The sequence below is a fragment of the Cygnus atratus genome, chromosome 24 (genome assembly GCF_013377495.2).
Source record: "Cygnus atratus isolate AKBS03 ecotype Queensland, Australia chromosome 24, CAtr_DNAZoo_HiC_assembly, whole genome shotgun sequence".
NCBI lineage: Eukaryota > Metazoa > Chordata > Aves > Anseriformes > Anatidae > Cygnus > Cygnus atratus.
Genome location: NC_066385.1, coordinates 3,048,805 through 3,169,439, shown reverse-complemented (window position 1 = coordinate 3,169,439; position 120,635 = coordinate 3,048,805). Strand labels below are relative to the sequence as shown.

Sequence of the window (120,635 nt, the reverse complement as noted above, 5' to 3'; positions counted from 1 at the left end):
ACAAAAAATCCCTTGGGAATTTTGGCCGCAGCATTTGGAGCTGGGGAAGGCTGAACCCAGCGGGCACCGAGGTTCAGCCCCCGCCGGCCATGCTGCCCCCCGGCCCTGACGTCTTTTCCCACGCAGGGCCCCGGCACTGCGTCACTGGGGGCGGCCTCGTGCCCCCAGCGCGGGCTGCAGCGGGCAGAGGGGTCAGGAGGCAGCAGCCTGGCCCCTGGCGAGGAGCCACCAGGCATAAATCCCCTTCCTGGGCATCCCATGGGCTTGTTAGCTTTGCAGAGCCCAGGTCCCCAAAGGAGGGGTTGGGGTTGCAGCGTGACATCAAAAGGGACCGCGTCAGCCCAGGGAAGGTGATCCCAGGGCACGGGGCCGTGGGGCTCCGGCGTTTCCAGCTCTGCTTTGACCAGGGGAGAGCACGTCCACAGGACCCCAAGGATGCTGAAGCTGCAGGGTATGGTTCCAGGCTCAGCTTTCCCGCAGGAGGGACAGATGGACTCGTCCCCCTGGGGCCACCGGAGTGGGAAGCAGCTGGGAAAGGCAATGGGATGCGGGTACAGGGCCAGGCACTGCCTGGTGCTGGTCCCCAGGGAGGAAAACCAAGACTTAAACAGGCAAAACCAACTTACCGAAGCCCGTGGCAGGGGAGCTGCAGAAGAACTGAGGGCTGTTGCCTTGCAGCAGGCAGTGCCAGCCCCAGGGCTGGGCTGGCAGGCAAGCAACCAGGCAGGCAGTGCCAGAGGATGACCCCTTGGTGCACGGCTCCTTCCTCCGTGCAAGGAAAATCCCCTCAAGGCATTTTCCAGCCACCTCCACCAACGACAGGACGAGCAGATGGTGCACGGGAGCAGCGACGGAAAGAGCTGCCACGGGGCTCTAAATAACCAGCAAAGGGTGCGTTTGTGTGCGGGGTTATAGGGAGTAGGGCAGGGGGGAGCAGCACTGCTAGCGCACAGAAGGACAGCCACAGGGACATCAGCTGCCTCCAGACCTCCCGGACTTTATCCCCTGCCCTAAGGGAGATCAGACCCACGAGGAGGGTGCTGAGCCCTTCCCACAGAGCCCTGAAGCATCGTGGAGTTCTGCTCACCAAAGCACCTGAATTTGCAACGAGTTAAGATAAGAGGCCATCAGGCAAGGCTGCAATTTCCCCCGGCTGATTTGTGTGCTGCTGCTGGGAGCCTGCTGCAGGTTCCTTCAGAGGGTTTCGCACAGTTCCACATCCTAGAAGGAGCAGCTCATCTGGAAATAACAGGGGAATACTCTTCAAGTTATTTCCTGCCTGCTTTCAAGGAGCCAAGTGATTGAGCTAAGAGCGGATTCAAGGAAAATGCTTTCCAAAGGGCAACAACACTTTCCTGCAAGGAAATTGTGCTCCTCTCTAATGCTGGGCTGATCTGAACAAGGGCACTTCAGAATAAAGTTTGAGCTTCGTGCTTGTAACCATCCCTCTCTAAGCAACATCATTAGGAAATTCTGCAAAATAGCTTTATTTTTCTTGAGGGATCTCTTAAAACAATACAAAAAGTAGCTGCATTTCTGTGCTTCCCACGTATTTTACACACATCTCTAGCCTGAGTTTGTTGCTGGGGGAAAAGAAAACAAAAACACGTGAGGATCCTTGCTCCAAAGGACTGAAAAGCTCAAGCGTAAAAGCAACTTTTGGGAAAGATGGAGAGGAAAACGAATTGCACCAGCACCAGGGGGAATTCAGCCACTGACGTCAGCAGAGCCAGGGCTTCACCCAAAGTGTTTTCCTAAAACCAAACCCCCTCCAGCAGGTCCCACGGAGGCAGCAGTTGGCTGAAGCAGAGGGAAAACATCACCCTGAGAGGAGGCTCTGACGCAGGCCCAGGAGGGTAGCATCCACTCTGCCCCCGAGGCAGCTCACGGACTGCCCCAGGGATGGGGGGTTAAATATAGAGAGCTTTGTTACGGTGCACGTGAGGTTTCCAGCACCATGCCTCTGTCTTCGGTGGCTCCCAGCAGATGAAGTCTGTCTGTGAGAAGTTCTGCAGCCCAAATGCAGGTTTTCAGCTGGGATGGAGCAAAGACAGGCATCACAGATATGCGCCAAGGAGGCTGCAGCCCTCAGCCACCTGCGTGATATCCGAGCCTGGGATGTCTGAGCTCGTCCCAGCTCTTGGTGTGCTCCAAGCCCGTCTCCTTTACCACCAAACGTGACCCTGATGCCTGTCCCACTCCTGCCTTCCTCCTACCCACAGCCAAGCTCACCCCAGGAAACTGCAGCAGAGGCTTTCAGGATGGGAAAAAAGCTAACAACCTGCACTCAGACTGAAGGTGCCCCCTGCAAACCAGCAGCAAGGGGCAGCTTCCCCCAAACAGAGCTCCCCCTAGGGCTGCGCTGCTTTATTCCCACCGGAGAGCTCATACCCTGCAACCCAGGGCTCAGCTGGGTGCTGGGGCTGGGCTTTGGGTGCCCAAACGAGATACCCCACATCAGCTGCGCTCCCAGAGCTGTTCCCAGCTCCGCTTTCACCTGCTGCAAAGCAACTGCAGCCCTCGCCCCGCTGCAGTGCCTGCGGAGTGCCGCCGGGCACAGCCACTGCCTCTCCGGGGCCTGCGCTTCAATCAGGAGGGAACAGGTTCAGCGCAACCTCGTTAATTAATTCTTGCAATTTAAGAAGGGGATCTGCACAGGGACCCGCTTTGATGTGATTGCCCCGGTTTAATTAAACTCCTGACTTGCACCCGGCTCCCCGAGTGCTCACAGGAACCTGGCTTGAATCCACGGAGCTCGTGCCTCGGATCGCAGCCCCGCCGGGTTATCGAGCTGGCAGCTGCTGCTCCTGGAGAGAGGATTCTCCTGCATCCCAGGAAAAAATGGTTCCTTCAAACTCACCTCACTGCCCCCAGCAGCCATCCCAAACAGCCAGTCCCAGTCCCCTGCTCAGAGCCGTCCTGGCTGCCCCAGCTCCACCAGCAGCCCCAGCCAAGTTGCCACCAGTGCGCCCAGGCCGGGTGCATCCCATGGGAAATGGGGCTGTGGGAAACGCAAACACAGGCTGATAGTGCTCCGAGATAGCAGCTCCATGTCTGCATGCTTCCCTACAAGTGCTTCAGCCCCCCTCCCACCCCAGCATCTCTCAATTAATTAATAACCTCGGATGTCGTTTGCTTTTTTATGGTCACTGGATTTGAAAGGGGTAATTTACTCTCCTCCGATGGGGTCATGAAATGTTAATGGGGTTTAATGGGTGTTTTCCTAACCTCCCCTGCCCTCTCCTGCTGCTCCCTGGGCTCTGCTTGCCGCAGCCCACGGCCCCGCTGGGTGCGTGGGAAGGCAGCCACAGCCCCTGCGAGCTCCCCGTGCCACCACGAGCCGTGGCCACGGCAAGGTCCCCGTGCCATCACCAGCTGTGGCCGTGGGAAGGTCCTGGTGCCACCTCCCACCGAGGCCATCATCCTTCTGGGTGGCACTAAGAGGAGCCAGAGCCGGAGCAGGCTCTGAGCCTCAGGAAAGGAGCACAGCCTGGGTTCAGTCTCAGACACGTTTTTTAATTAAATCAAATTCTCATCAGGGGAAGAAAAAATAAAATAAAATAATAGCTACCAAGCCTGCCTGGCGCAGCCTGTGAGGCACTGTCCCTGCAGCGGGGCCAGCTCCGAGCCCTGGGGCAGCAGCTCCCGGTCCCGCGGGACCCATGGCTCGCCCGCGCTGCCCCGTCTCCAGCTGGACCCATCCTGCGGTCACACCATGGAGCTGCTTTCTCCCAGCTTCTGCAAGAGCTGCAAGAGGGACAGAACTGGATTAGTGGTAAAATATTTCAGTGCATCCTCCAGGAGCTGCGCGGAGGCCATGGTGACGTTCCCCTGTACATCCACGATGATTTATTTCAGCAGTGCCAGCGATTTACATCACCCATGGAGTGAAGACCCCAAGCATCCATGGGTGAAATCCTTGCCCAGTGCCCTGCTCACCTTGGTCAGGACGGGGATATTTCCCAGCGAGCCCAAAAACCCAAAAGCCACCGGGAAAAAACTCCTGCACCAAAACAAAAGGCTCTGTTAGGAGGGCAGCGGGGTCTGCCTGGGGCTGGGGGGCTGCGCTGTGCCCATGATGGTGCCATGGCCAGCAAGCTGCGGGGCTGTTTCATCCCGTGGCAGATGCTGGTGGCGTGGATTTGGTGCTGCCCCCACCCCTGTGCCGTGGCAGCCGGGTGCCGCAGGACAGACCTGAAGAGGCTGACGAAGCCGTAAGCCTCCAGCAGCATGCCCAGGAGCGGCCACCGCATGAGGACGATGAGGATCCCCCCCAGGAAGAAGCTGGTGCCCTTCAGCTTTTGCCTCTGGAAGAAGAAGGTGAAGGTCCGCCTGAAGCCGATGATGAAGATCAAGCCTGCAAGGAAGAGGATCTGGGAGGAAGAAAGTGGGATGGGTGAGATGAGCCTGGCTCAGACGGTCCTTTGGCTCCGGGCCTCCCCAGCTGGGTGTACTCACGTTCCCAAAGGCCAGGAGCACCGAGTCGAAGTACAAGAGCATCCCAAAGAGGATGAAGAAGACACCAAAGCCGACCAGTCCCAGGCCGATCCCTGTGGAGGACAGGCTGAGACGAGGGCTCTGGCACAAAGCCCCGCCTCGGGCTGCGGTTGCTCTTCTTGGAGCCTCCCCATCCCATTCCCTCCCAGAAATGTTCTTTCAGATTCTCTCCAAAGGTTTTCCACCTGCCAAAACCTTGGGCAGGCGGCTGGATTCCCTAAAACCCCTCCGGGCTGCCGAATACAGACTAAAACCACAAGGAAAACATAAATGGGAAGGTCATCTCTTTCATTTGCCTGAACAGTTGCACAAAGGCTGCGGGTGCTGGGAGAGGCTGGAGATGCTCAGGCAGGCAGCGAGGAGCCGGCACCTCCCTGCTCGCCTCTCCTCATGCAAAGCAGGGGCAGAGAGCGAGGGCAGAGCCGGCCCCACAGCGCTGCTCCCCCTGCAGAGCCCCCCGCAACACCAGCACCCACCGGGGCGCAGCACCCACATCCCATCCAGGCTCCCCCCATGCTCCCCGCACCACGATGGGCTTCACGCCATCGTCCCCTCTCCCTGCCCCGATGTCCCCAACCAGCAGCCTCCAGTCCTGGCACGTCCCCACGGCGCATCCCACACCCTGCCGAGCATCCCCGCGGCCACCGGCTGCCCGCTTACGCTGGAAGTCGCTCAGAGTCACCATCTTGCTGCCGGGGGGCCGGGTGAGGCCGGCGAGGGCGGCCGCCCTTCCACGCACTCCCTGGCAGTGACCCTTGGAAAGGCCTTCGGTCCCCACGTCATCCTGCAAATCATTAACGGCCCCGCAGCGCCGCGGCTCCACCGGCGGGGACGCCAGGAGCAGGCTCCCTTTCCAAACCGGCCACTTTTATTTCTTGGGTTTATACAAATTTGCCGGGTACAACATTTTTTTTTTCCCCTCTGTTGAGTAGCTGCATCTAAAATAAATCCTAAAGGGGAAATAAACCCAGTAAAACAGGGAGAGGGAGGAGAACGTGCCGCCAGCCCCTGAGCTACGGGCAAGGTCCTTCCTGCACGGTGAGACCCTACAGATGTCTGCCCACTGTTCAGTCTGGTATTAAAATTGTTACCTGAGGTCAACACAGTACAAAAGACACCGGCATCGCGTTTTTTCATAGATACTTTTATTTCTCTAACACTAGCAAAAAAATCCAGAAAACAACTATCCCCTTCCCCCCCCCCCCCCCCCCCAGTGCATAAATAGATTTCCTCCCGATGCAAATTCCTTCTCGGTTACAAGTCACTGCTATATGAAGTGTTATGAAAAATAATAACCAAAATAAAATTAAGAATTAAAATGTATTTTTTTTTCCCTAAAAAACAAAACGACAACCCAGTTCCACAACACTGCAGCCGCGGGATGCTGGTGCACGGGGCTGCGCTCGCAGCCTGGCGCAGGCTCGGACCCCGCGCACCAGGGGCAGGGGCACGGCCACGCGCCCACCTCCTCCAGCCACTGGAGACGGGGGCAATTTGCCAGCTACAGGCCTGCGTGCCCCCCCCCAGGCAGGTGTGCACAGCCAGTGTAAAGGGGTCTGCACCACCCCCAGCACCCCGATTTACACCAGCTGGGGAGCCTGCCCCGGCCAGCACGCCTCTGCGCCCAGGGACGGGGAAATAAAGGCGTCATCTCTTCAAACTTACAGTCTCTTTATATTTTATTTTAAATAAATTTGCTTTTAATAAAAGCAGAAAATATATATATATTTTAAATAGTTCTTTTTTTTCTTTTTCTTTTTCTGATAAATTGGCAAAGAATCTGCTTTTGTAATGCATTGGCAGGGCTGGTGCCAACAACCCTGCAGAGAGAGAGATTAGCACAAAACAGTACCTCCCAGAAAAGAAGAGAAAAACAAATATATATATATATTATAAATGTAGAATTTCCATAAAACATATATTAAGGCATGTAATAGCAAAATAAAGGGCCAGCTTTATGAGCTAAGAGGGTTGCAGGAGGCTTGGGAGCGGAGCGGGCTTGGGGTTCCTGGGATCCTAGGAGTATTGCTACGATCGGGGGAGCGATGGGGACGCAGAGGGGGGGCCTCGTGGCAGCACACAGGCACAGGGCAGGGGGCTGGCCAGGGCGTCAGGATCCAGCCAGTGGGGAAAAAGCTAGGGGATGGTCAGCATCTGGCTCCTCACCCCATCCGCCTCACCCCTCCCGGCCCTGCACAGCCTGATGCTGTTTCCCGGCAGGACCAGCTTTTTGTCCTCCCTCTGAAAAGCTAAAGAAAAGGGTAAACCCGCTACAGAAAAAAAAGAAAAGAACAAGCCACAGGGGTTGGAGTGCAATGGCAAGGTCTCGGGGTGAGATGCGCTGTCAGGTTTTCAGAGGGCCCTGGCCCATGCTGGCACCGGAGGATGCGAGCACAGCTGGGGTCCCCCCAGCCCTGCCCCCCAAATCCGTCACCCCCTGGTGCTCATTAACCCAGCCCGGGGCTGTGGGGCAAGGAGCCCCCTCCTCCAGCAGCCCGGCTTGCACAGACACCCAGAGGTGTCCCGGCTCTTTGCAGCCCCAAGTTGCTCCCCATGTGTCCCCCCAGCCTTGGGCACCCATGGGTGCTGGGGGTGACCACAGACAGTGTGTGGGAGTGCACTGAGGACAGACCCCACTGCTGCCACCCGAGGTGCTCATGGCCCAAACCCAGACCCCTTCTCGGCACCGTCCCCAGCCACCCGCACAGATTCCTGCTCGGCCCAGCGAGCCGTGGCTTCGTGCCACTCCTCTGCTCCTTTCCAACATCCCAGTCCCTTCCCAGACCTGCTGCTCCGTGCCAGCACCGCACCGGGCAGCCCTCGCACCACCCCAGCACCCAGGATAATCCTCCCCGAGTCCTCCCTGTCCCCTCTCCATCCGACCCCGCACAGCTCCTCCTTCCTTCTGCTGAGCCCCGGGCACGAGGCACGATGGGGCTGCCAGGCTCTGCTGGTGACTCCCTCCAGCGAGATGGATGCTAAAAGCAGTTTCAGGGCACAGGGAAGGGAGCGAGCATCCAAAGAGCAGAGATGGAGCCTCCAGCACGAGGTGAAAGCACCACCCGTGGTGGGATGGCTAAGCTCCAGGTGGAGGAGCCTCGCTGCAGACTTTTGGGATGCCAACACATCAGCATGGAGAGACGGAGGGTGCTGCGCTCCTCCAGGGCTGCCCCAGCAGGGAGAGGGCTGGCTGTGCCAGGACCACTGCTGCAAGTGTCCCCCTCTATGGCTGTCCCGGCCAGCCTGGCACCCAGGCCACCACAGATCCATCCCTTTGCCAGCGGGCAGCTCAGGACCCCCAGTCCTTGGGGTCCATGCTCCAGCGGACCAACTCCCAGCACCCGCACATCTCGTCCAGGACGGGGCAGAGCAGCCGGTGTCGTCCGTGCCACATCTCCCCGCTCATCCATCCCAGGGGGGTCTCGCCATTGGTGGGAAGGAGGGAGGGGTCCAGAAGAACCAAAAACGATGGCCGAGGAGAGGTTCGGTGTCGAGTCGGGGCGCGTCTCGGCGCGCTAAAACGTGGCCCCGTGGAACTTGACGGCGCTGGCAGTGGCCAGGGCTTGAGCTGGAGGGAGAGGAGAGCGGGGATGAGCCACGAGCGCCACAGAGACCCTCGAGCAGCTTAGAGAAAAGCCCTGTGAGGTCTTGACCCCGTACGCAGCACCTCCCGGGGCCAGCAGCTGGCTCAGCCCCCGTGCCCAGCCTGGGCTCCGCGGCTGTCCCACACGGGGGGCTTCACCGTGCAGGGCACTTGCACTTGTTCCATAGGAGGAGCCGGGGCTGACGTGGCTCAGGAGATGTTAGCTGGAGCAAGCAGCGATGGGCGGCCGCCGGGTGGAAAAGGAGGCCGGGGGAAGAGGCACCCCCCGCCCGTCCCCGGCTGGAGAGGATGGGATGAAGTACAAGAGAAAAGGTGCTTACTTCATGGCTCAGACACGCATAAAATGGCTGCTGTCGGCGACCCGGGATGTTTCAGACGAGAGGGGGTTGGTCGGTGGAGTCGGGGAGGCTGGGGAGGTGGGAGGGCTTGGGGTAGCGCATTGAGCTGGAAACAAGAAATGGGAGAAGGGCGTGAAGAACACAAGCTGGAGGCAGCGGGATGGGAGAGGCGGCACAGCGACAGGCGGCTCCCAGCGGGCAGGTTAGCGGAGGGGAGGAAACGAAGAGGAAGGAAGGGAGGAAGCAAGCGTGGTTAGGACAAACAGCCACAGTGGCGACCGGCACACGTGAGCTCCCCACTGGGCTCCTCATGGACAAGGCACCGCGCTCGCTCAGGCACCGCACGCCACCGCAGTGCATCGGCGGTGCTTCCCAGCCCCCGAGCACTCTCTGAGCTGGGTTTCTTTCCTTGGACGTGGGGCAGAAAGATTGGTTTTGACATTGACTGATCCCACGCTGCTCAGTGCTGCTGCAGGGGAAGGTGGCCCCAGGTACGGCCCTGGTAGCCGCTGGCATCACCCCGCAGCCGCTGGCATCGCCTGGCTTGCCGGGCTGGCTCGCCTGCTGCGTGGTGGTTCCCTGCACCATGCTCTGCTGCCTGGCCAGGCCATGAGCTGGTCATCCAACCTGCCTGCTCCACCCTGCAGCCACTCCTCCTGCATGTTCAGCACCCGCAGTCCATCTCCTGCAGGGCTGGAAGTTGCTGGCCAGGTGTCCAGGACCCTCCGTGTCCCCCCGTGCCTTACCCGAGAGCATGCGGCCCCGGCGGGATGCCTCAGCAGCCAGCGCACACGAGATCTCTATCCTCTTCTCCTGCTCCTGCAGCTGTGTTTCGGGGTCCTGGGGGGCATCCACCTCCCCCTCGCCCAGGGGGATGACATTCTGCAGGCTGCGGGGACAGCGGGGACTTCAGTGCCTGTGGCTGCCCTTGGTGGTGGGGTGCACCGGGGTGCCGGGGAAGGGCGCGCACGCGGGTTGCGGGTGCTGCAGCCTCACCTGGACTTGGCAATGAGAGTTTTTATCCTTTCCACCTTCTTCTGCTTCTCCTTCATCTCTTCGGGGCTGAGCGGCGTGTCGGGCTCCAGCTCGATGTACCGCTCGGGGATGAGGACTTTGTCTGGCGTGGATAGCTGGGGTGCAGCAACAGGGGCTGAGCTGAGCGCCGGCCACCAGGACCCATCCCCACACCAGCACCCACCTTCCCCAGTCTCCCTCAGCTCCCACCACCTGCATGGGCACTCGCTCTGGCTCCAGGATCCCACACAATGCAGGGGTTGGATCGACCCTCTCCGGCAGTGGGGATGCCCCAAGCCCACGCTCGTCCCTCCCGTCCTCACCTCCTTGTTGATATCCACGTCGTAGTGCTGCGGCTCCAGCTCCATCTTGCGCAGCCGGGCGATCTCCTCCCGGGGCGTCTCGTGGACCTTGCCGGGGTCGTCGGAGCGCAGCGCTGCCTCCAGGTCCGAGATGTCCACCTCGTGAATGCTGCGGTGCCGGCGCACCTGTGAGGGACCCCAGCCCCGCTGAGCCCCCTGGACCAGCAAACTGTCCCCTGCCACAGCCCCCAGTGTCCCGTCTGCCCCTTCACCACCTTCAGGGAGCTCAGAGCACCCCCGCGAGGCAAAGCCTGCTGTGCTGGGGGTGAAGTGCTGGTGCAGGGTCTCACCACTTTGTAGGAGGCGGGTGCCTTCGTGCTGGGGGTGTCGGGCTGCTGGCTGCCCAGGAGCTGCAGGCTGCGCCGCTTCTCCTTCATGGAGCCGCTCTGGTGGCGCTTCATGCGGTCGATCTGCTCCTCCACGCTCATCTTCACCTTCGTCTCGTTGGCAAACACGGCGCTCTTCGGCCTCTCCTGGGAAGAGCCCAGCCCCATGGTCACGGACCCCTGAACGGAGCAGGATCCAGCCCCATCCACCCGTGCTGCATCCCTCTGCAATGGACTGCTGTGCTCAGCCCACTCCTGGGGCAAAGAGAGGCACCCACAGAGTCCAGGAGGTTCCCAGCTGGGTGCTGAGATGCAGAACCACGCAGCGATTGTTCCCCCCACCCTCTCCCCATGGCACTGGGGAGCAGAGCAGCATCACGGCCGCAGAAGAGCCCCCACAGCCAGCCCAGCACCCAGCGTCGCCAACCCGGCCCCAGCCCCTCGCTGCGGGCCATGCCTTGGATCCCAGCCCGTTGGCCATGCCGCCGGCGCTCCTCCTCAGCATGCTGCCCGTGGGCACCACCTCCTCCTCCGGTGGAGACTTGGTTCGGGGGGGCACGATGCCCACTGCAGGACAAACAGAAACACCAGGCTGAGCATCCCTGGGGACGCAGGGCAGGGTCCCAGCCATGTGCGGTGCTGGGGAAGAGCTGGAGACCGTTGTGTAGACATTCCCCATGGCCAGGGCAGGCTTGGGGAGCCTGCTGGAGCAGGACCTGCTGGGCCTGTGCCGTACCTTTGTTGAGAGCCGCTTGCTTCTCTGCCTCCTGCTCCTGCCGGCTCGGCGGCCCCTCGGCGGGGGCAGCAGGGGCAGCCGCTCGCTGTGTCTCCTTGCTCTGCTCGAAGCTCGGCTTGGGCTGCGGGGGCAAAGCAAGTCCCCGGTGAGCCACCACCTTGCTGGGCAGCCACACTCTGCCTGGGAACACACACACACTGCCCCGGGGGGGAACACGGCCCCAGACATGCTCCTGGGGCACATGGACGCTGGCCAAGCAGACCACTAGCACACCCAAAGCGTACTCCTTCAGTGGGGCCATGGGCTGGGAGAGCACTGCAGCTCGTGGCCAGGCACCCCTCAGCGTCCTGGTGACACAGCCCTGTGTTGGAAAACCCATCTGCGGGGGGACGGTCCTGACACGGCTTGGAGGGGGCTCCCAGGAGCTCCGGGCTGGAGGGGCCCCGTGCTGAGCTCCAGCCCCTGCCTGCAGGAGGGGGCCAGGTCCCACGAGGGCACGAGCTGGGGCAGGCACCAGGCAGCAACAGGGAGTGAGCCAAGGGCTGTTTTTGGGGTCCTTTCCCTCCTGCACCCTGAGCACGCGCTGGTGCCACTCACGCTTGGGTCCATAATCATTCCCAGCTCAGCACAGCTTTTGTTTTTACAGCCCCACATGCATGCATCCTGACCCCCCTGAGGATCACCCAGCTGCAAGGACACTTCTGTCTCCCAGAGTCCAAACGTGGCCCCATTCCCAGGTGGGAACATGGCTGAGATGGGACCAGGAACCTCCAGGTCTGGGTTTGCACACACAGTCGCCCCAGGACGGCCGAGCTCTGCGGCCCCTGGTGCAGCAGGGAGTGGTGCTGCAGAAGGACAGCGAGAGAGGAGAGGGCAGAGGAAAGCAGAGAGGCTGGGGCTGCAGCAGATTTACACCTCCAGCTACCCAAGAGGAGCCTGTCCCAGTCCTGAGCATCCACGTGGGTGCTATGCATGGGTGTCGGGGACTTGGAGAGGCCACGGTGAAGCTGCCTTGGGGTCGCTGCCCACTGCGCCCCTCGGAGAGGTGGTACGGTGCCATGTGCTAGTCCCCTAGCTGAGTGCCACCTCCGTGCTGTCCCTGCCTGGTCCCTGACGTGTCGGGGAGGGAGGGATGGAGGGAAGGGATGCTGCTCGGGGCTGCTCGGGAGAGGTTTTGGTACCTGTCCCCTCTGCGCCTCGCCGCCTTGCTGCCAGGAAGGGGAGGTGGGGTACGGCCAGGGGCGGCTCTCGCTAGGGAGCGGAGGGATGGTCGGAGGAGGCTCCAGGGGGACGTACGACTTGGGGAGGGGAGGTCGAGGCGGGCCGGGTTCCTGGGGTGGAGAGGAGCATTAGGCGTGAGAGCAGAGAAACTGGGAGACGGGAAGGAAAAGAGAGTTAGAGAGAGCACGAGACAAAACACAGAGAAAGGCCAGGGAAGGAGGAGGGAGAGCAGCTGGCGGCTGCTCATTCGGTCCTGCACTTCTGTGTCCCCATACACGGGGGGACTTTTCCCATCTCCCATGCGCAGCGGGGCCAGGCAGGGGAGGGGGCAGCTGGAGAGACCCTCCCCGAGCTCAGGGCTATCAGCCCCCAGGAGACATCAGCATCGCCTTGGTGCAGCCAGGGCAGCTTTGAGGAGTCCCCAGGTTCCACCCTGAACTTCCCACGGATGCAGGTGAGATCAGTGGATGCAGGGACTGTGGTGGCAGCAAGAGCTGGCCCTGGAGCTGAGCAACTCCCAGCCTTCAGGCTGCTTGGTGCAGGAGCCCAGACACAGCCCCTGTGAGGGGCACGGACCCAGACGTCACCAGGAGACCCCACAGCCCAGGGACGTGGGCAGAGCGGTGCCCCCAGACAGAGCCACATGCAAACCCGATGCCCAAGTGAGGACTCGGGGCTCCCTGGGGACACCCCGGCTCACTCACCTCGCTGGGACCCGGCTTGGTGGGCGAGCCCTGGGAGCCGGAGACGAGGGAGAAGGGGCTCAGGGGGCTGGTGAGGCTGGCCGAGCTCAGGGGGCTGGCGGGGCTGTTGGAGCTGTACGTGCCCGGGGGGCCGATGGCCACTGCAGAAAAAAAAAAAAAAAAAAAAGCAGAAATAAGCACGTGCACCACAGCACAGCCTCTCCCAGTGAGTGCCTCGCAGCAGCGCTGTCACAGGGGATGCCCCAAGCTGTGGCATGCTGGGGTCAGTGCCGTGCAGGGCAGGGACTGAGCCTGCTCACCTCTGTGCTTGGCAGTGTCCGTGCCACGGGACGGATTGTTCTTCCTCAGCCCCTCCATCACGTCCTGGATCCGCCAGATCTCTTTCTGGATCTGCCGGTTGAGCATTTCGTTCTGCAGGGGCGAAAAGCAGCGGTCAGAGCGGCTCCCACCGCTGTCAGCCCTGCAGCCAGCCCTGTCCTGGCCATGTCCCATCCCCGCTGCCACATCCCATCCCCGGGGCTCAGTGGGGTTCATCTGAGACAGACGCAGCCCCGCTGGGCCAAACCATCACGCCCACGACTCGTCTCCTGCCGGGAGCTGCAGGCTGGGGCAGGGGCTGGCAGAGCCCCACGGGCATGGGGAGCGCTTGCAGCCCCTTCGCCAGCACCAAGAAGCAACGCACCCGGGTGCCTCAGCTTCATCAGCACCCCTGTGCTCGCTGCCAGCTGTGGCCAAAGCAGGACGCTGAGATCCGCAGCCGCTTGCAGATCGGCTCCTTGCAGGAGCAGAGGGCTGAAGGAACCAGGGGACTTCAACCTGCACCAGCTGGGGCTGGTGGGGGGAACTTGGGGCCAGCGAGGGTCTCCTGGGGCCATTGGGGTCCCGCTCACCTGGATGTCGAGGTTCAGCTGCTCCCAGAGGTCGTCGTGCAGGGCGGACACCTCGCTCTCCAGGCTCTCGTACTCAGCGGTGCTGTTGGCCAAGGCCTGTGGAGTGGGGGAGTCAGGGGGGTTTGGGCAGCAGCCATGGGGCACAGAGCTCTGCCAGGTGCTCTGGGAAGGATGGATGGGGATGGGGACAGGGAAAGGGGCAGGAACGGGGACAGGGAGCGTGGTGGAGGGGGAGCCCCCTACCGTGCTGGCCTGCGAGAGCTCCACGCGGATGTTGATGAGCTGGTTCTGCAGCGATTCCTTCTTGTGCAGCAGCTTCTCCGGGTAGGCCGGCTGGCTCCCGAACATCTCCAGCTCCTGGTGCGTCCCCATCAGGGCACTCTCCAGGCTCTCCTGGGGGGGACGAGAAGGCAATGCAGCTGTGAGAGCACTCACCAGGGCGGCTGGGGCAGAAGCAGCATTTTCCCCTCCTTAATGGGCCATTAGTGCATGGAGACTACCGGGACCATGGCAGGGCCATGAAATCCCCCCCAGCCCACAAATGTCCCCCCTGAGCTGTCCCCAAACTGTGTGCGCCATGTACCTTCTCCGCTCGGAGCTGCTGCACCAGCCTCTCCTGCTCCCGCAGCACCTTGTTCTGCTCACAGAGCTTCCCCAGCAGCTTCTGCTCCCGGGTAGGAAAGAGAAAGGGAGGGAAGGGTGAGAGCCCAGCAATGGGGTGTGGAGCACACCAGGCACCCGTGCAACCAGATCCATGCTCGGCTGGAGCCAAGACCTCCAGGAGAGACGGGATGCAGCCAGTGCACAGCCCTCGGGGTTGGGTAAATGGGACAACGTGTGGTCCCAGGGAGGGTTTCCAGCCTGCCGGGCTCATTGCAAGGGACAGGACATGTAGGGTCAGGGGCAGAGGGAGGACATGCAGCACGGACATTCGCTCTTACATCGGTGTCTTGCTCGCTTATCTTGTAGGCGTGCAGAGTCTCCCTGTAGGCTTCAGGGAAGGGCGTCACCTGCAAGCAGAGCGCGGGGTGAGCCTGGCTCTGGGAGCTGATGCGCTGCCAGGAGCCCCTCGGGAAGGAGAGGCTGCTGCCGGCGAGCAGCCCCTCTCCCGGTCCCTGCGGAAGGAGAAGCGAGAGCCGAGTCCCCGGAGGCAGCACGGTGGGGGGGAAGGCACAGCCTCCTCCTCATTCCCAGCCCCGGTGCCCGCTGGCCGGGCAAGCAGCAGGAGTTAACTGGAGACAAGCTCTCCGCCAGACGCCAAGAGCTCGGCTAGAGAGATGTCTCGTGAATCATTAACTGCCTGGCATACAGCTGCCACCGTTTCACAGGCAGGGAAACAAAGGCAGAAAGATTAAGCCGTAATCCCACTTAGTGGAGTAGAAGCACCTATAAATCAGCCGTCACATCAGGACCTGTTTACCATCCAGCTTCTCTGTGAGTCATTTTCCTTTCCTGGAAATCTAAATTACTAATGGGACCTCACCAATTAAATGCCTCCAAGATCTCGAGATGAAAGGCATAAGATAGGAAGAAGGGGATCATTATTGCTAGAAAGCAAGACGCTACATTAGAGTGATTTAAAACCACAGGACAATGCAAATAGACCTGAACCTGGGAAATGCCCGGCTCAGCTCACGGCAGAGTCTGGCAGATGCGGATCCTGCTGCCTCCGAGCAGGGAGCCGGGCCAACAAAAGCATCGCAGGTGCTCTGGCTTCACCCTGCAGGGCATCCCCCGCTCCCCTGGCACAGGGATGGGAACAGGCACCTTCCCCTCCCCAAGAAGCACCAACAATCACCCGGTCACACATCCAAGAGATGCCTGCCCAGGTCTGGCCCACTCCTGCCCTGCTCATGGCACCGAGTGCCGGCAGCACCAGGGCCCCACAGCCACTCTGGCTGCCGGGTGACTCGATGCGCCCACATTTGGAGCTGCACTCCACGCCGGCTGGGGTGCCCCCATGCTTTTGCAGCCTCTCCAAACTCCAGGTAAAAGGAGAGAAGCGTGCCACAGCCTCGTGGGGTAACAGGCTGCTTCCTCTCCTCAACACCGGAGGTATTGCTTTGGTTTAAGATCCTTGGGCTGGATTCCTCCGGATCCGCCTTCTCCTTGCCTCTTCAACACAGCGGCGAGCAAAGCACCTGAACGAGGGCGAGGGCTTGGGACTGCCACGTCCCCACCTTGTGCTCTCAGGACAAGGATTTACGGCGTTGCAATGGCTCATGGATGGATTAGCAAAGCCTGGGATGGACTAGCAGGGCCCTGAGAGCGTGATGTGCTGGCGCTGCATGGATGCTGGAGCTTGCATGAGCAGAGATGGCAGGAGGTGACCTCGGGGATGGTGTGTGGGGCGGCTGACGTGGCCTGCCATGCACGAGCGGCCGGGCCAGCCCGGCGGCCAGAGGCTTACTTGCATGTAGAGCTGAGCCCTAGGGGAGGAGGTCTCCACCATCCTGTTCACCATACTGATCAGGGTTTCGCTCTCGCTCATCTGCGACAGACAGGGAAGGAAATTTCAGAGGTCAGCGGAGACACGCGTGCGCTCGGGTGCCGTCGGTGCAGCTCTGTCCAGGACCCGTCGGGGCATCATGCTGCAAGGTACCACCTCTGAGAGATGTCCCAGGTGCTTGAGCCACGAGGAAACAGCTGCCCCAGGCTGCTGCTGCCCTGTTTGGGGCAGTCAAGAGCATCCTGGGGGCTGAAAACTTTGATGAGGGGAGAGGGAAACACAGATCCAACCGAGCCAGCTCCGAGCTGGGCTGCAGCCAACTGCACACACAGACACAGGCTTGCACAGAGACGCCCACGGCCGCGACGCACAGCGTGGCCCCAGTAGACAGACAGGCAAGCCCAACGACAAACAGCTCCACGTCCTGTCCATGAGCACAGACACGCTCTGGGTACAGAGGGGACCACAGCCTCGGGGGGACAGCAGGGTCCCCCACTCAAGCCCTGTGGCCTCAAACAGCAGAGCCTCCTGCGGGGATGGCAGCACACAGAAACACTGCAGGTGCCCGAAGACGAGAGGCAGACGATGCCCTCACAGCCACAACCCCTGAGGACCAAGGGGTGAGGGCAGCTGAAGCACAGATCCAGGACCAGACCCCGGCTTGGGGCCGGTCAGCGAGGCAGGGCGCAGCCAACCCCTGACTGCACCCAGTGCGGCTCTCCAGACAAGCGAGGAGAGCAAAAATGAAGTAGCAAACTGTTTTAAAAGAGCTACTCAACAACATCACTCTGAATTAGTCTCTCCAGAGGTCAGCAGGAGAGGAGGAGGAGATGGAAAGCCTTTTTAGGGAGCATTTTGAAGCGTCTCAGAGACCGAGCGTTGCTGCCGATGGCTGTGAAATAATCCAGAGAGCTTTCATTGCACCGAGCGCTCCTGCTTGTCCTTGGCTCTGCTCCAAGGCAGACACAGATCTTGGTGATTACTGCACCGATGGGGATTTGCAGACTAATGAGATTGTCTCTGGAGCAGCTCCCTTAGTGCAAGCCTGGTTGTGCAGCAAGCGCAGGGCGGCAGCAGCAGCCAATGGCTCCCGTCCCCCTCTCTGATTTCAGGCAGTGCCTGCACTTTCCACCCCACCGCACCCGCAGCTGCCTCCCAGGCCTTCCCTCCCCCTGCCCCCGGGATGAAGTCAGCTCATGGCTGTCCTCCAAACACCCCTTGGCATGCAAAATCCCAGGAGCTGCTGCTTCGGTGCCAGTCCCAGCGGGCTCCTGATCCCAGCCCTGCATCAAACCTCTCGCCTTTGAGGAGGCACGGGGCGAGAGTGTCACCAACACCACCTCGCCTGGCTGCACACCTTGTTCACCCTCCTGCGGGGTCCTGGGTGAGCACCAAACACCTCTGTGCCCCAGCCCAGCCACCTGCAGGGGCTCGCAGCCCCTTGCTGGGTGCCCTGGATCATCATTTTGGCAGCAGCTCGGCTCACACCGATGCCAGAGGCACTGCTGGGCACGGGGACATCCCGCACCGCCCCGCCGGCTCCAGCATACCCCACAGAAGGCACTGTCAGGGGGGTTTCTCTGCCAAGCAACGAGTGACCCTACGGAGGGGAAGGATGGAGGAAGCAAACCAAAGACAACTCGTGCTGCTTTAATGCCAAGAGGGGTGAGGATGGATGTTAGGGGAAGAGATGCTCTGCTGGGAAAGAAGGGGACGCCGCTGGGGACAGGGCACACGGGGACAGAAGCAGCGTGAGGCTCGCAGCCAGCTCTGCCTACCTGCTGGTCCAAATACTCTAGGTTTCTTTGCAACTGAAGGTCTAAAAGTTCATCCTACCAGGAGCCAGCAGGCATGCGGCAAGAAACGAACACACAAAACACATAAAAAAAAGAAGCAAAGCGGTTAGGTGAAGGCTGCAGAAATGCGAAGACCTCTGGGCTGGGTAAGCAAGGGGCAACCTCCTCTGCCCAAAGTGGGGAGGGTGGCCGGGGACGTGCTGCAGGACACCAGACCCCGCTCTCCTCCCGGCTCTCCACAGCCAGCACGCCTCCCTCCCGGCTGGAAGCAGCAGGTCCCTGTCCTTGGGGCTCCGCTTGCCTCCCCTGCATCTCTCGCTGGTGAGGATGGATGGCAGCATGGACAGCTTATGAAAATTTATGCTTCTCCCTCCTGCAATGGCTGCTCCTGCCCTGCGGGATTGGGCTGCACAGGGGGACCTGCTGGTCGCCCCCCCACCAGCTCCATGCTTTAGGGGGAAAACGCAGCTCAGGGACAAGCAGCAGCGGTAGCCAAAAGTGAGGAAGCGAGGAGAGGAGAGGTGCAGGGAGCGCGCCAGCCTCACCCCATCCCCAGGGGAACAGCCCCAGCGGTGACAAGCTGGGCATCACCGGGCATATGGGGGTCCAAGGGGGACCAGGAGGGACTGGAGACACCAGAGGTCCTGACCTGCCCGGCACAGCCCATCTCAGACCCACAAAGCTGCTCCTCCTCACCCATCCAAGCCAGAGTGCCCTGAGCTGTGACCCCCCTGTCCTTGCAGACCGCCGAGCCCACCCCGTCGGTGCCAGCAGCGTACATACCATTTTGTCATGGACTGTGGGAGATGCCGGGTAGTGGTACGGGAACATCCCCACGGGGACGGGCCGCCTGTCGCCCAGATAGTCGTACTGGGGAGAGAGGAGACCCCACTAAACCCTGGGGACAGGTGAGGGGCATGCGATGCCTCCCCCATCCCCTTTTTGCTGCTCAGAGTGGCTGCAGGGGCTCGGGACACATCTCTCCCACCCTGTGCAGACCCCCAGCCCTGCAGCAGGGTCAGGTCCGGCTTTGAGGGGTGCAGCAGCAATATAGGGACAACAGAGTGCTCCTCTTGGGATCGCCTTGCTCATGGTGGCCCCAAGCTCCCCTCCTGCCCCATCTCTCCAGCCTCCCAGCAGCGCAGGAGCAGCCAGGAGGGAACAAGCACAACTTGGGTGGCTTTGCAGGGCTGCAAGGGAGGACCTAAAGCCACCAGCTGCTGCGCACCAAGGACTCGGTGGCATCCTGAGGCCAGGATGTGCACCCAAAAGGCGCAGACTGTGCCACAGCATCCCCACCCTGACGTCCCCAACATGGGTCCCCTCCATCCCCGCACACCCCAGCAGCGACGGACGCTTACCTTGGGCGAACTGATGGACCTCCTCATCATGAAGGTGGCGGGGTCGGCGTAAATTTCCTCTCCCCGGGGCGGCAGCCGCTCAAAGCGGGCGCTGGGTGAGCGGACGGGGGAGTAGACACGAGCCCTGGTGTAGGAGCCCTGGCTGGGCGAGCGCGGCACGGAGCGGGAGCGGGGCTGCAGCGACATGCGCCGCAGGGAGCCCGAGGCAGCGTCCACCTCGTCGAAATAAGTCGGTTGCCTGCCAGGGCCGGCGAGCCAGAGTGGGACGTCCTGCCGGCCAAAAGCGGGGTGCTCCTTCCACTCCCGGAGCTGGTAGGGGCCCCCGTTGCGGAAGGAGTGGCGCTTATCGTCCAGCGCCCAGGGTGGGCTCACGCGCTCGTAGGCAGGCATGGAGCAGATGCTGTCAGGGCGCACACCGGGCGGGTAGTACTGGTAGTCCTCGGGGTACTGGGGCGAGTAGGGCGAGTAGTAGTCGGGCACCCGGCGAGACACGGGGTAAAACCTGGTGGGGCTGGGAGAGAAGAGAGAAGTGAGATCTGGGTGGTCCCAGAGGTGAGGATACCCTCGTAGCAGGCAGCTCTGACACCATTGTTGGGAAAGCTGGTGTCTGTCCTCCTGGGGACCCCATGGTGGCCCCCCTCCAAAATTCACCCTGCTTAGCTTTTGGGGGTGTCCTACACACATCATGCGGCAGATTTGCTGATCCCAGGAGGGGATAAAGCAGGTGGGAAGAGGAAAAATATTCCCGGAACATCACCCAAAAGAAAAGGAGCAGGGTCCCCTCCTCTCCCCTGGCCACCCCCCACAGCCCTCACCTCCGCAGCTCCTCGGGGGGCACGTTCCCCCGGCGCAGGTTCACCCACTGCTGCAGCTGCGTCATGGAGCTCTTGCGCTGGGCAATCTTCTCGGGGTTGGTGCGGGGGGCAAAGCTCCGGCGGTGGACAGCGCTCTCCCCGTCGGGTGGGGGATAGGCGGTGCTGCTGGGGCGGCTGGGGGAAGAATACGGCCACCCGTTGGGCTGCGTCGGCTGCTCCGTGCTTGCTGGCACCCGGGGTCCCTCAGGGTAGGGGCTGCCGGGCTCCGAGGGCATCTCCTGCCCCGCGATGCCGTTGGCTTTGGCCAAGGGTTCCTTCTTGCTCTCCGTCCTCTCCGGTTTCCTCTCCATCTTCTCCGAACCACGGCCGTCGCCTTCACCCCTGGTCTTGGCGTCGGGGTCGGCCTTGGGGTGCTCGCGGTGCACGGCGTTGCGGTGGTGGTGGTGCTTGCTGGGAGGGATGTTTTCAGAGTCTGTCTTCTCGTGTCTGCAGGGCATGGAGACACAAGAGAGCATTACCCTCTGATTGTAACACCCCCAGGATGGCCAACAATATCCCATCCCTCTCGCAGCCTCAGGGGGCTGATGCTCCCCCAGCTCTGTTCTGCACAGGGACCCCGTGCTCCAAGAGGTCCCCAGCCGTGGCGCACGGCCCCTCCACCCCAGCTCCAAGAGGCAGAGGGGTGCCCCCAGCCCCGTGCAGCGCTCTGACCTCTGGGTGGGGGGGATCTGCACCCGGGCAGCTTCGCCCATGGCTTGGATCCAGGACTCCTGCTCCTCTGTGTTCTCGGCGCTGAAGAAGTAGGTCCGGATGCCAGCGTGCTCGGCCTGGGGAGACAGGGACTGCCCGTTACTCGCCGGCACCTCCTCCACCCAGCACACAGTCACCTGCAGGGGGGCAGAGAAGTGGGGAGAGAGACAGACAGGCGAGTGAGAGCTCCATCTCCACCCTGGCACGAGGTCCTGGTGCCGCAGGAGAAGCCGCCTCGGTCCCCAGGAGCATCCTCAGCAGCACTGGGCAGGACGAAGGCTCTGCGGGCAGATCCAGGATCCCTTGTCCCCTGGGCTCACAGCGATGCCCTCGCCCTCCGTGATGCTGGGGACCAGCCCTTCCCCCAGAAGCTGCACCCCAGCACTGTGCAGGTGCCCTGGGGATGCCCAGAGGCAGATGGGGGAGCCGCATCCCATCGAGAGCAGCAGCGCTGGCCAGAGCATTATTGGTCATGCAGGGCTAGGGAGAAGGTGGCTTCTTGGCTCAGAGAATGTTTTTTTTGGGGAAAAAGGTTCATTTTGGATCCAGGATGTCAGTGCCCACCCTCCACCCCATGCTAGAGCAGCTGGAGGGCAGGTTTGGCTGCTGAGGGCCTTTCTGAAGCAGCCACCTTTCCTCTCTCTGGGAAGGGATGGGAGGCAGCAAGGAGGAAGAAAAGAAAAAAAAGTATTTTTTTCCCCCTGGAAAACTTTTGGGGGTCAAATAATTTAAAATAAAATTAACAAAAAAAGGGGTTTTGATTAAAACCCTCCCTTGGGTTTCCATTTTCCCCAGCTGCAGGGGGCAGGGACGCCTCCTGCCTGGCTCCTCCTGACCCTGCAGCCTCCTCCCTCGAAAGCTCTGCAGCCAGAGCGAGAGATAAAACAGAAAACCGCACCGATTCCTGCCCTGGATTAGTGAGAGCGGGGTGAGTGAAGCATGCGGGTCACCCCTCACCCTCTGCATGCATCAGAAACACAAGCAGATACTACCTAGCTGGTGGCGGGGTGCTGGCGTGGCCGAAGGGCGCATGGAGACCTCCTGTCCGGGGGGATCCTCGCCCGCGGAGAGAGGAGGAAACACAGACAAGGGGTCAAACCGCAGCGGGGGGATTGTGGGCGCAGCCCTTGCCTTGCTTTGGGGCCCTCTGGGACCCCTTCCCCTCTTCCAAGGGGTATCCAAGTGGTACCCAAGGTGCTGGAGCCCAAGGCTGGCAGCACACGGAGCCCACGGCAGTGGCACAGAGGGAACCCCTGGATGCTGTGACTGGGAAGCCCACGCACGGAGATGAGGGCTGCAGTGCTGCCTAATCCTAGTACAGCACCAGGTGGTTTGACTCCCTGTTTCTATTTTTCCATGGGTTCCTACAGGGACATGAGCACTGAGGACATGGAGAGGTGCAGGTCATGTAGCTCCTGCCATGCTCATGAGCAGGAAGGAGCGTGCTCGGTTTTGGCACAACCAGGCTGTGTGTAGGTCCATCAGCAAGCAAGCACTAACCCAATCACCCAGCCTCTCTGGGCTAGGGATGGCGGCTGATGCTGCTTTACCCTCTACGTGCCTCAGTTTCCCCAGCAGAAGGCACAGGGGACGTCCCAGGGGGTTACTGCAGTCACCCCTCTGCGCAGCTTGGCTCTGCTCCACGCACCAGCACCAAGAAAGCAAGGGGAGGGCGCAGCGGGGACCCTGCAAGCATCGCTGCTGCCCCAGCACCGTTCCAGGGCCCCCCAGGCCCCGCACTCCGGCACTGACCTTAAACGTGTGCTTCCTGCTGATGTTGTCGGAGGGCTGTACGGCTGCCACGCGGAAGCTGAGGAGAGGGATGCTGCCCAGGATGCTCTCCTCCTTCTCATCTGGTGGGAAACGAGGGGCGTTAGGCGCATGGTGGGACCCCGGCAGAGACCCTCCAGCTTCGTTTTGGGGACACGGCCCCATCGATCCTGCCCACGGCCGGCACAGACGCAGGCACGGGGCTGCTTGGGCGGGCAGCCCACCTGTAGGAAAGCGCTGCCTTCCTGTTGCTTCGCCCTCACCAGCAAATGCTGCTGCTGCTCAGCTTACACAACAGCCTGCTCAATAATTCATGCTCGCCCTCGACTGCCAGGGTGAGCTGAGCGAGCCGCCAGGGAGGCATTAACCCTGGCGTGGCAAGTGCCCCCAGAAGCGAGCAGCCCCCAAAAGCATACCTTTGTAGTAGAAGAGGCAGCGATCCACCAGCACGAACCAGCGCTTGTTCCACTGCTTCACCCCCGAGCTGGCCTGCGAGAGAGGAGCAGTGAGACCGCAGGAGATGTGTACCCGTGGGTGGCCAGCACCCAGCCGCAAAGGGGGAGGCACGTCCTGGGGATGGAGCATCGGGGCAGCCGGGTACCTGCTTGTAGAGCCAGCCGCTTTTGGTCACGGCGGCGTTGGGGTTCCTCTTCATCGAGTTGGAGCGCTTCCCGAAGGCGATGCCCTTGCGGGAGGGGCGCGATGCCTGCAGAGGGGGAGAGGAGACGCTCAGTTCCTGGAGGGACCCCCTGGGGCACCCTGTCTCCACTGCCACCCGCCGTGCCGCGTGGCTCCAGGCACCCACCCGGCCTCCGGGGCGCTCCGGGGGCACCTCCGACACCATGGCGTGGTTGGAGGGCTCGCTGCTGCTGCTGGTCGCCGGGCGCTTGCCGCCTGCTTTGCTTGACATGTCCAAGGTCGGTCTGTGGCACAGATTTGCTGTCAGCACGGCTGTGTTCCAGGGGCCAGACCCCCCAAATCCCCACCCCAAGCACCAGCCCCCCGTGCCCCAAGCCCGCCTCAGTCCCCAAAGCAGGGGAGGTGGGCGCCAACCTACTTCTGCAAGTCCAATCTTGAGTTTTCTTCCGGGACCTGGCCCGTCACTGGGTGCAGGAACGTGTTCCGCCTTTCATTGTGGCTGCAAGGCACAGCGATGGGGGAGCAGGGTTAGTGCTGTGGGGGGACCCATGGCACTGCTGCCCTGAGAGCCAAGGAGAAGGATGGGGTCCGAGGGTGCACAGAAACCCGGTGAGGTGCTGAGCTTCTGCTGAGCCCCGGCATGGAGCACAGCTCCACACCTCCTCTGCAAACCTAGGTGCAACAGCTCCAGCCATCCCCACTACCCCCCTAAATAAATCCCTTTGCTTTTAGCACCGTATTTCCTGCTCCAGCACCAGGGCTTTGTTGTGCATCTTGTACTCTTCGCACCACTCTTTGCTGGTGCCCCAAAGTGTGGAGAGGGACCCCCAAAAGCCCCCTGTGCAGCCCCTGGATTTGCAGCACTGTCGCGTGACCGCTTCCCTTGCTCCCCCCCCTCATCCACACGCTTCATAATCCGCACAGCAAATTTCATCTGCATTTCCCAGACAGCGTTTGCCTTGCCAAGAGCCGAAATGAGGTCTCCGATGGCTGAGACCTCATTACTTCTGCTGGACACATCACACGGCGTCGGCTGCCGCGTGGTGAGACATTATCATAACCCCCCCGGCTGTCAGCACAAATCGCTGCAGAGGCAGCAGCCGTGGCCCGTCCCAAAGCGACATCCTCAACGTCACATCCTCTGCTCCGGCTGGCTGATTTCAGAGCCATTTGCCAAAATATCTGGAGCCAGGCTAAGAACAGGGTCACAAAGCGCTGGGCCCCGCTGCTGACAGCCCTCGTGGGGGGCATGGGTGGAGGTGGGGGACTCTCAGCAGAACCCCCAGCAGGGTTTTTGCAGCTGGCTGTCCCCAAAATGCAGCCAGGCCAGTGAAAGGATGCTGCCTCCTGTCGGGCCATGCTCACCAGCTGGGCGCTGCCACCTCCGCACCCCGAAAGCTGCAATGAGGATGAGATACCCGAGCACCGCCCCGACACAAAAATCTGCCACGATTTCATGGCAGCAGAGACAAAGAGTTAATGTCTTGGAGAGAAAAAAAAAACATCAGCAACCGAAGCACCCAGGAGTTGGGTGAGATCTTGGACCAAGCCCAGAGCTGCCCAGTGAAGAGCATCAGCTATGGGGTGAGATGCACGGGGTGCTCCAAAAACCTCTCTGCTTTGGAGAGCCCCCCTGAAGAAGCGACCCCATGTCCAGGCTCCGGGCTCCATCCTGGGGTGTTTGCTTTGCACCAAGGGGTGCCAAGGACCCCGTCTTGGTGACAGCCCCCAGCAAGTGCCAGGCACCAGGACACGGGTGCCCCCTGGCCACCCACGATGTCAACACAGAAACAGCCCGGCACACTGCTGGAGTGCTGAGTGTCAGCAAAGAAGGGGAAGTTTGAGCAAGAAAACAGCTGCCAAGACCATCCCATCCACGCACGCATCGCCCTGAAGCTGGGCTCCAGCCAGGCTCAGCCGATATTAACTGCTTTCTGCCAAAAAAAGCCCTGCGAGGAGCTGCTTCCCCTTGCAGGTCCCAGCCTGGCCCCGCACCCTGCTCTGCCCCCCTCCGCCTGCTCTCCCCCTTGCTGGGGGTCACCTTAAAACCCTTTGCAAGGCGCCCACACCCCGCAGCGAGGGGCAGCACCTGCTCCCCTGGCACAGGGCTTTTCTGTGCCACGACCGCATCTGCTGTGAGTTCGCTGAGGTGGCAGCGTCCCCGTTTTGTGCTCTCTGCTCCGAGGGCACCAAAGGAGCTTTCTGCCACAGGGTCTGGAGCTGCTTCGGGTCCCTTTGCCCCCGCGGAAGGCTTTGGAGAGCCACGCCACCACGGCAGTGATGGGGCAGGTCGCGGGGAGGGTGCAAACACGGAGCAAGCAGCACCCCGAACGCCCCAGCCCTGCCAAGCCTGGGCTGCGCCGAGCCACCAGTGCAGCCAAGCCCCTGCTGGGGACATCCCCTGGGTCCCCAGCCCTGCCCACCACTGCGGGTTTCTCTACCTGCAAGCTGAGCTCTCCCCCAGCCCAAGGTGCCCACCTGGCTTTGCAGCCCCCCAAAGCGCTTTACAGCCCCCACAGATCCTCCTTGCACCAACCCAGGCACCTCTGCCCCTTCCCCAGGCTGCTCCCACCCCCAGACCCGGCGTTCCCTCGGGGTCGTGGGGGCAGCTCCTTAACCCCCCGCCCGGAGCAGCTGCCTCTGCTGACCCCGCTCCAGAAACTCCCGAGTTCACCTCGCCTCCCCAGCACTGCAATGCAGCACTCGCTGCCCGGACCGAGGTGCCCCCAGCCACCGCCACCACGCCAGCACCCCCCGGAGGGGTCCTACCTCACCCTCCTGTCCGCCCGAAACTTCAGCATGGTGCCGGGGCGCTGCGGGCTCAGCGCCGGCTGCCGGCTCCCACCATGGCAGCGGCGGGCAAGGGGGGTCCCGTGCCACCCACCGCCCGGCTAGAGCGCACGTGCCGTGGGCACCGCACGGGCAGGGGGACGCCGACGACGTGTGACGGGGCTCGATGTCCTCTCCCGGCAGTGCCAGTCCCCCGAGCCCTGCGCTGGTGGCATCGGCGTTGCCCACGGTGGCAGCGGCGGGGCTCGCGGCCGCTGCGGTGGGTGCTGGCAGCCCCGGTGCAGCGCGGGTTGGCAAGCCCCGGAGCGCGGCAGGCAGCCGGCAGGCGATGACAGGGACAAACAGCTCCCGCTCGCGTCCCCACGCAGAGGAGAGGCGAAGGGCAGCGCTGCACACGCCGCCTCCCCCAGCCCAGGTGCAGCGTTGGGGAGCGGCGAGCATGCAGGAGAAGGGCGAGCGGGGCAGGGTGGGGGCTGCTGGTCCCTGTCCCCCCCCTTCTCCCAGCACCGAGCAGTGCAGGGGGTGCTGCCTGAGGACGGGAGGGTGCCGCGGGGAGGAAGTCGCTGAGCCGGTGCTGCTGCTGCTGCCCTGCATTCCCTGGCTGCATCCCTATCCCTTCCCCCTGCTTCTGTCCCCAAACCCTCCCCGCTCCCCCTCCTCGCTGTGCCTCCATCTCTTTCCAGGTCACCCCAGGGAACAGGACCAGCACCAGCACCGACCACCGCCGTACGACCCAGCAACTGCAGGGGGGGGACGGGGCCCTGCAGGGTGCCAGCACCGGGGCTCCGGCACCCCCAGCCGGGGCCTGGGGAGCCCTCAGCACCCCAGCAGGTGAAGGAAGGGAGCCCAGAGGGCAGGACTGGGGGGGACCGGCCCTCCTCCTGGGCACGGCGCTTTGAAAAGGCGATGCAAATGCATTACGGCTGTTATGATAATACGCTGAAATGTCAGCGCTGCCTTCCCTCCCCTCCAAAGAAAGCTCCAAAGAAGGAAGTGGAGCGCAGCAAGCCAGCTGGCCTCCATCACGCCGCGTCCCCGCTCCGCCACAGCCCCGGGACCACCTCGGGACACCAGCGCAGCCCGACGCACCTGCTCAGCACCGCTCAGCCCGGCGCCAGCACCATTGCATCATTCACCTGCTCCTCCCCAAATCCAGGACCTGGAGCCGCAGCCTGCCTCATCGGTCAGCCCAGGGTGAGCTGGGGCAACGCCAGTGCCCAGCCTCAGTGCTCGGGGATGCTCCCACCGCTCCGTGGCCAGCACAAGCGGTCCCTGTCCCTGCCGGGACCACGGCACCAGCACTGCCAGAGGATGTGCCAATGCAACTGGGACTACAGCTCCCGAAGCAGCCACACGCACCTGTTTGGGGCACCCTGAGCCAAAGCTGCTCTCAGAGGCGTGGAGGAGCCGAGCGGTGCGGCTGCTGCTCCCCTTGCTGGCATCCTGCAGGTGTGAGGAGAAACCTGCCTGCTGCAGTGCCCAAGGGCAGTGCCAGCCGTGTGCCTGCCCCTGGGGGTGGCCATCCCCACGTCCTCGCAGCAGCTCCCCAAACCCCGCCACCCGCGGTCAAGGTCTCCCAACGGCCCATGGACGCGTGCCAGCCCGCCGCCGCGCACCAAACCTGGGGCTCACCCAACAGCAGTGCCAACAGGAGACACAAATATCCCCTCTCCCCGCCACGCCGGGGTTTCACCTCCTGCCCCATCCCTGGTTCCACCAAGGGCTGCGCAGAGCGGTGCAGAGCCGCGCTCAGGGGTGACTCCAGCAGCTCTTAACCCGGGTTCAACCCTGGCTTTGCCAGCTTGCAGCAGGTGCCATCCCCCCTGCCCAGCTGGGCTATTTCACGCTGAGCGGTGCCTGGGGGTGGTCATGGACACGGTCCCCCTGCAGCAAAGAAAGCAGACACGCTCCTGAGCTCTGAACAGCAACTCCAGGGTGGGAGCTCCCCCAGACCTCCCAGGAGATAAGAGCTGGGGCTTTTCCTCGGGGTTAACATCAAAGAAAAACCCTCCAAAATCTCCCCTTGATTTTTCTCAAAGGTAGGGAGCAAGGGAAGGGAATAAACGCAGTAACTGGAGAACAAACTTTGACTGGGTGCTGCTGTTCTTCCCCCTCCCCAAAGTTAAAGTTTGCTGAGCGCAGGGAGGACAACTCCACCCTTTCCCCAGGGGGAAAACCCTTCTGGCTCACCGGTGCCCTTCCTGCGACTGTGAAGGTCACCGCTCCCTAGCGCTTGCAAACAAGGGCTGGGACACGTCCAGGAGCAAAACCTGAGGACCCTGCGGTGGCCGAGGCTCTGTGTGGGTGCATCCCTTGCTGGCATCGCCCTTCAGTGCGAGCAGCACCGGGCACAAACCAGCCACGCAGAGGCAGGAAAGAGGCAGGCGAATGCCAGCCTGCACCTGCAGGCAGGAGCCACAGGGCGGCTGGGCTGGCTGGCTCTGCCTGGCGGTGCAGGCACGGGGCACACTCACCAGCAGCTGGCTGGCTTCCTGGCAGGGTTTTTTTTCCTGGAATTTCTCTGCAGTCCATCCCTTTCCTCCCCAGCTGCCTGCCCAGGGTGGTCAGGACCCTTCCTCGCCCATAGCACAGGGTGTGAGGCCCCTCTCCATTGTTTTTTTTTTTTTTTTTGTGTGTGCACAGGGCTCCACATCCACATCAGTGCCTTGTCTGCTCTGCAGCGAGTGTGCAGAGGCTCAGGGGATGTGTGACCCCCTCTTGCGCTGCTTGCATGCAGTGGGAGAGCTCCTTGCAGCACGCCCAGCAAGCTGGATACACCAGGGTGTAAAAAGCATGCTGAGGGCTGGAGCTGAGCACAGGGAGAGCCCTCTCCAAGCCGATCCCAAATCCCTGTGGTGCTCGGCAGACATGCTCAAGGGATCTGCTCCCTCACTGAGGCCATCCCCACGGCGTCGGGGCTGCAGGCTCTTATCTGCACAGGCAGGGAGCAGGAGGGGAACGCAGCCTCTCCGCCCAGCCACAGGAGCCTGCCAAGCGCTAAATCTAGAGCAGAGCTGCGGGGAGGGGGTCCCCGACCCCCCTCCTCTCCACCGGGCCTACAGAGGCTGGGCTCAACCCCTCTGAGCGCTCCCAGCCGGCTAAAAACATCCCCCAGCTCCCAGGCTGGCTGCGCGCCACAGGGAACAGAGCACCTTGTCCTCCCACGCCCCAACCCGAATTTCAGCTCCTGCACGCGTCTCCACACCCCCTGGCCCCCGCCCCGCGGAGGGGCCCGGTGTAAATCTGGAGCAGCCACACTCGGTTTCGAGAGTGGCTCGGGGGCGAGCATCCAGGCTGCTCCCAAGCGAGAGGGGCTCGCGTGGCTCCAAGCCAAACACGCCCTGCGTTTTGGCCTCCTTCCTCTGTTTTTCTAGCCCTTTCTTCACCTCTCCCTCTCCTCCTGAGCCACATCCCTCTCCTCCGACCGAGGCTGGGTTGAGCCCTTGAAATCTGTTTTCTCCTAGGAAGCAGTGAGCTGCAGCACCCATGGCGTCACCCCGTCACCCATGGGCACCCTGCACGGAGGTGGGGGAGCAAACCCACCCCCTCGACTTGCAAGGGGAGCCCAGGGCAGGAGCAAAAGGCTTTAGGAGCAAAGCACCTAGAAATGCACCAAGAAACGAAGCCTTTCTTCTCTCCTTTGTGGCCCCATCATGCAGCCAGGAGCACAAAGGAGAGGCTTTGTCTGCGAGGAATCGGTGACACTCAGGGAAGATTTATTTTCCCCCAAGCAGTAATAAAGCAGACTCTCCGTGCACATGGAGCTGCCCTGCTCGGGGCACAGGGTGCAGAGGGCTGGCTGCGCGGGCTCTGCTCTGTGCGTCGGCCAGTGTGGCTTTTCCTCGGGATGCAACAGAAATGAAATAATGATAAAAAAAAAAAATTGAATTCTGCAGGCGCAGCAGCGTCCCTGCAGCCAGGGGACGAGTGCCAGCGGCTCGGCTCCTCCACTGCCTCTGCACGGGGAGAGGCCGGGGGAAGGCAGCGGGATGGGGCCGCCACGCAGCTCCTGCTCGCTGCCGAGAGCAGGGGGGGCAGCCTGCAGCCATTCCACACCCCCCCCGAGCTGATCCAAGCGGGATAAAAGAGGGACGTGCGTGCTCCCGGCGTCCTGTGCCAGCCCCAGCCCAGCCAACGGCCTGGGTCACAACCCCGTGGGAGGGGAGGCAGCGCAAGCAGACAGGAATTCGGCTGAACAAATGGAAGAGCGGGGACTCGCCGGACAGGAGCAAAGCTGATGGGGAGAAGTTCGGGAATTGCTGCTCTCAGCGTTTCTGAATTCCCCCGTGCTCACAAGAGTTATGTGCGAGGCCGGCTAGCTCGGGGCCCTGGGGAGAGGGAGAGAGGGGACTGGCGGTGAAAAGGGACAAGGCTTTGGGGATAAGAGGAGACGGAGGCAAAGATGGGAGGGCAAAGCTCCATGACCCCCCAGCCTGCCCTACCACCACGGGCTCAGCAGAGCGTGGAAATGCCAGCGCCTGCGGTGAGAGCAGCCCCTGGGGAGAAAGCTCCTCGTGGGTGCTCACAAACCAGCTCTCGGTGCGTGGCCACACGCGGAGCTTCCTTCCCTGCCCACCACCACGCTGCCAGCTGGCCGGCACCCCGCACCGACGCGCACGGCTCCGCGCGCCTGCCGGCTTTTCCTCCGTAACCGAATCCGTGCCCTAATCCCAGCCCCGCCGCCCAGCTGAGCAAGCGTTTCCGGCACTGCCGAGGCGGGGATGGGGGCAAGCAGCCAGCGCAGCCCCCACGCTAATGACAACGAGCTCCCGGTCCCGCTGCTCCTGGCTCGGCACCGGGACGCGTCCGAGCGGTGCCTGCATCCCCCCTTCCCGCAGGCACAGTCCTGCCCTGCTCCCCATCCATTTCTGGGGTGCACCAGGGTGGGGTAAACACAAGGATTAATTTTGTTTTCTGCCCTATTCTGAGTCAGGCACTTCTGAAAAGCGTTCTCCAAGAGAGGTGGCCACCACGTGCTTAGGGTGGCTTCAGCCCTTTGGCACCCCCTGACCGTGCAGCGATGCTGGGCGGGAAGGGAGGCCAAGCAGCCCCAGGAAGGAGGGTGCCAGCACCCATCTGCTCTGCCATCTCGCCCTGGTGACAAACCTCACACGTCAGCTGCCACCAGGGCGCCCAGGTGGGGAGCACCCCAGCTCAGCACCCGCCGCCGCCCAGAGCTTCCCCAGGCGGAGCAGGCGGCACCCACGGGGGGGCTCAGCACCCCCTGCACCTCGGGAGGGCTCTGGGGTGAGCCGCCGCACCGAGGCCAGGCCAGGCTTTACCCACGGCTCCTGCAAACACACCCTCGCAATAAATCTCCGCGCAAGTCCCCTGGGAGACGTGAGCGGAGGGAAGGCACAAAGCCTGAGCTGGATCGCGCCCGCAGGACCAGGGCTGCCGCGCAGGGCTGGCAGAGCCTGGGCAAAGTCCCCTGCATGAGGACGGCGGCTCCTGCGCACCCACGGCCCGCGGGGTGGCCCTGTGTCACCCAGCCCCGTGTGGGACGTCACCGGTGCCACGCAGAGGAGTGCCGGGGGCCCTGATGGGGACGTCCCCATGGCTGGGGTCCGAGGGTCCCTGCTGGGGGTTGGAGGGAGGCAGAGCCCCCTGGCAGGGGCAGAAGAAGCCCCCAGCAGCCTCAGCACTGCTGGATGGCTGGGAGCACGGGGAAGTCAGGGGATTTCCAGAGAACAAAGCGGCTGCTGGCAGCCAGCATCGCCTGCGGCGGGGGGAGCTGTCCTCCCCTCCTGGCCCAGGGAGAGGAGTCCGGCAGAAGCAGGGCAGTTTGTGTTTTATCTCCCTGGAAACTCCAGTTCCAGGGCCAGAAGGGAGAGGCAAAGGCATCGCCCAGAGGGACAGCCCGGCCGAAACGCGGCGCTGCGGGAGAAGCAGGGCTCGGTGCGGGCGCAGCACCGACAGCACCCATGGGGTGACGCATGGGGAGCGTCACGGCGGGGTGACAGCAGTGACCTGAGCTTGGGGCAGGGCAGAAGGCAGCTCCGTGTCCTGGCAGTGCCAGGTGCATTGCCCTGCTTCAACCACATCGCTCCTCTCTATCTTCTCAGGGTGCACACTGCCAGGTCCCCAGAGCCCCCCACGCCCCTGGGATGGGGCAGCTCTCCTCCAATGCCACCAGCCCAGCATCCTTCCCAGCCCCGGGGGGGTGTCTGCCAGCCCAGAGCCGACCCAGCAGGGGTCAGAGGGGATGACAGCGGTCGCATGGATAGATGCAATTGCCCACCCAGGCACTCGGGGCAGGGGGCCGGGGCGTGCTGTTGGCACACCGAGCGGCACCGCGGCAGGCACCGAGAGGCACAGGCAGGCACCGGCATGGGCGAGTGGCCACGAGACATCAAGAGCATTTACCGGCTCGGGAGGCAATCCTTCAGCCTCCCCCACACACACCACGGCGTCCTACAAACCTGGAATCGCTCTGGCTCTGCAGACCTCCCACCTCCCTCAGCCCAGGCTGGGGACACAAGCAGGGACCAGGGTCACCGCTTGGGGCCCAGCTCGGTGCTGCAGACAGACCCAGGGGACACATCACCTCCTGGCACCCCCTCCGCCAAACTGATGCACGAACATGGCCTGCAGAGCCAGCACGCCAACCCCAGCCCCTGGAGGATTTAAACCCCTCTCCAAGCCCTTTACCAAACCACTTCCAGCGCGCAGAAATACCTGTCTCAAGCAATCGCCGGCACGAGGCAGCAAAACAAACCAGAGCCGAGCCCCTCCTCGGGCAGGTCAGGTCATGAGCAGGGGATTACGGCACCGGCACCGGGGAAATCCTTTGGGGCCAGATCCTCAGCACCCGCTTCAGCCGCCGCATGCAGAAATCACGACAGCATCCCGACAGGTGACGGGCACAGCGGCACTTTGCCTGTCACCCCGCCGGCTGCCCTCAGCCCCTGGCCACAGACAATGGTCCACGTGTGCCACCGGGGCTCAGCGCCAGCACTGCACACACGCACCGGTGTCACCGCATTCACCAGTGTCACCGCACTCACCGCGCGTCCACGCCGCTTGCCGAAGCCGGTGGCTCTGTGCTGCCGGTGGGTGGTTTTCTGCCGAGCCCTGGGGACCGCGGTCGGTATCAATCATTAACAGCCACCTCAGCCCTGGCAGCCTTAACCCCATCAGCACCGCGTTGCTCCGGGCCCGGCGTGGGCAGGCAGCCTTGACTCACGCTGGACACGGTGCCCCGAAAGTCCCTGGCATGTCACCACACCGCTGACACTGGGGATGCAGAGGGGCTCCCGAGGGGCTCTGCACCCCCAGGGACGTGTGGTCACCCCCGCAGCACCGAGCAGCTTCGTGCACACCCTTCCTCTCATCTCCCCGCTTTGCAAACAGACACAGCTGCACTGGAGGGGGTTGCGAAGTCCTGTCTCTGTGCACCCCAAACTGCTCCATATCCCCATGCAGTGCTGTTTGTCCCCGTGCAGCCCTGAGGGCCGTATCCTGCCTCTGCACCCAGCTCAGCCGGCAGCAGCCATCACACAGGACCAGACCCTGCAACTCTCAGCACCCCGACGAGCAGTACAGCGCGGCAGGGAGGGGGATGAGGCTCATCCATCCCCTCCTCACTGCTGGGACTGGGGATGGAGAGGTCCCGGAGCTCCGCGAGCAGCATTTCCAAGGAAATCCGGTGGCTGTAGCTTCATCTGAGCGTGTTTACAGCCCAGCCACAGCTCCTAGCTCCCGCGGCCGTGCCGGGGCCAGCCCAGCTCCCGGGGCTGCTGCGCGGGGCGAGCAGCTTGGGCTGCTGGCCGAGGGGACACGATGCCAGCACCCACGGGGGCAGGAACAGAGCACCCAACACACTGCCAGGACGGTCATGCTGTGCAGCACGCAGCTGGAAGAGCAGAGCCAGAACCATCCCCGTGGCTCCGTGCTGGGAAGGGCGCTTGTCCCCGTTAGCAGACGCCACCATCTGCAGTAAGGACCGGGCACGTTGTCGGGGACAGGGTTAACCCAGCACGGCAGGGACATCTCCTCCCTGCACGGACTCCCCAGGCAGGGGGGAGAGGACAGACACACGTCCCCCCCTCCCACCACTGGCTGTTACCTGACCTGTGAGCAGCTGAATGATTAACCTTGTGCCATACTGTCAGCAGCGGCCCCGAGCACCCCGTGCCAGGCCCCGGCGCACCAACACCTCACACTTGGCTTGATACAGCCACCGCATCCCCCTGCGACCCCAAAATGGCACAGAAGAAGCACAACCCCTGGAGGAGACCCCCCAGTGCAAGGGGCCTTCTGCACCTCCGTCCCCATCCCCGTCTCTCCCCTTTGCCTGGGATAATGAAGCAATGACCCCTGCGCCCAGCCCGTGCTGCCCAGCGCCTGCACAGCCCCGCTCCCACTCCGTGGCTCTGCAGGTACTCACAGCCCCCCCGGCACAGCAGCACACGGCTCGGGGTTTCAGACACCGACACGCAGCGAATTTCGGCTTCTCCAGCAGCTCAGCCCCGGCTGCGGCCCCGGGGGTGTCCGAGCTGCGAGTGCTCAGAAATAGCCTTGGCCAAACATCTGCACGGCACCACCCCTGCGCAGGCTGGAAAGCAGGAGGGCTGCTGGAGGGATGGTTTTAATCAGGATATAAGCCCATCAAATGGCTAAAAAAAAACCACAGACAGGAGTGAGCTGTAAATAAGCGCAGATGCAGCTGGCTGATAAGATCTGCCTGCAGCGGGGCTCGGCTGCCCTGCGCCTGCGAAGTGCGCGGCCCCTTTGCATATGGGCAGGGCTTTGGATTTCCCGTTCCCGGGGCAGCAGACCCTGTGCCAGGCTGACTGCTCCCATCACGCTGCTTTGCACCCAAATGCTCATGGCTGCCTCCGGGTGGGAGCTGCCTCCTCCCCTGGACCTGACAGGAGCCCCTGGCACCCACCCCACCTGGGGCGCCCGCTCACCCACAGGTACGGAGCCCGTCTGGCCAGGGAAGCATGCATGGGGTGGCCCAACGAGCACCCCCACAAGATGCGAAGCCACCAGCTCCTTGAGAACACCTCGAGCTGTCAGTATTTCGAGGGTGCAATGCCCCCAGCTGTGATACAGGGTGCAGGAAGCGTCCCACTTGTTGCCAGCAGTGGGTTTTGAGGGCTCTGCCCTTGGGTGCTGCTCTTCCCACTCTTGGGGTGCAGCACGAGCACAGCGAGCGGGCTGAGCCCCAGCCTGGGGGCAGTCAGACCCGATAGGTTTTTCCATTCCCCACAGAAACTCTTGATTATTTTTGTCTAAATTATAAACTCTCTGCTGTTGCCTGTCGGATCCCCCAGAGACCCCTCAATTAGGGAAAATCACTCGGGTGCACGAGCAGAGGGCGTGCTCAGATGGATGCAAGTCACCCCTGCAGCACCCCAGGGTGCTGGGGGCACGATGTGGTGCATCACTGTGCTAATGCTGCTGCTGCCAGCTGCTGGGCCACGCTGCCACCACTGCAGCCCTGCATGGCCTTGGTGCATCACCTGTCCTCGCTCCTCCTGCAGAAGGGAGGGCGGGTGCTTCCCACACATATTTGGGTTTGGGGAGGCTTTGGACTACGAGGCTGCCACCCCTCTGCCTCGTCCCCAGCTCGCGGGCTGCACCAAGCCGCTGCCAGCCCTCTGAGTGACTCACGGGCTGCTCTGCGCCCAGACCGCCCGCAGTCAAGCCCCGACGCATTCGGCGCATTCCTGGCATAGCTGGCTGTGCCGGGCCGGCGCGGCACCGAGCCCCACACCTGCCGCAGCGGTGAGGCGGGGTGGAGGCCGGCAGTGCGCTCGGATCTCTGCAAACAGGCCCACGTGCCCCTGGGCTTCACCACGCTCTGCCCACCGCGACACGGCCACGTGGCCCCGCGGGGATTTACCCCGAGCAGGAGCAGGTCAGGGCCTCGGTGCCTCCCGTGCCATTGGGTTGCCATCGTGTGCCACCCGACAGCCTCCTCAGCAGCGGTGTGGTTGCTGTCCCGGTTGCCTTCCTCGTGCAAAGCCATGCTTCCCTTATGTTCTCGCAGGTGTGATGAAAGAGTACGGGGAAACTCGCTGTTTTTAGGTCTCATCCTGTGCCTCCACAAGCCCCAGAACAGTTTGTAACCGTGCTGTGACGCAAGAGCGCACGCGTGGCGGTTGTGCAAGTGCATTGCGCCAAACAACTCCCAAGGACAGTGCGGGCAGCAGCACCAGGCTGCCGGGCCCCACGCGGGGTGGCCGAGGCTCTCTGTCCCTGCAGGCACCCACAGCCTGGCTCACAGCTGTGGGGAGCATCCTGCAAGCTCTATGTGGGTGCCAGCGTGTCTGCAATGCTCAGAGCAGCCCAAATTGCTCCCAGTGCCAAGGAACAGCCACCACAGGAGCAGAGCGTGGCACCTCTGGCACGGCAGCACCTGCTGCACGTCCTGGTGCTGCCACCCTGTCACCGCCAGCCCCAAGCCCCTGAGACGGCTGCGCATGTGTCCGTACCGCCAGCCCCTGAGCACAAGCAGGGCAGGAACCAAAGGCTCCCCAAACCTGGCGGTTTGTTTATAAACAAACAGATTTCAGACCAAAACAAACACACAGAGCCAGGCTCGGGATCAGCTCCGCTTGCCAAGCTCACCCCTGCGGTGGCTGTCCTCTGCAGGGACACGGGGCTGGCTGGTGGCAGAGCCATCCTGGCATGGGGGGAAACGGGGGACATCACCAGCTGCCCTGCCCGTGCATCACCAGAGCAGAGAAATCAGGGCGCTCTGAGCAAACCCCAGCGGCCCCACAATCTGCAGCCAAACGAGGCACCTCCCGCTGCTGGTAAGTCTCCGGCACAGCCATCAGGGGCTGCCAGACCCCTGGGATGGGAGAAGGGCCCATGGAGGGCGATCCTTCTCCCATCCATCAGTGGAGGAAGCAGTGCTCCGGCACAGCTCCGACAGGCAGGTTGGGCTGGACGCCCTCGGTTCCTATCAACACTGGTGAGAGCTCACCCGTCACCGCTGTGGCGCAGCCTGCAGGTGATACAATACCAGGCTCGTTGCGTATCCAGCCATTAACCTCCTCCACAAACCATTAAACGCCCGGGGAGCCTGGGGTTCAGCCCGGCCGTTGCCACCAGGACTGGCTCAGCAGCGGTGCCGGTGCTTTGGGATGGCCGGGCCCTGGTTTATTGCTATCTCCAGCCCACCACGCCCCGGTGTCCCAGGGCTGTGGCTGGGGCAGGCGGGCACAGCCTGCTGGTGAATCACAGCTGGTTCCCAGCACCCCGACCACATCCTCACCAGTGCTCGCAGCTGGCCCCGGGGACAGCTGCAGGGGGAAAAGCAAGAAATTTGCCAGGGAAAAGCAAAGGGAGCCGCAAACACTTTCTACCCCTGCGGACCGGACCCTCAGAATCTCCCACGTTGGTGCAAAGGCAGCACAAGGCCGAGCTGTCCCCCTCTGCCACCAAACAGCCCTTCCCTTGTCACCCTCCCGCTGCCACCCCCGCAGCAGAGCGACCGCCGCGGGCGGGTTTTGCAGCTCTGCAGAACGGGATCTTCCCCTGAATGAAGTTTAGTCACCACGGGATGTTTCCAATTGGAAACCAGGACAGTTCCAGGCTGAAGGCGAGCCAGCTTTCCACTTCCCAGAAATCCCATTTGCAAGCGAGCCTCTTGCCAGTTCCCCTTTCTCCCCCGGCATCGAGTAAATAAACACAGCCCCGGCCCTCCCCGCGCCGAGGCGGGGAGATGCAGCGCTCCGGGCTCCGTCTGCAGCCCTGAACAGCCTCCATCCCCATCCTGGGGAGGCTTTGAGACTGCTCTCGGCCCCAAGCAGGGGGTGACAGCCTGGCAGGGACCTCGGTGCCCTTAGCCGTGCCCGGGGAGGGAAGCAGGAGGGATGGGAGTCACCGAGCTGGGGCTGGAGCCGGCGGTTGCGCAGCCTGGATGCGTCCCGTGGCACCGCACCTGCCCGCAGCATCCCCCGGGGGAGTTGCATCAGGTTTCATCTTTGTCCCAGTCGAGATGAGCCAGCCTGGTTATTGCTCTCTATAAGGAACTGCTCTGCTCCGGGGAGACAGTGCTGGGAAGAGCCCAGAGGCTTGTGCCGAGTTTCCAGAGGGCAGAGATGGGCCGATACGGGTGGGAAGAGCAGCCAGGCGCCCACCTTCACCCCGAGGCAGCCCAGCAGCTCCTGCTTCTCATGGCTTTGTGTCCGTGGTGGATTCTCTACAGCTTCAGGAACAGATAAAAAAAACTGCGCTGAAAGAGAAGCCGTTCATCCTCCTCCGTGCTGCTGCGCGGAGCCACAGCTCTGCTCACGCCCCGCTGCCTGCTCCCTCCTGGTAGGACCATGCGTCGAGATTGCTGTCCCCAGCTAAATCTGGCTGAAATTTGTGGACCAAGAGGTGAGGAAGTCACTGCGAATCAAGGGATTGAACTGGGAGGTTTGGATTTAACGTCCCAGGAGACCAGTAAGTGGAAGAAAGCCAGCTGTGCCCTTGGCTTGCACAGATGGACTGTCCCCCCCTGTGTGTCACTCCTGCCCCAGCAGGACGGAGCAGGTTCCGTGCAGGGACAGCAGAGCTGACATCCCAGCGATGTGTTGCACCGGCCATTGTCAGGAGCTGCTAATGATCCTTCCTTGTCACAGAATTAATTAATTAGTGGCCCTGCGGCACTAGGACGGAGCAAAGGACCATCCAGGAGGAGGGAGCACTCTGCTCCAGACCAGAGCCCGGTCTTTGACCTGCAGCATGCTGTCAGCAGGGGAGCAACAGGGGAGGAAGGAGAAGGATGGTGCCAGAATCAGGCCCAGCTATGACCCCACCACCCTCCAGCACTGCAGAGCAGCGGGGAGACTGCTCCCACCTCCAGGACATCCCCACGCGTGGCTGGGAGCAGCCGGACGGAAACCACAGCCATCCTGCACCGCCCGGCAGCAGCACCCACCTTGCTGGTGGATGCTTCCTGCCTTATCTGGAGGGTGCCGGAGATAGGAGGAGAGACACGGTGACAGCTCGGTCACCTGCTCCAAAACACAACGCGCTGCCACAGCCCTGGAGGCAGATTCGCTGCCACACACAACCCAGCTGCTCCTGGGCAGACACGGAAAAGTGGGACGGGTCTCGGCGCAAATCACCACATCCCTGGCCACGCACACCCAAGGGGGAGCCCAGCAGCTGAGGAGGGGATTATTACCCCCAAATGGCTCAGCTCTGAGCAGGGTCTGGCTCTTGCCAGGCTTCAGAGCGTGATGCAGAGCATAGGCACAACCCTTCCCAGCCCAGCGTGCGCAACGAACCGCCACCGGGGCAGGATCCCTGCCCGCATCCTGGCTGGAAGCGGAGCCGTGTGTACGCACAGCGTGCCCGGCCCTCTCAGCTGCCTCTGCCCCACTCCCAGCCCTGCCAACCTTATCGGCGCCGCCACACCTTCCCTGCAGCTCCCCACAAGGCTTAGGTTTAACTCCTGGCAGAGTGCAGCCGGGCTTTCCCGCGCACACCGGTGCCGTGCCGTGCCCGGCGGGACGCGCTGCCAGCCCATGGGCACGCTGCCTCCGACTTGCTGATATTTGGGGCTACGTTTGCCAGCCCTCTCCCTACAAACCCCCACCTCATATGTACCCACCAGTGTCAGCTCCGAGCCCCTCCAGTGCTGCTCGAGCAGCTCTGCAGCCGTCCTCCTCGCTGGTGCCCCGCAGCAGCGCAGACCCCTCCGGCACCCCAGCCCTTTCGCTCCAGCCCCGGGGGGCTCTTCCTCCATCCCCAGGCCCCCAAACCCCCCAAACTCAAACCAGACTCTGAGGGCAGAGCACCCCTGGCCGGCTCACCCTACCTGCTCACCGGGAGCCGTGGTGCTGGCGTGGGGAGGGAGGTGGGAGCGGTGCCGAGGTGGGGAGCCCTGGGGAAGGCAGGGAAGGGGGAAGCAGCAGCCGCCTCGGAGAGCCGCCACGTCCAAACGCTGCAAGGACTGATAAGCGAGGGCTGAAATCTGAGACTGCAGGTTGGCTGCCTCGTATATAAACAGGCGCTCGCACACACACACACCCCCGTGCGCGCCGGCTCTCACGCCACTCCCGCCTGCTCCCAGCCACGCCAGGCGCTCGCCAGCCCTCCGCTGGGGATGGCCGCGCCATCGAGCCCCCGCCAATGCTGCCCGAGCCCTCCGCCGCCAGTCCTGGCCCCAAAGGTGCTGGCTCAGGCTCAAAGCAGAGCCTGGCGCTGGTTTATGTCATGCTTCAGATGTGTTTTCATTCCTCAGGCAGCTCTGCCACTGGGCTCCACGCTCGCGTCTCGGTGTGTCTTGGGGAAGGGGCAGGGACCTTGCGGTGGGCACTGGCTGGGCACCGCCTGCCTGCATGCCAAAATTGGCAGCAGGGGAAAAGCAAACAGTACATTTTTAACCTCATACTACAGGACAGAGGGGCTTGGCACTGTGCTGGATAAACATAGGGGGTGCCCTTGCCCTTGGTCACGAGCAATTTTGCATCCCTCATTTGGTTGAGCCGGGCAGCGATGCCATATGTTTGTGCCATGACTGCTCTAGTGCCACAGAGCTCATGGTTCACCCTTGGGGTCAGTGCCCACGAGTGTCCCCACTGCTTGGTGTCCTCAGCAAACCCTCTGCTTGCCAGGGCTTCTGTGGCCGATAACCGGAGCGCGGCCATCCTGTGCCACTGCGGGACTTCCTCGTGCCAGCGCCACCACGGCCGTGCTTCCTGCAGCAGGAGGAAACTCCTGAGAAGACAAAACCCTGCCCTGTTTTTCCCAATTCTCCAGGCTCACCTGCAGCCCAGAACTGGGGCAGCCACATACCATCGGCGAGGCTGGGCTGCACGCGCGGCTGCTTGCTTCATCCCTGCACCTGCCTGTGGGGTGAGCGGGAGCGGGGCTGTGCCGTGCACCCTGCTTGGGGACGTGGGGCTGGTCCTGTGCATTACCCTGGGGAAAAGGGAGTCCCAAGGCTGCTCTGCCTGCTGGGGGAGAAGCTGATCCTTGGCACGGAGAGGTTCTTTGTGGCCAAAACCATGGCGACCCCACCATCACGCGACTGCGCACGACATCCCTGTGCCAGGAGCACAGTGCTGAGCAGGGGGCACGAGCCCAGCGCAGGTTTTTCCTGTGCTCCCCAAGCTCATGGGGCTGGATCCAGCTGAGGATTCTCTGTCGCGGGTGTAACGAACCCAAAGGAGCCCTGAGCCAGCTTCCCCGCCCCGGTTGCACAAGCGGCCGCGGGCGCTGCTGCGGTGCAAACAAAAACAGCCTGTTTACGAGCAGGCAGCACGAGGGCCCGGCTGCGCGCGGGGAGCGCCCCACAACCTGCCTCCTCCTCTCCCATCGCCCCACCTGATCGTGGAGACGTGCCGGTCTCTGCTCCGCCACCAGATCCCATACACCCAGCACCCTGCGCACCCAGCACCCTGTGCCGTTCCTCCCAGGGCAGGGCCACCCCTTGCCCCAGCAGCCCCCCACCGAAGCACTGCCGCGGCGCAGGGCACCAGGACCCATCCCCACGCAGCACCCTGACCCCAGGATCTTGTGACAATTCTTTGGGAGAGCAAATTTGCCTTTTGGAGCACTCAGGTTGCGCTGGGCACGATGGGGATGAGACGGCCTCGGGCAGGGATTTAATTCCCAGGGCCACTCCACGGGACTTTGACCCTGGCTGAAGGGTTGGGGTGGATTATTTGGGGAATTTTCTTTTGCTTAAAGAGAACAAGAGATGGGGTTGAACCTTGTGCACCCTTCCCGTCCCCGGAGTTTCTGTGCCGCACAACCAAAGGAGCATCTTCCCCCCAGCGGGTGGGAGCTGCTTCATGCTCCCGGTCATCAGAGAGCCAAAACTTGGGGGACCCTCACCGGTACCCCGGCCACCAAGGGGCACTCAGCCCCCCATGCCCGTGCTGCATGCCCAGCACCAGCACACACAGCATCAATTCCCCCAGCCAGCCCCTGCCTGAACCCAAGGTCCCCCTTATCTCCAGGACAAGCATGTCTGCTGATAAGCCCAGCACACAGGGGATAAGATAAGGCTCCGAGCAGCCTCTCTGCTATCAAAAGCCTTTCCTCCAGTCTGCAACATGGGGCAGCCGCTGTCCCACCGCGCTGCCCCCAAGGCTGAGGGGTGCTGCACAAGGTCTCGGCATCCACACCCCAAATGCTTCCCCCACTCACCAGCACAGGGGCTGATCCCTGCCCCTTCCAGCCACGAAGGTGGGCTCGGGTCATGACCGATGATCCCAGGAGAGTGGGACCGAGTGCCCCACGCACCCCTTGGACCCCCCCAGCAGCCTCCCATCGCGGTGCCCCTCGGATGCCCAGGGTGGGAAGCACTCGCCGGCCCCCGCGGCACACACGCAACCTCTCATTCTGATGAGCTTTAAAAGATTCATTAGCTTCACACTCCAACAGTTGCTCATTGTTTCCAAATAAGAGCATCTATTTGATTGAGGAAAGAGGGGGAAAAAAAAAAAAAGGCACACGAACCACACGGCAAAGCAAACAATTTGTCTCAGACAACCTGGCAGCAGCTCCACCTCGACGGGGAGAGGCACGCAACATGCGGCCGCGTTGGGCTCGCAATAAAAACTGGAATTGCTAATCATCCATCGCTGCTCAGCTGGCCTGAAAGAGGAGATGCTGCCGAGGAAAGCAAACCCCCAAGAGCAAGCGTGGACTTCACCTGACCCCACCTCGGCCGGCTTCTCCTCCTGGTTCCTCTCGCTGCAGAGGAGCTGTGTGGGCTGCCCAAAAATCGGGGCACGAGCAACCCTCGGGGGGTGCAACACAGGGCAGCCCCAGCCCAGGGCCGGAGGGTGCAGAGCCAGCCTGGCCTTTAAAGGAGGAAGATTTGGAAAAGAATAAATACAAAGAAGACCAAAACAACCCCTTTCTCTCCATGCTTGTTTGCCTCGTGGCATCCATGGCAGGCTATAAATACCAGACACGCTCCGTTCCGGACGTGGCAGCTCCGCTGTCCCCAGCGGCATCCTCTGAACCCAGATTTGGGAAGGGGCCACTGTTTGCTTCTTCCACTTTTTGCAGGGTGCGTTAAAAACAGAGCAGGGCGCTGGGAGCTCACCCAAGCAGCACCCCGGGGGCTCGGGGATGGGGAGGGGACAGCTCTGTCCCCAACAGTGCCAGCCCTGAGCAGTGGGATCGGGCATGGCCGGACGCCCGCCAGCTGGGTGGCGGCGGTGCCAGCGGGGACAGGCAAAGGCGGGTCGGCGGAAATCCCCAAAGGGCCCCGGAGGCAGTGGAGGTGGTGCCAGGGGGGAGTGAAAGCAGCGCTGGTAGGTGCCAGGGCTCCGTGCCAGCCCGGTGCCAGCGCTTCGGGGACGCACGGACACAGCCAGCCCCCAGCCACTGCTCCAGTGCCCCTGGCTGGGAGGAGCAGGGCAGGAAGGGGATGAGGAATCCTTTTTCCACCACATCCTGCCCCAGATTTCCCCATCCCGCCCCCAGGACAAGGGGCACCCGCCCATGGGGACCCTGTGGAGGAGGAGGAGGTCGGGGCTCGGGGTGCAGCCCAGGCTGGGGAAGCCCTTTGTAAGCACTGCCCCGCCGCAGGATTGCTACCTCATTACAGAGCAATTACAGAATAATTATCCTACAGGAACGCCCAAAGCCCGATCAGGAAATGGGGCTGCTGGGTGCCAGATCCTGCACGCGTGCACACCCAGAGACCAGGAAACCTCAGGAGCAGTCCAGAGCACCGACAAGATGCAGCAGAGAGGTGCTGGGTCTTAGAGGGTGCTCCCGGCTTAAATCCCACCATGCTGGCTCTGTGCCTCAGTTTCCCCACTTGTGCACTGGTTGTCCCCTATCTCTGCACCCACGCCATCCTCCAAGATCCTTTCCTTTTTGGGGCTTTACTTTGGCTCTGTCTTAGCCACTGTGTCCCCATCTCAGCCCCCACTGCTGCCGAGCATCCCCACGGGAGACCCAAGAGCCCAGTGCCATCAGTGACCAGGAATATGGACCACAGCCACCTGGGGATGGGGACAGGGCACTCTGCCCAGTTCTCAGCCACCCCAGACCCTCCACGACAGGGACGACCCCTAGGAGCAGGTGAACTTTAACCGCATACACGACATTCCTGCTCCCCGCCGGCACGGCCCTTATCTGCGGAGGGCTCGCCCAGGCCCGTCTGCAGCCCCGAGGAGGCCACCGGCCCTATCTCGTGCCCAAGGACATTGGGAAAGGGGACAGCGTGCGGGGCTGGCGGTCACGGGAAGGATGGGACCCTCTGAGCCAGCACCGCCCCCGGCTGCCCACCCCGAGGGACGCTCAGCACCTGAGCCTCCTGCTGACGGCAGCAGGGACAAGGTCACGCCAAGAACAGCCTGCAGCTGGCAGGGAGGGGAGGCAGGGACTGGGGACAGGATGCGAGGCAGCAGCGCTGACGGCTGGTGAAGGGCCTGGCATCTCCCGGCACACGGGGAGAGACGCGAAACGAGCCCTCTCCTCCCCTCCGGGAACTCATCACCGTGATAGCAGCTGAGCGTCGGAGCCCAGAGGCCCCGGCGTTCGCACGTAGCTCTCGCATCCCTCATCTCCCTGACAAGCGGGAGAGCAGCCGGCAGCCAGAGCTGGAGCTCCGGGCGGACCCCCACGAAAGGTCACTGCATTTGCACATTCACAAAACATGCATTTAGAAAAAGAAAAAAAAAAAAAAAAAAAAGAGGAAGAAAAAGAAATCCCACGCTCACATGGAGGATCCAGAGGATGCGCTGCAAGGAGACTGGTGTGGTTTGAAAGAGCCAGCGTGGGGCTGGGGGGGTGCTGGGACCCTGCTCTGCTCTACCCCAGCACCCCCGGCCCCGCAGTCTGGCACCGTGCGAATGGAAATCATCAGACGCACGCGAAACTCGCAGATTTGTATCTCCTGATTTGCTTCCTGGGCCCTGAGGGTGCAATCGCGTTTTCAAATTCTCCGGAAGAATAAAGGCTGGAAAATTAGTTTCAGTGCGCAAAGCAGATGGCCCGGGGGAGCCTGCCATGCCCCGTGAAACTCCCTCAGCAGGAGGGGGCAGAGCACCCCCTAGCACTGCGGGACCTTGGGGCGAGGGTCCCGGCTGGGGACCACGCACGTGGGGCAATGTCACGTCCCTGCGGCACAACTCCACACCCAAGTTAGCAAAGCTGTGTGGCCACGGGCAGCCTCGGCCCTGGCTTTGCCCCGCAGAGGCCGGTAATGCTTCAAGGCTCCTCCAGTGGGAGCTGGCAGCGATGTGTTGCTGCCCCAAGCACCCCGGTCCCATCCTGCACCCCTGCTCCAGGCACCCAAGGCATGCATAAAGCACAGCCCTGCCACCTCCGAACCAGCCAAGGATTTTATAAACCACTGGAAGGGAGCACCTGAAAATCCAGGGGCGGTTCACCTCCAGTAAACGCAGACCACGGTGCATGGGGGGAGGCTGGGACAAGCCCCCAGTAGCTCAGGCCCCAGTGAGATCCAGCTCAGCTCCACTCGAGCACAGCACAACCGACCACGCTGAGCCTGCACGGGGCTGCGGCCAGGCTCGCCCTCACCCACGCCACCTGCGCCGGGAGAGCCCTTTAAACCCAGCCCGTTTGGGGCTGTAATTAGCCCTCGCCTGCCGGATCACATCACCGCACCACGCACCCGCCGGCTGGAGCTCGGCGGCTCCAAACCCTGCACCTCCAAACCCTTTCGGATGCCCAGCACGGGGCTGCTGGGGGCAACGTATCGGGGTGGAGGTTTTCGGCTCCTTCCCCCTCGCCCGGGATGCTGCACCCCAGCACCGTCTCCGTGGCAGAGCGCAGTGCCGCGGGCACACACGCCCCGTCCTCGCCCGGCGCCGAGCAGCGTCCCCTGGGGGCCCGGCACCCAGCAAGGTGCTGAGCCCGGCGCCCGCTGCATCGCTCGGCTGCACGGCTGCTCCGAGGCGAGGCGCCCGGCCGGTGCCCCGGGATCGGGGAGCGCGGTGCTGGAGCAGAACCGGCCGAGCCGGCTCAGGAGGCAGCACCCGGTGCTCCCGGTGCTGCCAGACTGGTCCCGGCTGTTCTGCTGGCTGCCGGCCCCGAGCACGGCGCATTCCTCGCGGATTTGGGTGGGAGCTGCGCCCGTAGGGCCACCGCCGCGGGGCTGAGCCCACCGGTGCCGCTGCAGCACCCAAAAACCCAGAGCGCGGGGCCGAGGCAGCAGCGGCCCCTCGCCTATTGCAGCCGTGGTGCGGGGTGACCCTTACCTGGCTGCCAGCGGCCGGTGCGAGGCTCCAGGCCCCGGCGGTGCTGAGCTGCCCGAGCTGCCGCGCTGCTGCTGCTGCTGCCGGTGCTTACGTAAGGGAGGCGAGGAGGGGAACGCCGGCTGCGAGTCCCCGGCGACTGCAGGCAGGAGGAGAGGAACAGCAGCCTCTGCTGCTCGGCAGGCGTGCGCGGCTCCGGCAGCAGCAGGAGATGGGTGCCAGGGCTGCGCGCCGCGGGAGGATGCGGGTGCACGGCCGGCGAGGGGGAGGATGCTCTGCTCCAACGCTGCACGAGGCCCCATCCCCTACCCTGAGCTCCTTCCCAACAATAAGGGGGCTGGAGACGCTGGGAGGATCGGGAGGGGAGATGGTGGCAGTGGAGGGGGCAGCCTGAGCCCCGTCTCGGCCGGATCCTGCCGCCCTGCTCCGAGAGCAAAGGGCTGCGCCGCAAAGGTTCTGCCGGCCACTGAATTACCGGCGGGACTCGGGGGCTCAGAGCAGCCCAGCTGCACCCGAGCCATTCAGCAGCAGCGAGGTGAACCCCCCGCCCCCCCACTCTAAAGAACACAGGAGCATGAGGCAGCTTCGCTTGAGACCCCATTGAAGTGGGGGCATCGGGAGGGGGTGGAAGAAAACCCCGAGCTGTGCCAGGACGGAGCAGCGGGGCAGGCAGGGAGCAGCACCCAGCGCCCACAGCCCTGGGCACGGCAGCGGGGAGGTGAGGCAGCGGCGATCATGGACACGGAGCAGGGATCAAGGGCATGGCCCAGTGCACAGCCCAAGGATCGCGGAGCAGGGATCACGGACACGGCGCAGGGATCACGGACACAGTGAAGCGTGTTTGGAGCAGGGCGGTTGTCCTGTCGACGGGACGCCAGGCACACACAAAAGCCGTCTCATTATCCCCTAATTAGTGCTTTGCCAGCTCCTGCAATTAACACCCATGCGAGCGGCTGCTGTTGAAGTAAACAGAGGGTTAGAAGCACCCTAGAGTCACCGGGGAGCCGGGGACCCTGGCGGGGTGCAGCCCACCCAGCCCCAGAGCAGGCTGCGCAGAGCGGTGGCACCCTGGCGGGGCCGGGGGCTCTGCCTGCTGCCCACCAGCGTGCCCTGACCTAACGGTGTGTCCCCCCATGGTGTGTGGCAGCGGGGCAGAGGCTTCCCCCCGGCTCAGGACGGGTCTCAGGGCTCCGGGTGCTGCTGCGGAGGTGAGGGAGCCACGCAGGCTGCCTGCTGCTGCACCAGCAAGGTGTTTATTCAAAAGCCGTCTCCTTTAGAAACATCAAAGGCAAGCCATCAGCCAGGTCTTAAACGGCCTTTCTCCGGCTGACCCAGAAACACGGATCAAGAGCTGTCTCATCCCTTAATTGAGAAGTTGGTGACTTTGAATCTTTATTAAAGAGCTTTGCTAAATTCACAGATTAAGGCCACAACCGGCCGCTGCGATCACCTAACCTCACCCAGCAGCTGCTCTCCCCTTGCAGGGCGAAAACTGAGACACAACCAAAACCACACCAAAAACCAGGAGAGAAAAAAAAAAAAAAAAAAAAAAACGACTTTCTGCACAACCCGGGCCCCAGCACGGCCAACCCGACCCCGGTGAGTTTCGGCATCCCTGCTGCCCCTGGCGCAGGGGTCTTGGCGCACGCAGGGGGCTCGGCGCGTCCCCGGCACCGCCTGCGGTGCTGCCCGTGCCAGCGCTGGGCTTCCCCGTGCAGCCACGGAGCTGTCAGATGCTGGGGAAAAACAAGGCTAAAGAGGAGCCGGCGCATTCCTCCCTGTGCTATTTCTGCCTGCTGCGGATTATCGTGTTTCAAGCCAGGGAAAACAGAAGGGGGGATGCTACTACAAATGCCGGAGCGGGAGAGGGCACGGAGAGGAGCTGTGTTTTCCCCTCCAGCGAGCAGAGACAGGCAGGAGAGATCCCCAGCTGATTCCTGGGGGCACAGATGGAGAAGGAAAAAAAAATAAAAACAAAATAAAACCAAGCCCCAGCCCGGCTGCTAAGGGTTAAGCTGGCCTCGGCAGCCCGGCGAGGGATTAAGCCCCGTGCTGCCCATCTGGGCGATGTTTGCACCATCCCTCCCGTGCCAGGCCTGGCTGCACCGGCGGCTGGCCGGGGGCCAGCGGCGTGCACGGGGGCACACGCACTCACACGCACACCTGCACACACACACACACACACACGCAGCGGCGCTGCGGAGGGATGGGGTGATGCTGGTGCATCTCCCCCCGCAGCAGGGAGCATCCCGGGGAGGGCACGGCCTCCGGCTGCCCCCTTTCCTCCTCCCGCAACACCGGGCACGGGGCTCGCCCGTCCGCCCGCGCCTGCCCCTGCCTCCTCTGCCTCGGTCCCCGAGCCCTGCTGCTGCTCCCGACGGTTTCTATGGGAACTCGCCAGGAAAACGCGGTTTTTCCAGCGAGGCCAGCGCCAGCCTGGCTGCCCGAGCCCACGCGGCGAGCTGCGCCAGCACGGGGCTCGCCTGCTTCGCCAGCACCCCGCGGGACCGCTGCGCCTTGCTTCGCCCGGGGAGGGCTGGGACCCTTCACCCCAGCCCTGATGGGATGGCAGGGGATGCAGGGAGCTGCGATGGGGTGCTCGGGGTTGGTGCAGCGGGATGGCCGTCTCCTCTCCAGCGTGGGATGGAGGCATCCTGCTCGCCCTACCCCGCGCTGGATAAAGCAGGCAGAGCCCCGGCCACAGGGGAGAGGCTTTGCGCTCGCTGTGTGATTTTTAGCAGACGCTCAAGAATTTTAATGCCTCGTCTGCCCGTTCTCCATGAGTCCTAATCCCAGCTCTGGCTCCCTGAGGGGCTGGCTTGGGGTGGGGGCTGTGGCCAGGCGCCTTCCCCCCCCCCCTCCAGCACAGGGTGGCTGCAGAGGAGGGACAGGGGCTCCATCGGGGCCTCGTGGAGAAGCCCCAGTGCTCCCCGAATAGAGCAAAGGAGGGACTGGTGCAGGTGGGAGGCGAGCAGGAGCAACCCCTCCTGGAGAGCGGGGTGCCCAGCTTCTGCCCTGCACGTGGCCCTGGGATGCACGGCGGGATGCAAAGCAGGACGCAACGGGATGCAAACACACTGCGCATGAGGAACTGGGAGAAACCAACGGATTCTGCTAACTGCCAGCTGCAGAGCAACACGCAGTGCCTACCAACAGCCCCCCTGCTGGAGGGACTGTCACCCCGAGCAAGTGCCACCACCCTGCTCCCCTCGGCGCCTGCCCCGCAGCAGGGCTGCCCGCTCCCTTGCACGCCCTGGGGTGGCCACACACCCCGTCCCCGCGGCAGTTGCAGGGCCTGTGCCTTGCACAGCATCTTGCCTCCCTTCCTGCCCACTCGGGGGGATCACGCAGCAGCTCCAGCAGCCCTGCGGAGGGAGCAGCAGCCCCCCTGCACCCAAGGGACCCCGGCGTGCGTCATGGGCAAGGTGGCAGGGACCAGGCAGTCCGGAATCAAACCATGCATGGGAGCCTCCTGCACTGCCGGCACGAACCCAAAGCACAGCCTCGGAGAGGGGGTGGGGACCCTGCAAAGAGGTGCTGGGGGGCTGCGCCTCCCCCCTGCACCCTGGCGAGGTTTGGGGGGGGGGATGCCAGAGGGCGGCCAGCCCGACCCCTTCCACCAGCGCTAGGCTCAGAGGCGAGCACAGCCGGGTTTAACAGACTCGTGGCTTATTTAAGACGCACCATCATGTGATATCAGGAGCAGAGCGAGCTCCTCCAGACCTGGCGGCAGCACCACAAAGCTGCGATTGACTGCTGGGGGACCCGCTGCGGCTCGCGCTGCCTGTCTCCGGCACCGCCAGACACCTAAAAAGCGCCGGGGGGGCCCAGCAAGCAGTGGCACCTGGCTGCTGCCCGCGGCTGGGGGGGGCTCCTGCTAACAAGTGGGCAGAAAAATGGAGCTGCGAAGCCCAGGGAAGCACTCGGGTGCCTGGGGAGCAGCCAGGAGACACCTCTGGCTCCATCAATTTTATCCCATCCTGGCTGCGACCACAGGCAAAGCGCCCGGCCGAGCTGTGGGACCGACCCCAGCACCAAGGGCTGGGGGGATCGCAGCCGTCTGAGCCCCCAGCTGTGAGCACAGGGGCTTTAGGGTGCAGAGACCCCCCCCCTAAAAAGAAAGCCCACATCTCTCCCAAAGGCCCTGTGCTGAGTCCAAGCCCAGGGGACCCCAAGGTGCAGCCGCAGGGGGGGGGGGCTGGGAACACAAGCAGGCACACAGCAGGCAAGACGCGCCACGGGGAGGGCTGAAGGGGGTCCCCACATCTCACCAAAATCCTGGCAGGGGGGGTGAAGCCATGCAGGGGACCCTGGCCCCCAACCCTTCAGGCAGCCAGGAGGTGCCAGTCCCTGCTGCACACCCTGTGCTGGCTGTGGGGCACAATCGGGACACCCCTGGGGGGCTGGACCCCCCCCCCCCCCGGATAGAGCACAGGCCCCTTAGTGAGGACCCCCCCACACCTGCCCCACGACACACATCCCAATGGGGGAAGGATGCTTTGCCACCCCCCCGGACCCCCCTGCAGCCCCCCAGGGAAGAATGAGGAGGGGGAGGAAGGACTCCACACTGGGGAGGCAGCCCTGGGGGCACTCACCGTGCGGGGTGGGCAGCGGCCGGGGCCCCCCCGCCGCCTAGGGGCTCAGCATCCTCCCGCTCAGTCCCAGCCCGAGCTGGAGCCGCAGCCCGAGCCCGAGCGGGAGCGAGAGCAGGAGCTGGGCATGCTCGGGGGCCGCCGAGCAGCACGTGATGCCGGGCTGGCACCGAGCAACGCGGGGGGGCTCGCACGGACACCCCCGCAGCCACCGCACGGCTCCCCCCAGGCATCACCCAGGGGGGCCGCACCGCACCGAGGCATCACCCCGAGGGGGACCTGGGCACTGCTGCCCCCCCCTCCCCCGTGTCATTTGGGGAAGGGGGGGGGGGCACACTGGGACCCCCCCCCCGCGGTGCTGGGGGAGCAGAAGGGGTCCTGCTGCCACCCTGCATCGCTCGGGGGCGCAGCCAGGACCCCGCTCCCCTGCCTGGATGGGGGGACAGCCAGGGCTGTGTCCCCTCTGCATTCCTGATTTGGGGGGGCACGATCTCCCCCCCGCATCCTACATCTCTGGGGGTGGGGGTCCCCATCTGCACACACACACAGCCCATGGGACCCTGCTGCAGGGGGGTCAGGAGCACCCCCAGGCTCTGCGCCCTGGGGAGAGCACCCTGGGGGGGAGGGGGTGCCCAGAGGCTGGGCGGCGAAACAGCAACCACGGGGGGGTCCCCTGGGGCACCAACCCACTGCTCCATGGCCCCAAGGCCCCTTCCCCATCCCCGCTCAGCCCCCAGCCCGCAGCAGCAGGGCAGCTCCTGGGCTGCAGAGCTGCGTGATCACAGAGCTGCAGCCCTACAGCGATGGCACCGTGCCCCGATCCATGGCACTGCCCTACTTCTGCTGGCCACAGCCGCCAGGCACCGCAGCCGGGACCCTGCCCGCACCCAGCCCGGGGGCTCAGACCCCGCAGCGTGCAGGGACCCCTCGTGTGCCACCCATCTGGGCTGGCGCGGGGAGGGAGGGGGCCCTCTGGAAGGGAAAACCCCACAGCCGCCCTCAATCCTATAATCCCACCATTAGCCACAAGGCATTAGGGGCTGGGGGAGCTTTCACTGGATGCCCTGCATCCTGCATTTTCCCATCACCCTCCCAAGCGCAGGGACCCCACTCTGTGCCTGCGAGTCCTCCCCCCTCCCTGGTCCTTGTCCCCAGGCACCCCCCTGCTCCCCAGCCAGCCCAGGCTCACTGCGGGGGTCCTGCAGCCCCCTGCCGTCCCCGAGAGGCATCAAACAGCCCAGGAAGCACATGAGCAAAGGGGGCTCTTGTGGGACCCCCCCCAGCCCGGGGCAGGGCACAGCAACATGTGTTATTTGTTCCCTACCCCCCTGCACAGGGACCGAAGCCCCCCGGTGCTGCTCTGCCTGTCCCCAGCCCCGTCGCAGCCCGAAGGCGCAGACACAGCGGGGCCTTTTCTTCTGCTGGCACCATCCGGGCAGAGAGCCGGAGGCAGGAGCGGGGTGGAAAAGGGCCCTTTGTAGCCGCGCTTACCCACAGGAGGAGCACTCAGCAAGGCGGGGGCCGGGCGCTGCCCTCCCCTACCCAGGGCTGGCGCGGGTGGGAGCGCACCCAGCATCGCGCCGAGCCCCCGGCCACCGCAGCAATGAAGCAGCCCCGTCCCCGGAGCCAGACCCAGTGCATGTGTGCAGCAACGTGCAGGGCATGCACGGCCACACCAGCCCCACTGCCACCTCCTGGGTGCTCCTGCAAAGGGCAGGAGCTGGCCCAGCCAAAGCCGGGGGGAGCCCCTGGGGTCGCAGCCCCTCGCCTGCAGCCACCGCACCCCCCCCCAACCCCGCTGCCGTGGTGTGTGGGGAACCAGGGGCATGAGCAGCACATCGAGCACACGGCTACGGTGGGGAGGACGGCTCCTCGCAGACGCTCAGACCTGAACGGGAGGTTTGCCAGCACAGGCCCTCCCTGAGCCAGCCCCGCTCCCGGCGTTGTTCACGGCCCGGGCTGACTCCAGGACACCTCGGCTGCGCTCGGCGGATCGGGCTGGATAACCGCGGCGCTTGGCTCCAGCCCTCAGCCCACCTGGGGATTTCAGTGCGGTCTGAGCACACAGCACGCCCGGCAGATAGGGACGGGCTCAAAGGTCCTGGCTGAGGTGCCCTCACCTCACCCGGAGCCCTGCTCGAGGCGAGACAGCCCCAGGCTGTCCAGACACCTCCGTCACCCCGCAAGGGTCCAGGCTCTGGGGCTGGAGGCAGGGAGGGGGCATGGGGCAACGTGAAAGAGGGAAGGGCTCTGGGCCAGATCCTGAAGTTCATCCCCAGTGAGCACAGCCAGCTTGGCAGCACTGAGCTCCCCTCTGCAGGGGCAGTGTCCTGGAGGATCCCCCTTGGGCTCTGGGGACCCTCCCCAAGGGCAGAGGCAGTGCCTGGTGCAGGGCAGGGGGCTGCCTGGCTCGCCCCCATGTCCCCAAGCTCCCCAAGCTCTCAGAAGAGACATTTGCATCCGAAATAGGAACGTGGTTCAGGAGCTGCCTGCAGCACGGGGCCAGGCGCGGAGCAGGTCCTGCTGCCTCCGCCGAGAGCCCTTGGGTGGCTGCTGTGGCGAGGGGAGCACAAAGGGAGACGTCTGCACTTTGCAGAGAGGAAACCTCCGTCTGCAGGAGTACAGGCGCTGCAGCACTGCCATCTCCGAGCCAGAGAGTTGGGGAAGAAAGGCCACAGCTCTGCTTTTTTTCCAGCTGCTGGTACCTGTGGGACTGCCACAGCCACAGCAGCGTGGGACGAGCCACGGGCACCCACCCGCCCCTCTCCCATCTCACGCCTCGGCACACACCAGCGGCGCAGACCCCAGCCCCATCCTCCAGCAAGAGATATCTCAAAAACCTCCCAAACCACACGCCCTGGCACTCCACGTGGATTAAACCAGCCCGTGCTGCGCAGGCAGGCGTTTTGCTGTGGTCTAGGTAAGACCAGGAGGAGCAGCACCCCAAAGGCTGCAGGACAAACCCCGCATCTGCTAGCACAGCGCCCTGCTCCGGGCAGAGGCAGGTGGGGAGCAGCATCCTCCAAGGCTGCAAACAGCACTTGAACGCAGGAGAGAGTGGCTCCCCCCATCCCGTGTCACTTACTTGATGAAGTAGAAGCCCCCGTGCAGCGTGGTGTCCACCTCCCAGCCTCGGGGCAGCCCTGGAAGGACACAGCAGAAGCGGCGGTCAGCCTTCCTCACCCCCACCTGCATCGCCACTGCCTGCTTCGGGTATTGCACGAGAGGGGAGCGTTGGGTCCCTGTCCCACCAGCCGTGGGTTTCAGAGACCGCAGGGAGTCTTTCTGCAGAAAGGGGCTCTTAAGACCCCCCCGGGAACACCTCTCCAACCCCACCGCAGGGGTTACAGAGGCTCGTGCGTCTCCAAGAAATGCGGCATCGCCTCGCACCTCATTCCAAGTCTGTCCCCCAAAACCCACCCCTGCTCGCCCAGCTGCTCGGGGGGCTCCAAGGCATTTCTGGAGCGTTTCACCACACGCCTCCAGCTGCCCTGAGAGAGGGCAGGGGGCACGCACGGGGAGCCAGGGTCCGTCCCTTACCGGCGCAGGAGAAGTGCCCGCTCTGGACGGAGTAACCCGTGCTGGGGTGCACCCAGCTCGTGGACTTGGTCTCGTCGCTGTGGAAGACAAGGGGAGACAGTGAGCACCATGGGGGGCTCGGGGAGGCCCTTTGCCAGGGTGGGGGCTTGGCAACACAAGAAACTTTTCCAGCCAAAGGAAAGGAAAGGAGCAGATTTTAGGGAAAGAGGTGAACGGCATCCACAAGGCAGCAGCCGGGACAGCAGCGAGCCCCGAGAAGGAAGAAAAGGGGAGCAAGCAGAGATGACCACAAGTGATAAGAAAGCAGCTGGACACTGAGGCTTGCAGCAGGCAGGACCCCTTGCTCCCAGCCTGGATTAAACCCCCCACCCCCTGCAGCCCCCCCAGCCGTGTGCCAAGCCAGGAGCGCAGCCCCCACCTGCCCACCGCGCCCCGTCCCCAGCCCCGTCCCCTTGGCACCCCCGGTCCCACCAGGCAGGCCCGTACTTGATGAAGAAGATGCGCCCGTCCCCGCAGACGCCGTAGGTCCACCTGCCCGGCAGGTCCAGCCACTCGATGTCATCGGCCATCGGGGCCAGCGGGCGCGGGGCAGCCCCGTCCTCCGCTCCCCGCGCGGCTCGGGAAGTGCGAGCCAGCTCCTGGTCCCCCCCCGAGCAAACACTTGCTCAGCTCAGACCTTCCACCCGGGCTCTGTTTGCTGCAAATAACCAAGGAGGGAAGAGGAAAAAAAAAAAAAAAAAAGAAAAAAAGAAAACCAAACCCATCAAGTTAACCCCCTCGGAGCCAGGCTGCCACCTCGCCCGCGAGCCGGGGTTCAGAGGGCACCTGCGCGGCAGCGGAGCAGGCACGGCTCCCCGGATGACTCTGCGGGGCTAGCCCATCGCAGCTTCCTCCCCTGCCTACTCAGTGTAATTACCGTCAATTAACTCCGGGTGAGTAATTATGGAGTTGTTCCTTCCCTCTCCTGTTCATTTTAAACAATGTCAAATTCTTCTCGCCGTCTGATCTCGCAGCCAAGCAGAGGCAGTATGTAGGGCACCCTGATGATTATCTGCAGCGCTTTCGGAGCTGCCCAGTGGGTATTTTCTCTCTGCTTGTTCTTAGCCATCAATTAAATGTCTTTTAAGGGGAAAGGTGGGGTCTGGGAGGCACCTGGGCTGGGTGACTGTGAAGGCGGCAATTGCCCTCGTGTCTCAGCGGCGCCTTGTCCAAGTTTCTCATGGCACAAGGAGGAAGGAAGGCGCTTGCTCAGGAGGGGCCCGAGAGGAAAAGGCAGGAGCTGGTCCCCGAAGGGGCTACTTCTGCTGAGCTTAAGCACAGTCCTCACTTCAGAGCTGTTCCCTGCCAGGATTTGGGAAAACACTTCACCCAAAGCCTTGGGAAGGATTTTCCTATAATTCTTTGAATACCTGGGTGAGAAAAACACACCCAGCGAGCCCACTGGGAGAGCAACGGGACCACGGCGGGGCAGGGGATGATGCCCCCGTCCCCAGCATTGTTTCACCGGGGCAGGCTCCATTTCATGGGAGAAAAACCTGGGTGCAAAGCACCACAACAGCGACACGTTGCCTTGTTGCAAGATTGGGCTTCTTGCCCGAATTCGGGCTGAGCCCCAGGGATAGCGTTACGCCGCACCCGCCCCAGTAGCTCCCGGCCACGCGAGCGAGGTCGGGGCGTCACCGCCCTTATCACGGCCCCATCGGCCACCCCGGCCCCGCCACGGAGCCCACGGGGCAGCTCCACGGGCTCTGGCACCACGATGTGCCCTGACATCAGGGGGGGGTCACGGTGTGGCCCCGGGGGAGCCAAAATGCAGCTGGGGCTTCGTGCTGGCTCGGTGCTGTGCTGCTTCATCGCAGGACAACCCGTCCCCTGGGACCACACAGCCATGTTAAATTGTTCCCATCATGTTTTTTTTTTTTTTTTTTAATATAGGGGAACCCCATCGTCAGCCCTGTGCCGGGAGATGGCCCAAGCTGGCTCAAGGCAGGAACAGTTTCACAAAGTCAAAACGCTGCTGAGAGGTCGGTCCCTAAACTGCCCTAATCCCATTCCAGCTCTCGGGGAGGCTCTGGGGATGACGAGGGCACTCCTGAAAACAAAGCTCTCCTCCCAGCCAGCCTGTCCCAGCGGCCACTTGCCAGCAGTTTCGTTTACTCAGAGTATCCTCCAACCTGACTCACTGCTTGCAGGGGATTAGTCCTCGGCGTGGACGTTGCAGTGACCTGCATCCCCCAGCAGCTCCGGGCACGGCTCCCGGCACTGCTGCAGAGGCACCGAGGGTGCCCGGAGCTCTCTCCATCGCAGCTTTCAGGACCGAGAGCTTTCAAAGCCGGTGCCCACTCGTCTCTACAGACACGGAACAGAAACTTTAGGAGCAGCAGATCCGAAGAGGCTTGCTCTGCAGCTATGGGGCTAAGAGCTCGCAGGGCACGGCACTTAACACCAAGCCCAGGGCAAAATCTCCCCGATTACTGCAGAATCACCCTCGCACGTCCCTCAAGGGGATGTCATGGTCAGGGTCCATGCGAGATAAGCTCAAAGATCCTCAAAGATTTCCTTCCTTCTCCATAACGCCCAGGGAGGGATGCGTTTCCCTGGCCATGGGTATCATCAAGATCCCCCTTGTTCATTTTGGAGTCATTTGTGGCAATTATGGGCTCATCCAACCAGGACTGTTGTAAGAAATCGGATGCTAGAAGCGAGCAGGAGCTGCTCGAGCCCAGGGGTGAGCGCCATGGAGGCTGCTGGAGGGCTGTGCCGGACCTTCAGCCAAGAATCCCGAGCAGCTCCCGGCTCTGTTCTGCCAGGTAAATAAATCAGCTTTTATTGTTTTCCACAGGAGAACCTTTTCCCCATTTCTTTATAACTTAATCCAATGGAAATTCAAAGGGGAAATACCAGCAGGGCTTGTTGTTTTCATTTGGTTTTAAACCCTTTTAAAAGCTCCTCGTTTGTTACCACACAGGTTAGGAGCAAGCAGACGCACACCGACGTTTTCTTTGGGAAAAATGCTCGTTTCTTATGTTTCCACAGGTGGTCCCGGGGTCCCCCCCCCCGCGCCAGGCACCGCCACCTCTGCCCCGTGCACCGCATCCATCCTTTAGCAGGGAATTCCCAATCTCCTATGGGACCATCCCGAGAGCCAAATCCCACATTCGCTGCCTCTGTAGCCCTGCACACCAGTGCCAAAAGGGATTTGTACCAGGACCAGGCCTATGGAGGAGATGGGGAAGAAAGCCCTGTGGATTTACTTGCTTGTAGCGTCAGTCCTCTGCAGGAGACAGCCCCTGAAAAGCCCAGGAGCTCTGGGTGAGCAGGGCAGCCCACTGCAGGGAGGCTGCGCGCTCAGAAACAGCTTTTGGGTGATGCTGCTTTGGGTGGAAGGACCTCAGCTTGCCCAGCCCTGCAGAGCAGCCACCGGTGGACACCTCCTGCTACGTGCCTGGTGCCGAGCCTTTTCTTCAAGCCACGGTGGCAGGGATCATGGGCAGAACAAAAGCAAAAGGGAAGCAAAGCACGCGGAAAAGGGCCGTGCTGGGTGAGCAATGAGGTGACACCGGCACCGCTGGGGCTTAATTGTTACTTAAGAGGCTGTCTGGCGTTAGCTGCGGTCTGACACCCAGCTCCACGCTCGCTGAGGGCAACTTGCCCTTTTGGGGGAAGATAAATGAAGGCATGAGAAGTTTCGTGCGTGGAGCCCTCGCAAGTCAGACGTGAGGAATGCCGCAAAGCCGGGTGGTTCTGCAAAGAAAGGGCTGGCTTAGAAAGGGCTGGCTTGTGGCACCGGCCCCACATTCACCTTCGCGCCCTGCCCTGCCGAGAGGTGAGGCGGTGGGTGAGAGCCAAGGGCAGCGTGCCGGGGCTGCGGGTGCTGCGGTACGGTTCTGGCACCACCTCCTGGACAGCAGCTTTTCTCCAGCTCCTTCCAGAAACGCAGCCGCAGCAGCGCAGGTCAGCAGCACTCCCGAAGCTGCGAGCGCTGCTCCCTCCCCAGCTCACCCACGCTGCAGCCTTGGTGAAGGAACCGCTGCAGCCCGTCCCCTGGATCCTCATCTGCTCTCTCCCAGCACCTCATTACATGGTGCTCGGCTAATTGCTCCAAGATTGCGCAGAGCCAGGCCGAGGACACGGTCACCACCTCACCGGAGCCACCTTGTTGCGCGCCGATGGGCAGCGGGAGCGCACTGCTCTCTTGGTGCTCCCAGCTCTCGTGGTGAGGCCAGGAACCCCCTCAAGCAGGAGGGAGAAGCGGAGCAGAGAGGCTAATGGCTTCAGTGCTCCTTGTGCCTGGCTGCAAAGTGCTCCTAATTTGATAAACGGGGCCAGCGAACGCCGTTGCTGGGAGCGCTCGTGGGTGCAGCTCGGTGGGTCCTACCCAGCTGGCGTGACGGAGCCCAGACAGCGAGATTGCAAGCAGATGTTTAACAGCCTCTTACAGCCACTCTGAGCAACGCATTTAACGTCTGGCACGGCAAGCAGCAGCTCCCAGACCTACCCCAGGCTCTCCGAGCTCGTGTAAGGCTTGTTACTGCAGCTCCCACCAGCCTGCACTGGAGGAGGCATGGAGAGGGGCCAGCAAAACACCCCCAGCTCTGAAAGTGAAACCTCTTTAATCTGCTCGTGCTTCCCCCTCGCCAGAAGCCTTAACCTCAGATCTGGTCTAAATTATCCGAGCTGGAACACAACCCGAAGCAGCAAGCTTAAAATAAGCAGCCTGGTGCGTGCCCAGGAAGGGGGAAAGGTGCTGAATGCAGCCACGGCGCGAGCCCCCGCTGCGGCTTTGTCCCTTCCTGGCACGGTGTGCGAGAGGCCCGGGACCTCGTCCCAGCTGCTCTCGGCCGAAGGCTGCTCCCTGCATGCAAAAAGCTTCGAGGCTGCAGCTGTTTTCTTCCCGACTGAGCTGCCTCAGCTTCCAGCCTCGGGGAAGCAAGCTGGCCAGCACTGCCCACAGGGTGCAGACGAGCTCACGCGGGGCCGTCACGCAGCCGGCAGGGTGGGAGCAGCTGGGCCGGGGTAATTTTAAACACGCTCATCCTATTACACAAACCTCCCCAGACGCACGGAACATCAAAGTCCTGTTTTTCTCCTGATGCTGCTGTGTATGCATTGGCTATTTTTCATGGCAGCTCTCTTCTCTGCAGACAGGCTTTGGGATTCAGCTTAAAATAGTGCCACCCGGAGCTGCTCAGACTGCATGTGTGGAAGAAACAGCAGGAACTGGTCCCTCAACAGCTTCGTTTTAGAGCTGGGGAGCCAACACAAAACCAAGTTTGCATCTTGAACCAGGAAGCTGTGCTGATAAAGACCTCCCTTCTTACTCTTTCTCACTCCAAAGCTTCACATCCAGCCTGTCACAGTGGAGCTGCTTACACCAAACAGCACATTTCTACATCTGTTTGTGTGTTTTTTTTTTTTCTTTTGCTAAAAGCAGCACCTACTGATTGAAAGAGGGAAAATGGAAGATGTGTCCGATGTCTAGCAAAGCGCTGTGTGCCATCCTGAGAGCAGGCAGAGAAAGCAATGAGTGTATGATGTGCTTGTACAGCTGGAAGGGCTACACAAAGCAGCAAATGTTTTTATTGCTAACAGGCTCGACCATTAGCAGCAGGGGCAGATGGATGCCTACTCCTAATGGCCTCTAATACCTTATACCCACAAGGCTAATGGACATCTTTCACAAGACATTTCGCCAACACCACAGAGACCCTGGGTTATATCCAAGGCACAGCCCATCAGTTCGCGGCCGCGCAGCTGAAGAGCACTGGGCTTTCCAGCAGAATTGCGATCACCGTGATTCACAACCCCTCTGCAGTTGTCACTGCCTTCTCCTGCCTCTAAGTTTCGGAAGAAACTTGCTTTTGTGGGACCAAACCAGCTCTGCAGCTGTATTAATTTGCAAATGACATTTCAGTGGATGCAGTCACTACCGACTACAAAAATAGCAGCTTATTTACTCCCCATGTGCTTTGCTGACAAACAAGTTCTTAAGTCCCATGGAGAAGATACAGCTCCCAGAGCAAGAACTGCTCTACTCTAACGCAGATAAATTGTCAACTAAACTCCAACTGCAGACTTCAGCGCTGATAAAGAAACCCCAGCAGGATTTCTGCGTTCCAGATGGCATCTTGATGCACTGCCAGATCCACAGAAGCCTTCATTTAGCACACTAACTGCATTTCTTTAAGCCATCACACTGAATAAAAGGAAATTACAATGCTCATTTAAGGCAGATTTTAGAGCCAGCAGAACAGGTGAATGCGACTTTAGAAAACTGCTGTGGTTCCCAGTAATTACATAGGTTTGCTCATTACATTCAACTACTGAATGTGGGATTACTGAGTACTCCGTGCAGTTCCCAAAATGTTTTTCCTTGTTTAGCTCAGCAGTTCTGTACCCCGATGCTGTTCCAGAAACAAATACAGGGCTAGGGTGATTCTAGAAGTGTCTGGAAAAGATGCAAGAATACAGTGAAAGATGGCTTGTGCTACAAGACAGAACAAATACCACCTCTGGTGTTATTCCAGAATTAGCTCTAAGCAGCATTTTTCCTTAAGGCATAAACTAAGCAGCCAGCAAGTTGGGAGTTCTCACCCTAAAACACTGCTCTAAAGAGGTGTGACCAACCCCAGGCCCTACAACTCATTCCAGACATTCCCGTGCCGTGATGCATCCCGTGAGGAACGCAGCCACCAGGGACGTCAGGAGGATGTTCGTCAGCAGCGGCTCTGGCCAAAATCCTCCCACCCAGCCTGGCCAGCCTCACGTCCCAGTAAGTCTTCTTGCTCGTGGTGAAAATGCCCACTATCCTAACAAATTTCCTGACCTAAAAGCGTGGAGTGACAGATCCTGGTTTACATAAAGCTAGGTCCTTCTGTAAAACCAGTTATGGCAGGTAATGCCGTGCAGCACTAGGTGTCACTGGACATCGCCACCTTCCTGTGCTCTCACCTATCCTGAGCTCCTCAAAAGCATTTTGTTCTTAGTTCATTGCAACATAAGAGAATAAGGATTCACTGTGCTAACGTCCAACGCTATGCAGCAAAATACAGAAGTGTTTGGGCTCTTCTAATTAAAGAAGGATCAGATGTTCGGCACCCTCAGGTCACTTCTACTCACAAGGTGACACCTCAGATTTATTTCAGTGCAGAAACTTGGAAGTGCTTCAGGAAAAAAAGAAGAAAACCTTCAAAACCACACAGTAATCATAGTTACACAGTTGTGCTAACCAGTAAGCAAAGCAAAACTACAGTATTCTTTGTCAATTAGAGCAACAAAACGTTAGCACCTCCGCTTACACCAAGCCAACACCCAACGTGAACACGAGCAATTGCACATTTTGGGTCAATTTAAAAGCTCCATCAGTACAGGAGCCCTTACAGTCATGCAGTTACTGGTTCAGAGCTTACAGCCTGCTCCCAAATTACTACCACCTCTGTAACACCAATTCTGACAAAGCATTTAACATTCTCAAAGCGAAATATACGGGCACGAGTTGGGCTTCAGCACCGTTACACGACATCTCCCATCAGCTCTTCCAAAGAAAAGAACAGCACAGCATTATCTTGCAAATATCTTTATTACAATTTACAGATTAGTTCTGAATAGTTTTGTTATGTACAGAAATATAACTTTAGATATAAAAAACCCAACAAACTCGACACAAATCAATTAAAATCTGTATAAAGCCAATGTTGAAGGTTTTCTAACTTTCTCTAAATTATACAAAAATAAAATCTGATAATTACAGTTTTGATTTAAAGTTCAACAAGTATTATTTTTCATGTTTCACTCCAAACGCACATGTACACATCCTGTAAGACAACTTTAAGTTATGTTATAGGGAAGATGGTGACAAAAAAAATTAACTTGCTCATAAATTTAGTGTTAGAATAACTTCCTACCACCACTGGATACTCTGGAAGTATGAGGTTTGAGAGGAGGGAAAAAAACTTACCCAAGCAGGCACGTTTCTCTGAGAATCAGCAGTTTTAGAACAGAGTGCTCGATACACTGCAGGTTGAAAAAAAATAATCTCAGATATCAGAAGTATTTTTGGAAGGAACAGTTTTCAACCTAGCTTGTAGATAATTTGTCAATTCTGTTCATTTCCAGCTGTAGTCTTTCCCAAGCCTCTGCAAAAAGTTGATCGGTGTCTGCAGGTGTTAATTCACATCACCCTAGAGTTTTGTTTTTTTTTTATGAACACCACTACACCAAGTTAACCAGAGTAATTGAAGCAGCAGCAAACTTTACAAGACCAAATAAACTAGGAGTGTCATGGAAAAAAGCTCTCGTATATTTTACCAAGAGCGACGAACAGCATTTTTACTTATCAGTCACGCTAGGACCATATGTCAACAATTTTTCTCTAATTCTAACACATTAATCATCCCGCGTGCTCTTCCCTAAACAAAACAGCAGAACACCTGTTATCAAATACGATACAGGAAAATTAGCTCCTAAAAACTGAAAGCCAATCCATAGGATTCAAGGGCATGATTTATGATTTCACAACCAAAATAATCTTTTTTAGAAAAGAATGTGGTTTTTTATTCCACAAGGATTCAAATAACATTGTTGCATGGCTTTCAATTAGCCAATCCAAATGGCTGCCCGAGTTTCAGCCGTATTTTATGTGACAACTCTACTATATCTCAGTTAACTCTCTTAATTTCATAATTAACACTTCTAACACGTAGCAGAGAAAGGCAATTTTTAAATCCAAAGAACAAACTTTATGGAAAAAGTGTAAATCCCAAAACTCTGAAATTTGAGACAATTAAAATCGCCAGAAGCATGGCAAGATGAAGCAGAAAACTCCGTAAAGCTTTGTGAAGCTCTTTTCTCCACGTATCCATAACTTCTTTTGAATTCAAAATTGAAGAGATTAAATGAGATGACAAATTTCAAGTGTTTCTAGGCCTCTTCCTTACAAAAATAGAGGCACTCCTAGTCAGCTGAATGAACAAAATAGCAAATCATTTACTCACACCATTTTTTGCAAACAGATACGAATTCTTTAGATCTGACTGGTATTTATTCCATTGCATGACCTCATTCCTGCTTGGGTTACAGCCATACAACATCTTCCAGGTCCAAATGCATATCCAAACTGTGCTGCTCTTTTATTTTGACTGAAACAATTAAACATTTTAAGTTACAAACACAAATAAGGAGTGTTTTCCTTCCACCGAGGACCTCAACTTTCAGATCCCGAACGTGAAATGTTATTTTGGTACCAAATGAACAAAAGTGCAGACGCAGAGAGGTATTAATACTGGCTTCTGGTAAAGAACACAGCACTCTGTAGTCTTAGATTTCCAGAAAGGTAATTCTCCTTACATGTACCAGATAAAAGAAATACAAAGAGCACTCCACTTCAATCAGGAAGCAGAATCAATTAGGGTGAAGTTGCTCTGAGATTACCTAAAGACCTACGGCCTAGTTCCACACATGCAGCTATCTCAATTCAGACCATCAGCCACAGCTTTGATATGTACCTTGAAGCTTCAATTATTGATCAGGATGAGGCCTTTCACTGCCCTGAAAGCAAAGCGGCTTGGTGCACAAGCAGCCAACACCCTTTGGAACAGTACTGGGTAAAGGTACTACTTAAATAAAGACAAACCAAAGGGCTTAGAGTGCACCAGAGTTCCCCTGAATCCCCCAGTGTGCTAGACTGAAATATTAAGACATTAAAGCGTTACATCAACACTCAAACAATTAGATTGCACACAAAACTGGGACCTTAAAAAGGAAGCAAAAAAGCATCCGCTTTGTGCAGTAAAGTTAACATCATGAGCTAACAAAATCGGAGACTTTTGTATAGGTTAGAGAAAATGGAGAACCACAAACAAATAGCACATGCCTTTACAAACTTTAAATCAAAACTGCAATAACTAGGTTCTGAGCTCCATAAATATTTCCTTCAAAATATGTTTGCTTTTTCAAAGTGCAAAATTCCAACTGAATAGCCACCACTTCTCAACATACGGCAGACAAGGCATTTTTGGAATGGATTTAACCTAAAGCAGTCTGTTTCTCAAATGGTACTGAAGAGGAATGCAATTATACCACCCTCACCCTTGTTGATACTCAAAAGGTTTTGTTTGGATGTCAAAAATGGGATACACATAGGTATATTCGTTGGCTGAATATTAAACTGGGAAAAAGTGTTAGAATCCCACTTTTCTCCCCATTTCAAAACAGCACACGCAGCTGCCACTTCTTGGTTTGAAGATTTTCATGAGTGCTTCGGGTCACACACAACTACCAGGTCTTTTAAGGTGCTAGAAGAGATCAACCCCCTTGGAGTAGGTTTCTCGGAGTCTATTTAAAACTCTCTGTCTGTGCTCTGTGGTGAAGCAGTACCCTATGGCTTCTTCTGTTTCTTGGATACGTTTCTGGAACCTGCAACCATCTCGGGCAAGCTCTTCCCAGGGTCCTTTCCGATCCTCCTCGCTGCTGACGTAATACTCAGTAACTTTTTCAAGGAAGGTTACCTGGAAAAGACAAGCCATTTATCAAAGTGTTAGCCAAATACTCACGCAAAAGGAGCTTAAACCTTATCTGCACACACAATTATTTAAAAATAAAAGTTGTCTAAAATACCAACAAACACTCAGGTGTGCTACCAGTTCATGCTAGGTCTCTGAACCAGCAGGGAAGGAGTGTGTTTCACCTCTCAGGTTTAAAAGCAACCTCACGTGCAGCTGCTGACTTCTCCCTCCACCCCAAGCAGTGCTCAGACTACCAGGTAGTCCCTAAACAGTTGCCTAAGAGGGGGCTGGATATCAGAGCACACAATGCTCCCTGCGAAATAACAGCCCCCCAGCACCATTTTAACCTCTCACAGACACAGTTCCTGCAGGTTATTCTGGAGGATATACCAGAACACTCATTTAAGACTAGATGTTACCAACCAGTTTCTGATTAGTACATCATACAAAAAGCGAGAGCCATTGTTCTGTGGAATGAGTAATCATGTGAGTCAACTTGAGTGCCTGATAAGAAATCTTACTATGCTGCATTTAAGGAATCAACACTCATCACCGTATGACTGGAACAAACTCATCTGTTCAGTGCCATTATCAGTGGTAAGCTCATGGAAGGAAATGAAGTCAGCTGGGGCACTTTAAACCGAATGCAAATTTTTTCCACTCTTCATTATTCTTAAGAAAATGAAAAAACCTTGTAGGGTCAGGGTCTAAACTCAACAGTACTTAGCTGATTGCTATATAAAGATTCAAGTCTTTCTCTTATCAAGTGATAAGCGAAAGAGAAACTAGTTCAGATGCCTGCAGAATTGTGTGTGGCTTTTTATTTAGCTACATAAAAGGCTTAAAATCGAAGGACAAACTAACTAGCTGTCAAAGTTCCCTTGACTCTCAGGCTAGGACCAATTCTTGAAGACAAGGAAACTGCTGTAGTTGTATCAGTATACTCTAATTTGCTGCAGGAAGACCAGGAAGAAAACTGTGGAGGCAGAAAACACTTACTGCTCTATTCCTGCATTTTATTAACAGAAACCCCCAGTTTCACACCCCGTTCATGTCAGCATAATGAGAAGTGTAGGATGAGATGGCTTTGTGTGGTACTGCCACCTTCTAACCCTCACAGAAAACATGAAGGTGAGAGTTAGAGGAGAGGTGACCTACAGGAATACCCACCAGAAGACGCAGAGCCCCAAGGGACCGTGCTGAAAGCAAACCCCAGAGGTCACCCAGTTCCAGTGCAGCCATCCCAAATTACTAGGAGTGGTCTGGGAAGCGTGGGCATCAGACCCCACATGCACTGCGAACACACGCGCTATCCCGCAAGTGACACAAACACTCCCAGGCTTTAGGGCTGTACAAACACGAATATTGCTGCTGTTTGCATGATGCCACAGAGGAAACAGCCCTGTGCGGGGCAAAGGACTCCAAGGTTTCCTGGGTAGGCACTGGTCACTGCTCGGCGACCTCTGCTCCCCTTTGCTGGCAGGCCTAATTAGGTACCTGCCTTCAGGCACCCGGCGCTGTTACATCAGCCTGTCCCTTAGCGCGTTACTACCTTTCAGCCTTTTTACATCAGTCTAAGATACCCTTGGGCACAATTACTGGATTTTGTAACAACGCACTAAATATTGCGTCTAGACCATTGTTCTTTCACCGTGTCACTAGATTACTGTAAATTAGTCTAAAAAAATTATTACTGCAGTCAAGAAGTGCTGTTAAGCGTACACATCTGCCACGCAACGAGATTTTAGGGCATGGCAGCATGAACTTACAGCAGGACTCACCAGTGCTACAGCATTTCAGACACATGCAGTCAGATACAAAGGTCCTCTTGCAAAAACTGTTTTCCATTTAGGTGGCAAAGCAGTGGTTTGTCTTGTGTTAACCTTCTAAGTTTGTAACCACCACCTGCCCCGGCAAGAGCAGGTATGAAGTGAAGTCCAAGCCAGGCTCTCAGGGAAGCAAAATCTGTGCTGTAAGAATGCTAAAGAAAGCAGGATACAACTTGTCTTTGTTGCTATCTTGTTACACCAGGGCATTATCCTGGGACTTGGTATCACAAGCTATTACTCACACAAAGGTATGAAGTGTCAGGCAAGACCCAGAGGAATATCTCGTGTCTGAAAAGCAGTCGTGTCCATCTGTAGCATCTCAAAACCTTTTAGAGGGCAAATCTATTTACCTGAATCCTAGCACATGCACTAACGTTTAACACACCGACACTTCGAAACACACTACACCTCTAGCTAGCATTCAAAAGCCTAGTTCCGTTACATCCTTTTTTATAAAGACTGCTGAATTATAAGTAATCTCTTAATCAGAATTAGGAGCGTTAAAGCACTTCTACTGAAAGTTTTAACAGCTTACTGCAGCATGTGATAACCCAAAACTGAAGAGTTCCTACTCCCAAAGACTTTTGCTGTCTAGAACTCAAAAAGTAGGCTTGACATACTCCTAGATACTTACCTACACTTAAGGTTCAGTTACACTGTGCACAAAGAAGTCCTAAAATACTTTATCAACACGAATCACAACAGAATAGGGTGCTTTCCAGGGGCAAAACTTAGATCACAATTCTCATCTGTTCGTCTGATGATGGAAGCTACATTAGAACGCAAACACAGAATTAAAGCTGTCTTTAAAAGCAGCTCAACTTCCAGTCTAGAAACTGAAGCATAAAGAAATTCTGTGCCCCGTGTGACTGAATTACAAAGCCTCCCATCACGTATGAGGCACACTGATTGCAGTCAAATAATTAGACCATAAGCTCACGGGGTATGATCTGCCACCACCGCGGCTGGAATCCTGGTGCAAATGACCTCACCCACCCACATACCACTTAGCTGATCCCAAACAAAAACAACAACAAAAAAATACCTTTTTCCGCTTGGTACTTCTACATTTCTCACCCAAAAGAATGCCATGCTGCACCAAGTCTGTGACACCACAGTTATGTTTTTCCAGCTGTACCCGACAGACAGTTAAGTGACTATGCTCAGAAGTGCCCAAACTCGGCCCCTCTGTTCCTTTTGAGCCAGGCTTCCCTTTCTTCTCTGCTGTTTGGAAGGGTGCCTTGAAATTTAAAGGATTATAAGGATCGTCTGAGGTACAGAATGAGTTCCAAAGTTTCAAGTTTTCTGCCTCATCCACGCTGCTACACTCCCACTCGTCATGCTCTTCAGAACTGAGGTGAGGAGAGCCTGAAGATGAGTCTGCCCATGAAGAATCCTCCTCCTCCTCGTCCTCCTCCTCTTCCACATCTGACCCACAGTGCATATCCTTTCCTGGACTGCTGGAAGATGTCTGAATGGTCGCCGTAAAGTTCTGCGGGTTGTAAGGATCCAGGCTGAAGAAGGAATTCCAGAGGTGCAACCTTTCCCCGCTCTGGCTCCCGTCGTCTGAATCCGAGAGGAGCCCTTCGCTGTCAAACCCATCATCATCATTATCATCCCAGTCTTCCTCCTCATCATCACCCGCACTCTCCTCCCCGCTAGAGGTTCCCCCTAGGATATAGTCTATTAACTTATTAGCACACGCAGGCCTGGCTGAAATTGGAAGGTTTCGCTCGATTTCTGAGTCCTCGTCGCCCTCTGCGGCCAAAGCTCCCACCTCAAGCTCCCCTTTCGGGGTAGGGGAGCCCCTCGCCGCCTCCTGCTCGTCGGGCTTCCACGGCTCCCCGGCGGCTCCCCTGTGCTGCTGCTCCTCCTCCAGGCTGTGGTAGCCGTGGTCGGGCTCGGGCACGACGAGGAGCCGCTGCTGGAGGAACTCGAGCCGCTTGCTCCGGAGCAGCTCCACCTCGGGCAGCCCCCCGCCGCCCCTCCAGGCCTCGCCGGGGGGCTCGGCGCTCAGCGGCCGGGGCAGGCGGCTCTTGGCGGAGCTGCCGCTTCCCAAAACGAAGGAAAAAAAATCCCCGCTCCGCACCGCGAGGGCGGCCGGGCCGCTCCGCACCCCCCCGGCTCCCTCCTGCCCCTTCTCCTCGGCCCGGCGGAGCGAGGGGAGAGGCTCCGGCGGCGGGGGAGCCCCGGTGGCGGGGCACAGGGCGCTGCTGAGAGCCGGGCCGGGCCGCAGGCGGTGAAGGAGGGCGGGCAGCGGCGAGAGGAGCTGCGAGGCGAGGCGCAGCCACGAGAAGGACGGGCTGGCCTGGGCCGGCCCGGGGGCGGCGGGGGCCGCGCTGGGCACGGCCAGCTTGGGCCAAAGCGGGGAGAAACCCAGCAGGGAAGCGGCGCGGGCTCGCCCCGGCACGGGGCTGCTCCGTTCTCGGCCGCTCGGCTCCATGAGGGTGAGGGGGAGGCTCCTCAGAGCGGCCCGGGGGCGGCGGAGGGCGGCTCCCCGCGGGGGCCCGGCGCCATCCCGGGCCGGGCCGGGCCGGGGAGGCGGCGGCGGCCGCTACAAAATGGCGGCGGGGGCGCGAGCGCCGCGGCTCCGCGCTGCCCCCTCCCACCCGCGAGGGGCGGGGCGGGAGCGGAGGGCAGGAGCTGTCCGTCAAGGGGCGCCGCCGCAGCTGATTGGGTGGAACCGAGGTCCCGCCCCCCTCGTAGTGGGAGGTGGGAGGAGGAGGCACCGCCCGGCGGCACCGCGCAGGGATTGCGTCAGCCGCCGCGCGGCACAGCGCCCCCTGGGGGAGGGGAGGGGAGGGGCGGGGGGGGCAGCCGTGGCGGGGCGGCCCTGACAGGGACAGGGGGACGTGGGGACACATGGACACAAGGGACACGGGGACACGGCTACGGGGACCCATGGACATGGGGACATGGGACACAGGGACACAGGGGCAAGAACACGGCGACACACAGACACGGGGACATGGGACATGGACACAGACACATGGCTACGGGGACCCATGGACACAGGGACACGTGGACATGGGGACATGGGACACAAGGACATGGGGACACGGACACAGGGACAAGAATGTGCAGACAGAAATGGACACACACAGCTGCTAGGACACGGACATGGGAACACGGACATGGGGACACAGACACGGGGACACAGGACATGGATACACAGACACACAGCTACGGGGACGCGGACGTGGGGACATGGGATGCAGGGACTCAGGGACAAGAACATGGGTACACAGACACAGATGGACACAGGACATGGACACATGGCTACAGAGACATGGAGACACGGCTACAGGGACATAGGACAGACATGGGGACATGAGACACAAGGACACGTGGAGAGGGACGTGGGAACAAGAACACGGGGACATAGACATGGACACGGGGACACAAACACGTGGGGATACAACGACACAGATACGGAGACATGAACACAGGGACACAGGGAGATGGCGACAGGGACACAGGGAGATGATGACAGGGACACAGACATGGACACATGGCAACACGGACACGTGGGACACAGCAACAGGGATATGGACATGGCAGCACAGGGACATGGGGACACGGTGGGTCCTGTGGCACAGGCCAGCCCAGTTATCAGCAGCCAGGCCGGGTGTGGGGTGCGGGGAGCTGCACCCACCTGCAGCAAGACCTGGGCTGGCTCGGTGAGCAGCTGAGGTGGGGATGTGACAAGGTCAAATGGCACGTTCATTAGGTTTAATTGGTGACTGAGATACACCGTGCTGGGTTTGCCACAGGCACGCTTAGTCAGTCTGCGGGGTAATTATGGGAATAAAAATTATTCCATGCTCGGCAGAAAGAGCGGGGCCGGGACACGTGCCATGGTGCGTGGGGTGGGACAGCAACTCTGTCCCCATCCCTGTCCCCATCCAGCCCTGCAGAACCGCAGGGAGACGAGAGGCTCCCCCTGGCCCCGTGCACTTCATCGCCTTCAATTTAACACCATTGTGCCACGGCCAGGAGGGTCCCAGCCGTGGCGAAGTGCCGGCTGCAGAAGCCTCTGTACAAACCCCATATCCCCCCCGCCCCATGCCCTCTCCCGCTCGATACAGTATTTAAAACTTTTAATATAAAGGTAAGTTCATTATTCTCGATCCTGAGAAACATTTCGTCCGTTTACGGAGCTCTCGCTGTAAACAAAGCACCACAGGCACCAAGCCCACGACACCCTGGCGCAGGCGTCCCCGGCTGCGGGGCCGGGCGAGGGGCTGAGGAGGTGGCTCTGTGCTCCCTGGGGGGCTGGCGGGGTCACCCCAGCAGGACCCCCCCAGCTGCACTGCTCTCCTTTGGGAGCAAATCCCCTGGGATGGGAATGGCCCGGATGCCAGCAGGCAGCTCCTTGAGGAGATAAGGGGGGTACAAATGTCCCTGGGGGGCACAAATGTCCCTGGGGGGACGTCTGAGTCCAACCTCAGCGATGCCACTGCCGCCGCCTCCTCTCCGCCCCGGTGCCCAGCCGCGCGCTACTCGTTGTTATTAAAAAAATTAAAATACAGATATCCCAAAGGAAGAAATAACCCCCCCCGAAGTGCCCCGACACTCCTCCCTGCCCACCCCCCCGCGTTGCTCCCTTGACACAAGGTAAACTTAAAAAAGAAGACTGGCTACGGCAGCTCCCGGCACACGGGTGCCCGGTTCCTATGGGCACGTCCCCAGAGGTGCCGGTGACACCGGTGCCTGGCCCCGGAGCTCAGAGGGTACCATGGCCACGGGAGCCCAGGGCGAACCAGCCCATCTTCTCCTGCGCCAGGTCGAGGTCCCGCAGGCGGATGCCGACCTCCCCGAGGAGGATGTTCTCCCAAAAGCCTTCCTCGCTCAGCACGCTCAGCCGCAGCTCCCGCTGCTGCAGGTCCCCCCGGGGGACCCCGTCGTAGACCAGCTGGAGGGGGACAGAGCAGGGCAGAGCCTCAGCCACTGCCCCCGAAAGCCCCCCAAACCCCGTCCCTGTCCCCCGTACCATCTCATTGTAGGTGGGGTTGCAGGTTTTTCGGGCCACTTTGGTTTTCCTCTTGGTGGTTTTCTGGGGGTCGGGCAGCAGGTAAGTCTTGACGTAGGGGTCGGGGTCATTGCCGTCCTGGAGGGGCTGCTGCCGGACACAGCACGGGGCACGCCGTGAGCCCGGCCCTGCGAGCAGACCCTGCCCCAGCGCCGCCGGGACACCGCGCACCTACCAGCCCCCGGATGTGCATCACCATGATGAAGAGCTTGTTGTTCTTGTAGGAGATGGAGAGCTTCACCTCGCCGCCGACCTTCCCCAGGGGACGAGCCCACGTGGCGTCTGGAGAGGAAAAGGGACACAGGAGGGACGTGGGGGGAACACAGGAAGGACACAGAGGGGATGTGGGGCGCACCCCAGCTCACCTACCTGCTGGCTTTGGTGCCGGGCTGGTGCCGGCCGCCTTCTCATCCCTCGGCAGTGGATGGAAGAAGGTGTAGATGAGGTCACACTGCGGGGCAAAGAGTGGCCGTTACTGGTGACCACGTCCCTCGCCATCCAGGGTGCGCACACGGATGCTTTACGCGCCGCGTTTGCCCCCTTTCCTCCCAAATTCCTCTCCCCAGCACCCCCATCCCCACCTCCCGGGGTCCCCCAGCCCCGCACCTCGGCCACCTCGGGCGTGGCGTGGATGAGGTGCCAGATGTAGCCGTTGAGTTCCTCCTTCCTCCTCTCGGCCACCGCCTCTCCCCGCGACCGGCCGATGACGAACCTGCTGGGGAAGCTGCCGCGCGGGCACGGATGCTCAGAGACCCTGTGGGGCATCGGGAGCCCCCCCGGTGTAGGGTCTGCGGGGGTACCTGGGCAGCAGCGAGGAGGGGAAGAGGAGACGCAGCTTGTTGTGCAGCTCCTGGAACTCCTCGAAGGTGCGCTGCACAAACACCACCTCGCTTGGGCTCTCCCGCTGCACCTTCACCACGTAGGTCTGCAGGGAGAAGGGGCTGCGAAGGCGGGATGGAGACACCGGGACGCCCCGTGCCCATGAGGGTGAGGGGCTCAGGGATGGGGAACACTCCTCTGCCCGTCCCCTCGGGCTGTCCCCACTCACGTAGCCCTTGCTGGGGTTGAAGACCCTCTCGTGGCGGCAGAGGAAGACGTCGCGGATCCGGCCGGACTGTCTTGATGGTGTGCGTGCGGGGGGCAAAGGAAAGCGTGGGGCGGGCGTCGGAGCCCGTGAACTTCATCTGCGCCAGGTTGTGGATGAAGAAGTTGAGCTTGGTGGCCACGCTGCCCAGGCTGGACTCGATCAACCTGCAATGAGGCCGCTTGCTGAGATGGAGAGGCTGGGTCATGGAGCCAACAGGCAAGCCGAGATGCAGCCAGGGGCCGTGCCTCCTTCCTGGGGGTCCCTCCATCACCCCCCACCCCGTCACCCACCCATGTCCCATACCTGGTGAAGTACGTGGTGGCATCGGCATCAGTGTCCTGTGGCCTCAGGGCATCGTAGACGTACTTGAGGTCCTCCAGGTCGGAGAGCTCGGGGATGCCGCAGGACAGCATCTGGGCAGCGAGACAGGGGTGAGGGCGGGCGGTGGGACGAGGACGCGGCCCCCCCAGCCACCCTGTCCCCGCTTTGAGGGGCAGCGAGCGGCCCCAGGCTCTCACCAGCCCCAGCAGGTTGAGGAAGAGGTGGGTGTGCTTGCGGATCAGGTTGTAAGCCTGGCAGCACAGGTCGACGAAGTCGTGGAAGCGGCTGGAGGGCTTGTCCCCGCCATTGATGACGTACGCCATGTCCGAGGTGAAGACAAACGGGGCCCGGTCCCTGCGCCGGGGAAAGAGGGGCAGAAAGTGAGCACGGTGCCACGAGGAGAGGGGCTGCAGCCGCAAAACCAGGGTGGACCCCAAAGCCAAAGCATCGCAGCCCCACGCGTGCAATCCCAGTGAGGGGGAATGCGACGCCGGGGGTCGCTTCTCACCTCTTGATGTTGCCGAACATCTGAGCGTGGCCCAGGAACCTGCCGAAATCGATGTGGAACATGTGGCCGGTGGTCTTGAGCATGATGTTGTCGTTGTGCCGGTCGCAGATCCCCAGCACGTAGGTGGCCACGCAGCAGCCGGCGCAGGAGTAGATGAAGTTCTCCACGGCCTGGGGGGGACGGAGGGATGGAGAAAGACAGGGCGGCCCCGAGGTGGGCTTTGGTGGCCCCCACGCTACGAAGCGACATGTCTTGTCCCTGGGGAAGGGGACATGAGGAGTGGGGACCCTGCCGGGCTCCTTCTCACCTTCTCGTACTCATCCTCCTCGGGGTTGTGTTTCTGCAGCCAGTCTGCCAGTGGCCGGTCCTTGAAGGAGCCCGTCACGCCGTGCTCCACCTGGATTTTGCGTAGGGTCTCGGCGTTGGGGATCATCTCCACCATGCCTGGCAGCCGGGACAGCAGGGTGAGACCCGTCCTTCCCCCGTGGGGGGCACGGAAACCCCAGCCCCCTTTGCCACCACCAACCCAGCTGCCATCCATGGGTGACATTCCACAAAATTCCTACAAATGGTCTGTAGGAACCAAACACGGTCCTACAGATGGTCTGTAGGATCAAACCCAACGATGGCTCACAGTGACCCGTGGTGGCTTCTCCCTGGGGATCCCCAGGACCTCCCATGCCATCGCCAACCCCAGAGCATCACGACCCGGGGACCGCCGCCGCCGGGGGATGCCCCCACACTGGGATACCTCGTCCACGGCCTGTGGAGAAGCAGCGGAAGATGACCATGCGCATGTCCAGCCCCTCCTGCACCCAGATCTTGTTCATGATCCGGATCATCTGCAGCGTCAGCATGTCCTGCCGCAGGTCGTCGCCGCACTGCGAGCCCCCAGGGGAGCGACCAGAGCAGGGGGGCGTCAGGGGCAGGGTGCCCACGGTTTGGGCCATGGTGCCCACGGTTTGGGCACCCAACGGAGGACGAGCTCACCTTGAAGATGACCCGGATATTTTCCCCGAGGGGATCGACGTTCTGGAAGGAGAGCTTCAGGGGGACGGCGTTGGAGTTGAAATAGGAGCAGTCCTGCCGCCAGAGAAGGGAAGCAAACCCCATCAGAGCCGGCTGGGCCCCACTGGGTGACGGCACCCCCGGCGCCAGCACTCACCCGGGGCACGATCCCCTTCACCAGCAGGCTGGGGCTGAGCGGCAGCCGGCATGAGCCGTTCGCCTTGAAGAACTGCTTCACCTCCTCCAGCCCCTCGCGGAGGATGCCCTGCGGGGGGACACGGGGGACTGAGACCCAGCTGGACCCCATAAGCCCCCCGATGACCCCAATACTCACCTGGCGAGCAGACGGCGCGGCGTCCCGCACTTGCTGGGCCAGCCTGGCCAGGGTGTTGACCAGCAGGCACTGCCGGTCAAATTCCTCCCGCAGCCCCTTCCCGCAGCAGCACAGCAGAGCCGCCAGCAGGTACTGGTAGCGGATGCTGAACTGGGAATCCTTCAGGCCGTCCTTCAGCAGCCTGCCCGCAGCGCAGAAGCACGGGGTCAGACTCACCATGGGTCCCCCCGGCCGCTCCCGGCCCCCCCAAAACTCACCAGAAGAAGTAGTGGGTGATTTTCAGGTCGCAGATTGCCCGCTTCATGAGGAAGCGCACCAATGGGCTGTCCAGGTAGCATTCGTACTTCAGGGCCTGCAGGAGGGGGAGAGCGGACAGTTTTGGGGTACAGCAGGACCAGCACATGCCCCATGCTGTGTCCTGGTCCCAGTATGTGCCCCACGCTGCATCCCCATCCCAGCACACACCCCACACAACATCCCCATCCCGGCACACACCTGCACCAGCTGGGGCAGGTAGTCCAGCAGCTCCGTGTCGGAGATGGAGTCGATCCACTGCACGGCCGTCCTCCTCACCTCCTGGTCCGGGAACCTGCGGCCAGGGACGGCATGTCCCCATGGGCTGGCCACCATGGGACCCTTCCCACTCACCCCACACCAAAAACCCGGCACCAGTGGGGCTGGACGCCCTCTGGCTCAGCCTGCAGCGGTCCCAAGCCCATGTAGCGCCCCGTGCCTGTATGATGGTGACTTACGTGGCGTGCAGGAGCCCCAGGGCGTCCTGGTGGCTCATGCAGGTCCACTGGCCGAGCAGGGCGTAGATGTCGGGCAGGCAGGCCCACTCCCAGCTGGGCGCGCTGGCCAGCAGCATGGGCAGCGCGCCGGGCGCCGCGTGGCAGTAGTAGCGCTTCTCCCACAGCCGCTTGCGGTCGGCGTCCGTCAACCTGCACGTGGATGGCACGGGCTGGGGACAGGGCGCCCCGCTGCCCCCGGCACGCACGGTGCTGGGGGACACCGATAAACCCCTTGGGAAGAGGCAAAGGAAAGCAGGACCCTGCCAGCATCCCCCCTGAGCTGGGGAAAGCTCAGCAGAGGGGGCTCTGCCACCCTGCGAGATGCTGGGTGCTCCCCACGCTGCACCCTGATCCAGGAGCCACCCATGGACAGGGTGACCGAGCATCCACAGGGACCTCTGAGCCACCCTGCTGGATGTTTTGCAAGCAGGATTGGCCCTGCTGCTGAGTCCCAGTGGTGTGGCTGGCGGTGAGGGCACGTCCAGCACCACTGCTGAGCACCAGGGATCCGGGCACAGCTGCCGACACCTGATCGTCCCCGTTTATAGCCAGCACCATCCGACGCCGGCCGGCTCAGCCGTGCTGGGCTGGACAAGGGGCCAGGGCAGCTGTCCCGGCTGGGGGGACACCGCCGGAGAAGCCACCCTCGGGGCCGGGCAGCCTGGGAGGGCTGCTCCTCTGCCCGCTCCCGAACTCAACCCCCTACCCCCGGCTGCTTTCCTGGCAGAATCAGGCCCCCCAAATACCCCCTGTGCCTGCCAGTACCGCATCAGTGCTGGGGGGAGCTCAGCAACCCCCAGGGGCAGGATGATGCTGAGCCCTCTGCTCACCAGTAGAGCGATTTCTTCTGCATCGCCTCCCGCAGCCTGCGCTGGTCCTCCTCACCCAGGCTGCCGAATTCGTACTTGGGGCTGACCTCGGCCGCCAGCGGGCTCGTGAACTTCACGTCGAAGGCGGAGGTGGGGAAGTCGATCTGGGGCGGAGACTGGGCGGGTGAGCAGGGGCTCGGCATCCCCCCCCCACCCCAGCGCCCCGCCACCGGCACCCACCTGCAGGATGACGCTGTCGGGCTGGTTGAAGTTGGGGGCACTCGACCTGGCTCTGGAGTTGTCCTGGGTCGCCGGCCACAAGCCCAAAAGCTTTCGCCCGCAGGTCAGGACCCTGGAGGAGAAAGGAGGGGGGCTGAGGGTGCTGCTTTGGGGAGGGGGGTGGTGGCAGCGCTGCACCCAAGGGTCCCACGTTGCGGCGGGACGGCCCCACGCACTGCCTGAAGTTGAAGAGCGGGGTGGTGACCCAGCCCAGCGCCTCGGGGGCCCGCCGCTGCTTGTTGGTGTCGGAGGAGCTCCCCAGGGGGGGCACGGGCACGGCGAAGAGCGTGACGCTGAGCAGCGTCTCCCGCGGCAGCCGGTTCACCTGGACGGGGAAGCAGATCCTGCAAGAGAGCAGTCAGCGGCTCAACCGTGCCGGGGACGGGTGCTGCCAGCGGCCCCCCCCACCTCGGGATGCCAAAAGAGAGCCCAGCAAGCCCCCCCTGCTGCTGGCACCGGGGGTGCCACGTGCCCCCGGCACAGCACCGAGGCCCCACGTCATGGGCAAGCCCCCCCGGTGTCGGGTACAGCCGGCTGCTTCTGCGCCCTGGGAAGGTGACCGCGGGACAGGGAGGGGTCCCCCGCACACTGACCTCGTCCCGGCTTCTCCCTGGGGGTCCCCGGGGTCGAGGCTCTTCTCCGACGTGCCCGGGGAGCCCGGGGCACCAGCTACATCCTGCCTGTGGGGCGGGTGGGAGGCACGGAGGGGACGGCACGGCCCCACTCGGCACGGCCCCACTCGGCGCGTGTCCTTCGGGGGCACAGGCGCCTTCTAAAATTATCCCCGTCCCGTCCCCACCTCCCCGGGACATGGCGAATGCCAGGCACGGCGAGGGCTCGGCACGGCCTCCCCGCCTGCTCCCAGGGCTATTTTGGGAGCAGATCCCCTTTCCTGGGTGCAAACAAGCAGCTCCGGGGGCGGCGTGGCTGGCGCCGTGGGGCCAGTGCTATTCCCGGGGATGACACAAGAGCTTCCGAAACCCAAAACACAGCGAGAGGCACAGAGAGGAGGAGGAGGAGGAAGCAGCGTGGCTGGGGACCACCCGTGCCCACCCTGCAGCCAGGGGGCTGCCTTACTGCTGGTCCCATATGATGAGGTGGAAGAGGTACTTGTAGACGTGGGCCTTCCTGGTGTGCAGCGGGCTGCACAGCTCCTTGCCGCCGTGCGTGATGGAGCAGGAGAGGTAGAAATCTTCGTAGCTGCAAGGGGAGCAGAGGGGCCGTGAGCAGGAGGAGCACTGAGGGTGCTTGGGCTTCACCCCGCCGAGGGGCAAACCCCATAGCAGTGGGGTGGGGAGGAGGAAGGTAATGCCTGGGGGTGCAAGAAGGCTCAGAGCTCTCCCCACCGCCGGCCGTGCTCCAACGCAGCCCCTGCACGAGCGGCTCCCCCTCCTCGCCTTCCCCCGGCCGGGCTTTGAGCAGGGGAGGGGGTGTAAAGCCAGCAGCCCCCACCCCTCCCGTCCCCGTCACCATATGCCACCGCGCATACCGTCACACGGGGGGCTGCCGGGGGGGCCCTGCCATGTGGCAGGTGCCGAGCGACAATCCGGGGAGGGCTGCGGGGCGCAGGAGGTCAGGGGGATGCCGGCATTTCCCAGGCTACCAGCTTTGTTCGGAGCCAGTCACCAGGGGGAATACATTAAGGACGGGACAAAGGCGAGGGGTCCCCGGCGGGGCGGCTGCTGCCGTCCGCCGCTGCCTCGCACGCCCTCCCTGCGGTGGGCTCCCGCCGCCCGCCGGGACCACCGCCATCCCCCCACACGGGGCCGGGCACCGCAGGCACCTAACAAAGGAGCCTGCCGCGGCACCGGGGCCATCTGTCACATCGGGAGCGATGCTGCAGCCCCGAGGGTTTGTGGGGTTGGGGTGGGAGAGCACCGCAGAGCCCGCCAGCATCAGCGCCCCCAGTGCGCCCCCAGGCTCACAGTCCTGACCTTTGGGAGGTTTGGGGTGGGTTAGCTCTTATGCGGAGTATTGGGACGTGCTTTTTATAGCAGCCTAGGGGAGGAATGCCCTGCTGATGGGTAACCGACAGGGTGCTGAGCCCCAGGACCCGCAGGCAGGTTTATCTTATCCCCTACCTGGCAGCCCAGGTGATGGGGATGCGGTGGGTGGCAGTAGACGGTGAAGGAGAGCGGGCAGGAGAGCAGGCAGGCCTCCTGCACCACGCCGTGCTCCCGGCTCCCCTGCACGGCCGTCTGGAAGTCGGCGTTGAAGGTGCTGCAGTAGAGCCCCACCAGGTCGAGGATGGCGGCCGTCAGGCTCTCCACGATCCTCTCTGCAGGGGAGGCAGGAGACGGGTGACATGGGGCTGCCCCTCACCGCCGGCCCCGCGGCGTCCCTCGGGGATGCTGGGGGGACCCCGGGCACGTCCCCTCCTCTGGGGCACAGCGGGCTAGGGGAGGGATTTCAGGCTTCCCACTTTGCTGGGTTCACGGGGAGGAACAATGGGCACGGCCTCCAGAAACCCTCGTTTCTTAAAAAACGGTTTCAAATGCATTTTTTGGCCGTAATAATCGAGGAGGAGGGGTTTGAGGATTAAAAGCACCAGGAACTTAAGCCCAGAAGGGGAGGAGGAGAATTGAAATACCTCGATTTTCCCTCTTGGCCAGGACATTTGGATCCTGTTGAGGAAAAAAAAAAAAAAAAAAGAAAGAAACCACGAGAGCAATGTCAGGAGGAGCCCCGTGCGTTGCCGTGGCTGGGAGCAGCTCGCCGAGCCAGCGGCTTTACGTAAGCGGCCGGGGGGAGCTCCGTGGTCCCGGCTCCTCGGCTGCTGCCACGGGCAGGGCAAGCAGCTGCCTGCTCCCAGCTATTGAGGAATTTTCCACGTGGTGCAGCGGGAAGGAGGAAGGAAGGACGATTTTTTTTCCCTTTACACCCCCCCGGCTGAGCAGCTCCGCTCCCCCTGCCCTTACCTTCTGGATTTTGGGCTGCATGCGGGAGGGGCAGGGGGGCATCTGGTTGAGGGCGGCCGTGATCTCCTGGGACTCGACGGCGGCCAGGGCGTTGCAGATGGCCATGACCGACTGGATCACCCGCTCCGCCTTCAGCGGGAAGTCTCCCTGCGGGCAGGGGGAGGCTGAGCGGAGCCCCGGCCTCAGAGCCAGGGCAAAGCAGAGCCTCTGCCCTCGGGGAGCCGGCAGCAAGCAGGGAAGGGGATAGGGAGCGGCGCCTGCACCCTCTTGTGCCCAAGAAAAGACCAAGGAGAGGAATAAATGCTGTCCTCAGCCTTCATGGCAGCTCCCCAACCCACCACGCAGCTGCCACGTGCAGGCTTTCCCTCCTTTCCCCTCCTCTGATGCAGACTTTGAGCCCCATCGTGATAATAAAAAAGTCTGCAGCAAATGTCTGCTGCGCTCCCTGGGAATATGGGAGCCCCTTCTTTTGGGGTGATGCTGTCCCCTCGGATATAGGCAGCCCCTTGGGGCACAGGAATGGGATGGGACAGGGTGGATCTGTGCAGGAACAAGTGGCGATGCTCGGAGGAATGGAGAGGTCGGGGCTCCCCGGGGAGGAGAGGCTGCTTGGAGCCTCTACCAGGAAAATCCGGCACCTTGGGCACGTGGGCAAGGGTGCCGGAGCCAGGCTGTGCCAAAGCCAGCCTCCTTCAGGGAGGGGACGAGAAGGGCAGGGCTGTCCCGGTGCCACCCGGCGCTTCCCCAAGGCACCGCAGCCCCTGAACGCTCACCTCAGCTGCCAGGAAAGCATCCACCTCGTTGTGGAAGGTGTCGAAGAGGAGACTCAGCGCCTGCCTGCGGATGCAGAGAGCGGAGCTCAGCCCCAGCGGGGAGGGCACCCGGCGCAGGGCCTGTGCTCACCCCGTGCCCCCTACCTGCTGATGGTCTGCTTGATGGGCCTCTCCTGCAGGTGGATGTAGTGGTTGAGGGTGGATGGGCTCTGGTCGTCGTTGGCCTGGAGGAGGAGAGAGGCTGAGCACGGGCTGCGGGTGGGTGCTGCCCCTGCACCGGCACGGGGCCGTGCCGCGAGCCGTGCCACCCCTGCGAGCCCTCCTGCCCCTCTCCCCACCATGGGTCCCCTCTAAGCGGCTTGATATGGGGCTGGGGGCTCGATCCCTGCAGGTTACACCCAGCTGGGAGCTGGCAGGGAGGGGTTTGCTAAACCCTAACCCAGCCGAAGCATCTCCCCGGTGCAGGGTCCCGGTGCAGGCGGGGAGGGCGCTCCCCCCGCGGGCACCCACCGTGCGGGCCAGGTCGCTGCGCACAGCCTTCCTCCTCATCAGCTGCAGGCGGATGTCGATGTCGAACTTCCTGCAGTGCTGGATGTACTCGTGGCTCCCCAGCGCGTGCTTGCTGCAGGGGCACAGACAGCGGGCTCAGCACACAGCCCCGCTCCACCCGCCAGGACCAGGCTGGGGGGAAAAGTCCCCCAAAAGCAGCCCCATGCTGATGCCCTGCGGCCGGGTATGGCTGTGGCTGGGGTTTGGCCGTGCTTTGCTCGCCTGCAAAACACTTCACTGGGATGCTTGTGCTTAAAAAGCCCGAAGAATAACTTATTGTTTTTCCTCCTTCCTCTGCATCCTTCAAAAAAGCTGCGGCCGGCCCTGCTGGTGCAAAAAGGAGCGGCAGCGGCAGGGGGAAAGGCTGGCACCGGGGGCTTCTGCAGCATGGCAAAGCCCCTGACCAGAGCCCGCGGGGCTCGCCACACTGCCCCGCTTTCCTTGCCAGCTTCAGAAGAGAATGAGAAGAGAATGAGCCAATTCAGCCCTCGGCGGTGCCGCGGCCAGCCGGGCACGGTGCCGCGATGGGGACGGCACATCTGCAGGCTCAATGGCAGGATGGAGCCGCAATGGCAGGATGCAGGGGGGGGCCGCCAGGGGCACCCCCAGGGCTGCTGGGGACGGGGACGCGGAGCCTGATCAGTGCGTGGCTGCTGGTGCTGGCTCCTGCCCTGGTGCAGGAGGGGCGCTGCATGCAGGAAGCCTGGCCCTTGGGCAGCACCGTGCCCTTATCGCCGCAGGGCCGGCATCCTGCGCACCCCGCCTCAGGCTGCAAACGTCCCCTGGGATGCTCTGCTTCGTCCCCTGGGGTGCTCTGCTCCGTCCCCTGGGGTGCCCTGCCCCATCCAGCCTTCCCCCCGTGCCTCGCGCATGCCAAGTGGTGGAAAGCAACAGCAGCTCGGGCTGGTTTGGAGAGCTCGAGTGCCCGACCGGCTCCGCACGGAGGGTTTTGGCACTTCCAGCATCTCCTCCGCTGGGGGAAGACGTGGAAAGAAAAGACGGGCGACAAAAGGGCTTTATTTCCCAGGGCTTTCTCAAAGGTCCTTTGAGGGCCCCGGGAGATACGGGAGCTACTCGCTGGGGACAGGCTGTCCTGCTGCGAGCCCAGGATGCCTCCAGCTGGGTTAACGGGCAGGACAACACTGCTGCGACCCTTTTCCAAACGGAGAAGTTAGGCAGAAATGAGGGGATTTGCCCCAAATCGCGCAGGAATCCTGCACAGAACCCAGGCCCTGACTGGCGGCCTGAGCCAGCTTCCATCCTCGAAAGCCCTGGCTCCCTCTCCAAAAAGCAACGCCGAGGAGCGGGCTGCACAACGACGCGGCAAAGCACCGCTCTCTCGGCTGGTGCAAATCCCGTTTTTCCAACGGGGGCTGTTTCTAGTTAAGGCTCATTACGGCAAACAGAAAACATCTTTTTGCTGACAACGGCAGCATTCGCAGAAGGAAAGAAACCAACGACTGAAGCCCAGCGGGTACCGAGGGGAAAGGGGGGCTCCCTGCAGCCCCCCAGCAGAGGGACAGACGGACGGAACTGCTGCTGTGCCCAGGGCTGGGTGGCAGCATGCGAGCAACCCCGCTGTATCCATGCACACACACGTCCTGGGCTCTGCACCCCCCGTACCGGTGCTTATCCCGTGCCGAGCAATTCCCAGCTGCCCCTTTAGGGCCTGAAACTGGAGCGAGCTGGCGGCTGTGGCAAAGCTCCCGCGATTTCGAGCGGCAGGGCCAGGCCGTGGGGCCGCTCTCCAGGCAGGGCTGGAGCTGGCTGGCGGCAGGCAGCCGCCGGGAGGGACGGCGTGTGCCCCTGTGTGCGTGGCTGCCGCTGCCTCCACGCTGCACCTCGCTCAGGACGGAGCTTTTCGCCGGCTATCGGAGCCAGAAACGCAGCCTCGGTGGGAGCAGCAAGCCCCCAAGCAGCCCCATGCCTGGGCTCTGTGCAGTCCCGGCTTCATTAAGGAAGGGAAAGCTGTCCCCTTTCTCCTCGCTTCACAGAGCGGGACATTTCTGAGGCTTTGAACCGCCCCCGATCGCCGCTACCCCCCCTGGAAATGGCTTTTTCCAGCTCCTGCAATTTAAAAAACAGGCTGGGGGAAGCTGGGCTGCTGCCGGAGCTGGGGCTCTGCCGCCTGGCTCAGTGACACGGCCGTTATTAATGCTCTCCCAAAGAGCTTTTTTGGCAGCTCCCAGACTCGTATCCTGCCCGGCGAGGGAAGGATGCTCCCAACACGCTGCTTTCGGCGAGAGCACCGCGGTGGCTCGGGAGGCAGGGACGGACCCAGGGCCATCCATCACGCCTGCGCCGAGCGAGCGCGGTCGGGTGCGTGAGCGGTGCAGTGCCTGTATCCCGCCCCCAGCACTCACTTTTGCAAGAATTCCTCCAAGCCGCAGAGCTTGAGCACGAAATCCTCGACGTCGACGGCGTGCAGCTCATCGTGCGTGTAGCACAGCGTCTGGTAGATGAGCAGGTCCACGGTGGACGAGCCTGCGGGGACAGCGAGCAGCGGTGAGCCCCAGCGTCCCCAGGCTGGTGTGACCCACGTGCAATGGGAGAATCCCCCAAAAATCCCCCCCTCGAGGCATTGCTCAGGGCTGATCCTGCCTCACAGCCCCCTCGAGGGACACTCACAGTCGCAGGTGAAGGTGAGGGGCTCCCGCAGGCTGTCACACACCACCGTCACCTTCAGGCTGACGCCGTGCCCCAGGTGCTCGGGGCTGAGGCTGACGGCGCTCCACACGAAGCCGGTCAGGGAATAATCCTTGGTGCTGGGGCCGGACCGCAGCCTGCTGGGCAGGGGCAGGCTCAGAGCCGGTGCCTGCCTTCGTGTCCCCCCCGCCCCTCAAAACACCTCCGTCTGGGGGCATTTCGCTGCCCGCCCTCGCCGGAGCACGGAGCCCGACACCCCCAAGCGAGGGCTCGGGGCGCACCGAGGGGCACAGGGACGGCTCGGGCACAGCCGCGGTACTCACACGTCCAGCATGTGGCAGAAAGCAGCCACCTCCTCGTCCCGCTCCTCCTGAGCACCTCGAAGAGCTCGTAGCCGTTGGCTAAGGAGTGCGGCCGGGGGGCAACCTGCGCGCAGGGCACAAGCCTGTCAGCGGCACCCCGGGGGCTCTCCGCGTTCCCCCTGCACCCCACCTCGCTCCTCTGGGACCAAGGAAATCAATTGCCTCGTCCTGCCCAGCCAGGGCAGGCAGATCTGAGGATGCTGAGGGATGGAGGGACCGTCCCCTGGGCCACCAGGGTGCCGCAGCAGAGCCCTCCCCGCACCCGGTGCCAGGCTCCCCCCGTGCACGGGGGTCCCCGAGCCTCCGCCGCTCTTCTGCGGCGAACAATGGCCCCACTGTCAGAGCAATTAACCCAGCCAGCAGCTAACGGGAGACAGAGAAAGGCAGAGAACACGGCAGCCACTAAAGACAATTTTAATGCTCTTTTATAATTGGTTTCTGGCAGCGAGAAAGCCGAGGGCGACTTACACCGCCCCCGCCAGCGGTGCCCGGCTGCAGCGCTCGCCCACCGAGGGGGGGGACCAGGAGAGGCTGTGAGAGCAGGACAGGAGCCAGCTGAAGCCCACCTGCAGCCCCCAAACGTTCACGTGCCGGGCTGCTGCGGGCACGGCAGGGCTGGGAGCAAGGCGAGGAGGTTGGACACAGCAAAGCCACAGGGCACAAGAGCCAGCGGGCACCCACAGCCCCCTCATGCACCCTGCATGTGCCTCCCCATTTCCAGCTCTCCCCAGCGCTTTGCCTCCATCCCTCCCGATCTCAAAAGTGGGGAGCAAAAATCCTCTTACCGGATCGACGGAGATCCTGCGGTTCTTGTTCGGGGCCAGATTCTTCCTGTTGCCAAAGCGGGAGACGTAGGTCCGCGGGGGCACCTGGGGGGGCATGGTCTTGCTCCGCGCCACCGGCTTGCCGCTCGACTCCTTCTCGAAGATGCTCCTGCCTTCCTTCCAGCCCCGGGAGGCTTCCCGCAGCACCTGCGACTCGTAGGTGGACTTGAGGTTGAGGCAGGTGATGGCGTCGTTGATGCCCTCGTAGTCGGCGAGGCCGTAGGGGTCCTCCTCGGAGATGCGCCGGGCGAGCAGCTTGCCGTGCGCCCGCTCGTGCGAGAACATGTTGATGTCCCTGGGCTGGGGCGCTTTGGAGGACGGGGGGGACCCCTTCCCCGGGTGCTGGCTGCCCTCAGGGGGGCTCCAGATGGAGTGCCGGGGGGGCAGCGGGGGCGGCGAGAGCTTTTTGGGGGAGCTGCCCCCGCCGTCGGGGGGCGAGGTGCCGTTGAGGGGCTCCCCGAGGAAGTCCCCCTCCGAGCCGTCGAAGATGTACAGGTAGTCCCTGGCCAGCGGAGCCTTCAGCCAGGGCTGGCTGTCCGGCCGGGGGGGCGGCCCGGGAGGGGGCCGGGGTGCCGGGGACCCCTCTGGCACCTGCCGGGGGGTTGTAGCTGAGCGTGGGGTCGGAGCCGGAGAGGCCCCGTGCCGCTTTGATGCCGGCGCAGCCGTTGGGCTCTGCGGGGTCGTCCCAGGAGATGAGGGGCCGCTCGCCCCGCTGCTTGGCGCGGCTCTCCTCCTTGTCCTTGTCCTGCCGCAGGCGCGACAGCGCGTCGTACTCCATCTGCAGGGCCTCGGCCAGCGCCAGCTCCTTGCGGCTGATGCCCACCGACTCGAGGGATTTCCAGTGCTCCCCATTGCCACGCGTGGCGGACATCTCTCCGCGCACCGGGACCTCTTCTTCCTCCCGCGCTCAGAGGGCTCAGGAGAAGGGCATGCTGCACCGCCGGCCACCTGGGCGGAGGGGAAAGGCAAGGGTTAACGGCTCTGCAAGCTCGTCAAGGGCTGGCCCTAATGAGCCTCGGAGCTGCATGCACCCAGGGGTCATTCGGGAGCAGAGGAGCCCTACGGAGGGTTGGGGCTGGCAGCGCCCGAGGTCCGGCCCTTCCTCTCCGCGATGAAATAAAGGAAACGTTCACGAGCTCAGCAGAGCGATGGCTTAAAGAAAGATTTCGCAGCCTCCAGGCAGGCGCGTGGGGCTGCTCGGCCCCCAGCAGCAGCTGCTGGGGCTATTGCTGGATTTCCCCGAGGACAAAATAAGACACCGAGGGAGGGCGGCGGGGCCAGCGCCAGCATCTGGGGCTGACTCAACCTGCAACCCCAGTGCCCTGCGTCGGCATCGCGGGGCCCGGCAAGCTGCCGTCGCGTGCCTCGGGCACGGCTTCGAGCCCCCCCGGTAGTCTCGGGGGCATTGCTGCGTGGAGAAAACCACGGCCCCCGCCAGAAGCACTCTGCAATCAGAAAGGAAAAGTGGAGGGAGAAAAACAAGGGAGGAAGGAAGGGCGTCTGCAGCCCCTCCTGCCTTGCCTCCCCCGGGGAAGAGGATATTCGGGGGAGAGGATATTTGGTTTGCATCAGCGCAGGCAGCGAGGCAGAGCCCCCCCAGCCTGCCCCCAGGGGTTACCCAGCTGCTCTCTGCTCACCCCAAAGCCTGCACGGGGCCCTGGACAGCCCGGAGCAACCACTGCCCACCAGCTCCCATTGCTATTCTCCAGCTCCCACCAGCCCAGGATGCTTCAGAAAATAAATCAGAGCTGAGAGCCTCCCCAGGGGACCCGACAAGTCCCTCGGAGCCCCTCAAGCCCCCTCTGCCCCAGGGGAGGGCTCAGAGCCGGCTGCTGTCCCTCAGCAGGGATGCTGCGAGCCCCCGGTGTCGCACAGCTTCCAAACCCAGCGATTTTGCAGAACTGAGCCGCAAGCAGAGAGGAGGAAAAGCCTGACTCGAAACCACCTTCCTGGCCCCTGACCAAAGCACACAAACCGCGGTGACCGCGGAGCCGCAGAGCCGCCGCTCCCTCCCCGCCGTCCGCGCGCCCGGGACCGCTGCCGGGGCTCGCTCAGCGCCGCCAGGCCGGCCCGGTGCTCTCCAAGGAAGGCTATTTCCCCTCCTCTTCCCTTCCTAGCAAAATAAATACCCAAGTGGATGTTAAACAGAAAAGTGGAGCGAGCCCAAAGCCTCCGGAGACGTTCGGCACTTGAAATCTCTGGAGCTGAGAGTTGGCTGAGTGTTTTCTCGCTCCGGCCAGGGCTCACGAGCATCCACGAGGGGAGGACGCGGGGTGTGAGCTGCGAGCCAGAGCCCTCCTCACCCCGACACCACGCACCCTGCAAGGCTGGGGACAACCTGGTGCCCTGCTTCAAGGTGCAACCACCTCCAGCACCCAGCAGAGCATCCCCGTGGGATGCAGCCCAGGCTGCCGATTGCCCCCAGAGCAGCCCCGGAGACCCAACCAGCCCCCCCCGAGCCACATGGCCCCGAACCAGATGGCTGCTAATCAGCCCAGCCCTGGCTTTGCCTGCTGCAGGAACGCTTTCTCCCCAAAATTACAGTTTTGAAGGAAAGGGCTCGACCCCCTCCGTGCGCGGGTGTCGGTGCCGCAGCCCTGGGTGCCACTGTGCAAGCAAAGGGGGGGTGTTGCCGGCAGCCACGGGCTTTTCCCAGAAAAATAGAAATCCCAAAAGCTGGCAATCCTGGGCTGCTGGAAGCCGAACAAAGCAAACGTGCTTTTAACCCAAAAGCAATAAAATAGACCTGAGTTTTCGTGGCTTACAAAGCTACAAATCCATTCTTGTCTCCAGGAACAGCATCTGCTGGAGTTTGAAGCAGAGAAAGCGGCCCCGAAGCGGCCGGCCCCATCCTGCCTCCGCCACGAGCCGGGCAGCAGGACCAAGGCGATGCAAACCCACACGAAAAACCCCAAAGAGCCGCTGCACCAGGGCCAAGCCTCGCTCCTCTGTGGGGTTTGGTAAGGGGATGTCTGCATTCCCACCGAACGCCCCCTCTGCCCTCCAGCCTGTTATAAAAAGGGCACGGGGCTGAGAGCTGCGGGTTAGGCGCAGTCTGGCAGCTCCAGGGGCAGGCACCGAATTCCGGAGGCGCAGACGAGAGGATTTTTTTTTCCCTCTTTAAAATATCCCTGCTGCTCATATAGGGGCGATTTTCTGACTTTAAATTTCCTGGCACGTGCGCCGGTCACGTCAGCCTCGGGAGACGCGTTCAGCGAGCGCTCGGCGTCCCACCTTGCAGAGAAATGCTTCGAGACACCGAGCGGCTCCTGCTGCCTCAGCACGGCGCTCGGCTGGGGCAGCCCAGCAGGGAAAAGCACTTGTCCACTGCAAACCCGCCGCCCTAAGCCCCGGCTTGTGGCTTAACATCGTTTTCTTCCTAGTTTCCACCAGCAAAGCCCCAAAAAGGGAGGTTGCAGCCTTGTGGGGAGCCGCACGCAGACATCACATCCCTCGTGCTCCAGCAGGAACCGCGGCGCTGCCACATCGGTGGCTGCCAGCAGCAAATCAGGGGGACACCTCCCCGGCCACGCACGCCCCACGTGCACAAAACCACCCCACCCTCCTGTCTGGGACAGTCCTCGGGTGCTGAGAACCAAGGAGAAACAAAACCAAGGCGAAATGTTTGCTTTGCCTTGCTCTCATCTACTGGACGGCCCCATGCAGCAAGGATGCGCCCACCCTGTGCCTCCCCACGCACCCTCAGGGCCCCCTCGGGGAGGCGCAGAGAGGTCGGGGGGCTGTTTTCACACCTGCACACCCAGAGACCCAGCGGAGTTTATTTTTCCATCACCAAAATAACCCGATCCACCCACGGCCGCCCAGCCGGCCAGCAGCGGGTGGAGAAATAGGAACAAACCCTCCCGAAACGCCCGGGGTTTTTCCCCACCACCTTTTCATTTCTGAGCTGGTTTGCACGGCGCGGCCGGGCGGACCTGCTCAGGTCTGGTGCTGCCGGATGCTTTCATGGAAATACAGGGTCCCCAAGGGCCACCAGCCCGGCACGACCTCCCCAACCCTCCAGCCGGCTGTGCCCGAGGGTCCCCCCCGCCTCCAAGAGCTGCAGCCCCCAGCCCGAGCCCTGCGGGATGCTTTGGGGTGGCCTTTGGGGTGCACAGCCCCCCGCAGGGCTCTCCTTGCCCCCGCAGCCAGCAGCAGCGGGACGGGGAGGGACAAGGCGCAAAGAGCCGAGCGTCGGGGTGGGAAGAGGGCGAGGGGGACCGGGGTGGGCTGGGGGTGCAGGGGGCACCCAAGGGGTTTGGGGGGAGCTCAGTGCCCCCACGCAGCCGCCCCCCAGCAGCTGAGCAGCACCTGCTCGGCATGGGGAGGGACGGGGGAAGCCGAGCAGAAAATCGCGCTGCCGGATCCCACACACGGGGCTGGGAGCCCAGGGCACAGCAGGGGCTCGGTGCTCGCCCCCTGGCCCTGCCTGTCCCCCTCTCCCTTCCCCCTCGCAGGCAGCTGCGCTGGGAGCAGATAGAGAGGTCTGGAGCATCTGGGAAGACATCAAACATCTGAGGGCGAGGAAGGAAAGCGACGAGCCCCGGAGGGGCACCCCCCCGGCGGTGGGAGCCGGGGGAAGGAGGTTATGCCTATCAGGGGGAGACAATTCCCACCCATTTATAACCCGGCGGAGGGAGGAGCGGCCGCGAGGAGGATAAAGCCCCCGCAAGGAGGATAAAGCCCCCGGCTTCACCTCGGGGGCTGCGGGTCCATCCGTCCTGCCTCTCCTGCTGGACGGGGCCGGGCAGCCGCGTTCCCAGCCACCGGAGCTGGGATGCTCGGGGGTGCCTTGGGGCCACGGCTCCTGGCGGCCTCCCCGGCCCCGTGGCACGTCCCCGCTGTGTGTCACAGCACGTCGTGGGGTGACAAAGCTCCCCAAATGTCCTGGAGCCTGCAGCAGCAGGGATGCTCCTACGTCCACATGTGCAGTGCCTAGCACAGCCTCACAGAGGCCCCCACCAGCTCCAGCACCCCCAGAGCGCGCAGGATTCAGCCCTCCCTGTTCTGGAAGAGACTCTGCTCTCAGTTCTCCTGCTTGCCCCCAAAACAGGGGGAATTGGGGCCTTTGAGGGCCTTGGCATTGGTCTCCCAGCAGTGCAGTGACCAAGGGAGGCTCGTTGGGTCCATCCCCAGGTTGTGTTTTGATAGGGCCAAAGCTCAGGATTTTCTTCCTGGTTTGGAGCCGGAGCTCCAGAAAGGGAATCTGGTTTTAAAGGTCATTTCAAACCGAAACCGAAACCTCGAGCGTTTCACTCCTGGAGCCCCACTCAGCACCACCAAAACACCACACCTTAACCCAAAACCCAGCAAAACGAGCACTCGGACTTTTTCACTTGCAGCAAAATCAACACGATTCCCCCCAAACTGATCCCCACAGACACTTTCAAGCACCTCCAATTTTTTACCCCAGGAGGGATCGGTACTGCGGGAGCCGCGGGGCAGGGAGACGACTGCTCCCCTTCCACCAAACCCCAACAAATCGCCAGCAGAGCTTTCGACGAAGAAGTCGTCGTCCCTCCGAGACGGCGCCAGCCCCCATCCCACCATCCCACATGCCCCGATGGGGAGCCCCCCACATTCCCCCCAGCATCGAGCACTTTGTGACAGGCAGCGAAGCAGCCCCGTGCCCCGCACACGGAGCCCAGCAAACGCCTTGCAAACGCCCAGCACCGTTTGCTCCCAACCTGTTCCTCGCGGCTCGAGGAGCTCCTTCCTCCCGAGGCCACTACGCCTCCTATTAATAGGAACCCAGCCCGGTCCAAGCCCTCTGGAGGAGGCAGGATGTGAAGCTGTCCGATGCCAAATGCTCTTCGAGCATTTTTCTACGCATTTCCACCCTCGGGAGGAAATCCTGCCTGGGGAAGATGGGTCAGGCTCGGGACGGGAAAGCCCCCCGACATGGGGCAGCCGAAGGAGGGAGCTGTGCCAAGGAACCCCCCAAAGCCCCTCATGGCACGAGCTGAGCCCACGCCAGGGGACAGCGGAGGGGACACGCAGCGAGGTGTGAGAGCCGCACAGGATGCACAGGAGGTGCTGCACCTCACCCAGCATCTGCAGGGCCAGGAGCAAAGCGAGGGGGGACGCGGGGAGGGGCGAGGGTGGGACCTTTCTGCAAAGCCACCCGGCGCCGCTTCCCCTCCGGCGCTCGGTGGCTCCGGCAGCGAGCCAAAACGCCCGCGTCTCGCCCGGCCCCGGGTCACACCTGAGCTCAGGGTTTCTGTCTTACTCAGCCCCGGCTCCTCCGGCGCCCTGTGCCCGAACCCAGGGCTGGGTTTTCTCAGTGCTCGGCGTCCCCGGGGGACGCTTGTGGTTGGGCTCCCCTGGCGTGGCGGCCGGGGCGCTCGGTTCCTATGCAAATCTCGGCTTCCTCCGCTGCGAGCGCTCAGCACCGCGGGGTTGCCTGCAAGGGGGGTGCGCAGCCCGCACGGGGGGCTCGCTGCCCTCCGGCACGGGTCGCTATAACCCCATAGAGCCCAGCAGTGTGAAGCACGGCACTGCAACGCCGCCCCTGCTTTGGCCAGCCCCGCTGCACCAGGGGGTCCCGCTGGGGTGTGCTGGCAAGCAGTGGCTGCCCCCCAATCCAGGGGCCCGATCCCGCTGCGGGATCACTGCTGCGTGCTCCGTACAGCTGCTCCTGCTGCTACCCCCATCCATGTGTCCGTTCCCACTGCCACCGGGCTCACCCCCATCCAGGAGCTGGGTGCACGGAGGACACGCAGCAGTTGGGGTGCGCCCCACTCTCTCCGGTCCCCCCCATCGGGGTGCAGAGGGCACGGCCACCCCCAGCCCAGCCCGCGATGGGAACCGGCTCCTCGTGCGGCTCGGCGAGGCGGATTTGCATCTCGTGGGAGTCAGACAAGACGCAGCCACGCACGGGGGCCGGGCGTGCACGGCTCCTTCCCGGCACCCAAAACGCTCGGGACGGGCGGCGGCTGCTGCAGCTTCTCCCACGCCGTGCAAATTCACAGGGTGCATCCAAGCAACGCGCGCACGCACAGCAGCGGCGCCGCACGCTGCAGCGGGCGGGCAGGGCTGCCTCATGGCTCACCCCCCTGCCCGTCTGCCTGTCTCCTGCCCTCGTTTTTTTAAGGCCGTGCTCCTGAGGCGAGGTGGGGCAGCACCTTGCCGGGGCGGTTAGCCCATGAGAACCCGAGCACCCCATTTCAGTGCAGATTTCCCTCGCCCCGTGGCGCTCCCCGCTGCGCTTTCCCTCTCGGTGTAGGAGGAAATGATCGATTTTTTTCGGCTCGCACTTGTGCTGGTTTCACCCCGGCCCAGATCCCGCGAACAATCGCGTTCGTGCCTGGCTTTACAGCCACGAATAGCTGTGGTTGAGTCAACGCATCTCCCTTGCTTAGGGGTAATAGCTCACATATCTGGGGAGTTCACAGCTAAATACACGCGGGAGCGGTTCTGCAGGGATCCGCGGGGCTGTTGGAGGAGCAGGGAGCAGCGCCGCCGCCTGCAGCGAGCCCGGCATCCCGAGGAGCACCACACCGAGCCCACGGCTGCACCGTGCCCTCGGTGGGATGAGCTGACCCTTCCTGGCCGCACACAAGTGCAGGATTGTCCCCGTCCCTGTCCCCATCCCTGTCCCTGGTCCCTGTCCCCGTCCCCATCCCGGTGGGGGGACACTTTGACATCACGGAAAGCCTGGCGCTGGCTCTCCCCCCCCCCCCCGACACTTCTCTCACTGGCAACTTTGCAATGCGATGGGGGCTCTTTCACTGCTCTGCAAACGCCCCCCCCTCCCCTACAACCCCCCTCCCCAGCACATTTTAAGGCCAGGACCCCCCCCCCCGCGCCCCCCACCCCGGCTGGGCTGCGACTCCCCAGGCTGCGGGCTTTGGGGCAGCACCCAGCACCCGGGGGGGGGGGGGGGGGGGGGCGCCCTACGGCACCCCGATACCCCCGCGGCGGGGGGGGGGGCGAAAATAAACCTAGAAAAAGGGGGGAAAACCCGGAACGAGCCGCAAATCGCACCCAACCGGCCTCCTCCCGCGGACCCCCCCCCCGGTTTCCCTGCCACCTCCCGGTGCTCCCCGTCCCCCAGCTCCCCCCGTTACCTGCTCCGGGCGGCGGCGGCGGCGGCGGGGGGGGGGGGGTCCCGGCGGGGGGGGTCCCGGCGGGGGGGGGGGGTCCCGGCTGGCGGCGGCGGGGCCGCGCCGCGGCGGCGGCTGCGGGAGGAGGGAGCGCGGCGGCGGCTGCGGACAATGGAGGGGGCGCAGCGCGGTGCGGAGCCATCTCCCGGCCACCCGCAGCATTGCACGGGGCTGCCCCCCCCCCCGACCTTAGAAAAAAAATAATTAATAAATAAAAAATGCAGCCCCGCCAGCCCCAGCAGCGCGCCCGGCTGCTGAGGGTTCCCCCAGGGGGTGTCACCGTGCCAGGGAGCTGGAGAAGGATGCTGCCCCCCCACCCCCCCCCCCCAAAAAAAAAAAATCGACCAAAAAATGCAACCCTGAGAGCTCGTGGGGGTGTCAGGGATCCAGGGAGCTGGAGAGGGATGCTGCCCCCCCCCCCAAAAAAAAAAAAAAAAGACCAAAAAATGCAGCCCCGCCAGTCCCGTGGGGGTGTCAGAGGTCCAGTGAGCTGGGGAAGGATGCTGCCCCCCTTTAAAAAAATAAAAAAATAAAATAAATAGATGCATCCCCACCAGCCCCAGCAGCGCGCCCAGCTGCTGGTGGTTCTCCCAGGGGGTGTCACCGTGCCAGGGAGCTGGAGAAGGATGCTGCCCCCCCCCCAAGAAAACAAAATCCCCCCCCAAAATGCAGCCCCAGCAGCACATGGGGGTGTCAGAGCTCCAGGGAGCTGGGGGAGGATGCGGGACACCCTACAGCCCCTAATGGGGTGGGGGATCCTCGGCAAGGTGAGGGGGGGCTGCTCGCCCCACAACCACGCTGCAGTTGGTGCTCTGGGTTTGGTGCTGACATGGGATGGCTCCGGCCTGCGCTTCCTGGGGATACCCTGGGTAAGGGGGTGGTTTTGGGGTTCACGCAATTCCCAGTGAACCCCAAAGGCTCCATCTCCCACCAGGCCCTGGGGGGTAAATCCAACCCTACAGCCCCCCACGGACTGCAGCCACCCTCCGACAGAAAACGTCCCCACCTCGGGGACAAGCCGGGCTGCTGGAAGAGCCCCGTGCCCTGCTGCTCCCCATCCCGGGGCGGATTATTCCCCGCTTTTCTTTTTTAGTCTCCCAACCCCTGTGAGGCAGCAGAGGCTTTCCCAGCGCTGCCCCCGCACCGCAGCAGCACCCACGGCCTCTGCGGGGAAAAGGGCGAAGGAGTTTTGGGGGGAGCCGCCGAGCACCGCCCCGTGCCCGATTCCACCCGTGCAGGAGCTGCAGGAAGGACGAGGAGCAGGCACAAGCCTGGTTTGGGTTATTTCACGTGTTTAATGACCGAGGCGTTAAGCAGCAGGTGCGTGGGGGGAGCCCCAGCACCCCGATTCCAGGCAGATTTTGGTGCTGACGGCACCCATGGGTGGGTGCGAGGGGGCTGCGGGGGTGCTGGGGACCCTCGCTGCTGGGTCCTGCTCCCAGGGCACGCTTTGTCCTGCCGGGCTCTGCTCGGGCTCCCTGCAGGGGGTCCCGAAATGCAGCAGGATGGGGGTAAAGGGGTGCAGGTATCAGTGGGGGGGGGGGAGCAGCTCCCTTAGGTGCCTGCAGCGGAGCCATCTAGGGGCGGAGGGGCCTGAACCACACAGAGCCCGGATAGCTCAGTCGGTAGAGCATCAGACTTTTAATCTGAGGGTCCAGGGTTCAAGTCCCTGTTCGGGCGGTACAGCTTTTTGTCCTCCCCAGCCCTGCCTGTGTCTCTCTCCCTCCTTCACGGTTTTTCTCTAATTTTTTAATTTTTTCTTTGCCTGCCAAGGGGCTCAGACGGGATGCTGGGAAGGGGAGACGCAGCATCCGTCACCGGCTTATGAAGGCTTTGGAGGGGGATAACAGCCAGGAGAGGGAGGAAAAAAACTTGAGATAAAATATTAGGGAGGGAAGGAAAAAAAAAAAGGGAAAAAAAAAAAAAAAGAAAAGGGAAAAATATTTAATGAACGAGGAAAAATAGCATCCGCCCGAACAGGGACTTGAACCCTGGACCCTCAGATTAAAAGTCTGATGCTCTACCGACTGAGCTATCCGGGCTCTGGGCTCACAGGGCCGGGGCCGTCATTATCACGGTGCTGCTCCGCTCCGCGGCTGCACTCAGAGTGCCGGGGGGCGGCCTGCAGGGGGCTGGGGGAGTCCGTGGGGGGCTCGGAGCAGCCGGGGAGGGGCAGGGCCCGGCGGCGAGCCGGGGAGGGGAGGCTCCGAGTCCCCTCATGGCGCCCCGCGGGCCTCGCCGTGCTCGCCTCAGCGCGGTCCTCCACGGCGGGAGCGGGGAGGGGGCGCGGCGGCGGTCCCGTCTAGGACACGCTTCCGGCGCGCTCTATGGTGCGGCCCCGGCGGGCCGGAAGCGGCCGCGCCGCCATGTTGGCTGCGAGGGGAAGCGGCGGGCGGCCGCGGCGCTAAGATGGAGGCGAGGAGCCCGCGGGGGGTGTAGGGGGAACCCCCCCCCCCCCTCCCCCGCCTGTCCCCCCGCCACCGAGCCGGGCGTCCTGGGGCACATGGGGCTGCTCTAGGGTGAGATGAGCCGCCGGGGCGGGGGATTGGGATTGGGATTAGGGTTGGGATTGGGATTAGGATTAGGGTTGGGATTAGGACTGCGGGGTCCGGGCCGGGTTCGGGGGCCGCGGCCTCCCCCCGGGCTCCGGCTGTGGGCAGCGGAGCCGTGGCCGTGCGGCACCCGCCGGGCGCTGCGCCTCGGGATGGGGGGCAGGGGGAAATCTCGGGGTTTGTGGGGGAAAATCAGGTTTCTGACCCCAAATCAGAGCTGCCCCTCTGAAGTCTTGTTTCTGTAGCAGCGTTCGGGTCGCTGTGGCGGTATACAACGTTTGGTGGGTTGCGCTGAGGGCTCTGCATTCACGAGGTGGCCCCGAGCGCTGTGTTGGTGCCACTCGGAAACATCCAGACTTTAAGGATCCTTCCAATTATGCCCTGTGCTGGACGCTTGGGGTCTGCTGGTGGCTGAGCCCGTGGTTTGCAGGTAGCTGATGCTTAAACCACGCGCTCCAGCAGCAAAAGGAGACGTGACAAGTGTTTCTGCACTAGGGCATGTTTGCTGCAGCACCCTGCCTCCTTGCTGGGCTCTCGCAGACCTCGTGGGTGCCTGCAGCCTTGGTTGCCGTGCTGCCAAATTTAACGTTTCAGAGCAGCGTGACGTGGCCCGACCACAAAGTGAAGCTGGCTGGAACTGCCTGTGCCATGTGTCATCTCTCACACCACGATTTAACCTTAAACGCTGCCTGCTTTTCCAGGGCAAAACGCCGCCAGGGGCTGTGCGGTGTAACTGTCACGGCAGTGGTGCTGCTAAGAGCCGCGTTAACAAGGAACTAATTTCAGAGAGGCATTAATAACTCAAAGATCAGATGTGTAAAACTTTGCAGTTATTGCACAAGAGGGACTGTAAAAGGAGATCCCTGTTTTCTGGGATGGTCAGTTCCATATGCTGTTTGTGGGTAGTGCAGAGTTGTTGAGGGTTGCAGTGCTCATAACAGAGGTGAAGAATTTAATCGAGTCCTGGATAGGATCGGGTTGAGGGAAGAACTATTTTGGAGAATGAACAGCAACTCTCATGTTAGAGGTGAAGAATTTGAGTCCCGGATAGGATCGGGTTGAAAGAAGAAACTATTTTGGAGAAAGAATAGCAAGCAGGATTGAAAGGGCCGTTGAAACACAGACTGCTGTTCCAGGCTGGATTTACACCTGCCCTGGTATTTGTTCGTGTCGTGTCTCCAGCAGCTCCAAGTTACCGCGCTGCAAGCACGGCTGGCGCAGCTCCCAGCAGGTTGTGTGCGCGCTGCTCCTGCCAGGTGGGTCAGGCCCAAGCACTGCACCGCTCACCAGGAGGCTGCGTGGTAATCGTGCTGACTGAAAGAGGGCAGAACTTAGGTACAGAGCGCCCGGGTCTTCAGGGACGTGCTCTGGGCTTTGTGTGGCAGACAGGCTGGCAGTCGGGCTTCCAAGAGAACGCTTACGTGTTTAGCAACTCTTCCAGGAGCACGGCAAAAACCCCCAGATATTCAGCTTAAGTCAAATGTCAGGCGGCTGGTTCTGCTGAAAATGTGATTAAAATAAGGACTTTTCTTCTTTTTCACTACTGCCAAGATTACTAGCTTCGGTTTCACTCCTTCTAAAGTGCCTGGCTTAAAAATTAATCTAAGCTTTGTGACAGGGACAGTTAGCACGCTCTGGTTAGCCTTTACCTGGTGAAAAAGCAGCTTTTTTTAATGCTCTGACTTGCTTCATCTCTGTGTTTAAATAGTGATATTGATTTGACGTCCCCCTAAGGAAGTAGCCCAGAGAAAAGCCCAATTTAAGATATTAAAATAGAAATAAATGGAAACAACAGCATGGGCGGCGGGGTGGAACTGCTGCAGGATTCCAGACATCACCAGCAACAACTACTGTCAGCAGCAGCTGATTTAGGGAGATTCGCGCAGCCGCTGCCCAGCATTCCTTTTTAATTGAAACAATCAGTTTTGTTTTCCTCCTTCTTAACTGGTTTTGCAATAAAAGAGCATTGCATAACATTTGTACTCGATAAGTGCTAGCATTTATCAAAGGTTGGCTTGTTTTGGCGCCTTTCTGGCAGAGCTGGAGGTAGCAGCACACAGTGCACGGCAGATGCAGTGTGTCAGCAACAAAACTCAGGTCAGGAGAAATTCAGAGTTATTACATCTGCTTTATGAGGTCTGGATTTTATTCCAGAACAGTTTCCGAACAGGAGTTCTTTAAAATTAGCGTTTCAGTTAGATGTTAAAAGTCGGAGCTCTGCCTTTGGTTGCCATAAGTAATGCATTACAGGGCTTCCCCATGGTGAAATTGGGTTTTTCTCAGGATACTTTTCCTAGTTAAATGCCAAGTCAACATCCAAACAACGAATCGGAGCACTCAGCTAAGAGCAGGACGGCAAAAACTGAAGTCAAGCAGGCTGTAAAGCGTGAAACCTGTTTAAATCACGTAATCCATGCCCCAGCTCTTCCTCTTCCTGCTGCCACCTCCCAGCCAGCAGCCCCCAGGTAGCCCCCAGCACTGGGACCAGCTCACGGAGGCAAATCCCTCCAAGGTGGCACTGGAGGGGCAGCTCTGATGTTTCCTTGGCTGGCATCTTGCAGCTCTCCCAGAGGAATGGTGATGCAGTCAGGTGAGAATTACGGCCCGGAGAAAGGCAGAAGCAGCTGGAGCAGCGACAGGCTGAAGATGTGAGCGAGGCCTGGCTTACAGGGAGGAGTCGTGGTGTTCCCTTAGCGAGCCAGCTGAGATAGGTGAGCAGAACGGGCAGATACGAAAGCTCCCAGGGACTCACTCTGATAGGGACAAACGTAATTAACCGTGACTCAATTGTCAGATTAGTGCTTGTTTAAAGCCTCCCCTTTGGGGCTTCTCTCTACACGATACCGTACATGAGACTGCAAGTTTGTTTTCCGGAGGAATTTTATAGAGTTTGAAAGCAGGAAGGATGGGGCTGACTGGGGACAGGGCTTCAGAGCAGACTGTAAGAAGTAAGGCGTTAGTGAGACTGCAGGTACACCGAGCAGAATAATGCCTGGTTTATGCTCCTTGCTGCTGCCTCCACTTTGCACAGAAGCTACAGAGTGCATCAGTCTGGCATAAAAGACAAAAAAGTGAACCGAATTGGAAACGTAGCTTCAGCTTTACAGACGCTGAGAGCCAAGAAACGTCCACGCACACAGAGCTTGCAGCCGCTCCTGGGTCCGTTAGCTACGATCTTTTCTCTCAACCCTGCCTTCTACAAGCACCAAATGCGGCGGGGTTTAATGGAGTTTTGGTCTCTTTCAGGAACTTTTACTCACAAAATGGGCAGGCTGTGCTCATCCCTGTAGTGTGCATGACCATATAAAGCAGTTGAATGGAAAAATCGTTGCTTCATGACTACTTTGTGATTCATGGGCTCTTCCAAGTCATCAGGCTGGTCCACAGTGGTTTTGTTATACAGCTCCAAAGCTGCAGAGGGGAGCAACCCTAAGTTCTCTGGTGCTTCATTCAATTCAGTTGGCTGCAAATTAATTTGAACTTCCAGCATCGTAGGGTAAGCATTTGGCAAGAAATAAGTGGGGGAATACAGTTAGTGGGGAAGTTATGTAGGACTGGAGCAAGAAGCTTTGCAGTTCTCTGGAAATTGGCACCATTTCTCTTTCTGGCTAGCCTGAGCACAACATCAGTGAGGTTTTCTGTCCTGGAAGCGCTGGGCAAGGCAACCAGGGGCTGCCTTTGTAAATCTTGTGGGTGTTTGCAGCCTGGACATGTCTCGGGGCTTGCATGCTAGTTAGCCTAGTTAAAAGGAATCTGATGTTACAAGTCAGTGCTGAGAATCTAACCTACTAAAAAATACCCTTTGTAAAGGCTGGAGGCGAGGCGCTAGCTCACCTGCCTCTGAAATAAAAGCAGCACTGAGAAAGTTCAAGTGTTTTTTCTGTCTTAGCTCACCGCCTTACCCTGGGGTAGCAGAGTCCCCTTCCAGGAAGGCAGGGTGGGGGGAACTCCGCTCTTCTTTGCCTGTCCTTCACACCTCCTGCAGCTGCCCCAGGAGCTGATGCATTTAGCAGCCAGCTGTGGCCAGGAGAGGGGCGGGGGCAGGCTCTGCAGTTGCTCCTAGCACAAGGACTTGCAGGAGTAAAGGCACAGGGGGGACGCGGAGCGGAGAAGTTCAAGGTCGGTAAGTTCAGCTGTGGATCCCACAGAGGGCAGGTACAGCGTAGAGAGGATCCCCTGGGTCGTTTGTGGATCGGTGTGGGTGGCATTGGTAAGTAGACAGCTTGGAAGAAACTTAAGACAGCAGTGATTTTAGCTTAGTCAGTTATTCCTCGTTATACCTAGATCTGGTTGCTATCAATGAGATTCACCAAGCTTGAATTCGATACACACTTATCGGGCTTTTAAATATTTAGAGATGCTTGATCTTCAGGAGGGATTTTATCCCCAGTAGTGCTTATTTCAGGAAAATGTAATGGTATAAGAAATAGCAGAAGCCTCTTACAAAGTTAGTATCTGTTTCTTAATTCACGGGGCAGTGGGAGGGATAGGGGTGAATGTTTAACGCCAGCCATCAACTTGAATGTGTTTTAAAACCAACTTTTGTCAACTGAAGTATTTTCCACTGCCTGCTAGATAAGTGTCCAGCTTATTTTGTCTAAATCAAGGATGTTGTTACATTCCTAAGGCATAAGCCTGGTTATTTTGCTAGTGTTCACTTTTGAACGTAGCTGAGCATCCGACTCAGTCTTCCCGAAGCAATATAGTACGACTCATTTCCTGTCTCTCAGGAATCCCGTGGCAGCAAACTTAGATATTTCTTTGAAATATATGAAAAACTTTGGCTTCAGATTTTTAAATTAAACTATTACAAGGGTTAAAAGCTGACACCTCTCCCAGAATCCACACAGTAAGCTTTCCCAAAGTTGCAGCTGTGTGGGCAAGCTCAGGAGCCAGGCTTTGCTTTGTAGTTCATCTCACACTTTACCAGCGTGAGCAAGAGTCAATTGCAGGACTTCCTTCAGTAGTGCCCGCAAAAAATGCGACTAGATTAATGTCAAAAGGAAGAATTTATTGTAACTTGTTCCAGGGAAACAGAACAGCTTTGCTTTAGCGATAAATCGGTGTGCTGTAGAGCTGAGGCAATGCTGTGTGAAAATGAGAGGTCAGGACTTGAGTTCCTTCTCCAGCAGGTTCGGTTTACTCTTTCCCGGAGTGCAGCTAATTAACGCTGTCCTTTCTCTTTAAGGATAAAGAAGGTTCTGAACCTACTTTGTGTGGGGCAGATCCGTGCTGGATTGTGTTGAGACCATGAGTCATTACAGATCATTCTGCATATGAAGCTGCGCTCTTTGGGTGGATGCTGAAACTGATAGGGCTCGACAAATTCAAATAGCTGCAGGACTTCCCCTTTTGTTCCTTTCCAGGAAAGGATCATTTCACCTGCTCAGCCAGCAGTGCTGTTAAAATTGTTAACTTGTGGCCTGCATCTAGTCATTCTGGATGAAGGCTGCAGCAGCTTTAGCAGGTTTTCATCTCTTAAAAAGCAGGTGGGGAATGTGCTAATCATTGCCATCAGCCCTGGCTGCTCAGGCTTTGCTCTTCTGTGAGGATTTCCCTTGGGGTTATTGTGACTCAGCTTCTGTTCTCTCCCCCTCTGACTCAAAGATTTCAACATACTAAGCTTGCTAACAGCGTGGCAGAGACTGGCACTTCCCGTGAGCTGGCAGGTTGAGGTTCCTCACCAAGCCATGCCACTCCTCGAGGCGGACAGAGCAGAAGCATCCTGAGTGCTGCAGCAGCCCCAGTCCCTGCAGCTCAGTCCCAGTTCTTGTGCAGCTGTTTTTCACTGAGCAGCTGGCTGCAGCCAGGACAGAGCAAAACAGGTCTGTGGTAAGAGCAGGTGAAGGGGTACAGCGACATCAGCTCCATCAGTCGTTTAGGGTATGCATGCGGGGCTATTTTTAAAACGCTGATTTCCTGAAACTTCTAAGAAGTGGAAGTGATTAAACTCAAGAGCAGGTTTCTCAGCTTAACTGGTACATGAAACTTCTCGTTTGTAGGTCTGTGCCACAAACAGCTAATCACTGCCACAATGACATCTTCAAGCTCTGCCCAGCATCCAGCAGCTGAGAATGCCTGCAGAATCACTCTTGGACAAGCTAACCAGGTAATTATCTCCCCTACTTACCTTCATTGCTTTCCCCTCCCTAAAGCTCCCACTTTTTCCATCAAATTAAAGCTCTTTAATGCCATTTAAGTAAGAAGAATTTAGCCTGATGGAGTAGGGCTTTTATCCTGAAGATTTGTTGCTTTCACTACCAGATCAGAGATTTATGAGTATTTTAAAGGAAAGAAAAATAGAGAAAGCAGTTAACGTGGGCTGTAGAAGAAGTGGCATGATGCATGTTTTCATGCTGGACCTGTACTTAAAAAATTCTCCATAGAGCATTTCTCCTAGTGCTAGACTATGTGACAGTTGTATTGGAGCACCATAATGTGCTATGTTGGCCTTTATTCAGGCAGTAACACATCCCCATGCCTTTTTTGGAGTTGCTTAGGTAAGTGGCAAACACAGCACTGGTCGTTATTGCCTATTCTTAGAGCAGCCGTGGAACAAAAAGGTAGCTGTAGCTTCGAGCCAAGGCCAACATGCAAGTGCATGGTTTGGGGGTATGGTAGTCTGGCTCTGACCCAGTATGTTGTCGGCCCAAAGAAATATTTGTAGTGTAAACAGCGGCTAGAGAAAGCTGCTCTAAAGCAAGATGTTTCTCCAAGACTGGCATCCCACCTGCTAGAGCCATTTCATTGGAAAAAAGCATCTCTGCAATATGGAAGGAGGGGGCAGGAGCGAAAATGAGCTGAGAGGAAGTTGGAAGATCCTCCCATTTGAGGCTTAATTTAGAAGTTTTGAAACGTAGCCAAGTCCTGGGCGGAATTCATATGTATGAATATTTATTCCAATCACTGCTCAGAAAAGTACATAAATAGGCTCTGATATTATTACCAAAATATTGATTGTCAACACTCAGTTTCCAGACTAACGCTTTCATTTTGGCTGTATTGTAATAAATAAGGACCCCTTTTAAATGGATCAAGCTAACTAGGTTATTTCTTTAGTAAGAAAGATATGAAGAGTTATTTCAAAATCTATTTGAGACTGGTCATTAGAGAAATGAATGAATGCAAATACATAATTTCATCTTATTGAAAACTAAGTGCTGATACATGCAATTACTTGTGTGGTGCTTAGCTTTTTCCTAGGGAAGAAGCTGTCTTAGAAAGACTTGTGGCTGGACATGAGTTGCTCTGAGCTTGAAAATGCATCTAACAGTTACAGTAATGAGAAAACAGACCAGATACACTCACAGCAGAAATGAAGTTGTACAATGTTTAAACAGTGGAACAAATGCTTTGCCAATATAACCTCAGATAGCTGAGTGACAAATTACATTTGTGACGAGCAACCAAACCCCTCCTCTTCTTACCTTATGCAGGAAAATGGTACTGCAGCTAAAGCTGGCTGTTGAGGAAATGCAGGGCTGTAAGCAGACTGTTCTCATTAGGCAGGAAAGGTCTTACAGTTGCATTTATAAAGGTAGAAAGGAGGGGTGTGTATGAGGTGCAGGTGAGCCCACCTCACACTGATTGCTGAAGTCCTTTACTAGCAGGAATTACATGCCCCTGAGAGCTTAGGTCTTGTCAAACTGTAGGGGAAACAGCAACGAACATCATGTGCTGAGGATTGGACTTTCTGTCCAGTGACAGATTGAAATATCTCGCCGTATTAGCGTCTGGGCGACAAAGGAGAACAGAGGAAGAGGTTCAGTGTGGGAAATGTACACATTAGCATACAATATTGTACACAGTTACATAGCATTCAGCTTCCAGGCAGAACAGTGAGGGCTTTCTGACATTTTTTAAGAACACAAGACGTGGATCCAGGGGGTGACACTCTCCTAAGAACTGTTAAAATTCTTGTGGAGTAGATGAAGTAGTGGTGCGGGGGAAGTAGCTATTTAAAACTTGCTGCTGTTTTGCATAGCCTCATCTGTCTCCTCTGCTACTCAAAGTTGCTTGGGTGTGTGGGTGAAACCTAAAGAGGTTGTGGCGCAGTTGCATTGTTCCTAGGATTCTTTACATTTCGTATAGTAAAGATTTTGGTTGGTGATTGAGGTCCGCAGAAAATACACGTTCTGATCCTTGGCGTTAATTAACCATCCTTGCTCCTGAATATATGACTCAGTACGTTTGGTTAGTCACTGCCTAGGCCTCCATACCATGGGTCTGAGTTTCCGATCTTTCCTCACATGATGAATGACATCAAAGTTAATTGGACAATGTGAGCGATTAAAGCCTTTGGAGCAGTCTGCCCAAGTTCCTTAGCTTTTTTTGTCTTGCACTTGAGTCAGAGTGATTGTGCTAATTTTCAGTCCTTCTAGCTTCTTTTTTTAAGCATTTGTCCATGCACATGACTTGCAAAAGAGTACCAGCCCTCAGCAGATTAGCCTAAGGCAAGTGGTGTTTCCCATGACTTCCAATTCATTCCACAGTTATCTCTGTGCTTGGTGTGACAGCCTTACACAGGTCTGGCAACTTGGGCTTGTGAGCTGTGGTAGGCATGCATGCCAGGGTGACATGCTTTCTCTCAGGACACTTGTCCTTCTAACAAAAATCCCTGCTTTGTGTTTTAGGTGCGACCCAAACTGCCACTTCTGAAGATTCTGCAGGCTGCAGGTGCCCAAGGAGAAACCTTCACGCTGAAAGAGGTGGGCTCAGTTTCTCGGCACTGAAATTGTGCCTGTCCCTGGTCGCTGGGCAGATGGCTCTTTGTGGGGAAGGGCTGGGGCTGGCTCTTGATTCTTCTGTGCTTGGAAGCCCTACCTGCAAAACGGGGATACCATACCCATAGGGCTGCTGTGATTTGATTGATCGTTAATTGTCCTGAGAGCCTTTGAAGGAATTGGGAATGGAGTGTGAAATAAAATCAGAAACCTCTTTAAAGAGAGGAAAGATGGAATTGATAGTCACATACCTGAGAGGGTGTAGGATTCAATTGTCTTTCTGTCTGCTCAGTGCATGAAAGCCTTAAAAATTGGATTCTAGTTGATATTTTTCTTTTAAGTTTTCTTTGAAATGGCTTGTCAGCTAAACCTGAGAGACCCTGTGAATTCATTTATTTTAAGATTAAAATGCAATATATGTACGAGATTAAAAAAATGACACCGACTGTGATTTACAAGAGTAGCCTGTCTGCAAAGAATTAAATGCAGCGGTTTTTCATTATGAATGTGTCAAATATTCCTGCAGAGCCCTGTGACTTATTTTAAACACTTATGCATTTAAATAACTTATTTAGCTTCTAAAAAGTTTTGCAAAAACAAATTGAATGGTTTAAATGGGGGGAGTTGAGTATTAAACGCAGGTTGCTCATATGGATTAACATTTTAATTCCACTAAGTCAGTTTTTCTGCAGTGAATGGCATCCTGTTAGCGTAATTTTGGTGACATTTGCTATCATTCAGGAGGTCACTTTGGTGGGTAATGGGGGATGGATCCGTGTCTATATTGTGCTTAACTTTTTTCACTTTTTTTCCTCTTGTACTGTGGATTCCTCACTGTAACTGGTAGTGTCTGGTAGCTCTCACAGGATGTTTTCTCTCCATGCTTTGTGATACTGATGCTCACATTTTTGCATCTTGCAAGCTGTCTCCTCAGGAATGACACTGTAATTGTGGTCATCCTTTAGTAATGGTTTATACAGCTTTTAGCTGGTGATACCTTCTGCCTCCTCCCCATGCCATTTCATTCTCTTTACTCTGAGCTGTTATATTGTTCCCTCTCCCATTTCAAAGAGTGGACCTTGAATGACTTGCTACCATTTTTTCAGGGTTTTCTGCTCCGTCTGTGTCTTGGCCCTGTCTCTGCAGGGACAGTTCTTTGTAAGGTTGATGTGAACAGCAGCAGGCTCCATCCAGAGCTCTCACTGAGGGAGACGTCCCAGATAAGTGTTATCACCCATGGTGTGTTTCTTTTTAGTGTGGGATAGTGGAGCGACTCCTGTTTATCCATCTTCAGCTCAGTTTTCCCTCCTGTCAAGGGTTAATAGTTACAAACCTTACATCAGTGTGGTAAAGCATACCTCTTCCTTAGTTGTGAGGCACTGATGGATGCCAGAAATGCAGAATTATCAGGTACTGTTTGACTGACACTATGTAAGGAGGCGAGTAGCATAAACTAAAGCAAATTTCCAGGGCCTTTGGTGGTTTGGTTTCAGCTGCAGATGTGGCTAATGGTATGTTCCGTGTCCACAGGTTATGCATCACCTAGGACAGTATATAATGGTGAAGCAGCTGTATGACAAAAGACAGCAACACATGGTGTATTGTGGAGGAGATCAGCTGGGGGAACTGCTGGGATTGGAGAGCTTCTCTGTAAAAGATCCAAGGTAAGAAAAAGCAACTAACATATGTTGTCTCATAGAGATTGCTGAGGCAGGAGACCCTTGATGTCACTGTTCCTGTTTACAGTCACATAAGCCTCCATGAATGCGGAGTGCCCTGCTCAGTGACTTTTGGCTAATTCATTTGGCAAGTTCAAGTTCAGCTCCTTTGTTTTGAAGAGCCAGTTCTGAATGGTCCAGACAGTGAGCTGCTTGAGGTGACATCTTTTCCCCCCTTTTATTTCTGTGTCTTCTCAGACTGTTGGTTTCAGACTCATGCTAGAGGCTGCACCCCTCAGCTAGGTTCTGAGCTAGACTTCTCTGTAGCAAGCATTTAGCTAAAGAGTGGCAAAAATTGCCCTGCAGATTCCAGCATTTCTTTGCATAATAAACTGTCTCCTTCTTTCCAACAGCCCAGTCTATGAAATGTTGAAACGGAACCTGACTTCTGCTGCAATGACAGGTAGGTTTGTCACAGTATGGACAGGTATATTCAATATAGTGTTGATGTAACTTGGGTAAGTAATGATATTCAGAAAAGAGACATGTTTCTGAAGTTGGAACAAACTGCTAATGAAGGCTTTGACAAGACAATCTCTTTGAGTATGTGTCTTTTTTTGTGTGTGCACCATCAGTAGCTGTGGTATGAAATCAGTTAGCTGGTTGAGTAATACAGCTGCCTATAACCAGTGGACAAACCTCAAAATGGCAGACAGACTAAATATTGCAGATGTACAAATCAACGTGGCTGAAGTATCTCATCCAAATGGTTTTTGATTTCTCAGTCTTTTTGCAGTTTCATAGCATTCTGTGACTTCTCTCTTACCTCATTTTATGCTTTCATAGTCTTGAGAGTGAATGTAAAGAGTGCTGGAAACCTAACCTAGTTCTGCAATCCAAAGAGGTCTGGACTTTAATCAAACCCTTGAACCTTTACAGGTTGCTATTAGTTTTTCAGCTCATGAGAGAAATAAATCTATCTACATCAAAAGTCCTTCAGTCATAAGTTAAAATTTGTACTTAACTTAGTGTCAGCTGATGGCTCCCTTGCAGCCAGTTCCCATTGTACAGCTGGTCATCTTCATGTGAAAATAAACATCTCTTGAAACCACAAATGTGCAAATCATGGGTGAACTATACCAGGGGATTTGTGCAGTCTCCTGTCATTTGTCCTGGGGTCTCCAAGCAGATAATATGGGCTTAGTTCTTCCTGAGTGCTTAGTCTGTTTTTGCAGACGGACATAAACGCTAGTTCAAATTTAGAAACTAAGAAAACATGGCCCTAAACTGACCAGTTGTCTGCTTTAAGCCATATATTAGTGCCTCTGAGGTTCCCCTCCTTTCCCTGTTTATACAAAAGAACCTTCCTAAGCAGACTGTTGTCTAAACACTTAGCTACAGATTAACTGTGTGAGTGCAGTTTCCCTTGCTGGTGGTACCCTGGCCTTTTACCTATAGGCAGTGTATGTGGAGAGCAAAGGATCTCAGCAAAACGCTCTCCTCTGCTGCCCTGTTCCCTTCCACTTGGTGTGTGCATGTGGCTGTGCACGTGTGGCTGGGTGTGCATGTGTGGTCCGGTCATAGCGTAACTATTTCTAGTTGTGCCAAAGGAAGTACTGTTCCTTTAGTGAGATGGTCATTGAGTTTTACTACCATGTGTGCCTGTGTGTGTGTGTGACTACGAAGCGAAACAGGTTTGGCAGACCAGGCCTTTGACAAATATGTAGGAAGGATGACTCTTGGTATTGTTTTTCCTTTGTTGCAACGTATCAATAATTGAAGGTGCTGTAGGGCATAAAGAGGCCATTCTGTTTCATGTTGTGTAATAGCCACTTGTATTCATTAGCCAAACCAGTGCTTATCAGAACATCACTTTGCAGATTATCCTGCCCACTTCAAGTACACTTGTAGAAAGAAAAGTGACTGCAGTACATCTTGATAATAAAGATTAAGCTCTTACATAATGCTTTTTATCAGATGATGTCCTTACATGGCTAACTTTCACTCTTAGTATGAATCACATGAGGAGGTTTTGGGAATACCTACTTCTCTTTAAGGGCATTTTACGTTCAGTTCCTGATATATGTGGGCTTCAAAGACAGCCTTCCAGTAAGTGGAGTGTATTTTCTTAGTGTTTTAAGACTAGTACATGTCGCTTGTGAATTGTTAGAAGGGCAATTCTTCAGCTCTAATGCCACTGCAGAGGCAAAGCAGTGATGGATGAGCCAATTGGCTTCTGCTTTCCTTCAGGTATCAAATAATTAGTGACTACAGAAGCTGTATGTTGAGGGAAGGGAACAAAAGAAAGCTGAACTAATGCGTGGAAGGCAAAAAATGTGGGATAGAGCCATGTCATTTTGTGGTCCTGTGTTTTATCACTTTAAGGTCCGCTTTTCTGCCTACGGGGTAGTTTTTCAGTGCTTTCATATCAGTGCCCTGATTTGTGATGTGAATCAGATCCTTCATGTCTCCTTGGCATTCTGCAGAGAAATTCTAAACTGAAATGGGAGAAAGCAGGAGCCATCCTTGCATCTTTTGTTTTCTAGCAAGTCATCCTATTCAGAGAGTGAATTCCTAAATACGGCTCTTCTAGTACGTACAGGGATTCTGTTGATTGTTCTTGCTATTTAGGTTGGCCTTTTAATTAACTCGTGGGGCCAGCATAGTTGTCTGGATTAAATTGTAGTATGGCTATATATTCAGTTACCCAGGAAGGAGCCTGCTGTGCGTGGGATTCTTAGTCTAGTTATTGTTCTTGATGCCCACACCCTTAAGGAGGATGCGTCTCTAAGCAAGTACTGAAAGCAGTAGTGTTCTCAGGTATTTGTAAGAACCTTACTTTTTCTGTTCACCTTCTTCAGTGTAGATCTGATCCAGCCTTGAAGTTGAAGTTCCCACCCTCTGCTGTTGCTCTGGGTTTCTGCTTCCATGCAGGCCTTGTGTGTAAAGGACCTAGAGCTCACAACTTGAGGACAGGCCGTAGGAGACAGAATAGTTTTTCACATTGGGAAGAAGGTTCTTACGTGCTGTATAGTTCCATCAAGCTGCATTTCTGGGGAGGCGCAGCCTGCCGTATTCCATAGGGTATTGCCTCCATATGTGTCTAGCAAACCCTAAGGAATACTAGAGTGATGCCTCTTTAGGAAATGGTCAGCTCTCTAAGAAAGAAAGGGCTCTGTTTCCTTAAAGGGTTACTTAGAGGTCTGCCAAGCCTGGCTCGTTGGTTGCTTGCTGAAGACCCTCTGTGTTGTGAGAATGGTTATTACCAGGGAAGGTTTTTTCTTTTGTTTTACCTGCTATCTAGATGCTGCACAGAATCTCGCAAAGGAACAGAGCGTCGATAAGCCAAGCCAAGACCAGCTGAAGGTAAACCCACTGCCTGGTGGTTTCTTTTGTTGTACAGAGTGCCCCTTCTCTGTACCTGTGCATGGTGGACTGCCAGAACTTTGTGCTGCTTGGCTGCCAGGTCCTCACCTTCCTGAAAGTTCTTGGAGTCCACAGAGCAGGGACAGAGTGACCCTTCTCTGTTCTCATCATAACAGAGTACCAGTCTCTGAGCGCGTTTCTCTGGGGTGTAGCACTTCTAGTCCTCAGTTCCTCCAGCGTGCTCTGTCTTTTCACATCTTTCCCCCTCTCTCTCATCCCATCTCTGAGTAGGAATTGCCAAATAATTAAAGTTTCTAAAAAGTGTGAATAGGTTTTGTGTTTAATAGGATTGTTTTTGAAGCTTTCAGGCAGAATCTGAAACCTAGGAAAAATCTTTGCGTATTCTAACTTGTCTCAGGTGTATTTTGGGGTTAAGGTAATTGATCTGGGAGGTGTCTGTTAACGTTGAAGCGGGCCAGAGAGTCACGAAGATCACCGTATTACTTCGTTTAAGGTGGCAGCTTTTGGATTTTTGCCAATCTTAAGATTTTTCCTGGGTTGCAAGTATATTGTTTGTGCTGATTACAGATGCATTAGCCTTCCTAAAGAGTTAACAGTGTGTATAGCTTTTGTTCAGAAACTCCTGTTTCTCTTCATGCCTTTTTGGTGTTGTACTGCAGCTGGTGACTCGGAATGGAAGTGCTACATCCCCTTGTCCCTATAAGCTCTGGTGGACTAACATCTGTTTTTTCCTTCCTTCATGCAGTTTAGCCCACAAGAAGGTTCTGACACTGTCATCAGAGAAGGTGAAAGCAATACATCTGCTGTGTCTACCTCAGAGCACAAATGTGAGAATTATGGAGGTGAGTGCCAGCTTTTCTGTGGTGACAGTGTGTACAAGCACTTCTCCTTCCCCAGTGTGACACGTTGAGCTTTGTATCAGGCAGCTGCTGGAGGAGGGTGTTGGGAGACTAATAAGAATTTGTGAAATGCAATGTTTAAAACTCATCATTTTATGGCAAAGATTGAGAGAACTGCAAATGTCTGTCGAAGGTATTTTATGATAGACTTGTTTTCTAGCTTGGATATTTGGTCTCATAAACAAACAAACACTGAATAAAATGGCAGGTTAAGCCCCAAAAGCACATCTATCACTAAACAATGCCATCAAAAATCTTACAGACCTTGCTGAAGGGTATTTTAAATGCTGAAATTATACTCGTATCTATTTATCTTCCCAAGGGACTCTCTCCTCTGATTACGTAGAACACAGCCTGAGCTGTCTGCAGTCATTACCTGCAAACCAATCAGGAATCTGAATAACAATGGGATTTTTTTTTTCCTACCCACTTTAAGTATCATACGGCTCCTTCATATTTAGACATTTCCTTTGTTTTAATGTCTGGGGATTTCTTGCTGGTTCACTCAAGGATTTCTGATGTTACAGAAGCAATTTTCCTGTTTTTCCACCTTCTACTCTCAGATTATTCTCATATCAAGGAAACTAATTTGTAAACCTAAATCATCTTTGCAAGTGTGCGTATTTCTGGATAAAATGAGAGCAGTAAATATTTTCTTGGCTGCATGTACGGAGGAGGCAGAAACAGCCCTTGTCGGTGCCTTTGAAGCTCTCAGAACTGAGGAGAGATGGATTCAAGGTTATCTTGAAGTTCAGACCTCTGAGTTGAGGATCATAGACTAAACTGCGCGGGCTAAAAAGAAGGAGGCTGAAGCAGGGGGCTATGGAGAATAGATTTTTACCTTTCTGCTTCCTATTTTGAACCTGGTTTGGGAATTCAGGAGCTCCCATCATTTGAAATCTGAACCAAATTCAAACTAGTCCTTTCTACATATTAAGCATTCAGGAATTTTCTCTGTGTTGACTTGGATAGAGTTCTGAAAGAAGAGTTCATATTTGTGTATTAAGCCTTAAAATTAAGGTAATGCTAAAGAGAAACGTGTACAGTTGTAGAGACACTGGGAGCTCTGGGATGCTTCTTTGACCTCTGATGGCTGTGCGGTGACTGTTTTGGCAAGTTTACTTGGATAGATAAACTGGAACAGACGTGCAGATCTGACATCTCAGTACACTTACACAACCCTCAAAGCTCTTAGCAGTATCTCTGGCTTTCAGATAGAGCAAGGAAGATTTCTCAAATCAGATGAGGCCAAATTTTTCTCTGCTAGTCTCTTAAATGATGTAGGTGTGGCATGACTTAGATTCTACTTGGCTCTTACAGACAAAGACTTAATAGAAAACCTCTCTAAAAGCAAGAAGCCTAAACTGGACCTAGTGTTTGAGGAATGGGATGTAGCTGGTCTTCCATGGTGGTTTTTAGGCAACCTCAGAAGCAATTACAAGTCCAGAAGTAATGGATCAACAGATATTCAGACTAACCAGGTGTGTAGACTTTTTAAAGAGGTGAACTGTATTCTCTTCCTCTCCTTTTTTGTGTTCCAAGTAAATAATAAATTCTTGTTCTTTCTCTTCCCTTCCCACATCCCTTCAGGATTTTCAGCCTCTCCTTTCTGTGTTCCTGTCCCAGCCTTTCACATCAGGTGGTTGGTTACCTTTAGCGTTGTTAAATAAACTAGGCAATCTGCTATCCACTGGACGACCTTCTGAACTCCAGAGCACTGGTTGTATTGCAGGAGCTGCCCCTCTTCTGGGTTGAAAGTTGTTACGCAGTGCAGATGATGGTGGCCAGCTGCTGTATGGCCAGCTAGCAAGGGGAACGAGCACAGTGCTGCTGCCAAAAAAGGGGTGGTTCTTTTTGAGAGTAGTGATCTGTCCCTTTTTCTCCTAGGGGTGACTGGAGAAGCTGAGCAGGGCTGAGAAGGCTGTTAGTGAGGAAAAAGGGCGAGGTGTTCACTGGCCGTGGCTGCAGTGCTGGTACTCCTGCTGCTGATACCCTGAGCTCTAAGTGGTCTCTCTCGTTTCTTCTCCACCAGGACATAGACACTGCCATTGTTTCAGATACTACTGATGACTTGTGGTTCCTCAATGAAAGTCCGTCGGATCAGACCAGTGCTGCAGTCAAAGTGGAAACAGCTGACTGCGAGGAAGTGAAAGAAGGTGACACAAAGGTACCTTTCCAAACAGCCACAGCATACATGTTCCACTGGTTGGCCTCGTTTAAGCGATTGCATGGAAAAAAAAATCCTTTTTCACATGAAAATCCTTTGCTTTTCATCTGTCTTCTGGTGTTACATTGACTTGAAAGGAGCTAGATTTGTAATCATCCAAAATTTAAAATGTGTTTAGAAAAAGCTGTCACCATTCTGTATGTGGTGTGATAGCTTTCCTTTGTAGTTAGTCAGGGTTTTGGTTTAAATGTGCATTTTCAAGGCACAAAATTAATTTAAAATTTAATTTAAAATTACTTAAAATTGTAGCACCAACTCTACTAAATCTCTGGCCAATATCTGAAATCTAATAAAAAAAAAAAAGGGGGGGGGAAGAAAATCTCAGCTTACATTGTGCTAATGTTTTGTATAAGATAGGCTTGCCTGAATCTGCTAGCGGAGGTGGTAGTAACGTTAGTCCCAAGAGAAATTAATCAGATTTATGTTTAAGTGATTGAATTCATGTTTTCTTCCATGGAATTTAGTAGGAACACCCAGGTGTATATGCTTCCATTTGTATGATTTTCTGTGTACATCAGAGAGACGAATTGATCACAGGAAAATACAACTGTAAAACAGTTCAGCAACAGTTATCAACAATGTTTTGGAATAGATACAGTACATAAAATGGCTTTTCATTCACTTCTCTAAATGGATTAATTCTCATGGTGATTATATTGTTATTTTAGTTTTGCTGTACCGTGCCAGGCACATCGTAAACAGATTCTTGCAGCAGTTCTGACTGCATATCTACTTCTCCCAGGTGACCGAGGATGCATGTTTGCATGACTTTGAGGATTCTCAGTGCTTAAGCGATGACACGGACACAGAAGCTGCCTCTGAGGTAGGCATCCTTTAGGTCAGCATTCCTTGCTTGGAGTATGCTGCAGTCCTAGCTGTAGTTAGAAAAACTCACCTTACAGCTCCTGGTCGGGGTAGGAGAAGCTGGTTCTTGTATGGGTTTCAAAGGCCTAGAAAAGCACAAAATCAAACAAAAAGCATTTCTGTAACCTCTGGGAAGGAATGTAGAGAAGTTGGCCTGACCTTATCTGGTTTGTTTTGGACAGGGCCGAGTTAAGTTCTAAATTGGATGGGCATTAAACAGTGGCAGCCCAGGAATGCCCACCCAGTCCAAAGACAAAATGCCTCCACTGGCCACAGAGCAGTCCTGGAACTTACGTGGTTTTGACGCTTTTTGGGGCAATGTGAGAGGATTTATATGGATTCTAGCTAGGAGTGTTTTATCACTGAAGTGGCCAAACACAAAGTGATCATACTTGAAAAACTTGTCAGTGCAAATATCTGTGTCAGAATCAGCATTCCACTGAGTCCTGGACATCCAGGCCGGCTACAAAGCTGTCAGTTGCTTTATTGTGGTCTCTGCCATGAGAGAATCCACACCCCACCTCACCCCTTTTTTCTTTCTCAGACAATGTGTATGGTCAAATCAGGAGGAGAGTCTTTTGAGTCTTTGTCGTAAGTCAGCAAACGTGTATCATGATACTCATGATACACAGCCAGTGACACCAACATTTTTTAGCATTATTTTCTGGGCTGCGTATGCTCGATGAATTAGGATGTCCCTAGCATTGGGCAGCTGAAACATAGCTCTGATCTTGGGCAGCTCTTGCACTTGCTTTGTGGGATAATCAAGTACGCCACTATTAGTTGTGCAGATTCATCAGGTGCTAAATGATTAATGAGTCTGGCAGATACATTCCTAACTGATTGCAGGAGCTCTACCCTTGAATTTAGGGTGAGATACTGAAGATTCAATAAACTGCACAGCTTGAGAACATTGTATTCTTGCGGAGTGGTGGAGGCTGGGAGAAGGGCAGGGCAGTCAGTGGTTAAGGAGAGGTCTGCATCTATTGAATGCACACGGGCAGTAAAATATTCCTTAGGCTTTCTGAAGTGCTGATAATCAAAGTAGCAGCCATGCGTCTGCAAGCCTCAGTTATAATGTCCTCTTTTGTTGAAGCTCCTTTTCTGCTTTTCCTATGCTGAGGAAAAGAATTGTATGCAATAATACATTAACTTGCTGCTGTTTTTGTCTGCCTCAATTATTCTTCAGGACTGCTGGCAATGCACCAAATGCAAGAAATTTAACTCTCCAGGCAAACGGTACTGTTACCGCTGCTGGGCCTTACGGAAGGACTGGTACTCAGATTGTCCCAAACTGGCTCATTCTCTTTCTCTGTCCAACATTGATGCTATGCAAAACAAAAACGATGATGAAGGGATAGATGTCCCGGACTGCCGAAGGACTATTTCTGCTCCAGTTGGCCAACCTAAAGACGTGTACGTGGTAGAAAACAAATTACACGTAGATCCCTGCAGCTCTATTGAGTCTTTGGATTTGGCACGAGAATGTGAAAGCAGGGAGTCTCTGTTGCATTTCACTGAACATAAAAAGGAGGAAGAAATACAGTCTTTAGAGAGTATAAAAAAATTACTGAATCCTTGCTTCTTATGCCATCACAGACCACGGGATGGGAATATTGTCCATGGAAGGACTGCTCACCTTGTGGCCTGTTTCAAGTGTGCAAAGATGTTGAAGAAAAAGAGATCACCTTGTCCAGTGTGCAGGAAAGAGATTGAGATGGTGATCAGAATCTTTATGGGATAGTTGTACCAGTTCAGGCCTTCTCTACAGAAAGGTAGCACACAGATTTTCTTGCACTCTACACAAACCCTAACTTCAGAGCTCATCAGGCAAACACCAAAGAGAATTAAGATTCCAAACTGACCGCGAACACCAAGGAACCAATCCTCCGCATCAAATGAAGTAGCATCCATTTTTTTGTCTGTTTAAATGAAAACCTGTAGGGAGCAGGCCGTAACCAGCATGTCGGTATCAATGCCCTAGCTTTGAAATTGTCTAAATCATTTACTATGATTCTCTGTTCTGACAACTGGTCCTTGCAGAAAGCAAGTTTTGGAGAGAGTTATGATTTTGGCTGTTGGAGTGTTCTCCAGTAAGTCAAACCCTGTGCAATGTTTTTTAAGGGAGGAGTCTGGAGCTGAGAAATAATCTATGCAGAGTGGGTGGGGTGGGAAGGATGGGAGGGAAGGGTAGGTGAAGAGGGTTGTAATTTAGAGAAGCCATTTCTCCAAGGATCAGTTCTCTTGAAGGCGATGAAAAGTGAATATCCATGTATCTGATAAGATGTTTTTTGTGTTTGTTTTATGTGTGTTTGTTAACTAAGGTCCTTTTGCTTCCAGACTTGAAATGAGCACTCTCAAATTCTCAATCTATAGCTATCTCAGGTTACATACCAGTTGGGAGACAAGTAAGATGTTATACTGTGCTGTGTTGTTGGATTTTTTTTCATTTGTATTGATTCTTGTTTCATTTCAGTACAGTTCTATGTCAGCTGTTGTTGCTTTGTTGAAGCCTGTCCAGTGTTAGCTCAGAATCTGGCGTGCCAGCTGGCTTAAATTACAACAGCTCTTTATCACAGCACCATTGCAACTTCCACAGCTGCAGCTTCCACCATTGCTGCATTTCATCAGGCCAATCTAGAAGATGCTTGCTGGTTTAAATGTGCATTTTCAAGGCACAAAATTAATTTAAAAAATTTAAAATTACTTAAAATTGTAACACCAACTCTGAACCAGGGCCTTTGAGGGGGGGAAAAAATCCTGCAACGCACTGTCTATGGACTGTGCTTGGTGTTAATTTTTTGAATGCTCTCCAATGATTTCCTTTCCCAGTGATTTAATGCTTCAGATCCGTTTCAGCATTTATGTTGTTCTCCGAAGTTATCTATGGTTAGTCTACTGGTTGTTAAAACTCAGCTAGAACTTCAAAAAGGGTTACACATTTTTAAGCTATGAGATCATACACTAGAGTGTACTCAGATCCTCCTCAGCCTACTGGCTTTGTGAGGATTTATGCTCAGAGACTATTCCCCCAAGGAGAGGAGCTGTGTTCTTCACGCGTGTAGAAGGCAGGTGGATGTAGTCCTAAATCAGGGGTGAATTGTAGGAGTGTAAAGCCTTGGGGCTCCCAGAGAATTTCCTGCAGCCACCTTGGATGTCCTAAGATCCCTGGCTACCCGGGCATCCCTTCTCCATGCTTCTTCCAGCTTTCCCCTCTGTGGATTCTGGACAGGCAGAGGAGTCTGCGGAGTCAGTGGGAGAAGACAGCGCTGTGGGAGCATGCATTAAGCATTATTTCTTTTAGTTTTCTAGGTCATTATTTATTTTAAACATAAGGTTAGCGAATGGTCTTGCCATCCATTTAGTCTGGAGTTCACGATTGTGGGCCAGAGAGGTGAGGGAAGACAGTTCTTGACATGTTCTCCAGGGCTTTTGGAGAGCCTGTATGAGGTAGCAATAGTGCCTTCACCTCTCGCTTTCAGTATACAGGTGTTTGAATTCAGTACAGTGTGTAGGATATAGCCCGTTTTGTCATCTTCTGTACAATTCCCTTTCTGATCTAGGGAGTGTTCCACTCCTGCCCCAATATAAGAAAAAAAAAAAACAGGGAAAAAGAAAAAAAGATAGTGCTTAGACCTTGGTGCTTCTTTTGGCTCTTTCCCCCTCGTTTTCTACACTCTTTTTGCTGGTCCAGCCCTTGCAGGTCAGGTGTGCAATGAAAGCCCCTGAAACCTGCCTAGCAGAAAGTCCCAGCAATCTCCCATGTCATAGTTGTTTCTGTGCAAAGATACTGGAGTAGGTGCTATATGCAGTCACTGCCTTATCACTGCCAAAAGTAAGATCGCTTGTATATTTTACGTAGTGTTGTGATTATTTCTATACCAGCTATTATTTAGATTGTTATTGTTGGCTGTTATTTACAGTTGTATTGTAAAAGTCAGGGGATAACCTTCTGTTTTGCTGCACTATCTGTACGTACGTGCGAGTGGATCCATGTGGAAAAAATTACTTTTTGCTTCCCTAACTGAAGGGCTCTTAAATTGCAGGTGATGCACTTTAATCATGCTAAGCTCAGTGGTGTTATCTCCTCGAATCACAGAAGGGAGTTCCTGCCAGGTAGTTGCTTCCACTTTCAGGTAGTTGCTTCCCTTTCAGGAGCGTGGGCTCAGGCAGCGTGCATTGTGGCACTTCTGGATACTGTGAATCTCCCCTCACCCCAGTTGCTTTTAAAAACAAAACATTTTGCTCAAAGCAGTCTTACTGAATTGTTCAGGTGTGGCTGCGCTGAAAAGCATGTAATTTGTTGACCAAAAAGATGTAAGGAGAGTTTAGGTTTCTGTAAGGGGTTGAATATCCTTACCAAAATCCTACTGAGATCTGTATGCAGCTTCCATTGTTAAATGAAAATTGCTGTTGCTGTTGTGATAAAATCCAAATCCGCAGGATACGTTTTGGGGTAACGACCTTCTTATCTGTGACTTCTTGTTGAGTATAACCACGGTGTTTACAACATGCATTTGACAAGTTCTTATTCTTTTGAACTGAAATAGCAGTCGTAATATCTCACAATGTTACAGTTGATCTTCCTTTTATAGAAGAATAAGCTATTGCAGCACAAGCACGTTTTGATGAGATGTAACTGTCCACCTTGTGGCTATGCTTTGGGGCGGGGGGGGGGTGGTGAGGGAAAAGGAGGGAGGAAGAACGTTTTATTGCTTTAGGTATAAGGCTAAAAAGGTTGTAATTCAGCAAGAGCTGCTCTTTTTTTTTTCTGACACTTTTGAGGAAGTGCAGGCTTGAGGTATGAGTTGAAGAACTAGCTCAAAGCACTTGGTCGTAATATTTACGCCGCAATGCCATGAGATGTCGGCCCGGCAGTGCTATTGGTTTCCTTTTCTACAGATGTGACAGCTAATGTGGACTGCTATCAGAACTGCATTTTGTTGGAGGAGCTGAGCATCTACCTGAGATGGGTGTGAACTCAACTTCTCTGACTACAACGTTGCTGTCTCATCACTCATGGCAGTTTTTCTCTCTCAGTGAGGTTTTACTATGAAGTGCAATACGGCAGAAGTGGTCCTCGGGCGAGCATTAGCAGGCATTGCTGCGTGTCTGTTCGAAGCGTGGAGCACAGCTGTCTTTTGACTGTCAGATTAGGAAGGTCTCTGTTTCACTGCTCCTTTCTCCAGTGACATTGGTTGCTGTTCCTCAGGAACCTGCTGAAGTCTCCCCAGCGTGAGTGTGCCCATAGGCTGGGCTTCATCCACAGATACCTCTGCGTTTCACTCAGAACTTCTGGCACCGTTTAACCCTAGAACCACCAAACTTCTTACTTGGACCAACGTTGAAACAGCATGGGAACCATGAGCCTCACAGCTGTATACTGCCGCTTAGTACGTTATAGTGCTCTTTGTTGCAAAACACTGTACGTCATTTGCCTTCGTTCTGTTTTGGCAGCCAGAGGTACCCACAGCGCATTCACTGCATTCGCTCCTGCAGGTCTTTCCAGTTTAAGTGCCTCTTCGCAGTTCCCAGTGACTATTATTTGCTGATGCACCCGGCATATCAGCCTTTGCTTCATCTGTCTGTTCAAAAATCCGTGTCCATCCTCTGCTGAGATGTATCACAGAGCCAAATTTAGCCTCACCAAAGCTGCTACGTGAATTACAGAGCGCCTTTGGAGCAGCCCCCAGAGTGCTTGTTTCTTCTGAATGCTGGGTGTTTCACTGAAGACTGTTGCAAATTTTCTGCCTCTGTGTGTAACTTATTTATTACGGTGCATGACTGTGATGGAACCCGTGGTGCAGCTAGCCAGGGTCCTCCCCATCATTCTGCATCCAGCAGTGATTGTATATGCTACTGAGAGGCTGTCCTTGCAGAAAAGAAGTGGCTGTTGACAAATGGAAATGGCCTGGAAACTGAGCTTCAAAACCCACTGGGGTAGCTTGCAGTTGCCTGCTCACTCTTTGCCTGTTCTGAGCTTCATCTTCCTCTCCTGGAAGAAGAGAAATGTTCTCATTAGAGGCCTGCAGTGGAGGCTGACTGTTTCGGAAGACAGAATGATTAAGTGGTTGAAGAAAGGATGCAGAGCCAGGGCACCAGTCTCCGTTCTGGCTTTACTCTTGCCATGGTGCGTGAGGTGAGGAAGAAACTCCCTGAATCCTGTGCATGCTTGCACCTGCAAGTAGTGTTGCGATTCTTGAAAAGGAGGCACTGCGAGGCTGATCTTTCAAGGTCAAGAAGGACATCCACAGGTGATGTGAGGCTGATAAACATTGTGTGCTTGGAACATCTCCAACATCTCCAGAAACAGGTTGCCTCCAGGCAGCAGCTTTCCTGCTCTGGAAATCCCTTGGTTATCTGTCCAAAGTGGCTGGAATTTTCCTTGCTGCTTAGAAAATCAGTGAGACCATGCCTGTGACCGCCTGGTGTTGTCTGGCCAGCAAAATCAGAATGGTCAGCAGCCCCAAGCTGGGTTACACACCTCAGCCACTTGCTTGCACTTGTTTATGATGCATACAGGCAGCTGTTGTGATTGCAGTTCTGTTTTTCTGTGCTATTACCCTGGTAATGTGCATTTGCTGCCCACACACGCACGGACACCCCATGCCTGCCACTCTGAGCAGGTGTTGTAGGAATCCGTAGCTGCTGAACTCTGCAATTAGCTTCAGTCTCTTATTCCTAGAAGACAACTGCCTTTGACGGTCAGTCCACGGAGATACATAAGGTATGAACAAACACGTTTTACCTCTGGCAAAGATAACAAAGACTTCCTCTTCTGGAAGGAATGCTTTCCTGCCCCGTCTCCCTAGCACCCTTCCCCTGCAGCCTGCTGTTCCCGAGTCTGAATCTGGATCTGAACACCCACCCGCACAGCGACCCAATAACCAGCCTCTGTGTGTTTGCACTATTTAAAAAAGGCACGTATCATGGAACTGATGACCTGTTTTTGTGTCCACAGCATAAATCTAATTAAATCGATCGCATTCTATGGCAATGTAGGTTTATTTTTTCATTTGTACTGTGTTTCGGGGAAAACTTTAAGTAAAGGCCTGTTACCAGTTACGTAGCCTGTGGTCTTTGTGCGCTTGCCTTCCCTGAGACCCTCCCTCCCTCAGGATGTGTCTGCCTCGCAGTTGAGAGGGGAAGTTACAGTGCAGGTACTTGCATCCGCAAAAGTCAGCGGGAGTGGCAGCATGAGAACAGCCCAGGTTTCATCTGTGCCAGCCTGAACAACTACTTGCTGTTCTTAAGCTGGAGCAGTTCCCCAGTCCCATTGCCACCAACGCTTGTAGCTGCTCCAGCTT

At 58.2% G+C, this 120,635-nt stretch overlaps 5 protein-coding genes and 2 non-coding genes across 13 annotated transcripts; 2 read left to right on the top strand and 5 right to left on the bottom strand.

The window, feature by feature from the left end:
- Positions 1-3,573: 3,573 nt before the first annotated feature.
- GOLT1A (golgi transport 1A) lies at positions 3,574-5,182 on the bottom strand. Its single transcript, XM_035561348.1, has 5 exons — positions 5,158-5,182; positions 4,459-4,550; positions 4,195-4,373; positions 3,940-4,003; positions 3,574-3,747 (listed from the first exon to the last, which is right to left on the bottom strand). The coding sequence occupies exons 1-5, from the start codon at positions 5,180-5,182 to the stop codon at positions 3,709-3,711; spliced, it is 399 nt and encodes a 132-aa protein (XP_035417241.1). The 3' UTR covers positions 3,574-3,708.
- A 979-nt stretch (positions 5,183-6,161) lies between these two features.
- On the bottom strand, positions 6,162-54,890 carry PLEKHA6 (pleckstrin homology domain containing A6). Of its 2 annotated transcripts, XM_050715326.1 has the most exons (27): positions 54,828-54,890; positions 54,342-54,418; positions 53,887-53,944; positions 23,691-23,771; positions 23,235-23,556; positions 23,050-23,122; positions 22,616-22,716; positions 20,825-21,000; positions 20,114-20,599; positions 19,299-19,809; positions 18,721-18,807; positions 16,103-16,183; positions 14,634-14,702; positions 14,276-14,356; positions 13,936-14,085; positions 13,693-13,788; positions 13,102-13,213; positions 12,803-12,942; positions 12,059-12,208; positions 10,878-10,998; positions 10,599-10,708; positions 10,106-10,288; positions 9,777-9,941; positions 9,436-9,569; positions 9,186-9,328; positions 8,422-8,545; positions 6,373-8,065 (listed from the first exon to the last, which is right to left on the bottom strand). In XM_050715326.1, the coding sequence occupies exons 5-26, from the start codon at positions 23,541-23,543 to the stop codon at positions 8,430-8,432; spliced, it is 3,594 nt and encodes a 1,197-aa protein (XP_050571283.1). In that variant the 5' UTR covers positions 23,544-23,556; positions 23,691-23,771; positions 53,887-53,944; positions 54,342-54,418; positions 54,828-54,890; the 3' UTR covers positions 6,373-8,065; positions 8,422-8,429. The 2 variants fall into 2 exon arrangements, with proteins under 2 accessions (XP_035417308.1, XP_050571283.1); XM_035561415.2 differs by lacking the exons at positions 8,422-8,545; positions 12,059-12,208; positions 16,103-16,183 and having other exon boundaries at positions 6,162-8,065; positions 20,825-20,940; positions 23,235-23,339; positions 23,439-23,556; positions 54,828-54,846.
- Positions 54,891-61,901: 7,011 nt separating this feature from the next.
- On the bottom strand, positions 61,902-69,245 carry PPP1R15B (protein phosphatase 1 regulatory subunit 15B). The gene is made up of 2 exons (XM_035561416.1): positions 67,718-69,245; positions 61,902-64,846 (listed from the first exon to the last, which is right to left on the bottom strand). Exons 1-2 carry the CDS (start codon positions 69,113-69,115, stop codon positions 64,634-64,636), a joined length of 1,611 nt encoding a protein of 536 aa, XP_035417309.1. The 5' UTR covers positions 69,116-69,245; the 3' UTR covers positions 61,902-64,633.
- A 2,153-nt stretch (positions 69,246-71,398) lies between these two features.
- On the bottom strand, positions 71,399-85,784 carry PIK3C2B (phosphatidylinositol-4-phosphate 3-kinase catalytic subunit type 2 beta). The gene is given in 36 exon segments (XM_035561410.1): positions 71,399-71,587; positions 71,666-71,794; positions 71,880-71,986; positions 72,074-72,155; positions 72,311-72,428; positions 72,505-72,629; positions 72,753-72,818; positions 72,820-72,955; positions 73,095-73,204; positions 73,310-73,466; positions 73,621-73,790; positions 73,928-74,064; positions 74,372-74,501; positions 74,611-74,703; positions 74,786-74,893; positions 74,963-75,143; positions 75,220-75,314; positions 75,458-75,551; positions 75,715-75,903; positions 76,584-76,726; positions 76,803-76,914; positions 77,018-77,185; positions 77,919-78,041; positions 78,923-78,957; positions 78,959-79,119; positions 79,432-79,465; positions 79,760-79,906; positions 80,533-80,596; positions 80,677-80,756; positions 81,043-81,154; positions 83,445-83,565; positions 83,710-83,864; positions 84,051-84,100; positions 84,103-84,153; positions 84,875-85,504; positions 85,506-85,784. Coding segments are annotated over 36 exon segments (4,881 nt in total).
- An 8,841-nt stretch (positions 85,785-94,625) lies between these two features.
- Positions 94,626-94,698, top strand: TRNAK-UUU (transfer RNA lysine (anticodon UUU)). Its single transcript has one exon. It is a non-coding gene; the product is annotated as a tRNA-Lys (tRNA).
- A 289-nt stretch (positions 94,699-94,987) lies between these two features.
- TRNAK-UUU (transfer RNA lysine (anticodon UUU)) lies at positions 94,988-95,060 on the bottom strand. The gene has a single exon. It is a non-coding gene; the product is annotated as a tRNA-Lys (tRNA).
- Positions 95,061-95,361: 301 nt separating this feature from the next.
- MDM4 (MDM4 regulator of p53) lies at positions 95,362-120,393 on the top strand. Of its 6 annotated transcripts, none has more exons than XM_050715321.1 (11): positions 95,362-95,537; positions 101,573-101,679; positions 104,204-104,278; positions 105,824-105,957; positions 106,365-106,414; positions 109,256-109,317; positions 110,084-110,180; positions 111,558-111,718; positions 112,270-112,404; positions 113,207-113,287; positions 114,518-120,393. In XM_050715321.1, exons 2-11 carry the CDS (start codon positions 101,605-101,607, stop codon positions 115,070-115,072), a joined length of 1,425 nt encoding a protein of 474 aa, XP_050571278.1. In that variant the 5' UTR covers positions 95,362-95,537; positions 101,573-101,604; the 3' UTR covers positions 115,073-120,393. The 6 variants fall into 6 exon arrangements, with proteins under 6 accessions (XP_050571278.1, XP_035417355.1, XP_050571280.1 ...); XM_035561462.2 differs by lacking the exon at positions 95,362-95,537 and adding an exon at positions 98,960-99,066; XM_050715323.1 differs by lacking the exon at positions 95,362-95,537 and adding an exon at positions 99,601-99,689.
- The last annotated feature ends 242 nt before the right edge of the window (positions 120,394-120,635 follow it).

Excerpts from the sequence above, each read along its gene's own strand:
- PLEKHA6 (XM_050715326.1), bottom strand. The coding sequence starts at position 23,543 with ATGTCAAGCAAAGCAGGCGGCAAGCGCCCGGCGACCAGCAGCAGCAGC. Across the intron at positions 18,808-19,298 it reads GGTCCATCAGTTCGCCCAAG|TACGACTATCTGGGCGACAG; the intron begins GTAAGCGTCCGT and ends CTCTCTCCCCAG. Across the intron at positions 10,999-12,058 it reads GCGAGGCGCAGAGGGGACAG|CCCAAGCCGAGCTTCGAGCA; the intron begins GTACCAAAACCT and ends TTGCCCCCGCAG.
- MDM4 (XM_050715321.1), top strand. The coding sequence starts at position 101,605 with ATGACATCTTCAAGCTCTGCCCAGCATCCAGCAGCTGAGAATGCCTGC. Across the intron at positions 105,958-106,364 it reads TTCTCTGTAAAAGATCCAAG|CCCAGTCTATGAAATGTTGA; the intron begins GTAAGAAAAAGC and ends TCTTTCCAACAG. Across the intron at positions 110,181-111,557 it reads CAAATGTGAGAATTATGGAG|ACAAAGACTTAATAGAAAAC; the intron begins GTGAGTGCCAGC and ends TGGCTCTTACAG.
- GOLT1A (XM_035561348.1), bottom strand. The coding sequence starts at position 5,182 with ATGGTGACTCTGAGCGACTTCCAGC. Across the intron at positions 4,374-4,458 it reads TGCTCCTGGCCTTTGGGAAC|ATCCTCTTCCTTGCAGGCTT; the intron begins GTGAGTACACCC and ends TCTTCCTCCCAG. Across the intron at positions 3,748-3,939 it reads ATATCCCCGTCCTGACCAAG|CTCTTGCAGAAGCTGGGAGA; the intron begins GTGAGCAGGGCA and ends TCCCTCTTGCAG.
- PPP1R15B (XM_035561416.1), bottom strand. The coding sequence starts at position 69,115 with ATGGAGCCGAGCGGCCGAGAACGGAGCAGCCCCGTGCCGGGGCGAGCC. Across the intron at positions 64,847-67,717 it reads GAAGTACCAAGCGGAAAAAG|GTAACCTTCCTTGAAAAAGT; the intron begins GTATTTTTTTGT and ends TGTCTTTTCCAG.